This window comes from Musa acuminata, chromosome BXJ2-4, assembly GCF_036884655.1.
Source record: "Musa acuminata AAA Group cultivar baxijiao chromosome BXJ2-4, Cavendish_Baxijiao_AAA, whole genome shotgun sequence".
Taxonomy (NCBI): Eukaryota; Viridiplantae; Streptophyta; class Magnoliopsida; order Zingiberales; family Musaceae; genus Musa; species Musa acuminata.
Window position 1 is genome coordinate 11,061,761 of NC_088341.1, and position 126,542 is coordinate 11,188,302.

At 40.8% G+C, this 126,542-nt stretch overlaps 14 protein-coding genes, 1 long non-coding RNA gene and 1 other non-coding gene across 31 annotated transcripts; 11 read left to right on the forward strand and 5 right to left on the reverse strand.

The window, feature by feature from the left end:
• Positions 1-3,518: 3,518 nt before the first annotated feature.
• Positions 3,519-14,171, forward strand: LOC103981443 (FIP1[V]-like protein). The gene is made up of 9 exons (XM_009398172.3): positions 3,519-4,567; positions 5,856-6,106; positions 7,440-7,566; positions 7,654-7,722; positions 7,793-7,939; positions 8,073-8,174; positions 8,396-8,715; positions 10,197-11,844; positions 12,530-14,171. Exons 1-9 carry the CDS (start codon positions 3,599-3,601, stop codon positions 13,115-13,117), a joined length of 4,221 nt encoding a protein of 1,406 aa, XP_009396447.1. The 5' UTR covers positions 3,519-3,598; the 3' UTR covers positions 13,118-14,171.
• A 4,124-nt stretch (positions 14,172-18,295) lies between these two features.
• On the forward strand, positions 18,296-20,841 carry LOC103981444 (transcription factor bHLH18). Its single transcript, XM_018825499.2, has 5 exons — positions 18,296-18,454; positions 19,052-19,112; positions 19,220-19,768; positions 20,109-20,471; positions 20,552-20,841. Exons 2-5 carry the CDS (start codon positions 19,074-19,076, stop codon positions 20,624-20,626), a joined length of 1,026 nt encoding a protein of 341 aa, XP_018681044.1. The 5' UTR covers positions 18,296-18,454; positions 19,052-19,073; the 3' UTR covers positions 20,627-20,841.
• Positions 20,842-23,948: 3,107 nt separating this feature from the next.
• Positions 23,949-27,812, forward strand: LOC103981445 (leucine-rich repeat receptor-like serine/threonine-protein kinase BAM1). Its single transcript, XM_009398174.3, has 2 exons — positions 23,949-26,629; positions 27,118-27,812. Exons 1-2 carry the CDS (start codon positions 24,016-24,018, stop codon positions 27,522-27,524), a joined length of 3,021 nt encoding a protein of 1,006 aa, XP_009396449.2. The 5' UTR covers positions 23,949-24,015; the 3' UTR covers positions 27,525-27,812.
• A 14,483-nt stretch (positions 27,813-42,295) lies between these two features.
• LOC103981446 (uncharacterized) lies at positions 42,296-44,268 on the forward strand. Of its 2 annotated transcripts, none has more exons than XM_009398175.3 (2): positions 42,296-42,449; positions 42,809-44,268. In XM_009398175.3, exon 2 carries the CDS (start codon positions 42,911-42,913, stop codon positions 44,069-44,071), a length of 1,161 nt encoding a protein of 386 aa, XP_009396450.2. In that variant the 5' UTR covers positions 42,296-42,449; positions 42,809-42,910; the 3' UTR covers positions 44,072-44,268. The 2 variants fall into 2 exon arrangements, with proteins under 2 accessions (XP_009396450.2, XP_064959964.1); XM_065103892.1 differs by having other exon boundaries at positions 42,382-42,449; positions 42,826-44,268.
• Positions 44,269-45,221: 953 nt separating this feature from the next.
• Positions 45,222-48,751, reverse strand: LOC135610008 (homeobox protein knotted-1-like 6). Of its 2 annotated transcripts, none has more exons than XM_065103894.1 (5): positions 47,829-48,751; positions 47,621-47,743; positions 47,380-47,515; positions 45,638-45,891; positions 45,222-45,549 (listed from the first exon to the last, which is right to left on the reverse strand). In XM_065103894.1, the coding sequence occupies exons 1-5, from the start codon at positions 48,180-48,182 to the stop codon at positions 45,343-45,345; spliced, it is 1,074 nt and encodes a 357-aa protein (XP_064959966.1). In that variant the 5' UTR covers positions 48,183-48,751; the 3' UTR covers positions 45,222-45,342. The 2 variants fall into 2 exon arrangements, with proteins under 2 accessions (XP_064959966.1, XP_064959965.1); XM_065103893.1 differs by having other exon boundaries at positions 45,638-45,909; positions 47,829-48,750.
• Positions 48,752-49,895: 1,144 nt separating this feature from the next.
• Positions 49,896-53,209, reverse strand: LOC103981449 (protein SHORT HYPOCOTYL IN WHITE LIGHT 1). The gene is made up of 4 exons (XM_009398178.3): positions 53,022-53,209; positions 52,696-52,917; positions 52,506-52,571; positions 49,896-50,212 (listed from the first exon to the last, which is right to left on the reverse strand). Exons 1-4 carry the CDS (start codon positions 53,172-53,174, stop codon positions 50,060-50,062), a joined length of 594 nt encoding a protein of 197 aa, XP_009396453.2. The 5' UTR covers positions 53,175-53,209; the 3' UTR covers positions 49,896-50,059.
• A 14,344-nt stretch (positions 53,210-67,553) lies between these two features.
• On the forward strand, positions 67,554-68,894 carry LOC135610010 (calcium uniporter protein 2, mitochondrial-like). Its single transcript, XM_065103900.1, has 2 exons — positions 67,554-68,190; positions 68,284-68,894. The coding sequence occupies exons 1-2, from the start codon at positions 67,651-67,653 to the stop codon at positions 68,806-68,808; spliced, it is 1,065 nt and encodes a 354-aa protein (XP_064959972.1). The 5' UTR covers positions 67,554-67,650; the 3' UTR covers positions 68,809-68,894.
• Positions 68,895-69,042: 148 nt separating this feature from the next.
• On the reverse strand, positions 69,043-71,382 carry LOC135610009 (uncharacterized). 4 transcript variants are annotated; one of them, XM_065103897.1, is made up of 12 exons: positions 71,097-71,382; positions 70,942-70,984; positions 70,816-70,842; positions 70,610-70,708; positions 70,407-70,519; positions 70,117-70,306; positions 69,943-70,044; positions 69,749-69,853; positions 69,630-69,650; positions 69,492-69,550; positions 69,331-69,421; positions 69,043-69,230 (listed from the first exon to the last, which is right to left on the reverse strand). In XM_065103897.1, the coding sequence occupies exons 1-12, from the start codon at positions 71,330-71,332 to the stop codon at positions 69,129-69,131; spliced, it is 1,188 nt and encodes a 395-aa protein (XP_064959969.1). In that variant the 5' UTR covers positions 71,333-71,382; the 3' UTR covers positions 69,043-69,128. The 4 variants fall into 4 exon arrangements, with proteins under 4 accessions (XP_064959969.1, XP_064959970.1, XP_064959967.1 ...); XM_065103898.1 differs by lacking the exon at positions 69,630-69,650; XM_065103899.1 differs by lacking the exon at positions 69,630-69,650 and having other exon boundaries at positions 69,093-69,230; positions 69,943-70,039.
• Positions 71,383-72,185: 803 nt separating this feature from the next.
• TRNAD-GUC (transfer RNA aspartic acid (anticodon GUC)) lies at positions 72,186-72,257 on the forward strand. Its single transcript has one exon. It is a non-coding gene; the product is annotated as a tRNA-Asp (tRNA).
• Positions 72,258-77,657: 5,400 nt separating this feature from the next.
• On the forward strand, positions 77,658-82,862 carry LOC135583732 (BEL1-like homeodomain protein 4). Of its 3 annotated transcripts, none has more exons than XM_065103901.1 (6): positions 77,658-78,015; positions 78,097-78,257; positions 78,432-79,667; positions 80,618-81,003; positions 81,750-81,810; positions 82,151-82,862. In XM_065103901.1, the coding sequence occupies exons 3-6, from the start codon at positions 78,483-78,485 to the stop codon at positions 82,628-82,630; spliced, it is 2,112 nt and encodes a 703-aa protein (XP_064959973.1). In that variant the 5' UTR covers positions 77,658-78,015; positions 78,097-78,257; positions 78,432-78,482; the 3' UTR covers positions 82,631-82,862. The 3 variants fall into 3 exon arrangements, with proteins under 3 accessions (XP_064959973.1, XP_064959975.1, XP_064959974.1); XM_065103903.1 differs by having other exon boundaries at positions 77,723-78,015; positions 78,107-78,257; XM_065103902.1 differs by lacking the exon at positions 77,658-78,015 and having other exon boundaries at positions 78,033-78,257.
• Positions 82,863-85,872: 3,010 nt separating this feature from the next.
• Positions 85,873-91,613, forward strand: LOC103981453 (uncharacterized). Its single transcript, XM_009398183.3, has 9 exons — positions 85,873-86,156; positions 86,257-86,466; positions 86,645-86,742; positions 87,583-87,661; positions 87,774-87,974; positions 88,046-88,302; positions 90,365-90,455; positions 90,538-90,754; positions 91,161-91,613. Exons 1-9 carry the CDS (start codon positions 86,007-86,009, stop codon positions 91,370-91,372), a joined length of 1,515 nt encoding a protein of 504 aa, XP_009396458.1. The 5' UTR covers positions 85,873-86,006; the 3' UTR covers positions 91,373-91,613.
• A 242-nt stretch (positions 91,614-91,855) lies between these two features.
• Positions 91,856-94,443, reverse strand: LOC135610011 (lysine histidine transporter-like 8). Its single transcript, XM_065103904.1, has 5 exons — positions 94,012-94,443; positions 93,224-93,357; positions 92,713-93,140; positions 92,508-92,639; positions 91,856-92,429 (listed from the first exon to the last, which is right to left on the reverse strand). The coding sequence occupies exons 1-5, from the start codon at positions 94,416-94,418 to the stop codon at positions 91,944-91,946; spliced, it is 1,587 nt and encodes a 528-aa protein (XP_064959976.1). The 5' UTR covers positions 94,419-94,443; the 3' UTR covers positions 91,856-91,943.
• Positions 94,444-95,410: 967 nt separating this feature from the next.
• On the reverse strand, positions 95,411-96,069 carry LOC135610013 (uncharacterized). The gene is made up of 2 exons (XR_010486006.1): positions 95,805-96,069; positions 95,411-95,732 (listed from the first exon to the last, which is right to left on the reverse strand). It is a non-coding gene; the product is annotated as an uncharacterized LOC135610013 (long non-coding RNA).
• Positions 96,070-96,273: 204 nt separating this feature from the next.
• LOC103981456 (inositol 3-kinase) lies at positions 96,274-101,151 on the forward strand. Of its 4 annotated transcripts, XM_009398186.3 has the most exons (3): positions 96,290-97,327; positions 99,944-100,124; positions 100,202-100,370. In XM_009398186.3, exons 1-2 carry the CDS (start codon positions 96,443-96,445, stop codon positions 100,121-100,123), a joined length of 1,065 nt encoding a protein of 354 aa, XP_009396461.2. In that variant the 5' UTR covers positions 96,290-96,442; the 3' UTR covers position 100,124; positions 100,202-100,370. The 4 variants fall into 4 exon arrangements, with proteins under 4 accessions (XP_064959977.1, XP_064959978.1, XP_009396461.2 ...); XM_065103905.1 differs by lacking the exons at positions 99,944-100,124; positions 100,202-100,370 and adding an exon at positions 100,779-101,151 and having other exon boundaries at positions 96,274-97,327; XM_065103906.1 differs by lacking the exons at positions 99,944-100,124; positions 100,202-100,370 and adding an exon at positions 97,400-99,937 and having other exon boundaries at positions 96,276-97,327.
• Positions 101,152-101,289: 138 nt separating this feature from the next.
• LOC135610012 (RING-H2 finger protein ATL70-like) lies at positions 101,290-102,653 on the forward strand. Its single transcript, XM_065103908.1, has one exon. It carries the CDS (start codon positions 101,441-101,443, stop codon positions 102,062-102,064), a length of 624 nt encoding a protein of 207 aa, XP_064959980.1. The 5' UTR covers positions 101,290-101,440; the 3' UTR covers positions 102,065-102,653.
• Positions 102,654-103,289: 636 nt separating this feature from the next.
• On the forward strand, positions 103,290-118,250 carry LOC135610014 (replication factor C subunit 1-like). 6 transcript variants are annotated; one of them, XM_065103910.1, is made up of 24 exons: positions 103,290-103,509; positions 103,645-103,698; positions 103,782-103,839; positions 103,961-104,074; positions 104,530-105,036; positions 105,116-105,183; positions 105,352-105,427; positions 105,507-105,568; positions 105,653-105,804; positions 106,491-106,654; positions 106,736-106,924; positions 107,050-107,171; positions 107,250-107,460; positions 108,531-108,584; positions 108,853-109,022; positions 111,184-111,274; positions 112,734-112,915; positions 113,025-113,064; positions 114,498-114,622; positions 115,987-116,059; positions 116,158-116,250; positions 117,287-117,530; positions 117,754-117,822; positions 117,942-118,250. In XM_065103910.1, the coding sequence occupies exons 3-24, from the start codon at positions 103,837-103,839 to the stop codon at positions 118,076-118,078; spliced, it is 2,946 nt and encodes a 981-aa protein (XP_064959982.1). In that variant the 5' UTR covers positions 103,290-103,509; positions 103,645-103,698; positions 103,782-103,836; the 3' UTR covers positions 118,079-118,250. The 6 variants fall into 6 exon arrangements, with proteins under 6 accessions (XP_064959982.1, XP_064959984.1, XP_064959981.1 ...); XM_065103912.1 differs by having other exon boundaries at positions 103,652-103,698; XM_065103909.1 differs by having other exon boundaries at positions 103,290-103,698.
• The last annotated feature ends 8,292 nt before the right edge of the window (positions 118,251-126,542 follow it).

Below are 126,542 nucleotides of genomic sequence, written 5' to 3' on the forward strand. Positions count from 1 at the left end.
ACCGGTCATCGAGAGTGGTAGTCAATATTACGAGGGCTATTTATTATCGATAGAAGATCATCTATACTTACTATTATGAGAATAATATCTCTTTTTTTTTTTCAAACAAATCCCTAACCAAGGTCATTCGGATTGAGAAAGAAAGAGTTCTCCGGGAGAATCCAATTAGAGCGAGACTCGAGTAAAAACCATATGAGCATGACAGCACCATTCCTAATATACGATTTATGGGATATTAGATGGATAAAGGACTATAGATATATGGTAACTAAGAACAGATAGGTTCAATAGATTGGATTCCCCTATATCATCTGGGGATTGCGGTGTAGTGGCATCGTACGTCGGTAGTTGATGAGTCGAGTGAATTATTATAAAGATAATAATTCACTAAGTTAGAAGGAGTTCTCTTAGAGACAGTTATAGGTTGTTAGAGGTCAAGGGAAAGGTTATTAGAGGCAATTATAGACTCTTATGCATGTGGGCAAACGGGTGAAGGGTGACATCCATCTTCTCCTTCTATCTTGGATACCATATAGTAATCACATATCGAATAATTAATTACTTTAATATACAAATGCTATTCCTGGTACAATATCGAGATTATGTGAAAAATATACTTAAAAAATGTCTCTATTGGTCTCATCAACACATAGGATGTACTTATGCTAAAAAGAAAAAAAATACAAAATAAAACTTATGCATTTCCCCCTCAACATGTTAAAAATCTCCTAACATACTAATAAAAACATAAGATAGAAACAAAAAGAAAAAATAGAATCACAAATTTAGGCTCAAACACATGATAACATAATTAGTAAGCAAAAACTGAGCCTCGACCAAGAATTGGCCCATGTAGATATAAACCTAAAGTTATGATTTAATCAGCGTTTGAGTGACGTAGGACTAACTTTGATCATGGAAAGATAAATCGATTAAAGTAGGAAGAATCAAACGTTGGGCCAAAATGGATCATGTTAGAGATTGAACGTCAGGCCAAAGGATTAGTTGACGTGCTAGAAGATAGACTTCGTGACGTGAGTTCGGGCATCAGCCCAGAAGGATCAGATATTACATCAAGAAGATCAGATGTTGCAAGAGATCAATGTGCCGATGGATCAAGCAATACGCCAAAAGAGAGGATGATGCGTCGAAGGTTCAAACGAAGCACCAGATAAACCAATGACATGCTGGACAACAAAGGATTCATATTTATAATCGATTGTGTCATGATCAAAGTAGTTTAAGTTGTAATTGAGTTAGTTTTGGGTGTGACCATACTAACTCAATTAAAGGCTCATTGGGCCTAAATCAGGACTGATTTGGGCTTGCTGAAAGACTCATTCAATGACTTACAGTTAGGTCAGGTGGTGGCACTACTAGACCAAGCGGTGGAACCGCCTATGAGCTGGAATGTATGAAGTGCGTGTTTTCCGAGGTGCCGTTAGTGTCAGGCGGTGGTACCGCCTAAACATAGTCCCCCAGACTATGTCAGGTGGTGGTACCGCCAGTGCACATAGTGGCAAGTGGTGGTACCGTCGGTACCTCGAAAATCGGAGATTTGAATTTTTGACTCCATTTTTTGAAGTCATTTGGAGTCTATAAATACCCCACCTATTTTTTGCTTGAGATAACAAGAAAAAGAGTAAAAATGATAAATAATTCTTGAGAAAAAAAGAATTGTAATATCTCTTGAGTTATTGAGTCTCTTTCTTAGAGTTAGAAGTGTTCTAAGGAAGGAGTAAGGTCCAATTGTAAAAGAGAGGTGTGAATATTCTCTCTTGAGCCTATGAAAATGAGAAATAATTGTAACAAGAGTAGTTGATCTCGTCCGATGAAAGAAGATCGTTAGTAAAAGTCGATGGCCTTGACGGAAGAAGAATCGGGAGTGAATGTAGATCGTAATAATCGAATCATTATAAATTCGATTTATATTTTTTTATGCTTTTCATTCCTATTACAAATTAATTTATTTGTTTATTATTCTTATGTATATTTTAAGTTAAATATATTTTTAATATGAGTTTCATCGATTGAATTTTCTTAATCCTTCGAAAGCACCAATTCCTCCTCCCCTCCTCCCATTGGGAGTCGATGTTGATCAAAACACTATTAATTTCATATGTGTTATAGTCCAATATCCTTCGTAAGACAAACATTCAACTCTTGATAGATTTAGAAGTACATCTAAAAACTTATAAAACGAATATTTGTGACCTGTAAGTGATCAGATTGGGCAAACTTGATTGAGCGAACGTAGTTAGTGTGTTGTGTCTAAGATATCAAAGAAAAAGTAAAGGGCAGAGACGTTGAATATTTTTTTATATGTGTAATATATTGCATAATTTATCCCATCATTATTATTACACGCAGAGTGAGATCATCTTTAACATCGAGAAATGTAATTATTTGAAGCCGATGATGAGGAAAAACTCCCTTTATATATTCGGCAGTTTGTGCCAAGTTTCGCACTCATCTATTTTCTGACTATTAACTAACATCGAGAGAAACCAAAGATAAAAGCTATCACAATTTATATATTTCAATTAGAGGACAACTGAGGACAAGTTGATGTGATACACCAAATCTATCTTTTGAAAATATCAGGAAATAAAAGATTAGCAAAAATAATTAAAAGTTTAAATTTATTTTTAAAAAAAATAAAAACGGTGAAATCGAATTTTGATCGTAGGATATTTCGATGATCTGATAAAGATTTTACTGACCGTGCCAAGGAGCACAAAATTAAAGAACTTAATATATCATGGTTAATTTGTTTCACAGTAAACAACGATTCTGATATTATCGAATTGATCTGATTCAGACACTATCACTAACTATCATTCGATCTTGGATGAAAAAACAAATAATCCTCTTTAAAGAATTATTTATGTATCTTTAACTTGAACTAACTATAAAACTAACTGCAATCACATAAACCGTCGATATCTTATGAGGCTTCTTTGTGGATGAACGCTTCTTGCCTCTTATCTTTGAATCCGATAAAGAAAAAAAGAAAAAGAAAATGGAAGCATGGCATGAGATAAAATTGAACCAAGTTTTTATTTCTTTTCAAGTAATTATGTCTGATGAATTCATACGTTTTGCCAACAAAAATAATAACAATCAGATATGAAGAATATTTAGTCGGATTGTGAGTTTAAATATGAGAAACAAAATTGGGAATATATTTGGAGGCGTTGATTCCTTATCTATCCTACGAAACTAACTTGTTTGAATTTAAATTCGCCAAGCCAGAAAATAAATCAATTTTTTGCCATCATATTTGGGTGAATATTCGTGGGGAGTCATATTTTTTATAATAAAGAAAGATGGATTTATTTGACGGAGGTTCCAAGCGCAACTGCCTGTCCGTTTAACGTGGAGCCCGCCCACGTACTGCTCTGTATTGTCCAATCACAGGGCAGGTGACGCACGGGTACGTGACTGTCGGGTGGCGAAAGTGCTTTGTATCAGGAACTGAGCTGGGTATCTTTTCCGGGCTGTTTGCATTGGGTCCGGAACGTCGCTCGGGACCGAACCACCTCTTCTAAACGCTGCTCCCTCGACGGAGTCCGTCGCCCAAGAAGAACCTTCGGACATGGAGGACGACGACGAGTTCGGGGAGCTTTACACCGACGTATTCCGCCCCATCGCCGACTCCCCTCCTGCCCCCTCTCCCGGGACTCGCCCTGATCCCGTCGTTCCTGCTGCCGACGACGATATCGAAGGCGGCGACGGGGACGAGATATTGTTCGGCGCCTCTCGTTCTTCCCCCGCCGCCGAACTTCCATCGGTCCCTCATCACGCCCTAGCTCCTCCCGCCGCGGCCGCCGCCACCGCCGCCGAAGACTACGGCCAGCGCGATTGGATGCTTGGTCACGCGCCTCCCGTGGTGGAGGCACCGGAAAATTGGGACGACGAAAACGACGGCGTGGTCTCCAGGCCGACAGAGGTCGTTGCACCCATGGCCGATAAGTGCGAGCCTAGGGTTTTGGAGGATGACGAAGAAGAAGCTAGGGTTTCGGAGATTCCAAATGGGGATGGTAAAATTGGTGACCCTGAGAGGCTTCGAGCCCCAAATGGGGACGGCTATCCATTGTTTGGAGGTGGAGTGGTTGAAAATTTAGGCGATCCGGACGAAGCTCCGGTCATTCCCGGCCTCTCAGCTGAACCAGCCCCTTCCGGGCCTCTGATCGGCATGAACATTGAAGAGAGGAAGCCATCACAAAGTGAGGATTGGGACAGCGATAGCGAAGATGATCTCCAGATCGTGCTGAATGATAGCGATCATGGACGGCTTGGTGTGGACAGGAATGATAGAATTGGGATTGATGATGATGACAGGGAAGATGATTTGGTCATTGTCACTGATGAGGATCAGCATCGCCACGTCCCGGCTACGGATGAGCAAAACTGTGGGGAGGAGGCTATGCAGTCTACTGGCGATGGGGAGAGAAAGGAGATGGTGGATGTGGCGAAAATTGCTAGTGCTACCGGAAGTGCATTGGAGGCGAGGATTGGGTACAACACTCATGGGTCTCATCCACAGCATCATTCAATGTACAAGGTTAATTCTTATCATTCATCCTTGCTGTGAGGTGGAAACTGTAGGTTTGTGTATTTTAGCTTTGGCATTGTTACGTATTCTTAAATTGTTTATTAGTTTCTTATTTGTTAATAAATGATCGTGGGTGTAAAGCTAAAGTCATTTTCACAATTATAAATGTGATGTCTTTTGTGCTACATGCTACAATTATAAATGTAAAGTCATTTTCACAATCATCAATTGGTCATTCATGGAATGAGAGGGTAAACATTTCCAATAGGTTGCCAAAGAAGGAGCAACGTACAGTGCAAGTTCAGGGCACCTCAGTTATTGTTAACACCTTCTTATTTTGTTATTCATCTTGCATTTGCCCAGATTTTTCTTGGTTCGATATAACGGGCTATCTTTTTGGCAACAATAGGATATGTCCCTCCTACGGGAGTTATTTTATCAAATTGAAGTAAAATATCTGAAAATGTATAGCAATTACTATCAGTTGGATTATAAATTAGAGAATACTTGAGAAATAACATTTATTTTTGCTATCAGATATGATAACTAAGGCTATATATTTAAGCCTAATGTCTTGTAAAATTTTCTAACTAATGTAGCAACTCCTGAGCTTTCTTTTGAGAAATGAATGATATATTCCTTAACTCTTGTAATTTGTTCATTCAGGTTTTTCCCTGCTGAACAAAGAGAATTTGTGTATCAGGAGTCAATATATATTGTTGTTAAGAAATCTGGGCCATTGTAACTGTACCTTTATTACTCTATGATCCAGCGTCATCTAGCATAACATGCTTTGATGTATTAATATATGGTTCAGGTTGTTTCTGGATTGATATCTAGAAATCAATGAATATTGGAAGGTTTCCCATTGTAGTTCAGTTGATCGATGTGAAAATTCTGTCAATTCTCATATCCTGAGTTGGTATCATGAGCCATATATTTTGTCTTTGTGCTTTGTAAACATGATTTGGAATAATGCAAATTTTTTTCTACTGACACTGGCAGACACTTTGAACTTGATAGGATCGAATGATCATGGATGACAGGCCTGCCAGTTATTTTAGATGGATAAATTTATAACGAGTCAGATAGTAGCTGCAGAAATATCATGATCATGTGTGTTTTCACTTTTGTTGTCATGGAAACCACTTTTAGTGTTGTGTATTTTCACTCAGTTTTTGTCCAATCACTCCAAACTTTGATGCCAATGTCATTGTCTGTTGTCATATCTTTAATGGGTAGGTTGTCTTTATGGCATCACAACTCATTAGCTAATTTTGGTTTGTTTCTTATGCAGTATATAAGACCTGGTGCAGCACCTCTACCTGGGGGCCCTGCTGCTGGGACAGCTTGTCCTCCGGGCGCTGCTCGTCCTCCTCTTATCTCAGGTCCCCTTTCTGGTGGAGGAAGAGGTGATTGGAGACCTGCTGGTGGCAGGGGGATTCCAAATGGGCCCAAAGGCTATACTGGCTTTGGTTTCCCTGCTTGGGCCAATAGTTCATCCCGTGCTTTTGGCAGTGGACTGGATTTTACCCTTCCTGCTCACAAGTAAGCTTGTCATTTGCACACTCATTTTTGTTTCTTCTAGGATCTTAGTTTCAAAACTTTGAACCACTTTGTCGTTATCTTTGCTGTGTAACCAGATGAGTAATGCAACTTGTTGTATGTTGATCCTTGGTAAAACCTAACTTTTCTGGAATCTAGATAGGCTAGCAACATATTGTGAACAAGTATGTAATACCTTTTCATATATATGCCTTTTAATGGATGGTCTCCATGCGATTGTCCATTGTCTGTTTGAACTTGTGAGATTATGTGAGAAAATAGACTTTTACTAGAAGTTGAGGAAGTAGAAAACTTTAATTTCAGACAGGGGAATCTTTTCTTTTTTGTTGGCTTGTGACTAAAGTTGCAAGAGACTTAGAGGAAGTAGAAAACTTTAAGTTCATCTCACCGGCAGGATTCTGTTAACTTATAACTGAAATTGCAAGAGAATCATTTTGCTTTTTATTTAGAAATACTACTGCAGGTATGCATATATCTGTTTACAATTAAATTACATTAACACTGACTGGATGTCTGCCTTCAATGTAGGACAACCTATCCTCATCAATATTTCTAATTTGATGCATGAGTACAATTAGTGCTCATCTTGGCGCCAATCACCGATCATTAGAATCACTGAACAAAAAACAAATCGTTAAAATTGGCATTTCGTAAAATTTTCACTTTCTTCAGATGTTCAAGGGGAGTTGCTGGTGATGAAATACATCATAGATCCTATCATGTTATGTGTGAAGTGGTAAATTGAGAACAAGTGCGCTGAAGAAATAATTAGAGATGGAAGAAGAAGGATGAAAATGCATGGGAAGAAACACACTTCTGGTTGAAAATATATGGACTATGTAATTTCTTGGTCCACAGGGAAAGTTTGTTGGGTGATAACCATGATTAGGATTTTGCGCCATCAGCAAAACTTAGTTCGAGATTGAGGACTTGATGAGCTATCAGGGGATGTTGCAGAACTTGCTTCTTGGTCATTCTAGTTTATGTTTTAAAGTCATGGATTCCATTTGTGTTTGACATGTGATATGTGCTCGCCATATAAAGCAGTAACTTATTAGGTGTACATTTATAGTTCAAATCATCTTGCTTTTCAAGTTTCTACTAATTATGCTAATTAAGCAGGATAGCACGCTCCTGCTGAATTTTTATTCTTTTTTTGTGGATCAATCTTGTCAAATCAAAGTTGTGTGCATGTGAACATACCTAATCCTTACAATTCTGAATGAACTCATTTGCCTGTAGATAAGAGGCCAAAAAATTGAAAGACTTTTTCACTTAACTATCCTATCTATCCAAATCAATTTTCAATCCTCAGGTCAGTTTTTGATGTTGACATTGAGAGTTTTGAGGAAAAACCGTGGAGACATCCCGGAGTTGATGTATCAGATTTTTTTAATTTTGGTTTTGATGAAGACAAGTGGAAGGATTATTGCAAGCAGCTGGCAAGTGAAAGTCTTGTTGTTCATTGTGAATTATTTAAGGCATTGATGTGTTGTTCTTAATTTGTGATTGAAGTTTTGAATTCTCAGGACCAACTTCGTTTAGAGTCAACCATGCAAAGCAAGATTCATGTCTATGAGAGTGGCCGATCAGAGCAGGTTACGTATTTATATCTGCTGGAATCATGTTTTAGCTTTAGTTGTCAATAACTTATAACTCTGCTTTCAGGAGTATGATCCAGATTTACCTCCCGAATTGGCAACTGCAGCAGGCCATCACAATATTTTTGCTAATAATGGGCATAAAAAAGCAGATGATGGGGAAGTAGATTTTAGTAACCAAGGAAGAGGATCATCAGTTATGCGGGCACCATTGGTATGATCTATTGATTCTCTGAACTACTATATAGCATGGGGCTGATGTTTTTTATGGTCTTCAATTGGTTTTTTATAGAACGGTTTACTGGATGGAACTTTAAGGTTTCGTCTTTTTTTTTTTTGCTTGTTAGCCAACTGGGAGAGCAATACAGGTTGAAGGTGGTTATGGTGAGCGCCTACCCTCTATAGATACCAGGCCTCCTCGCATCCGTGATGCAGATGCAGTTATTGAGGTAACTTTGTGATATCTACTTCCAGATGTTCGTGTGTATATCAACTACCATATTCTCATTTATTATATGTACGACTTGTGATTGTACGACTTGTGATGGTTACCAAAGTAACGATATCTACTTCCACATGTTTGTGTATATCTAATACACTTGTCTTATATGTGATGTGTATTATGTAATACTTATTAATGATATCAACAAATAAAATTCTTGTCGAACAGATTGTGTTGCAGGATTCATTTGATGATCCAAAAATGTGCAACTGTGCCCCAGAGAAACACAAGAGTGTTGAAAGAGATGATGATAAATGTTTTCATGAAGTTAAAAATGATGATAGAAATACTGTCTCAGGAAATATGAGGCACTTTTCACATGCTTCTGGCAATAGGAATAAGGAAATGACTAGAAGAGCCCTTTCTGCTAAGGAAAAAAATGAAGTGTTGCTTTTCCCTTCGGAATCTTCAGCTGAATACCATCAAGATTCAAGAACAAGGAGCCCTGTATCTCCTGCTAAAGCACTGGGGATACACCAAAGCTGCAGGTAAATTGTACTTCAAAAGAATTTATGTTCCTTTCAATTTGTTTTGTAAGCTTCAACTACATGACATTTTTTATCGCTAATTAGCAATATCCAGAAAAACAGCAGGGAGAAAAAGAAAAACAAAAAAGTACAGCAAAGTTACCATGACACGACGCTTGCCCTCAGTAAAGAAAAGAGAAATGCATGTGGAATTTTCCTCTGCAGTTCATATACGTATATTGTGTTTTTGCAATAGTTTTGGTTTGGCATGATAAAATTCGGCATGCTCAGTGCCGGACCCTAAGGGGTTGTTTTCCTTGTCAGTTAGAATTGCTGTTTCCAATATACTTGGGTTGTCATAAGAAGGGTTTGACATGATTGGTTTTGGTAGCCAAGGAAGAGGACCAGCAGTTATGCGCATTTGATGTGAACTCCATTCCTTAAATTCATTTTCTTTGCTTATGAAAATAGTCGAAGCCTGAGACATGCCTGTGCCATCTATTGCATAGTTTGCAGCATGTGCATTCAGCATTTGACTACTCTACTGCATCTACCACTCTGGATACACAAGCAGGAAATCTTGATGTTTGATGACATGGACCACAACTTTGAGCAACATTGTCCAGTTACCTTTGTCAGGTCCAAATAAGAATATAAAGGCTTTTGATTGATGGAGAAGAAACATATTTCTTTTTCTATTGTAGTATGTAATAACAATTTAAACTGAATAAATTAGATAGAATTATTCAATTATAGAAGCACACGTTTGGATGTTCCTCAAAGCTCTATTCATTCAGAGAATCTGAGATTCTGAGAAGTTGGTGAATGATATTTGCTTTAAGAAGAAATTGAGGTGTCTCTCTGAAATCCTATGAGATTGACCCATTGATGGGTCTTTGATATCATGATGAACTGTTGGCACAAGTCCTATCTTGTCAATTTGGTTGAAGGAGATGGGGGGCTCAGCAGGAAGAGGGTATACCATGAGAGACGCAAGGAAGTTGATATGACTCACATATATTATGGATTCTACCAACTCAGTTAGCAATACATGTGTGGATTACATTTTCTTGCACATAGTTGCATGAGTATTAGAAGTCACTTGTCATATCAGATTATCAGTCTTATGCATCTGTGAATGTCATTAGCAGTAAGTTTATAAAGCCACATCAGGTAAATGGAGAAAGAAACTAATTGGAAGCAAAGGAGCTATGTCTAGGAATACTGGCAAATTCTTAGAGTCATGCCTTTTGACCAATCGTCAGGCTTAGTGGATCATTGAACAGTGAGTTGGTAAAAAACAAGTCATATGCTTTTTCATCCTATTCTCAAATTATTTAGGACACTGGACTTGAAAAAAAATGTAATTTGATGTTACAAATAATTATTTGTATTTTTGAATGTGTTTTTTCTAGATTTATCTGATGTGTATGCGTTGATTTGCTTAAGATACTGTGTTTCTGGATACATACTAATGTGGGATTGCTGAATTGATACCTCAGGTTGCCCCAGGGATCTTCACATAGAAGATCCTCCAATGGTCGTGAACAATCTATTGATGGCATCCCTAGTCCAAGTGTCCACTCAAACAGGCTTGGTGATGAGGAGGAGACACAGGATGATAGCACTGGAGTTGATCGGAGTTCTGGAAAATCATCTTCTGTTGCTGATGATACTGTAAAAGAGCTGAGTGTTGATGAGCAATGCTGTGGGCATGATGAAAAGCTTACACCAGTTAGCATTGAAAATGAAGGGGAGGACATGGTGTCAGACGTACATATTCCTAATGAGACCAGCGACAATGATAAATTAGTTCAAACTGGCAAGAAGCAAAAGCTTTCATCACTGGTTGAGCAACCTGCAGGGCATGATAGTGGTCATGAGGATGAGTTGCAAACCTCAAATAGTGATAACAGTAGACAGAAATCTGGGAGCAGTAAGGATTATCCAAAGCAGACTGAAAATGGTGATAAAGTCATACAAGAAGAACATTCAATTCAGGTGGGTCACTTAAAAAGACCCCACAAAGAAGAATGTTATTTGCGACCAAAAGATGACTATGGTCTGGATGCTAGACAAGTGATGAAGAAAGATTACATTGTTTCCAAAGGAAAGGATGATACATCTGATTCTTATAAGCACCCTCTTCGAAGTAGAAGCTATGAGAGGAAAAAGGAATCAGAATCTTCTATCAGTTCTTGGCAAAGAAGAGAGGACAATGTACACAGTAGAAGAGTCAAAGATGAAGACAGGAGGTGGGAGAATAGTGATGAAATGGTGTCAAAGCACAGGAGCAAGTTAAGGGTGACTGACAGAAACCCGAAAGAAGAAGATCATTCAAAAAAGCGTGTAGAAGATAGAGACTGGAGAGGGCATAATAGGGATGACGTCTTATGGCAGAGGTCAAGAGATGATCTTGTGAGTCGTCATGAAAGCACAGACGAACCTCTCATTAAAAAGAAAAGGGATGAAGAATATCTAAGAGGCAAAGCTGACAAATTAAGTACTCTGCATGGTTATAGGGATGAAGAAAATTCTGGGAGAAAGAAAAGAGCAAGGGATGATGCCATAGATCATAGGAGGAGAGAGGTTGACACTAGAATGAGAGATAAGGCTGATGATCACTTATCTTCCAATCATAAAGATGATAACTGGCGCTATAGGGAGAGAGAGGATAGGCAGCGACTTAAACCTCATGAAAGTGCACCGATGCACCGGGAAAGAGAAGAAGGGCGGGGGTCTGTAAGGAGTGGGCGGGCTATGGAAGATAAAGCATCGGGTGGTAGTGCTAGGAATAGGGATGAATCAAAGACTATAGTCCATGATAGTAGGGTTCATCAAGAGAAAGAAAGAAGGCAACTTAATGATCATTCAAAGAGGGATCATGGTAGGGAAGATGATGTACAAAATAAGGGACGCAGACATTTATCTGTGCGTGAAAAATATTCAAACAATGACAGAAGAAACTCTAGGCATGAAAGGATGAACACGTACAAGGACTGCCCTCCTAGTGCTGATGGCAAGCAGATGTACAGGGAAAGACACAAGGAAAATACAAGGAAATCCAAAGATTCAGAAGCTCATGAGCAGCACAGCCAGGGGCTTGGTAAGAGAAAGCATGAAGACCGCCACACCGCTCAAACTGACAAGGTATGCTTCAGAATATTGAAGCCATATATTATATCTTTTACTGATGAAGTAAGCCTCTGTATCAATAGAAGATAAAGAACAATTGAAATCTTTCCCAATTTGGTCATTGTCACGAAACAGCAAATTTTTAGATTTTTTTTTCCACATCAAACAAGCAGATTTAAATTGAAGATGCTACTATTACCTTGTCGATATTGAAGGTCTGATGACATTGTATCTGATGACCATTGTTTACTGTTAATGGCCTGCATTTTCCATCTCAGGAGTTATTTGGTCATGGCATATCTATTATTTTTTTGTAAAATCTGTTTTTCGTTTGTAAATAGTTATGCATATTTATTGGTACTTGAATTGACTCGCACATGCACCCGCATTTGCAGCTGCATACTTCATATGGATTTTAAGTGCATTACAGTCAATTTTGTCACACTTCAGGTTTCTTGTAGTTTATGACATATCTTTGTTCCTCCCTTGTGTGTGTTAGTGTTTTTTATTGGAAAATATGATTTGAAATTCAGATACAATCATAGGTTGCTAGTCATATGATTCACATCCAATCGAACAATGTTGTAAACACTAAATAGATTCATCGTATTAAGTTATTATTTGGGCCAAGTAGATTCCCTCCCTTAGGAAAGTCCCTTACTGATGGTACGCTTGCTTGCCAATTGTTCACTTTTCTCAGGTCTATATTAGAAGCTTAAATGAGCAAGAAAGTAACAACATTTCCTCCACCGATCTCTCCAAGGATCCCCACCAAATTTATGAAGAACCGGAGGCCCCCCAGCAAAAGAAACAAGAGGAAGCTGATCCTGCCTCAGATGAAGAGAACCAGGGTTCCAGGAAGGGGCGATCAAAATTGGAACGCTGGACCAGCCACAAAGAGAGGGATTATGATGCCACTGGCAACACACACACATTATCTGCTTCCTCAGGGGTTAAGAAAATTGAAGGCGATAATGTTGATGTGGTGCAGGCAGATGAAGGAGCCAAAACTGAATTTAATAATGCCGGTGAATTAGATGGCAAGGATGTTGATGGAGGCCAAATTGTGGATAAGACGGTGGATGAGCCAGACCACCACCTAGACACTATGGCTAAGCTTAAGAGACGAAGTGAGCGCTTCAAACTTCCTATGCCTATTGTAAAGGAGACTACATTGAGCAAAAAATTGGAAAATGAAGTGCAGTCATCCAATAATGAAGCTGCTCTTGATTCAGAGGTAAAGCCAGAGCGACCAGCTAGGAAAAGGAGGTGGACTGGTAGTAGTTGATTATGGCTCCTTGAGGAGATCATGCCAATTGTGCTCTCATGAAGCAGATGGGTGAGTTAGCCCTGTGTTATAGCTCAAGTATCATCACTTCCCCTACACACCCTTCCTCTTCTCCTTACTCCCAAGCGTAAAGCAAGTACATGAGAGGAAATGGGTGTGTAACTTAAAACATTTTAGATGGTGGTCTGAGGTTTGTACTTCCTTTTCCTTTTTTTGCCCTGGTCAGCCAGCAAGTTCCGATACCGGAGGTTCCTTCCTGTTTGAGGGGGCTAGAAAGGTTTTCAGGATAATGTTTGTGGAGTTTTTGAAGCTAACTGAAGCTGCAATCATGGGATGGTAGAATTATCTGACATCCTGGAAGACAAAGATATTACAATATCTGAAGGGGGTGGAGCAGCATTGCCTCTTTTATCTTATTTTGTTTTCATCTTTACTATGATGCTCCTGAAGACGGGTGGGAAGGCATCATTGCTGGAAACTGAATAGCTGATGCTGCCAGAGATCATACATTGGTCATGTGCTCATCTAAAGTGTCCAAGTCGAGGAACAAGATCTGTAAATTGTGGGCGGTTAAAGTCAGATCAGACAAGTGCAGATCTGTGGGTCTTCTAATCTCATTGCTTCTGTTCATAATCGCACATTGGTGATTGACGTGCTATGCAGTTCGAGAGGCTACCAGATGCCTTCTTATGATCATGAAGACCTAGCTGCAAAGGTTGCATTGCAGCAAAAAGAAAGTTCCCCTGAAACTAATTCTACAGAGTGATGATACATCGAACTTTTTTTACTTAAATTCTTCCTTTGGCCCTACGATGCAGCGTCATATTCTATAATCGTAGATAGAAGATCTTGAAGACAATGTCCATACTCGAAAATTATTCAACGGAGAAAGGACATGTAATATCTTCCCTGCTTCTGTTTTGTTCATTGACAATTGTAGTTAGGTTGAATGTATTGGTAAACTATATGAGCACCTGCCCGAAGAGACATACCATACGGTTAGACATAAATTAGGTCATCAATATTGAGACTGACACTGAATCCATTTCCGATATGTTTGACTTGCTTACTGTGGCATTTGTTTGTGAAACTTTCTGCTTCATCCTCTTCTTGATCTTAGATCGAAACAGGTTTTTTGTCAATTTAGATAAACTAACTTGTACTGTATCTTCCTAGTCTAATAATTAGTCAGCTTAGTTAAGGGCATTAGCCTATTATTGGTGTCCTTTTGCATGTTCAGTGGCCATAACAGCTTTATTATAAACTTCCAATTTGGCCATCCACTGACTTTACAAAACTTCCTCACTTGTCTTATGCTGACACGCCATAATTTCTAGCTCCATTTGCCAAGGCAACTTGCAATATATCTCAATAACAATTCAATCATGATGAGTATCTAATGGAACGACATTTGTGTTAATAACATATTCAGCAGCATCATGGATGCCCTATTGCCAATTTTTTTATGTTTCTGATCACATGCTATCCTTGCTGGTGAATGAAATCTAGCAAACATTGCACGGATGGACAACTCTGAAGCCTCGGGGAAGGTTTGCCACCACCTGGCATCAATATCATAGATCCTTCACGTTCTATGCACTTCCATGTTAGTCGTTGAACCCTTCTCCTAGATTGTATAACTGCACATCATGTTGGAATGGGCATGTCAACATGGTCTTGTTTCTTTGACAAACAACGCACAACCGAAGCCTTGGCTACTTGGTTTGCGCTGCTCCGTTTGGATGCATTCGATTGAGTTCCAGCATTCTATTTCTCCTTCATGGATATGGTTTCATTTTGTTCGACTCCACGTAGTTAATATTATTAATTGAATCAACTCACGAGGCTAAGCCAATGCTTACTAAGAACTTTTGTCATGATTGTAGCAAGTTTTATTTGCGTTCTTTAAGATTGATTACACATGGTCTCGACTTGAGACTCTTGCAAGCTAATTAATTATTGCCAATGACATGAGGACAGGACCATCGGTTGCATGCTTCGTTATTGCAACTCATGGATCTGTTAGCCTAGAGTTAGGGCACAACTGGGCTCTATAAATAACTCGACAACTTGTGACTCGTACGCTTACCTCTCATCTTATTTTAACGTATGATCAAACCCCGTCAAGTCTTAGAGGAGCCGCCATAAAGTTTTGGCAAACAGCACGCAAATGCCGGTCTTCTCCCTGAGGAAACTTATTTTATAATTATGCTTATTTGTCTCGACTGAGTTGCTGTGTTTCTATTTATTTATTGAGCCTTGCATGGTGCTCGAATATCCTTTTAGTGTCAAATGTTTTACTTCCAAATTCATCTATCAGAGGTGAGAGTTTGGTGGAAGAGATATAAGATAATATTTGGAAACAAGTTTTCATATAATTGCCACACTTTAGGACATGAATCCTTATCCGTCTATGGGGATCAAGATAGTCTACCTAAAAGTGGTATTTATTTCATCTTTTCATAATAGTATTATATTTTTAAAATTATTAATTTAGATTTTGATTGTTCGATGATGTGGATGTTAATTCAGAATCAATCAAGATTTTTTTTTTTTTATGCATCTCTCTTCTATGAGTGATGTGGTGTTAGGCGAATAAAAGTCCAAATGGAAACCTGCAAAAATACTTAAAAGATGTCTCCGAGAAAACCTCTCGCATGATTAAGTTAATTTAAATTTGACTTTGAATGATTCAGTTTAATGTCGAATCTACATGAGCATAAGTGTGTTGGAAAAGTGAAGAAGTACTTGAGAACCTTTTTATACTTCTTATTATATTTCAGGTTGTAGTCAAATATTTGAAATGGTTGTATTTTCTCTTGTCATTGATGCAATCATGCTATATCAAACTAACTGACTGAGTCGATCATGTGATTGGCAGAATACTGATTGTTATGTCATCCTCGGAATGATAATGTGATATAATTCACGTCATAACGAGGTGTTGGTCACATGACGATAAGGTATCGATCATATAAATGTTATATCGTTTAGTGTTATGATCCTCGTATCAATAATATATCCTTAATAAGAAATAAGATAAATAAATTAAGTGCATCTTTTTAACAATCTCTGATTTTATGAGGTGACTGAAGCGATCAAATAAACTTAAACAGTGTGCAGCATGCTTTTCATTAATCCGTCTTAGTGTGTGATAATATCATGATGGATAGACTTTCCATATATCTGCCAGCCACGAAACAACGTGTGCTTTTACCAAACAAGGCGTGACCAGAGAACATATAGTGCGTCAAGTCGTCGGAGGACGATTCCACCAGAAGAATCCTTACCGTGCGATGCATAAACACATGGCTTCTTTACTAGTTTATCACATACCGTCTTCGTCTTCATATCTATAGTCAACAGCTGTTTCTCATTTACTTGTCTTCTTGGTTGACAATTAACAGGCTACTGTGTGTGTACAACATTGGTTCTTCACCAAGTCTACCTTTCTCCTTGAGGATTTGCTTGTTTCGATTACACGAAAGTGACATCTCTCGAAAGCTATCTATCTTCGTCCCCACCCAGATTCACCTCATATTCTTCACGTGTTAGTTGAATGGCCTACTCCAACTCTTTTCAATGCTCTTATTCTTTGCGCTTCTTACGGACCAATCCGGTTGGGGAAGCCCGATGAATAGATGGAATTACTACAGACTTTGGACGAAAAATCTTTGACCCCGCGGGATGTCCGCCCAACAAACGAAAATTTATATTGGGAGTTTTTCGATACGAACCCTCTTGAGGTTGGAGCAGAATATGAGGGAGTCGTTTCATCTATCTTTTTCGAATTAACTTCTTTTCATTTCATAGATGGGTCTAACTATGAGACGATTGTCGATTCAATTTTAGGAACGAATCCCGATCGATTAGGTCAGGAGGAGTGTTACGATGCGTGGTGATGATCGTCGATGAGAGGCAAAAGGGATTCCGAGATGATAAACTCATTCTAACTAGTATTCCGACTTGTCCATTAAAGAGTAATGTATGTTTGACTTGCATAAGGTAGATTTGAAGTACCCCGAGATGGCCATCATGGTTTGGTGGTGGTAATAATAGCTGAAACGAAGGCGCTTGTTTCCAGAGAAGTAGCTGTCAAATGGTTGGCACATGGGACAACCCCTTTTTCCCACGTGTTTCACCATTATACTTTTCCGGCTGCACAACACAACAAGCTCCTTATCTTTTCTGAAAGCGAAGGGGAGGGTGAGGAGAGTCCACGCATCTTTCATGGGACCGACCGAGCTCAGCGAGAGAGATCCAACATAGCAGTCGCCTTCCCTTTTCCCCTTGTTGATTGCAAGAGATCACAGCCGAGTTCATGTGATCCACCAACCTCAGCGCTCGGCTGTCCCTTTGTGGAGTTCAGATTCTTTCAAACGCAAATGATAATTCCAACGTGATCTTAAGATGTCACACACCCTTACTCTGTTGTCCCAACTCCCTCGCCTATTCTAATCTGGAAACGATAAAAGAATTCCTCTTCATGGGGCCCCATCCCGAATTGTCAAGGTTATCTGTAATCGCAAGAAATCTGGTGGAGAAGCTCTTCTTCCGAGGCAGCTGAACCGAGTTTTGCAGACGTGAACTCTGTTGCCGTTTCGGTGATGATGAATAACGAAGGCAGGCATCGTGACGACGGTCGTTGTGACAGTAATGAAGGCAAGCTTTCGAGTGGAGGAGAATATGACACCACTGTCTGTTCACATCGAACGTAATCATCACTTCATTTCATTTACAAGAAGCGGCAGAGCAATTTCAATATGATCGTGAAGTCAGCCGATTTCTTCTCTTTTTTTGATGCCCAGAAGATAAGTAGTGCAATTTCAATATGAGATCCGCTATCAGGAACAAGTTAACAACCGAGATCCTTGATATCTGGAGGTACCCGACACTATCCGCATTAGCAAACGAATGCAATGAGATCGCAATATCCAAAGCAGACGTATGAAACATACAGATGACGAAGAGGAACCGGTCTTCTCCCTCGGGCATCTGAAGTCAGCAGTAGGTCATATCTAAGTATTTTTGGCCGTCGAATCGAATGGTGGACGGTGGACGATTCTGTGCATCCAGCGGCTGCCACTGTATGCGGAAAGCCAAGTGTCATCTCAAGATGAATTGTTGTTACGGGTGGTGGCGTACACTTCCGACCTAAATAGTGGGGTGGACTGAAGACTTGCTTGGCGGTATAAGAAGACCGCAAAGCCTTCATGAGTACAGTGACCGGGAAAAGAGTCGAGATGTTCACACGGAGGCTCTTCGAGTATATGAGGAGGAGGAGGAACCAACTAGGATCGTTGAAACAAGGAGCTTTTGGATAAGGTGTAGACACAGGTTTTCCTTCATCCCCTTCTGCTCCCGTATCCCGTGTTCTTTGATTTCATGGTCTTGCGGTGTCTGATCTAGGTTGTTCTTCGTCGTACAAGTCGTGGAAATCTGATCTCGGTGTTTTCTGTAATGAGATCGATGCAGGTTTATTGCGAGGCTTCTCCCCTTTTGAGGATAGAGCTATTCACAGGCTAGCTTAGACCTTCTAGGTTTTCTCATCGTCTGATGACGATTCTTTCTTATAAGAAAATAGATGGTTTTGGGGGCCTACGAGCAGCACTTCATCTCCTTTTCTTCTTCTAACATCTTATTTGTATTCACATTTTTCTTTTCCTTCAATTAATTTTTTTGATCGGTATCCTTTTTCGCACACATAGCGAATGGATCGAGCAAGATTCGAAGGCGGATTTCTGTTTACCTTTTGTTGACACTGGCACTAGCAAAAATTTTTAGCTCTATTTCTGGCTAACCTCAACAAGAGCTTCAGATTTCGGACGTATTGCATGTTTAATTCTTCTTCTTGATTTAGATCATGTAAACGTTATCCTTTCGTCGAACAGACTGTCATACAACTGCTCAGCTTGAGCTTGTCCTCGGTCGCAGATCTCTTTGTTTTATCATAGAGATGGAGCAATCATCAGGCCAATGGCCGCCACCTGAAGAAGTGAGTACTGACAGTACTACCCTCTCAGGACCTCATTAATCTTATAATCCATGTGTATGTACGAATTACAACTGAGTGGTCATGTGTGAGGTTACTGTCCTGTATAGGAAAACAGCGATCTTTCCTTCATCTACCAGCCTGAGATGAATTCTCTGGACATGTTCACGGCAAACCAAATCATGGAGTCGCTTGGTGAAGAGCTCCATCATCATCATCTTCCCTCGGGGTCTTGCTTCCCCTTCGATTCGGCTGGGAGCAGTGAGTTCAACAACAACGCCAGCGGCTCTCTCGTGGGGATTCCATATGGGACGCGTATGACCACCGCTGTTACCAACGAGCTAGTCTCGGTTGAGGCACCACAAGCCTCCCCCAACTTTCTCTCGTTTGGTAATCAGGATTCGTTGCATGATCCACCGCAACTGTATATGAATTCTGGCAAAGGGGTTGTGGAGCCACAGAATGAGATCACAAGCCTGTTCTCTCATGGTTCGACATGGAGTGAAGACACTCTCGAGTTCCAAAGACAGGAGAAGAAGAGCATGGGGAGCAGACCACCTTCTTCCGCTCAAGATCATGTCATTGCTGAGAGGAAACGGCGAGAGAGACTTAACCTGCAGTTTATAGCATTATCCACGATTATCCCCGGATTAAAAAAGGTGCTGCTTATTCTTTTCATCTCTGTATATGTTGCTTGATTCATCTTCTTGAATCGTGTTCTTGTTGCCACACTGTGATTCTTAGGCAACCTACAATATCAATGGCTATGTTGATGACCTTACTTATATAAACTCTTCTTTCTCATGAGCATTATTTTATGCGTTGCATAAATGATTCCCATGAATGCAGATTGGAAGAAGAATTAGAAACTAGCAATGCGGAAGGACACTTAGGAAAAAGCTATAATGCTCAAAGGAAACAAAGCAACATTGGTTGCTTCTTCTTAGAACTATAAGCACTGATGCAGTTCAGCGGATCTTTTGTTTGTGTGGCATGCAGACCGACAAGGCCACTCTCCTTGGAGATGCAGTCAACTACATCAGGCAACTGGAAGAGAAGGTGAAAACGTTAGAAGAGAAGGCTTCGGAGAGGACTGTGGAATCCACCATCCTTGTCAAGAAGACTCACATCCCCACCGGTGACCACACCTCAGATGCCGAGGGAAGTCCTTTTTCTGAGGCCTTTCCCAAGATCACGGCCAGTTTGAATGGGAACTCCATCCTCGTGAGGGTTCAGTGCGAGAAGCGAAAGGGGCTGTTCGTGAAGGTGCTCTCCGAGATCGAGAGGCACCACCTCTCTGTCATCAACACAAACGTCATGCCGTTTGCTTCCTCCTCTCTCAATATAACAGTGACTGCACAGGCGAGTCGATACCATTTTCTTCTGCATTCCTGCAAGTTGCAGTCCTGACAGGATTATGCTTATCGTATCTTTTGATACAGATTGAAGAGGGATTCTCGATGACGACGACGGATCTCGTGAAGGACATAGACTCAGCTCTTAGCCGGTCCATGTGAAGAAGAAAATACTCCACAATCTCTCGTTGCTGTTCCAAGAGAGCGACTATTCTTCTTCTTTTAAGCTTTCTTTGTCCCTTGTAATTACGAAGGAAAAAGGCTGAGCTATATGGGTAGTTTAGCTTCAGCTGCTATTCCGATAAGAACCATCTGCTGTATCCTCCGACTCCTAGAATTCACAAAGAGGAATGGAAAACGGAAGCTTCTTCTCTTCAGAGGCTATATATATTAAAGAGTGTTGCGGGGATATGGACTTATGTGTGGGTATTATGCGTGGAAATTACTTCCGATTCTAACTTAATAAATAGGTTAAGTTTAATATAGGGAAGGGAGATGGATGCTTTGTTTTTGACTTTTGAGTTCCTCCTACACAGCGGTCTGTGGATGAGAGATCATTTGTGTATAGGCCGCTATTGGGTCAACCCAACTTCCAATTGGCTAATGGATTTTGACCAAGATCTCATGTACGCTTGCAAAAGCTAGATTGGGCTGGGCTTTATCTCGAATTAACCCATTAAGGTTGAAGGCCCACTTCATTTTCTATGATGCAACTTCCGATCCGTTCATGGATGCTGAACTCCAAATGGAAGCTGCAACTCGAGTGTTTCTTAGAGTTTCAGAAAATAATTAATTCATCGAATATTTTGGTTTCTTATCAATTAAGTCCAATATAAAAACAAATTTATGATCTATGCGACCTTCGCAATACTCTAACCAACTGAGTTAAACGATACGATGCAAAAAAATAAATTTTAAGAACTTTATTTTTTATTTTTTCTATATTATTGTAAGATATTATTTTGAGAGCTTTAAGTTCAGGAAAGTCTCGAGCTGAGACAGACAGACTGTTGAATCATTTAGGGTTTGGAGAAGTTTAATGTGTATCAAAAGAATAGTTTTTGTTGCTTTTTCGGTGTGCTCGTCTGTTCCTCTGTTGGCATCCTAAAACTTGCCCATGCTAACATCACACTTCTTTATAGGGGTGGGTGGAGAGTCGGACTATCACAAGATTCAGATCAAACATGCCTCCTCTGTTGAAAGAGGTCAGACCGGAAGCGATGCAGATAAAGCCACTACGAACATGCTTGTTGCCTGCCTTCACAGCTCTTTGGTCTGGAGAACTGACCTAAAAGATGGGGCCTGTGCGACCTCAGCTAGAGAGGACAGGCAGTTACGTCGCAGAGCTCATCGGGTTCTCACCAAGCTTCTGAAGTCAGCGAAAGCTAGTGAGGAGGATGGCGTGCACTGCTGAGCGATCTCACCAACTCACTCCTCCCTTGTCTCATTGCAGTTCCATCCTAAAGCTTTCATAGCGTTGGTTGGATTCTTGTTAACTCAATCTAGCTTTAAAAAGGTGTTACGGTTTCCATCTTCTTCAGGATGAGAAGTGCAGCTTTCATGCACTTGTGATTAGTGTGTGGAGTTTTAAGATAAAACTATAAATGGCTTACAAGTTCATTACCATTTCACATGGAATACAACACTAATGGCCGCTGCATTGATGGCTCTTCTGGAGCTATTTAATGTGTGGTCAGCGATGGCACTCAGAGAACATCGTAGTTCTCCTCCAAACATCTTCTTTTTTTTTTTCGCCTCCTCTCCTGATCCTATAATTTAATCTTACAACAGCCTGCTAACTCAATAAAAGCCTGATCGAGATGCATCAAAAAAAGATGCAGATCCAACCATGGGGTACAGTGCCAAAGTCACCATCTTCTCCTGCCTTGGTATGCGCCATTTGACCCACCATGGCCTGCATCCCACAGAACTAGAAGATCAACAGCATCCGGCATTGCAATCGACTCTGCTTTGTGTTTCCTAGAGCTATTTATCACGGCAAAACGACAAGCGCATCGAGCAATCGACCCAGTTCCGAGACACCATGATTTGAGCCATTAATTGGTTCGTGTTTGATTTCTGTAGACGAAGAAGAAGAAGAAGAAGTAGGAGAAGGTGTACAAGCGTTGGAAACAGGGAGACTCTGGGATGGTGTGAATAAGCCACGCACCATCCAAAAACCAGGAGACAAGAAGATCGCCATTCGAGACTGTTACACTCTCCCCGAATCCAACCCTCCCTCGCTCCCCAACAGGCACTTGATGAGCTTTAATAATCACCACGCTGACATAAAAATTAGGAACTATTTAAGAATAGGTTTAATGGCAACAGAGGAGAGAAACTGAAGCAGATAAGATAAACTAAGGGCATAATTAACACAGATTTAGCATTAGCCTTGGGTAATTCAGACAGGCTCGAAACCTTGCTTGTATTCGATACATCAACCTTCCAGAAAATAAAAATTAGCGTATACAGCTATCTGGATCTTAGCCTGTTCCCATCCCTATGAAGTCATTTTGAGATCATCCGTGAGATAATTTGTTCTGGGCACCTAAAGAGTAGAAAAAGCTATGTGTTGGGTTCATATGCAACAAGGGAAAGCCAAGGGGAGAAGGGGTGGCCTTTACTGTTCTATTGTATCGAGGAATAGCGTCGAATCCTGTACATGGGGGACCGCGAGATGGCCGGAGGCCACGAGCCCTGTGATGTTGTGGTAGAAGTAGTATACATATGATTTTGTGGAAATCGAGGCTTCGGACTTGGGTTTGAGGGCGACGACTCGTGCGGTCGAGGGAGAGCAGCCAGTGGAAGACGACGGAGGGGCTGCTGCGGCATTCCCTTGGCTATGGCCACCGCCTCTGTGCACAAATTCTGGCTCATCGAAACAGGCTGACAGCAGCAGTCTGTGGAGGTTCGTCGTCGGCATATTTCAAGTTGCCAGCCTCATGCAACAGTTGCGGTTGCAAACGTCGGAGAGCGACAGCTGATGGAGACCTTCCTGTCTTGGAAACAGACCGTCGCCGGTGGAAGTCTAAGAAACAAAATTACCGTCACTTGGATTATCTCGGACTCGATGGCAATGATTGACGCTGTTGAGATCATGAAGCTCTGCTCTTCTCCAAATTTAGTGTAAGATCGATCATGAGTGCCGATTCACTTAAACCGGCAGAATCCTGCAGCACTGCACCACATGTTGTTCCATTCCATTGACTTGGATGGTAACTTTCATGCCCGGGGCACCTCCTCCGGAACTCATCGATATGCCGGCTCTCTTGCATGCAAAACCAACCGCCTGCTCTCTGGTTTCCACCACCACTCGTCTCTTTACCTCTGACCTCCCTCCCCACCATACTAATTCCCCGTGCCTTCTGCTGCTACGGAGAGCAGAACAGGTCCTTTTCTATGCCACGGCCCCACAAGATCTTTAAAATAATTAGATAAAACCCATCAATTCCCGAATAGATATTATTTATACCTCCATAAAACCTGCACCCGACGCTCCCCACTTCCCCCAAGAGTTCAACAGAGGCGAGAGACAGAGAGAGAGAGTAATGGCGTCTCTCTACTGCCGCCGCCACCGTCAGCTCCTCCTTATCTTCCTCGTCCATACTATCGGGTCATTGGCGGCGGCGGAGGAGGCGCTGGAGGCTGACGCCCTCCTCGCGCTCAAAGCGGCCGTCTCAGACCCCTCTGACGCTCTCTCTGCCTGGAACAACTCCGCCTCTGGTGGCCATTGCTCTTGGCCGGGCGTCGCCTGCGACCCCCTGCGGGGCTTCGTCGTCTCCCTCGACCTTACTGGCTTCAACCTTTCCGGCACGCTTTCCCTGGCCGTCGTCCGCCTCCGCCACCTCCTGAACCTCTCTGCAGCCTCCAACTCCCTCTCCGGTCCCATCCCCGCCGAGCTCTCCCGCCTCTCCAACCTCCGCCATCTCAACCTCTCCAACAACCTTTTCAATGGCTCCTTCCCCTCCGCCATCGTTCGCCTTAAGAACCTCCTCGTTCTCGACGTCTACAACAACAACCTCACAGGGCCCCTCCCCGCCGAGGTCTCCGAGCTCCCCAACCTCCGCCACCTCCATCTCGGCGGTAACTTCTTCTCCGGCGTCATCCCGCCGGTGTTCGGCCGCTGGGAGTTCCTCGAGTACCTCGCTGTCTCTGGCAACGAGCTCGGTGGCCCCATTCCGCCGGAGCTCGGCAATCTCACCCGCCTCCGCCAGCTTTATTTGGGCTACTTCAACAACTTCGAGGGTGGCATCCCGCCAGAGATCGGTGGCCTCCCGGAGCTCGTTCGCCTCGACATGGCCAACTGCGGACTCACCGGCGAGATCCCGCCGGAGCTCGGCAACCTCCAGAACCTCGACACGCTCTTCCTCCAGGTGAACGGTCTCTCCGGAAGACTACCGGTGGAGCTCGGCCGCCTCCGCAGCCTCAAGTCCATGGATCTTTCCAACAACGCTCTCACCGGCGAGATTCCCTCCTCCTTCGCCGACTTGCAGAACCTGACTCTGCTTAACCTGTTCCGAAACAAACTCCACGGGTCGATTCCGGAATTCGTCGGCGACCTGCCGGCGCTGGAGGTGCTCCAGCTCTGGGAGAACAACTTCACCGGTGGGATACCCCGACGGCTCGGCCAGAGCGGACGGCTCCAGATCGTAGACCTCTCGTCGAATAAGCTCACCGGGACTCTGCCGCCGGACCTCTGCTTCGGCAACAAGCTGCAAACGCTCATCGCCCTCGGTAACTTTCTCTTCGGCCCTATACCGGAGACCCTTGGCCGGTGCGAATCACTCGGTCGGATCCGGATGGGGGAGAACTATCTCAATGGATCGATTCCTCATGGACTCTTCAGCTTGCCCAAGCTCTCCCAGCTCGAGCTCCAGGACAATCTCCTCACTGGCGGGTTCCCAGACACCGGCGCCGCTGCCATCTCGCCGGACCTCGGACAGATTAGCCTCTCCAACAATCGTCTCTCGGGGCCGTTGCCACCGTCCATCGGCAACCTTACTGGCCTCCAGAAGCTCCTGTTGAACCAGAATCAGTTCTCTGGCCGTATACCGCCCGAGATGGGGAGGCTGCAACAGCTGTCCAAGTTGGATTTCAGCGGCAACCGGTTTTCCGGCCCGATAGCGCCCGAAATCAGCCGGTGCAAGCTTCTAACTTTTGTGGACCTCAGCAGGAACGAGCTCTCCGGTGAGCTCCCACCGGAGATTGCCGGAATGCGGATCTTGAACTACCTGAACTTATCAAGGAACCAACTCGAAGGGAGCATTCCGGCTTCCATCGCCACGATGCAGAGCCTCACGGCGGTCGATTTCTCGTACAATAATCTCTCCGGCCTCGTCCCTGGTACCGGCCAGTTCAGTTACTTTAACGCGAGCTCGTTCGTCGGCAATCCCGAGCTCTGCGGGCCGTACCTCGGCCCCTGTAGCTCCGTGACCAATGGCGACGGCTCCACTCATGCAAGGGGGTCACTCCCGGCCTCCTCAAAGCTGCTGTTGGTTATCGGCCTCCTCATCTGTTCCGTTGCCTTCGCCATGGCCGCCATCATCAAAGCGCGATCTCTGAAAAAGGCAAGCGATGCCCGAGCGTGGAAGCTCACTGCATTCCAGCGTCTCGACTTCACCTGCGACGACGTCTTGGACTGCCTGAAGGAGGAGAACATCATCGGAAAAGGCGGGGCCGGCATCGTGTACAAGGGCATCATGCCCAACGGCGAACGAGTCGCTGTTAAGCGGCTCCCGGCGATGAGCCACGGCACGTCGCATGACCATGGATTCTCGGCCGAGATACAGACTCTGGGAAGGATTCGGCATCGCCACATTGTCAGGCTACTGGGTTTCTGCTCGAACCACGAGACCAATCTCTTGGTCTACGAGTACATGCCCAACGGGAGCCTCGGGGAGGTCCTTCACGGTAAGAAGGGTGGCCATTTGCTCTGGGACACCCGGTACAAGATTGCGGTGGAGGCGGCGAAGGGTCTCTGCTATCTTCACCATGACTGTTCGCCGCTGATCCTGCACCGGGATGTCAAGTCGAACAACATCCTGCTTGATTCGAACTTCGAAGCCCACGTCGCGGACTTCGGGCTCGCCAAGTTCTTGCAGGACTCCGGTACCTCCGAGTGCATGTCGGCCATCGCTGGCTCCTATGGCTACATTGCTCCAGGTACTTTCTGAACTCCTGTACCGCATCCAATATTCTTAACTATTTCTGAGTTATGTTCTTAGAATGTCTCCGATTCAAAGTGACACGCTGCATCAAACTGTAGTCCTGCATGGGGATTCCATCGATGATCCCGTTATGGGAGTCGATAGGAATCCCTGCACGGAAAAGGTTCATTTAGACAACCTCAAATAGATTCGTGTAGGCTCAGCAGATGCTTTTTTGTTCGCGTGCTCTGCTTTCTCATTCTATTCGCATTGGATGATGCATTCCAAGCAAGTACCCGGTCGCCCGGCCTCATTATGATAGTAAAGGCCCTTTCCAATCGCTTCAGGTTATGAATCAACCTTGGGATGTAGAATACCCTATTCTTTTCTGAGAACTGAAGCAACATTGCTTCAGTGATTGGACTACTTACTGGTGGGTCGTTCTTTCTTTTCTCCTCCTCTAATTACCTGAGCCACTGTTGACTTTCTTACTTGGTACCACAGAATATGCATACACGCTGAAGGTGGACGAGAAAAGCGATGTGTATAGCTTCGGGGTGGTGCTGCTGGAGCTGGTGACAGGCAGGAAGCCGGTGGGCGAGTTCGGGGAGGGCGTCGACATCGTGCAATGGGTTAGAAGGATGACGGGATGCAACAAGGACGGAGTACTCGAGATTGTGGACCCCCGGCTTCCCACGGTTCCCCTGGACGAGGTCATGCATGTCTTCTACGTCGCCATGCTGTGCGTGGAGGAACAGAGCGTGGAACGCCCGACGATGAGGGAGGTCGTCCAGATACTGACGGATCTCCCAAACCCAGCTCGTAAACAGGGAGAAGACCGTGAGGCAGCCACCAAGGAGCAGCAGCAAGCAGCAGAGAAGCCGCCACCACCTGATCTCCTCAGTATTTGAAATTGCCCGGGCGGGTCCGAAAAGTTTCCGCTGGTCCTGCAAATTTTGAGTGCATCTGCATCTGCATCGTCTTCTTGGTCTGGTGCTACCAGTGTGTTAGGTGAACTCTGTTGTACAGCTGCTGGAGTGGTGGGGCTTAGGTCACTGGTTAATTTGGCTTCAGCTCTTGTTTTTGTTTGTGATCTTCACATGCCGCTGCAGCTGCTGGTGTTTTAACTGTGTAGAAGAGCTCCGGTCCTCTTTTGCTTGTTAATGGAAATTAGTAGGGAACGAAGGGTAAACTAAGTATATGATCAGAGCCGGACAATGTCCTTTGAAGCCTTTAATGGAGTGAGAGTGTGAGCCGACTCTATTTCCGGAACTCAACGAACCGATGACACACTGTGCTCTTTATATTAGAAGGATGAGTTCCACCAACGGATCGTATGAGGTTTAGAAATCCTATCAAATCCGACCATTTTTCGACATCGTATGCAAGAATGTAGTACTGGTAACTATGCAAACGTAACCGGTTGCGTGTGATCTCCATCTTCCACGTGCCATGCTACATGCATGAAGATGTCATATCGAATGCTTCAAACACAGTACAGTGGCTCTGTAACCAGAAGAATCGCCGGTTCACATGTCACACGTATGATGGAGGGGGTGAGTGCTTCCCGTGTCTTGTGCACCACTGCCTTGTCACTTCATGCACCTCTCTTCCGCAACGTAATCAACAAGCAAGACGAAACAACTCTCTCTTCGTTCATCTTTTCTGCCTCAAGCTTTTTGTTCTCTACTGCTCAGAGTCACCGCAGAAGCGTTCGTGCTACGATCTTCGTGGCAGTCGGTCTACTGATACCCTGCTGCACTTTCTCTGCAGCGTGCGAGAGAAAACCTGCAGGCCTTCATGGCTTTAAAAGGAGAACAGGATCTCACGTACAGTCTAATATGGTGAGCTCCCGGGAGTTTAGGGATCCGCTTCCTCTCGGTCGACGACTGCCCTGTTCTTGGTACCCTGATGAGCTTAATTTTCTGTTCAAATAAGAAACATCATTTTTACTGTCTTTTTAAATAATATTTTTTCTTTTATGACTAACTCGGGTACAAAGAGTACGTGGATAAACTAGAAGCAAACATTGCCAAGGGCGTTCTTAATGGGTCGATCCTCGTTCCAACCCCTTGAAGCCCGGTATTCATTCCCGGAATTAAGGGACTTGTTCTTGTTCGAATTGTTTATATCATATCATCTTGCTACGGATGGTTGACGGTGGTCCAAAAGGAGAAGAGAAGAAGGAAAGCACACTGGAAAATGCATTATGGTCCTGCGATCTCTCTGCATGCACTTGCAACTCCCCACGTGCATGTACTTGGCGCAGGCAACGTAAGCAGCTTCAGCGGCTTACCGTAAATGCTGTAAGCAGTGTCAGTCTGCTTACAGACACCGAAAACAATTTGGACAATGACGCATCGCAATTACACTCAGAGAACGCACAATCCAACCAGATAGTGTCATTTACTAGTGTCGCTCGATCCTGATCCGAATATGCGCGATTATCCTGCAAGGTCCTTCGGAGACGAGGCGAGAGAGTATTTGAATGGGGACGGCCGACGGCAGTTTTGAGATGCCTCCAAACTGCTGTGATTTGTCCGGAGGTGAGTTTGATCTTTTCGATATCCTACGTTCGTAGGTTACCGTCAAAAGATTTTCGATGTAATTCTTTCTATGTTTAGATTAATATTTTTTATGTAATTTATCTAATCTCGTTTGAACATCAGGGATCAATTTTTATATCTATGAAGTCGATGGGATGGGACGATAGAGACTACACATATATCTTTATTTAATACATTTATATGGATAATCATTTATTGTAATCTCTATAGATTGGTTCGTACAATCTCTTCCGATGTAAATCGACTCGTATGATCTTTTATGATACGATACCGAGTCATATGAATCCTTATAATACTATACTATACCGAGAATGTTCGATAAAATATCGCTCGTTGGATCATAATCATTATTCACATTAGGTAGATAGGTAGATGTTTCGTTATTTTTCACATCAGCTCCTCGATTGTTATCAACTGACATATTATAATTAATAATAAAATATACCCTATCGACTAGCAAGATGAAGTGCCCGGTATTCTCCTACATTATTGTGCTGTAGAACTGTACGAAGGAAGAGACGAAGATGAGTAACTTGTCCTGATCCTAACAGAGACACCAGCACAACCATCTGCGAGATTTGCTACGTAAGCCGTAAGATACTGCAGGAAGAAAGGATTGAGGGGCCTTGATCTGTAGGAGTACTGCATGCATTTATGAGTTGACGTGTGAGTTGGTGTCTACTCGTAGGGCATCATTATATATGGAGACCACAGTCTCCGTCGCTGTCCTCATTCACCTTCTAGTCTTCGCTGTCCAGGCTCTCTGCTAGGTTGCCGGATCGATACAAGATCGACGGCAACAGTGGATACCGCACGCGATCAGCAATCCGTGCCGTTCTCATGAACAGTCTCGCCCACCACATCAGCCTTGCTCCGAAGGCAACGAGAGGGGCTCTTGTCAGCGTATCGCACTCGGCCACGCTTGATTTATTAGGTGGAGAAAAGTGAATTTGCTTTGTCGAATTTTAAGCGTAAAATACTTCTAATAAGAATCTTTTTGACGAGAAGTCATTCATAGCTCGAAAAAAAAGGAATAAACATCTATATTTATTTATTTATTTACATGCAGATAGATATACTTGTAAAGTACCTTTACAGTACATGATTGAGATTAAAAAGTTAAACGTATGACAATTGTAATTGATGTTTGGTGAAAGCCTGCGGAAAGCCGAAAACAAAGCCTTCAACAAGTATAATTATGAGGCCTTCCAGTATTCAACTATCGTCGGTGTTAGAAAGTGCACGTGAACCTCTTTCCATCAATCTACTTTATGATGGCACAAGGAATAAACTTTCCGCGCCCTCGTCCTATCTTCGCATAAAGCTCGAAGCAAAGAGGAGAGACAGCATGTTTGTCATGATTCAAGAAGCAGGATTTCTTCGTTCCAAGTGACGAGTGCTTTTGGTTTGACCCATTCGATCCCCGTTACTTGATGCTATACTTCAAAGAAGAGAAGAAGATCCAGTGTTATCGATGACTATGGTTAAACAACAATGGTAGAGAGGGGCCTTCAAACCTCAGAAGATTAACCTCCTTTGGCACTCGAAGACATTCTTGCTGACTCGGTTGCTCATGTTCTTTGTTTCGGTTCGTAGGCCCCTATAAAGCGGAAGCCCATTCGCAGGAACCTAGACAAAGAGGAGACGGCAGTATCTTGGGGCAGACGAGGCATGTGAGTCAAGAGGACACAATGGAAGAGACAGCATCTGGCTGATGCACTCCCCACCCCTTCCCATGTCCTGAGATGTGTTAAAAGACTCGAAGACAGAGAAGAGGAATGGGCTCGCATTCAACAGCTACCGAGAACCAGAGGAGGTGTGGCGATATGGACTCCAGACTGTGATTGCTGTCACATTCTGCTTCAACTTTTCTTTTGGTGAATTGTCCTTCAATCATTCAAGCAGAGACCCAATCAAGCTTTGAGCTCTCGTTTTGATCGACCCTTTAGCCCCTGCCACTGCAAGAGAGAGAGGAGGAAAGCACTGCGTGTTTGTCGCCGACCTGATTCCTGTGCATGAAGAGGACAAATAGAACAAACATTCCATGACTGATACAGTGATGCATCCAAAACCTTTCCTCGCTTCATCGCACTGGCAATCTCCGTCTATGTTAGTCGATTCTAACCATTCCCATTCCCATTCCCATTCGATGCTCAAATCCCACGTTGCTCCCCAGATGCTTACAAGAAGACACCGACTCATTTCCTGTTAATAGATTCCTAACCCCATCCGTATACTAACTATATTGCCTCATAGGCTACAGAGAATAGAGAATAAAGATTGTGCCATCTACTCTCTTTGGATCAATAAATGAGACACTTGCGAGAACTGATGAGCGAGCATTAGAAAGAGAAGTACATCAGATGGAGTTGGTGTTGCCATGTGAATTCACATGTCCTCTACTGAAAAAGACTTAGAATTTGAAACACCTTGGTGTTACATCACTGTCCATATCCAAGTCATTCTTGAGACAGGGTTGGCTCTTACCAATCGACCATTTCCCAAGTTTGAGATTGAGAAGATGTAGCAGTAAATGATTCAGAATCCAAGAACAGATATCGACAGGTCGGCGCGGGAGGCTTTCACTTTGTGTTACGTTTGCCTCTGCGAAAGGCCTTAGAGTAGGAAAGACGGGCACCAGCAAAGCAAAGATTCCAAGAAGAGGAGCAGCGCAGCGCTCCTTGCCAAGGACCAGACTCCAAGTAGCTCGCTCCCACGGTGCAGTACTACTACGCCACTGATATCATCAGGGAGGAGCATCCGAGAGTCTGATTCGTAAGGTTATCAACTTTTTTTTTTGTTTTTTTCTGGGAGTCATACTTGAACTTTCTCCCTCCCATTCCAGCCAAAGACTTGGAGTCAGATCAAGCTTTTCTAATTGATGGCTCTCGTCCTAATGCTTTGAGGCAGTGAAAAGTGGTTAACATCTTAAAGAGTAGCGCTTTAAATGCCCACCAACAAAACCTCATCTTCCTTCTCCGGTAGGCTGCATTGGTTATGGAAAATATATTGCTCGACTGTCAAGGCCAATACTGGGTTTTGAGTACTTTGAGACCAAAGACTAGGAGAGCCGACCATGCTTACCTGTCCCTGCGGACAACCACTAGAGAAAGCAATGTCAGGACACCATGATGAACGATGATCAGAACACTGGGAATCAACATTTATTCTCGGGAAAGAAGAGACCTTGATATATCTATGAGCCACAGCTGTCGACGATGAAATGTAAGCGGAAGTACCAAATCAGTCTCTCTGTCCAGGCCTTGACTATCAAACGAGATGATTCTTCGGCTCATGAGTCTGCCTTTGTCATGTGTGATGAAGATCCATCAGCTTTCAGTTTAATGACAGTGTTGTTTGAGAATTATTCTATAGTAGTTATTATTATGTTTTAGATAATTATAAGTATGTATTAAGAAATGATTTATGATTTAAAAGGTATAGAGTAGTTCCTACCCCTAACTTAATCATGAGTGGTGGAATAACGTAGTTACCACTAGGTCCTATAAATATGATTATAGTTCTTGAAGCAAGATAAGGAGTGTGTACTTAAGAATATCTTGTAAGTGTTCTATGTCTTTCCTCTTGTTGAAATACTATATCGATTTTCTTGATCGAAATAATTCTTTTTAATTACATCATAGTATTCTGTTTTTATTATTTCCTTGCTCCATCCCTAACATTTGTGGTATCAGAGCTAAGTTTCAATCTGAACTGGACATTATGGCTTTCAATGATAATTTCATGTCTCAATCCATTATTCACATCTTCTCGAGTAAATGCTATGAATTTTGGAGTATCAAGATGAAGACTTTATTCAAGTCTTAAGATATTTTGGACTTAATAGAGAATAGATATACAGATCCAAATGAAGAAATCAAGCTGAGAGAGAATAGAAAGAATGACTCGAAGACATTATTCATCATTCAACAAGCTGTACATGAGATAATCTTATCAAGAATTACAATAGCGACAATCTCAAAACAAGCTTAGTTGATACTTCAAAATGAATTTAAAGGCTCATCAAGGGTGATTATAGTAAAACTTCAAACCCTTCGTTGTGAGTTTGAAATTTCGTTCATGAAAAGCAATGAATCAGTGCCAGATTTTCTTTCATAAGTGACTGAAATTATTCGTCAAATAAAATCTTACGGTAAACATCTTCTTGATCATATAATTGTTGCCAAAGTTTTGAGAAGTTTAACTCCGAAATTTAATCATATTGTTGCCATAATTGAGGAGTCAAAAGATTTATCTACATTTTCATTTGATGAACAAATGGGTTCCTTGTAAGCACATGAAGCAATGTTGAACATGTCACTTGAAAAAAGTGAAGAAAAAATATTTCAAAAGTTAAGAGAGTCTTCTACTTCAAAAGAAGACAAAAAAACAACAGGAAAAGAACGTGGCAGAGGAAGATTTTGTAGTAGAAGAAATGGAAGAGAAAGAGGAAGATGACATTTTGATAGACATGATGAACAAAAGCAATCAAATTATGATAAAATAAATTACAAGAGTGGAATTCAATATCACTATTGTAAAAAGTTTGATTGATAGATTGCTGGAAAAGAGAAAAAGCAAATATGTGGAGGAAAATAAAGAAAATAGTAAGTTGTTTATAACTCATTCATAAGTTAATGATATCTTAATTGATATTTGATTTTTGGATAGTGGATGTTCTAATCATATGTCAATCATTACAATCCAAAGCATATCGATTATATAATCCTATTAGTGACAAAGTTATTATTAACATAAATATTGTGTTTGATGAAAGAGCTAGTTGGAATTGGGAGACCAATGAAAGTGGAACACAAATTCAGATTCCAACAGAATTAGATACTCTACAGAATCAAGTGACAGATCCTGCTCCAACAAGTTCATCTTCAACCTCACCTAGTAGCAATTCAAGTTCTAATTCCTCAAATAAAACCCCTCTAGGAAAATTCATATCACTAACACACATTTATGACTCAATATTTGTTTTGTTTATTTTAGATCTTATAACTTTTGAGGAAGTAGTTGAAAAAGAGGAACGACAAAAAGTATTGAATAAGGAAATCAAGTCAATTGAGAAGAATGAAACTTGAGAGCTAATGAATCTACTAAAAGAAAAGAAAGCTATTGGATTAAAATGAGTATTCAAAATAAAGTTTAACGCAGATGGAAGTATCCAAAAGCATAAAGCTCGACTTGTAGCAAAAGGATATTCATAGTAATAAGGCATTGATTTTGATGATATTTTTTCTTTAATTGCTAGATTTAAAACCGTGAGAATCTTTTTGGCTTTAATTGCTCACTGGAGTTGGTATGTTTATCAATTTGATGTGAAATCTATATTTTAAATAAAAATTTACGTGAAAATATTTTTGTTATTTAACCTGAAGGTTTTTTGGTTAAAGGATATAAAGAAAAGGTGTATAAGCTAAAGAAAGCTCTTTATCGGCTTAAACAAACTCTAAGGGTACGATACAATAAATTTAATTATTATTTTCATCAAAATAGATTTCAAATGATCAAACCTACTCTTTATCTAAAGAAAGAATGTGAACATAATATTCTAATGGTTTTCCTCTATGTTGATGATATTATATATATGATGAATAAGTGTATGATAAATAAGTTTGAAATGTCATATCTAGGTTTACTGTATTATTTTCTTGAGTTGGAAATGAAGCAAAGATTAGATGAAATTTTTATTTCATAAAGAAAGTATGCAATAGATCTACTCAAAAAATCTAATATGATTAATTACAAAGCTACAGCAACACTAATGAATGTAAATGAGAAATTGAAACTTGAAGATGGTACATATTTGACAAATACAAGATACTACAGAAGTTTAGTTGGAAGTTTGATTTATGTAACTTATACTCGACCAGATATTACCTTCTCTGTTGGTGTAATATCCAGATTTATGTAGAGCCCAAGCAAACATTATCTTGGAGCTATTAAAAGAATTCTGCGTTATATCATTAGAACTACTGATTATGGTATTTGGTATTCTCATAATTTTAAATATAAATTATTTGGTTTCACTAATAGTGATTATGCAAGAGCTGTAGATGATAGAAAGAGTACTTCAGGTAATATTTTTAACCTCAGATCAGGAGCTATATTTTGGAGTTCAAAAAAGCAAGCAACAACTGTGTTATCGACATCGGAAGCAGAATATATAGTTGTAACTTCAGCAGCTTATCAAGCAATATGGCTTATAAGACTTCTTGAAGATCTTCATCAAGAACAAAAGGAAGCAACAGAAATATTTTGTGACAACAAAGCCACAATTGCAATAACGAAGAATCCAACATTTTATGGAAGAATGAAGCATATATAGATACGCTATCATTTCATCCGGGATCTTATAGCAAGTGAGTCATAGCAATAAAATATTGTGGAACAAATAAACAAGTTGCGGATATCCTCACCAAGTCGCTTCCAATTTAAAAGCATATTTATTTCATGTCACAAATCGATATATATAACTATGAATCAAGGGGGAGTGTTGAGAATTGATTCATAGTAGTTATCTAAGTAGTTACCATGTTTTGGGTAGTTATAGGCATGTGTTAAGAAGTGGCTTATGATCTAGAAGTTATAGGGTAGTTCCTACACCTAACTAAATCATGAGTGGCTTGGTGGAGTGAGGTAGTTACCACTAGGTCTTATAAATAGGACCATAGTTCTTAAAACAAGATAAGGAGTGTACACTTGGGAATAATACTATATCGGTTTTCTTGATCAAAAGGATTCTTTTTAATTATATTATAGTATTATGTTTTTATCATTTCTTTGCTCTTGCATCCCCAACAGTGTTAATCTCTTCCTCTAGAGAAATATGTATGTGTTTCGAGATTTGATAACGCTACCGAATCAAGAAAAAAATAACAAAGTCAACGAATAGCTTGTGAAAGATTGGTTGCATTCCATATGAGCATTGATTTTTCCAGACCATCACATTATTAAAAGAGATAGAAGAAGGAAGAATTATTGAAGAAGCTGTCTAACATTGACATATTCTCTCCCTATTTATACAGATTGAGAGGGAGGATTTTCCTCAACAGAATAGAGAGATTTTCTCATACAGTTAGGAAAATCTCATCTGCTATCATGCCCCCGCAAGATGGTGCTCCTATCAAGGAGACCAATCTTGGATTGATGCAATGCAAAAAGTTCACGAGCGAGAGGCTTCATGAGTGAGTCGGCTAATTGATCAGCTGTATAGACATGAGAAACACAAAGTTGACGGTGGACAACTTGATTGCACACAAAGTGAAAGTCGATAGTAATATGCTTTATGCGGGAGTGGAACATCGGATTAGCGCATAGATAGGTAGCTCCAACATTATCACAATATATTGTAGGAGTGGAATTGATGTTGGGTTCCTGGACCATATTTGTGATCCAATTAAGTTCTACAGTGGCAGTGGCAATGGCATGATATTTAGCTTCAGTTGTAGACCGTGCAATTGTCTTTTACTTCTTATAACTCCAACTGATTGGATTAGCGCCAAGGAAGATAATATACCCCGATGTGGATATTCTATCATCAAAGTTGCCTGCCCAATCAGCATCGGCAAAGGCATGAAAATGAAGTGGAGAGTGTTTATAAAGAAAGATATCATGATTGAGGGTCCCTTTAAGATAACACGGAATTCGTTTAACCATAGACCAATGCATAGTAGATGGCCTTTGCATAAACTATGATAATTTGTTAACTGCAAAGGAGATGTCTAGACGGGTGAGAGCTAAGTACTGTAAAGAACCAATAACTTGACGGTATTGAGTGGGTTCCGTAGTAGAACTTCAATTAGATAATTTAAGAGAACCACTAGTAGAGAGGGGGGTTGTAACCGCATTTATATTCTGCATGTTTGTCTTTAATAACAAATCTTGAATGTGTTTTCGTTGTGATAAAAAGAGACTTGAAGATATGAATGTAGCTTTGATACCTAGAAAATAGTTCAAGGGTCCTAGATCTTTAAGCGAGAATCGATCTGCCAATTGTTTGATGAACGCTTGGATTTTGATGGGATTATTGCCTGTGACAACAATGTTATCCACATATACCATAATATATATTGTGTCTCCATGGTGGTATCGTAAAAATAACGAGGTGTCAGATTTGGAGTTGAGAAAGCCAACGGAAGTTAAAAAGGAGCTAAGTTCAGTGTACCAAGCTCTTAGAGCCTAACGAAGTCCATAAATGGCTTTCCGAAGTTTACAAGCATGCTTTGGATACTGAGGACGAGTGAAACCAGGAGGTTGTTGTATAAAAATATATTCGATTAGAGACCCTTGCAAAAAGGCATTATTAACATCCAATTATCGTAATTGCCAACCTTTAGTGGTGATCAGACTCAAGATACGCCGGATTATAGTGGGCTTAACAACGGGACTAAACGTACCAGTGAAATCAACTCCAGGTCGTTGATGAAACCCTTTGGCAATGAGACATGCCTTATATCAGGCAACAAAGCCATCTGGGTTCCGCTTAATTCGAAAGACCTACTTACACTCGATAATGTTTTGTGAATGATGAAAGGGTATTAGATCCAACGTTGAGTTATGGAGGAGGGCATTATATTCCTCATACATGGCGGTACGCCAATGCAGAGATTTTTGGGCTTGAGTAAAGGTGGTGGGTTCAACGGTGGTGGATGATGAATCCATAATAGCATGTAGGTTACGGACTTAACGCGGTTTGAAAATACCACTCTTAGAGCGTGTGGTTACAGGATGGTTGGAAACTACAGGATCGGGAGGCTGTGTTGGTGGAATAAGCGATTGAGGGTCAGTGGCATAAGCCGGGTCAAGTGGAGACATGTTGGGGGCACTTGGTCGAGAAGGAGGTAAAGATAATGGTTATGTTTTGAAACTTATTACCCCATCAATTGGAGAACAAAGGAGTGGAGTAGGAATGGAAGGAATGGGCAATTGCTGAACTAGAGTAGTATAGTGTGGATCATGAGGGGAAGAACTGGACAATGTCATGGGAGGCTCCTCCGGTTTGACCGGAGGTATACTCCAGTGAGAATTGGATAGTGAAGTGGTCCGCATGGTAGGATAGTGATGGTTTTAGAAAGAAAAGTTAGACTCAACAAAAATAATGTGACGTGATATAAAGACTTTGTGAGTGTGGAGATTATAGCAGCGGAAAGCATTATGTTCAAGTAAGTAACCAATAAAGACGCAAGGAGTATATCTTAATGTTAACTTATGAGAAGCATAGGGACATAACCAAATATAACATAGACAATCGAACACCCTGAGTTTATGAAGGTTTGGGAGTTTGTGAAATAGTGTGTCAAAAGAGGACTAGTATTGTAGTACTGGTGTAGGCATTCTATTAATAAGGTAGACAACAGTTTGAAAGACTGTTGTCCAAAAGGTTGAAGACATGGAAGCCTGATGTAGAAGTGTGAGCCCAGTTTCTACTATAAGTCAATGTTTGCATTCGGCGGAGCCAACTAGTTGAGGAGTATGCGAGGGAGACTTAAGGTGTTGGATTCCACAAACTGAGAGATAGGATGTCAGGGCTTGATATTCACCGCTACCATCAAAGTAGACTATTTTGATTGTAGACTGAAAGTGGTTTTCGATCGACTTTCAGAATGTGGGAAAGATGGTGAGAACGTTAGATTTACGGTGAAGAGAATATAGCCATGTGTACTTAGTAAAGTGATCTACAAAAATGACATAAAATCTAAACTTATCAAAGGACAGGATTGGAGCAGGACCCCAAACATCGGTATAAATAATTTTAAATGGTTTAAAGGAGGAAATGAAAGATAAGCCAAAAGGTTGCCGATGACTTTTATTACTAAGACATGCATCACAATACATTATAGAATTAGTGGATTTCAAAATAGGAAGAGAGTAACAAGAAAGTAATTTCTACTGAATAAGGGATGAGGGATGACCAAGACGATGATGCCACATATCAACTGGAGCCGCAACGGAAGAATGAACAGTGGCTAGGTTCTTTGTGAAGTTGATAGTCATTCGTAAATGTTGCCTCTATTCAGGGCCCTGGACCAAGAATGCCCCCATGCTCAAGTCCTTAACAAAATATGAATCAGAAAAAAATTCAATTGAAGTATTGTTATGTTTGCAAAATTGAGAAACTGAAATGAGATTGCGTTTAATATGAGAGGCGCATAAAACATCATCAAGTGTAAATGTAGTAGAATCATAATTAAGCGTTGTGGAACTAGTATGAGTTATAGGAAGTCCTTTACCGTCACTGATGATGGTATCTTCATCGCCACTATAGGGGTTGTGAAGAGATAAATTTTGAAGATAAGCGGTGATGTGATTTACCTGAGGCGCCAGAGTCGACAATCCAGTTGGACTGGCTAGTCGTCGGAGTAGTTAGGAGATTTACCTGAGGCTAGTGTGACGAAGCAGGGAGGCGGGGACGAGACCGGCAAACTTTAGCGGAGTGTTCGATTTTATCACATAGTTGCCAGACGATCAATCTTTGATGATTTGGTGGGGTAGGATGCCAAGATGGACGTTTATTGGAGTTGCCACTTTGCGAGAAGTTATGATTAGGAGAATAAGAGGGGTGTTGCATGGGACCCATAGGATCAAGATGTGCATTGGCCAAACTTTCGGTAATGTTCGAAGGGTACCGAGTGCTCTTCCGTTTAGACTTATGACTGACTTGAGCTGTGATAGTCGGTCTGGGCAGTTTGTCTGCATACTTCAAATACGTCTCATAGTCAGTCAGCTTGTTATAGAGTTCTTCAAAGGATATTAGGGAGTGGCGTGCCCGAATTGCAACAGCCAATTCCTTGTAGTCATCGCCGAGACTATTTAGGGTATGGATGATGATTTCTTCGTTCGTCATATAGGGAATGACCTATCAAAGCTAAGTCATCGATGATAACCTTGATATTTTGTAGATAATCAGTGATAGTACTTCCCTCTTGTTTTGTCACCATCAGCTTGGATAGAAGACTGAGCTTGTGAGTACGCGAATGATTCGCCAAGGTTGTTTACAGTTTAGACCATGCATCAGCAGCAGTCACACATAAAGATATTAAAAGAGCGACGGATCTGGCAACTGAGGCTTGAATAGCTTTGAGGATGAGATGATCTTGACGCAACCATAGTTATTTAGTTGGATTAGGTACTGGACTAGGTTCTCCGGGGATATTGAGCATGGTTGGTGGACAACTGAAAGAGCCATCAATGTAGCATAACAAGTCGTATCCAAATAAGAGATTAGAAAATTGATCCCGTCAGGATGCATAGTTGTCACCCTTAGATAACTTAAAAGGGATTAATGTGGCAGCATTGATGGAGATAAGTATTGTAGGAGAAGAAGTGTGAGTCCCACCATTTTTTATTTTTTTGCCGGCAAACAGTTACAGCAAGGCACGTCTAACTTGATTCTTCTCGTACGCTCGTGTAACAGAAGTTGCCGCAGCGAGCTGCAGCAGTTGCAACAGCCTCTTCCCTCCCTCATTCTCCAACTTCTATCACAATTAGAAAAATCTCATCTGTTATCACACACAACGCCTGTTCATAAAAAGAATTCTCACGGGTTTCTTTTCGTCGCGCCGATTGAACAACCAGAGATAGCAATGGCACGGTGAAAAATGGAGGACAAGGCCCAGCAACAGAGGGAACAAACTCGAAGCCCAGCGCAGATACGTTGGGAAAGAACTTGATGCGCTTCTCGACAAGTGGAGCGTCAACCTTGTCTTCGCTTGGTTCCATAGGTTTTACCGGATTTGAATGCTGTGAAAGGGGAGACAGAAGCCCACACGCACCAATCGACCCATGAAGAGTAAAGTGAGCTTGCAAGCACTGATAGCAGGACAGAGTTTAAAAGATTAATCAGATAGGATTAATCTTTATATGTTATAGATCTCACAATCTTTTTCATAATTCTCACATCACCGATCTTTAATTCCTAATCCATCAAGTTAATTCGGATTGTAATTTTATTCCAACAATTAAATTTTAATTTATTCGAGCGTGAATTATCACTTGTTAAATCGTGCTACACAATTATCATCACTGATGATGAAGTCAGCCTAAGATCTATCACAAGTCAAAATGAAATAATAATAATAATATTATTATTATGTCAATCTGCGTGAAGACTATTTCTCGACAACTCAATGAGCGGATGTCAATCCCCATTGAAATTATCAGCATACAACTCCAAGTATCAACTCTTCTGCCCTAATTAATGAGGGACCAATAAATTTTTTAGCTTTTATAAGAATTTATTTTTTGAATTTATATTTTATCGTTCCCTTTTGTCAATAAAATTCTTTAGTTTTTCTTTTTTTAACAAAAAACACGTCGCTCATGAATAATCCATGTAATGATCAAATAAGATAAGCCAGTTGATATTATTAATGCCACGAGAAGAGCTAGAAAGTGACTTATGAAAAATATCATCAGAACAAACAAAAGGATTTCTGACCACTTAGCTATGATAAGTGATATTAACTCAACATCAGAAAAATAAACATGAAAAAAATCATATAGTTGAGTTTATGTAATTGGCACATTGCGACTTTTGTTTACTGTATAGTTATTTGCCTTTCTTCATAAATAGTAAATGCAGCATCTGCTGGTGGTGCCTAATCCCATAACTACCACGTGGGTTGACCGTGGCCATTTCGCCGATAATATATATATATATATATATATATATATATATATATATATATATATATAGTAAATTCTTGTACAAAAAAAATATTTTTGAGTTGTTTCAGTAAGAATCCTCATTTTTAAAATTACTTCCCTTTTTTTCCCGTTACTTTCCCAATCCAATTATAATATTTTTATCAATACAAGACAAATACTGTGACACAGTACAAAGTGGAAGGAGATTTGAGTACATTGACAAAAGAAAAGAAAAGAAAAAAATCATTAAGAGAACAATTGCAGAAGATGAATTGGGGTCGCTTTTAGTCAGCAATAATGGACCGTGATGCCGTCCAACAAGGAACATCTGATAGTATTGGCTGATACATAAATGCAGGACCAATGGAAAATTTTGCTCAAAAGTCTCTTCCTGTCAGACACATCTGATCTCACATCTCTCACCAAGTTATTAGGTGAAGATTGTTACTGCACCGTGGTTGCTTTCATGGATGTAGCTTCCAGACTTTGACCACGGAAGGCCTCATTAAAATCACCTCTGTACTGTTCTCCCTCTCCCTCTCTCTCTCTCTCTCTCTCTCCCTTTCCCTCCTCCATGAGCCAGCACTGAGCAAACAGCAAGAACTCTTTTAGGTATGCCGTTCTAGTGTTTCTCCATTTGATTGATGGGTAAACTTTTCTTTCTTTTAATCTCTTGTTCTTTGTGTGCGCCTGCTTTTACTTTTTTATCCGTTCGTATTTGGTGGAGCTTGGATTTTGATATATGTGGATTGTTTCCTCTTCATCTTATACAATAGTTGCATGTTGTTTCCCCTTCCCTCTCCTGTCACACAACTTGTATGATCATCAGCTTTTGGGCTAACAAGACATCACAAATCATCAACTTCATAGCTTTATTCTCTCTGGATGCTGTGAACTTGGGGCGATATTATTGTTTGTTATCTTGGAAAAAGACCAAATAACCGTGCATTAAAATCAGACACTGGTTTTAGGTGTCTTTGTCTTGCAGAGGAACAGAGTCGCTAAATAGGAGAAGAGAAATACTATTAGGACCGGTGGAGAAGACGAGTGCTTGGTTACATAGGAAAGCCAACATGCTGAGGCAGGTATCCAGTAGGAACCACAGAGCAAAAGGGGGATTCAAGGCGAAGAATGCTCTCCAGATATGCATGTTGGTTGCTGTTTGTGTCTGGTTGCTTTACCAGATGAAGCACTCCCATGATCGGAGGAAGGCCTACGAGGAAAGGTTCGGAGCTGACGAGGCGCGGTCTGAGATCGCTAGCTTTGGCAGGAAGGACCTCCTCCCACGCACAGTCGAGGCGGATTCTGTGCCTGATACCAGAGCGAAAGAGGACTTGCATGATGAGCATCCAGCTGAGGAGGCTGAGCACAAGGAGCATACCGCTCACGGAGTAGACAAAGATGAAAAGAAAACGGGTGCGTTAGAGGATCAAGAACACGAAGAGCAGTCTCATGAGGCTCGAGAAAAAAGCTTTAAAGCCGATGACGCGGCCAGCGAGGTAGTCCACAGTGACAGTCAACACGTAGAACACGAAGAACTAACTCAGGAGGCACGGGAAAGAAGCTTCACAGCTGATGATGCTTCTAGCGCTGTTGATCATTTTGTTCCGGTTAGAGAACCTGAATCTGGAATTGGACTGTTTGATTCATCCAAAGGAACTCATTCGAGTGTGGCTCGTGAGGACAACTCGACTGTGCCTGACGTTAAGGTGACCACAAGCACAACCGGTGAAGCTGATGATGGCGTGGATGACCAAACCGAATTAGAAACTGCAGATCGCATATTCAATGAGACAAAACCGCAGACGCATTCAGCAAATGGATCCGATGATCGAACAGAATTGGAGTTGGGATCAACATATTCGTCGAAGAAACAAACCGATGTCCGGAAGAATCATACTGCAGAGACTCCGAAAAACCAAACCACGATGGATGTTATGGCTCTACGACATCCAACCAATTCGCATCCACTTCAAGATCAACTTCCATGGAAAAAGAAGTCCGAGACAGAGAATGCAGTGATCGTCGACAGCGAGCCACATCGAACTGCCCAAACAGAGGAACCAGAGGGGAGCTCCATCCAAGGTGGGAACAAGCGGGTACTTCCACGAGAACCCAGGGACTCCAACCTGCATGGTATTGCTTCAGTGGAAGAAAGAGATGGGCGTCACGATCCCACCAGTTCACGGAAGATCCAGCACAAAGTAGAGACTGGTAAAGAGGAAGTTGTGTAGTGATCGGTGAGGCTCTTGATTGGGTTTTAGTTTTAGTCCAAGCAATAGCCATGTTGTCCTTGTTTTTGATTCAGCAAGCCATGGAAGCAAACATTTCTCCATTTGCTCCGTGGCAAACTCAGATGTCCTTGACATATACACACACTTGTTGTGCTATTTCCAATAGCTACCCAGCCATGAGACTCTTAAACATCAAACATACCTGTGAGAATTATATTACCGATCTTTAAACTTATAACATCATGGATCTGATTCAGAAAACTTGGTGGAGAATTGACCAAGCACTATTTGTACTCAACCTTTCAGCTCCTTCTGCTCCAATGGATGCTTTATTGTTTAGGTAAACAACCGATGACATCTCTAATGCGTAGAGCTTACATACTTGTCTATGCCCGTCTTACCAAACTCTCTACCTGTCAGCTTGATGATGCTTCTTCATCTGTGTCTGAGAACAAGCCCTGATTCTTAATTAGCCTTTCGATGCATATATAACCATCGTCAACACCTATAGTTGGCCTGCAGGAAACCTGTGCACGTACACAAAGGAAAAGAAGCCTTCGTACTCCTACCGCGCGGTATGAGTAGATTTCTCGCCAGCAAGAGGGAAACGGAAGCTGCATGACTTCACTGCTTCGGCCAGTCGTCGAGCTTCTCCTGCCGTGTAGCAATTTGGATTCATTCACCGAAGCTTATTTATTCTGCCATCGCCACCACCACCAACCTGAAGCGTTTTTGTTCTGCCATATCTGCAGATACCAGCTCTCTTTCTTCGTCTGGATCTCCTACTATTCAACCCATCGCCACCACCACCAACCTAAAGCTTCAACAATTTATGATGGTTGTCGTTGCCGATGTCTGCTGAAATTTCTGACTCCGCGTCGATCTCCTAAAATTCAACAGATCACCACCAAACATTTACTTCAACGATCTTTGATGGTTGTCGTTGACCGTCTCCTGGGGACATATAAGGACAGTCAAACTATTCCTAGGGAAGCAATGATCTGCCACCATGGGAAGTAAAATGTCGTCGTTGTAATAGTTCTTTGGTATTCTTCGTATTTAAAGCACTTCTTTTATCGGTTCCTTTCCAAACACTGGACTGATGATTACAGATAGCTGTGCTTTCGTCAAATGATAGAGCCCAATATGATATTTTGAATCAAATCCAGCCCAATTAAACCTTCATCATCAGGCCGAAGAACCATTAATCCATATCGGCCTGCGTATGGTTTTCCACGAATCAAGCAGTTCCAAGACTATATCAGGGTCCATCATTGTCCTGCGTGACATCGGCCGTCACTCATGAAGCCTCCATCCGCATGAAGAGCAGCAGCATTCGATGGATCGTAGCCATCCGTCATGATGAATTGCTCGTCTTTGGCTGGCTTCCAGTGTCGCTTTCTCTGGTTTATGAACCAGTTACTGATCTGCTTCTGGTCAAGTCCTGTCGATTCTGCCAACGCTCTCTTCTCCGATTCCTGGGCATGTTTCGGGCACAGGCATTAGGGTTTGAGACTTTTTGAGTTATGGCCGTTGCGGGAAGGGTTGCGAGTCGGTAAGACGTACTGATGGGTATGGCCATTTGTAGTGCAGCTCCCACCAGCTGAGTAGCTTCTCGATGGCTTCTTTGGGGAGCTTTCCTTTCTTCTTCTTCTTTTTGGACAGCTCTTGCCTGAGGCTGCTCATGTGCCCACTGTACCTCTTCAGGAGGAAGTTCTTTAACTCTACTTCCTCGCCGCACTGGTCGATCTTAGGAAGTCGTGTCTTGCTTCCACCTGCCTCTTGATCCTCTGCCGAGGAACAACCTCCGCTGTTCTCATCTGCATCACAAGAGAAAGCTGTACGACTTATAAGCTGGATGCTTATTTGAGCTCTACTAATGTATCCCATCGTGTTGGGGAAACATATCCTGAATCCGTGGAAGCGATAAACATAACAGTTTTTGTTTTTTGTTTTTTTCATCTCTTTATGTGAAAGATATATATATATATATATATATATATATATATATATATATATATATATATATATATATATATATATATATATATTGACACCAAATATGAGATTGCAGGAAATTATAGTGCACATAACAATCAGATAAGTGATAAAATAATAAGAAACATATCTAACGATCATATTTCAGTTAAATTTGACATCTATTCAGTCTAAAATTTGAAGTTTATTAGGAGGTTAAAAGTCATGCTTAGTATAGGTAACAATGATTCTAAGTTATCTTTTTGGTCTCACAGATATTTATTTCTAATAAATTTGACTCGGACCTAAATTCTTCAAAATCTCAGCAAACCAAAATGTGCCCTTGATGGGCGCACGCGATCTCTCAAGGTGAAAGACCATGCATGGAGGAGTTGAAAGCAACATCTCCCACGGCCAGTACGTGGAGCACACGGGCGACTAACAAAGCGTACATGCTTCACTTGCATGGATGAGCGCACCAAGATGTTGCCAAAGAAATAGTCCCAGCGAGCATATGACTCGCTCTTTCTCTCTCTACAAATAATTTGTTTTACGTGTCTGCAAGACTAACAAATGTTCGGTGATCGTACATCTCTGGCCATCAGAAAGAGTGTATATATATATATATATATATATATATATATATATATATATATATATATATATATATATATGACTCATGCGTACAAGAGAATAAAGATGGAGGCCATGTGCTTCACATAGGTGTGCTGTGGTGCCACCTCACACAGAAGGTACCCTTGGAATTATAGTGGAATTAGTAGCAAAAGCTGGCGATGTTGGATGGATGTAAAACATGGCAATAAATTGGCATGAAGTGCGTCGGATGCTGTGAGCTTTATTTTTGATGACTTCAGTGTCTTTTTATTTATCATCAAACCATGTACAAGTTTGACTGATGGATGAAACAGAGTTTATCATTTCACATGTGTTCGTAAGGAGTAATTGGTCAAGCTTTCGTGGATCTTTTTCATTCATGCAATTCTCCAATTCCAAAGAAAAGTTGAAAGCAATAATGATGCAACGCTTATTGTTCAGGCAGGAAGCAGTGTCGTCTTAGGAACCCTAAGTTATGCACCTAACAGTCCTAAAAATTCTAGCTTAATTTCCAAAGATGATTATGCGATTACTACTACTGTATCCTCGTGACAAGGCCATATGAATCCGTCTTAATCATTGTTGCCTATGTTATTCTATTGCTGGCTATAGATGTGTATGTATGGCTACTACCGTAGAACAATATAATCTAGAGAACAGACTATATCGATGGTAATGAAAGCAAACTAGTACTGCTAGCCTGGGGAATAAGTTACCAGAGGAAAGAAGATGAAGGGAACCGTCGGTGATGGAGTTGAGCTGGGATTCGGCCCTTCTGAGGAACTCCTTGGCCTCCTCCACTGGCCTCGTTAGCTCTTCCTTGTACTTCACAAGCACTTGGCAGTAAGCTTCCTATCATAATTCCGATGGTAGAGAACTCAAAACAACGATCAATGGAGGAAAACAAGCTTAACTATCGATATGTCCCGCGTATAGACGAAGGATCTTATATATGACCATGAATCGATCAAGATCAGGATCAGTCAAGGGATGGCTGCTGCTCAACGCCGCTCGCTGCCTTGCCTCGAGCTCTCCAGCGGTTGCTGATAGCCGGTCTGCCACAGCTGGTGGAGCTCCTATCTGCCAACACATGAGATAATTACTAGCACAGGTTGCGTGGTGAGATACAGGTGTAGTTTCAGTGGAGCTGATAGGGTTAATTTACCTTTTGGCAATTGACGTAGGCAGAGAGAAGGCTGGAGTACTGAGGGTGTGAAATGATGCTAGCCTTGATGGTATCTATGTCACTTGAAGAGGCAGCTGCTCTTCTTTGAAATGCATCTTGAGGTGATGAGGAGGATGAGGTTTCAGGGTGCAGGGGATGGTAGTGGGTGGTGGTGAAGGAAAGAGGATCCGCCCAACAGTGTGCTTTTCCATGGAAAAAAGCAGGAGGTGCAGCTACTGCTGCTACTGTTAATACTTTGCTTGTCGTAGCGGACGCAGCTAAAGATGGAGAGGATGTTTGGATGAGCCCCGTAGCATCTCTCTGGTAGACTTCGACTTGGTAAAGTTCCTCCATCTTTAACTCGAAAAGTTCAGCTTTCCAGAGTTTGATTTGATGGAAGCCTAATGATCGAACCTGAGGCGAGAGAGGCCTACAGTGGATTCTCCGACAGACCTTTACTGAAACAGTCGGAGAGGTGCGGAAGGAATTGGGTCTCAGGGATGGTGGGAAAACCAAGAAGGAGAGAGAGAGAGAGAGAGAAGGGGTGTGGGGGGAGGGGGAGAGGGCTCTTCTTGGTCCCACGTCAAATCATGTTGATGGATGTAGCTGCGAACCAGCGGCCGAGAGAGCGAGAGAGAGAGAGAGGGACGCAAGTGAGAGGGCTCTTCTTGTCCCACGTCAAATCATGTTGATGGTTGTCGCTGCGAAGGAGCGGTGGAGGCGTCGGTCTAAACCAAGAATTACTCCGTGAGAAGCCCACAGAGAGCGTGAGAAGATGATTAGTGTTGGAACTCATGTCGTGGGCTCTTTGATCGATAAAGCGTCATTCTAATCTACAAACTCTCGTATACTCTCCGAACTTCTTCTCTACCCCGACATACGAGTTCCAGATTCTTGCTTTTGTCATATCTACGGAAAGGACACTAAACTAAGTAGTTAACAGTAAGAGCTTTTCATAGATATATCATAAACCAAGCTTTGGACACCTTTATAGATCACTCGGGCAATAATTGAATTGTGCAACGTTTGTCAAAGAACACAGTCAAAACGTGAGAAGGCATGGGCAGTGACGCCTGGAACAAACTGAATTGTGCAGATCATGCTGCCCATTTCTAAATGGCTACCTGGCGAAGGTGACATGACATTTGGTCCACGTAAAAGGGTGCATGATGTGACTGCAACTCGTTATATATCGGATTAGGTGAATTCATGGCAGAAAAGGTCGCACCAATCGGATGACTTATTCACCTGTTTACAAAATTAGAGTGGGGCAGATCATGTGGAAAAAGACATTCTGGTCGTACAAACTGGTGCGAGAGGCAGCTTTGTTTGAACTGCAATGTGACTTGGTGGTAGGGTAGAAACGTCAACGTGAACTATATATTATTTTATTTGAATCATTTTCTATTAGACTAAGAAATAATTCGTTTTTTAGCTTACTTGCAATGTCACACACGTCGAACTCTGATCATTAATTATACTGTAGAGAGAAAAAGACGATGGCGGAGTCGAACGAAGTACGGTAGCAGGGCGAAGCCACGGCGAGCGAGACTTCCGTCTCGTATGGTTTCCTCTGTGAAGAGAAAGCCATAAGGAAGATGAAGAAAGAATACAAAAATTCATTAAATGTGAAGAAAATAAGATTTGAAGGACCATGCATTTTGTCCAATAATCTTCACTGATCCTTTGGGGAGCAGCCAGCCAAAAAAGTTGCGGCAAATACGGCTCCCAACTCATGTTTGCTCGGTGCGCGCATCAGAGAGGGCATGCATGTGAGGTGGGAGCCGCCTCTGGCTCATCTTCCTCCCCTTGAAGTCGAGGCAAGAGGGAGGAAGGTTGGTGGCAGCCACGCTTGCACATTAACACAATATGAAACTTGGAAAAGCAGAAGCCTTCAAGTTTCGTGTGGAGCCTGGGAGGCGTCGGTGCTTCCAGGTTTCATCTGTTGGCTTGTCTCTTTTGCTGCAGCTTTGGAGTGATGAATCCTGTTGCTGCTGCTGCTGTAACACTATACATTCCTGTTGTGAATGGAACTTGTGCAACAACAACACAAGAATGCCGGCCGGCTTGGGTAGTCGAGTTTTGACATTGTCAATGGGCTTGAATCTGGTTTATAATTCTGGTGTGGCAAGTTAAAAAGCATCATAGAAATTAGTCCTCCCCAAATGACACCAAGATATGTACAGACTTGAGGTCTCAGTGCTTCCTCATAAAATGAGGAGGACCATGAATCAAGCAGCACCGACACCACTCCATCTGCTGCCCTCTTCGTCATTCCTGCTTGCATAGTTGTATTGGTTTTCCATCGTGTAAGTCACAAAGGACCATATCCCCCGGACAAGCAGCATGCTAACGAACACCATGCTGCCTAGCGTGCAGACAACCTGCGGTTGGACAAGAGATCGAATCAAGATGGTTAAGCGAAACACAGAAATCCAAATGAAACGATTTGTACACAAGCTAAGCATAGAACAGGTTCTTGTTTGGTTGCGTTAGACGTGATGCAGAGGAATAAAAAGAATCCTTCTTCTGAGGCAAGAGGTGGGCCGGATAATATCCGTCTGTATATTTTCCTTGACATAAGCCAAGCATGTTATGTAAATATGCATCTGTCAAGTTCTCAATCTGGATGGAGGTTTTATGACCGCGGTGTTGTGAATCTTCTACATACGGAGAGCATAGGCTGAGTTTTAACAGTATCCAGATTATAAGTATCCTATGTACCTAGAGATGTCCTAAAAAGCCTAATATTAACACAATTCGGAGGTGGCCACTTGATTGGTTTCTCTACATATTATCACTCTCCCTCATCCTTTCTTCTTCCATTTACTTTTGAGCTCTTACATCCACTGCATGTCATATTGGGTTTGTAATCTGGTCTAACTAATCGCTTTCCTGGATCCATATTGACTAATCTTAAAGTAGGTCTAGCTATTATCTGTTTATTCTTCCTAATATAAGCATCATTAAGTCACCTGCATTAGCTAAGGAAAAATGGGAATGAAATGACAACGTCAAGGAGTCCCTTATAGCCAACTTCCGGTTCTCTGTTCTGTCTGTCTCCTAATATCAGGGAGACCAAGATATCAAGGTCTAGCCAAGTATAAGGATATCAAACCCAAGCGGAATAAGGCGAGGACTATTCTTAAGAGAACAAAGACCAAAGTACAACACCTTGCAAAAAGAAGAGAATTTTTCTTCTACCTTTTCTAGCAGTAAAATGCCCTGAACTATTAGAAACAATCTATTCTATAGTATAAAAGCATAGAAATAATTTATCATTTTGAAAAATCAAAAATAGGCTGCAATATATTAACTTAACTTGTAACAAATACCCTAAAAAGCCCATTTATTGACAGAGTACGCAAGATTTGTTTCGGAATTTTCCTAAAAGATTTTAAATAGAAATTCAGAGTAAACAGAAGCAAAAGACCAGATAGAAAATGAAGATCAGTGCTTGCATCAACTCGAGTACCCAATAATCTAGAACCAAGAAATGAATACCATAGTACAGTCTACAACCTAGAGAAAAGGAACATTTTTGCAGGTTAGCGGGCAAACCACATCCTAAACATGTCATCATGCTCATTCCAGAAAAGAAACTTACAATACCATGATTTATCAACTAGAGATTTGCGCAGGCGGTGACACCTATCTCAAGTGAATGCAAAATTTCCACACGGAGAAAATGATTCTGAAGAATTTATTAAAAGAGACAATAGGTGCTCGGTACAAATGCAGTGGTGGTGAAAAAACAAAATTTCTTTACATACTTCAAACGAAGCAAAAGAAGAACACATCATATGTGCCACGAGGGCATAGAACATGACTTGCATAAGTGCTCTATTTATAGATCACAGGTTAAGGACTCTTTTAGAAACACAAAGGGTTTATAAATTGGATTTAAGTTCAAGAAACAATCGAAAGGAACTATATGTTTGAAACGTCTTTGCTTTCAGATATAACAGAGGGAATGTGAAGCCAGAGATGCATTGGATGTGTTCAAAATGTATAAATGGATTGGTCAAGTGTTATGTTTAAAGGACTTCCTGTCGTAATTAATGGACAACCGGTATTTCCCATCAATGTTTATCTTTTGAGAGGAATAATCATATAGTATTTCCATATTCAAGAATAACACCTGGATGAAACATAAAAGAGCAAGATACAAGTCTGTGAGAGACTTCTTACTCTCCTAGTTGCCATTGGGTTTCCTTGAGGAAAGATTGAAGCAATCATAATTCCATATACTAATTATGTCCTCCCTCTCCGATGTGCTAATAATGGCAGCAACAAAATTATTGAAATTCTTGTTTGAACCCACCATTGAGATGCACAGAAAACAAAGAATCCTTTCCTACTGAAGGTGATCCAACCACAGCAACCAAAGAACGAGGGATAACTAAATCGCGAAAGCTAATATCTGCTACCAATTATATATTTTAGCTTAAATACACAAATTCATCTTCCAATAAGCTTGTTCATTACCAAGCTACATTTAAGAATATTGCAATCATTATCTTGATTTGATAAGTAGAATCACCAAATAATAAATCATGACCGAGAATCATTCAGCCTCCTCAAAACAGGGTTTCTGAAGCGATAAGAAGGCGCCCTTTGAACAAGAGCCACGAGAAGTACAAGAACATACAGAGGGAAACAAAGAAATAGAATTACCTCAAGAAATGCCTTAAGAATCCACAGGAAGGCCAGTATCAAAACCCCATTGACCGAGAACCCCACCTATTCCAAAATCCCACCACAAATGGTCAGCCAAAAGCACCTCGTAATCATCAAAGCACGAACTTCGCTTCATCCCAACATAAAAAAGGAAAACAAATCAATGAATCAAAGGTGAAGAACGCACCAATTTCGAGGGAATGAAAGGCGGTAGCACCGACCGAGCGGCCTTCCGCATCGACCGAGAGATCTTTCTGAAAACGCTATAAAGAAAACCTACGATGAGATCCAAACTCTGGTCTTGTTCCTCCTCGTCCTCCTCATTGTAATCGTCATCCTCCCCGCCACTCTCTTCGCCGCCAATATCGCCAAGCCAGGCTCCAGGGTCCAGGACCACCGCTACCTTCTCCTGTGGGCCAAAATTCCAATTTTACGATTACTAAAGTTAATTTATGGCCTCTTGGAGAAGATTCGAGCAGCCTTTTATGGCTTAGATAGAGAAGATTCGAGTACCTTATGGTAGGACGACAACCTGTCGGAGGCTCGGGCCGGAGAGCGAAGGCGGCGATGTGAGAGGAGAGGCAGGGAAAAGAAATGGAAAGAGTACGACGGCAGCAGGCGAGGAGCCGAGGAAGGGATGAAAGGGGAGATGGCGAAGGACGCCATGGAAGCACGAGAGCAGAGGCCCAAACGATGAGAGCACTCCGGTTCGGGTCGCTGCGGGACCCACGTTCACGATTTTCTCACGTGCCCTTCCACATGAAATTAATTATACATTACCAATCTCCAATATTATGTCATTTTCACATTCTCCGCATTCATTTCATATCGTATTTCTTATAAAATACTCATATATTTTAATATGTTTAAATTGTCTCTGATTAATTTTAAAAAAATACTTAAACTGTCATTCAAAAAATTTTCTACTTTTTATAATATTTTGAACTATTATAATATTTTTAGTCAATTATAATATTTTGGTCATCATAATAAAAACATTATATGATCTACTCAAAAATACTATTAATAATCTAAATAGACTCCTAATCTCAATCAAATTAATTATAAATTTAAAAAAAATAATATTATAATAATTTATGATCAATGATAATTAAAAAGACATAATATAATCACCATTAATTCTGCCCTTAACATAAATTAATTATTATAAATAATATATTAATTTATTATTTACCTCAATGTTTATGTATTATAGTTAAGAAAATGATTAAATTTAATTTTCTTAATCATGTGAACAAGTTAGGAATTATACTAATAAATTAAATTATTAATTGATTTATTTCTTAATGAGTGATATGATTTTTAGGAAGTAAATAGTTTATATTCTATTTTTTGTATATAAATCATAAAAAATAAATATTATATTTCTCATTTTATCTATGAAAATAAAATAAATAAATAAAAATAAAAATTAAATTATTACTTACGAGGAGATCTAATCTTTTTCTATATAAAGGGATTGTTATGTTTTGAAATCTCCATATTGGGATTGTTAAAATTTTATGATACATAATAATGTTCTAATTTCAATTTTTTATAAAATTTTATGATTAATAAATAATGATAATTAATTTATTGTTAGAATGATTATTTGATTTATATTTATCTCTTAAGCTCAAGTGAATTTTAATATTAATTTAACTATTAACTTATTTTTGGATTAACATAAAGTTCTAATTTATTTAATTAGATATATCTATGTTTCAAGAATTATGTATTATTTTTATAATTTAATTAGTTTTAATTTTAACATCATAAATTTAAATTCTTTAATTCATGGATTTGAGTTATTCTTTAATATTTTAAAATATTAAAATCTAAGTTGATAAAGATGAGTCTAATTGGGGTTTACTCGAGTCAGGTTGATTTGTTACACCTGGTCGACCTAACCCATGTGGTTATGTACAATCCAGCCCATGTGGCTAGGTACAGCTCAATCCATGAGACTAGGTATGACCTAGCCCATGTGCTCAGGTTGTAGCCAGCCTATATGGTAAGGTATGACCTAATATATGTAGCCAAGCATAATCCAACTCATGTAGCTATTTGGAAATCTAGACAGGACATCACATGCACAGCCGACCGAAGAACAAAAAATAAAAATCCAGATTTTCTAAGAAAAATATATTATCATTATACAACGATTGGTACACTAAAAAATCATAAAACTGAAAACTATGTGTATCATTCGAGATATATTACTTAGGGAGAATGTATATCCCTAAAAAATCATAAATGTATAGAAGATAATGAAGGAGGTCAATGATCCACCTCTATATCAATGATCCACATGATAGATGTGGCGACAATACTCCTCAAATTGTAGTACAATATTTCTCTCTACACACACCACAAGGCCTACACTGTGATCAAGAAGGGATCGACCTTTCTTACTATCCACCAAACTAGGGCTATCGACTGAAGGAGAGAGGAGAGGGAGGACAATATGAGGGGCGACCAAGAGAAGACTAGCCTATGCCACCTTTTGGCCCCTGTATTTACAGAGGTCCTACCTTTTAACTATAATGAATCCTACCCTATTGGGTACTGGATCTCTATCTAATCACCCAAGCCTTTTGGATTAGTGGATCTCAATCCAATAATCTCTATTTACTCTTATTCGGTCTCACCCAAAAGATCCAATAATTCAGGAGTTTACTATATATCCAATAAGATAAGGGCTTCAATGGATATCTCAAATCCGAAGCTTTACTTATCGTAACACCTACTATATGTGTGTGACCCTCTAAGTGTAACATCGAATTGGCTATGAGTCATACTAACTTAGTGAATTAATATCTTCTTAATAATTCACTTGACTCATCGACTACGGATGTACTAGGCCACTACACCATAGTTCTCAGACGATATATGAGAATATAATTCATTGAACATATTTGTCCTTAGTTATTGTCTATCTATAATCCCTTATCCATCTAATATCATAGAGACCATATATCTAACATGGTGCTGCCAAGCCCATACGAAATTTACTCGGGTCTCGCTCTAATTGGATTCTCCTAGAGAATTCATTCTCTCTCAATCTGAATGACCTTGGCTAAGGATTTACTTGACCAAGAACATATAGGATTTTTTTTCATGATACCAAGAGCGAATGATCTTTTATTGACACTCAATTACCCTCGTAAGGTTGGTTATCACTCTGAATGACTAGTTGTGCTAGATCTAAAACTTCTAAATCTATAAGTCCATTATCAAAGAGTGGAGTACTATATAGGATATCTTTGGTGTCTCAAGTCTAAGGACTAATACATAGCTAGGACCACAGAATTACTGTCTGACAATGAGGTATCATCAACCATTTAGCATTTCGTAAGCGGATCAATCAGTGAACTTATTCTCCAATGACTACTAGAATTGTATCTCCAATGTCCCCACATGAGCAACTATGAGACCAACCGTCTACATCATATATACAGGTATATAACACACTAGTCTGTCTGATTATCTGAATGTCCCTCTCGAGTAATCTATAGTTGAGATTATTTAGGATCTATATTTAAAGACGAATCAGTCTCATTATCGTGATCTCATCACGATCTAATTTTCATTGTATAGATTCGTTGATGGTGTAGTGTGTCACACGTGTCATCACTCACGTAATTAGCTTACAAGGCACTTATGACTAGTAGTGACTAGGTACGATTTAGCTCATATGATCATGTACGACTCAACCTATGTGGCAAAGTACAATCCAACTCATATGACCAAGTAGCAACCAACCCATGTGACAGGGTACAACCAAACCTATGTGGCTAAGTATGGTCCAACTTATGTAGCTATGTATGACTCAGTTTATATGGTTAAACATGACCTCAATTCGTGTATCTAAGCATAACCCAACCCACTTGCCAAGCATGGCCCCGTTCAATGGTCAGGTTTAACCCAACTTGTGAGTGAGGCTTAGCCTAATCTATGAAGTTGAGCCTGCCCAACTATGTGATTAGCTCTAGACACATTGTCGCTCCTCTATCCAACCTATTGTACCTCAGTCCAAACTATTACTTGATACAAGCACATGTGACACATGTGACCCATCCAAGACTTAGGTGGGTCGGTTTGATTTGGTCTAGTATTATATAACATAGTCTGATTTCCTCTCCCTTTATTAGTTTGAACTCGTTAATTGACTAAATTAGATATGTTTGATCGATTAAAGCTGGTTTACAGTGATTTCAAACCAACTTGACTAGTTCAAACCTACTTAATCTAATCGAGATTAATCAAATCTACATTAAACTAGTCTATGATGATTCCAAACCGGTTCTATAAGGATTTGAGGTTAGTTCCGTTTGGTCATAATTGAATTAAGTTTGGCTTAAGTCAAGTAAGTTATTCCAATTAGGGTTTTTGTTGATTGAGGACTATTAAGATATTGATGTATATCTTTATGATGTGATAAATTTAAAAAAATTTATTTGAATATATAATTTAAAAATAATTATTATTTTATATTTTTTAAGTTTATGATATTGATATAATTGTTATCATATAGTCTATATATGACTAGATTAGTGGTCCATGTTGGAAGTGCAACATATGAAATGAGTTACGAGCTCATCACAGTGCATCATCGGGTGTGATGTATGCCTTGTTATTTGATCGTTTATTTACATGATCATCGATTCATTCACGCATGTATCTAAGAAATTGGTGTGATCAAATATTATAGGAGATTATACTTGGTGTATGATCCTCTATACTATGTTTATTGGTGGCTTCTCATTGTGATGAGCCCATATCTCCTTTCACATGTGGCACTTCCAACATGGATAACCAATCTAATAATGATCGTGGATGCACTAGTCTACTGATGATCATGGATTATCAGAGGCATACATCACATCCATGATCATCTATCCCGTGAAGTATGTGTCTCCATATATTGTTGGGAGGGTACACCATCGGATGTGATGTACGTTTTCGTTATCTGATTATTATGTATCTATTGCATGTAGCTGATGCATAATTTTATTTATTATATAAAAATTATCATTATTTTTTATGTATAAATTTTATGATCAATTGATATATTATCATTTCCTATTAAATTATTAACATTTATATATGTTTCATAAATATTAAAAATTATTTTTATAACTTTTTATAAATCCCTACCAGCATGTATGGTTGATGATATATATTTATTTTATATTTATTTATAGAATAATTTATTACCTTATAATATATCTGAACCTCGTGAGATGTGATCATTTCTTTTAATAAAATGATGATTTATTATATTTTATAAATCAAGATACTATAAATGTTAATGAAAAATATTTAAAATGAACCAAATGAAAACACTGTAATAGTTGATAAAAAAAATGAACAAAGATTTTTAAGAATATTTTGAATTTTAACTAATTAATAATATTGTTTGGAAAAAACGGAGTTATACGTTTTGAGAAATATTTAAAATATGAATATTTTCTAGGTAAATCATCCTATCATTGTTTCTGTATGTTTTATTCGATATATATATATATATATATATATATATATATATATATATATATATATATATATATATATATATATATATATATATATATATATATATATATATATATATATATATATATATATATATATATATATATATATATATATATATATATATATATATATATATATATATACACACACACAAATAATTGATGTTATTATTCTTTTAGATGTGGTACCAAAAAAAAAAGGTAAATATTTGAATGCGAAGGATATGCTCCAATACAGGCCCATCAAGGCGGATTATTATTCCTGCATCAAGTGGCAGTAAGTAGTCAATCATATTGTCGAAGTATAAAATGCGTGGAGAAGTATTTGGTGATCGCCGGCTTCGTTCAAACTTATCTCTCTGCATGTCTCCTTGCCCTGACGTGATTGTTCTTAAAAGAACGGAGATGTATCGCAGCTTTCATTCATCAATTTTCCACGTAATAACAACATATTCGATATGTCGAAGTCAATTGGTTGATTTTTCGTTCGAACAATAAAAAACTAGTAATTTTTACTAGATTTTTTGGTTCTCTGTGATGCAAAGCATCATATTTATTTTCATTATAATTTGTAGAGTCTAATTTCTCCCGTATTAATTTTTACTAGATTATTATCTATCGCTTTCCTAATGTGAATCATTATTAGGAACTGCTCGTTATCACATCTCTTGACTAATAGCTGGGATTCACCGCCCCAGTTGGAGTCCTCTCCAACAGGCGCTCTACACGAAGCTTCGCTTGGTCCGCTGACGAGCTACAGCGGAAGTAGGCCAACAGAAGAGAACCACACGGACCAATGATAGCACCGAAGCTTGTACGATGGCATCTTTGGCTCAGACATTTCCCTCAGTCTGACCGAGAACTGCAACCAGAGAAAGGGCAACAGTAACAGGAGGAAATCACAAGTGAAAGCTTCCTTCGATGTCCTCCTTGTTCCTTGACTTCTGGGTTGAACCTTTTCAGAATATGATGTAGGGTGCACTTTAATATCGTGATTAGATTGTTCGAATACAACACTGAACTATTCGTTCATGCACATGTATGACCGCTACTTTAGCTGTTTGCATTCGGTGGCTACTGAATAAGATGCTCTGTTTTAGTCCACTCTTCCACAGGATATGTTGCAGGAACCTTGTAGCGATCTCCTCATGTGGCAACTTCGAACCAATCTTAATTATGATTGACTCTGTTCAGATGAATTCCGAGGTTTCTGTGCCCACAGCTACGCGATGCCATTGCATCACATCTACTGTTCAGACTACAATTTGTCTTCACATCTTTAACTCGTCTATTTGATTGTCTGAATGTGGTTGATGGAAGAAAACGACAGCGGTTGAATATTCCTTGGATCAGAGCTGCACTGTGGTCAACCAAGTAGTTACGCTGGCACTAGCAATGCCGGTCTTCAACAGCTAATCAGATGATTGGTTGGCATGCCATGTACGCTGTGGAACCTTTGAATCTGATCAGGAGAGGAGCACACAAGTCTGGAAGAATTGCATCATCTTCCTGCTGATCATGGTTTGTTGGTACAGTAAAGTAATCTGCTCGGCGATTGTGGTAGAACACAACCCTGTAATGGATCTTCGATTGTGGTGTCTGTGCTTACATCTGCAAACATTTCAGCAGAAACCTCTTGATTACATGTATCACAAAGAACGAATGCTGAAGCAGATTAGAAGCGATGCTTATTCGTCAATAAATTTTTATATCTGACAGAAAATTTCAGCGCACTGACGATTGCTTATTGCGATCGAAACATATTCTTTTGCATTCAAAGGAAGCAAGTTTCTGAAGCGAGTATGCGATGATGCTCGAACTCGAAAGCAATGTCATTGCAGTCCTCCATTGATGCTGCTGCCTCCTGACTCAACAGATGGAAAGAACTCCAAGTCGATGTAAGGCGAATACGACGAAGACGAGAAGAACTCTGGTAATCCAGGGTCGGCCATGGCACTCTGACGTGCTGGCACCGCGATCTCTAGGTCGGGAAAGGCCCCGCCGGCCGTGCGCTCTATGACATCAGGAACGAAAGCCGATGGCGGCAGCACGCGTGCCGTAGGCCCGGCGTCTTCGTGTGATGGTCGACTGGTTTGCTGCCGCGGTGCGCCGGTGAGCCTCTGCACCAACTGGCGGAAGCTCCGGGCGTCCGCGCGATACACCCTCGGTGGCGGCAGCACGGGCTTCCTCCATGGCTTCGTCGCAGGCTTGCGCACGGCGTGGCGGGGCGGCGACTGGGGTGCCAACCGGGCGTCTGGATGCTGATATGTGGGTGGAAATTGAGCGGGCGTGTTCTTCATTTGCCGTGTGGTTTTACTCGGCTGGTGACACCATCGTCGAGAAGAAGCTGTGTTATATAGAGTTAGAACGACTGCGTTGTTGATCTAAGCGTGGCGGCTCAACTAGCGACATCCGCGTGGCACGAGTGGTCAAAGCTCGGGGCTACGTCACGCGTTTGACCATGGTACCAAGTTGATGTAAACTCGTCAAAATGGGTTGTAGGAAAAGGTTCGTCGATCAGGCTTTGAGCTTGAATTATTTACATGTCATTCGAAGAGAGTGAATATAGATTGTGGTAATTGTTGTATTGGTAAACCACCTGTGGTCAACGCTGTCGAGTGGTGACCTGAGAAGGTAACTCAACAGGTCAAACTCAGGGATTCTCCGATGCCAATGCGATGTCCTCCTCATCTCAGTATTCTGACGTGTTGGCCATATATGTTGATCTCATATGGAACTAGGATCCTATCTCAGACGTTGACGCATAGCAAAGTAGGTCCGTGGGTCGGGCCATGGTGGGTTCCGATCAATCCCACTTCCGTATATAGCAATTATGATTTTTATATGGTATTACAGTAATATTTTAAAATTAAATATTTAAATCATAAAAATATTTTAAATATATTTTGTATTTGTATCTATTTATTAGTACTCTCTGCTTGCGAAAAGATATTATTCGATTTTGATTTATGACACTTAAATGATTCATCTATGTTATCGATTTATTTTTTTAACTACTGCGTTCTATTGCTTGATTATAAACAATGCGAGGTTTCTCATGTTTGATTGATAAATTATCATTGACTGCTTGTTATTAATGATAATATTATCGAGGGCCGTGATCCTCAATGGTCTCTAGCCTAATCATGGGCAGTGACTATGTACATATCGGAAGTGATGTAGGGTGTGACAGCCAACGACGGTCGCATGCACAATTGCTTATATGCAGCAGCCTTACAGTGGCCAGCTTGCCTTGGTCATAGGTGATTGTAGCAGCACTGCTGCATGTAGTATTTATGATGATTGTAGCAACATCGTTACCTATGGCGGCTACAGTAATGCAATTGAGGCATTTGCTAGTTGTCGTCGATGTCAACTAGACAAAGAAGACCAACAATTGCACAAGCAAAAGCGTGGGCATAGCCATGTGCCATGACAATCATGGTTTGTCGGACGATGCATGCACATAACCACGTGTGGGCACGATGACACAATGTGGCGGCACAGTGCAGTGATAGTAAGGTCGTTGATAAATCGCTTAAGAACATTCATGATGTTGGTACATTACCAGCAAGACTCGAGCGTGTGGGCGCAGTGGAATGCAATAGCAATGACTAAAATTTATTCTTTCTTTTTTAAATAAAAAGATATTTTTATCCTTCGAAAATCAAATAATTTCAATTTATGTCTCTTAATTTATTCTTCTAGTTATATTTTCTAGAAATTGAATGTTTCTATTATATATCCCATATAAAATTATAATTTTGCCCTTTGAAAATTAATTTTTTTTCTTATATCCTTAATTATAAAATTAATTATTTTATTTTATTTTAATCATATATTTTGATTAGACTTGATCATGATTATATTTTGACTACTTGATTTGATTTAAATTCGAACAAAGTTTAAATCGAATTCGAAAAAAGTCAAATTCTGATTAATTTTTGACTTTGATAAATTTTAATTTTGATGATTCTAATTAGTCAAATGGTCAAACCAAATTTATATGCTCAATTTGAGTAGCTTAATTCTAGGCCTATACAATTAAATATAATTGACTGGTGTAAGAGTCTAATACAAATTTAAACAAATATAAATTAAGGTTTTCTTTTATATTTTTCATGTGACATATTTATAAAATTTTGAATATGATAAATAAAAATCTAATTATCATTCTTTGATATTTATTTAGTTATTCACATATATGTTTAAAATTATAAAATAATATTTATTTTTTTCATTATGATTATAGTTATCATATGAGTTTTCTTTTGTGTTGATTAATGTTTGATAAGTATTATGATAATTATTTTATTATTATTAAACTATTTCAACATAAATTAAATTAAAATTTTTGATGAATATTATTTATAACTCATATTCCGAAGTTTTATTTTATTGGTAGCTATCAAAGTAGATTGGGATGATAAGTTTATAGAATGTAAATTATGATAAAAATTTTATTTATTTATAAAAATAATTTAAATTATATTTTATATTATTGTATTGGTCTTATAGCCACCCAAGTGGTTTGGATCAATAACTTATAAAATTATATTAAATAATTAGTTTTGATTAACATCAAGAAAAATAATATTTATAATAACATATAATTAAGAGATTTAGAAAACCTAAAGGAGAATTTACTTCGAATAATTATATGATGAGGTAGAATGATACTATTTTATATTGAATACTAAAGGATAGCAATACTATTTCACTCAGTCCTCTATAAATAATTTTATGTGAACATTAGATATGTCAATATTTCACCTAAAGATAAAATGAAGATGATATCAATAGTTCAATATTTATTAAAAAAAACTTAAAATATTAATATTATATTATTTTATTATAGTGATACTTCCTTGATTTGATTTTTATAAATATCCCTATATATTTTAGAATAATTTATTATAAATAACTTGAGCATATGCAATTTGCATTAGTGTTTATACCTTAATGACTAGTTGAAAGGATCAAACCATAAAATACTAAGAGTTCTATGAAATAAATAATAAAAAAATTTTAAAGACTCAATTTTATGATAATTACTAATAATATTTAGATTTTATTATAGTTTACAACTAGCGTATTGAAATATTTTAAAGATTAATTTAAATTTACTAATAAATCATTAATTGATATATTAATAAATAACTAACTAAATTTTAGTATGTAGCTTTATTCAACAAATGACATAAGTAATTTTTTTAATTAAAATAAGTATTTTTAAAATAACTTGCAAAATAATAATATAAGAAAAATATTCCTTATGTATGCACAATTGGAATTCTATTACATATTTAAGCTTATACCATATCAAATATTAATTGTATAGTTGGAATATTGGTAGGTATTAGAATTATCCAGAAATGATACACTAAAATGTCATTAAAAAATAATAAAATATCTAAAAGAGAAAAAGTATTATATGCTCTCTCTCTCACACACACACACAGATAGATATATATATATATATATATATATATATATATATATATATATATATATATATATATATATGAAATTATATTGATTATATAAATTGTCTTGATAGTAGGAAGTCCACTTTATATTTTATAATTATTAATTAAAAGGATAATTTATTAAAAAATATAAAATAATATATTATTATATTATTATGAATAAAAAATTTAATTTTATGATATTCTTTAAGGCTATTAATAAAGTTTTATAAATATAAAATTTTATCTTAGGACTTGGTATGTTTAACTCAATTATCAAATCACTAAATATACTTTAGGATATATAGTAGTAATTTTTTTACTTAAGAATTATAAGTACTCTAACAATTATATGCATTATGGTATAAAGTAATTGATGTTTAAAGAAAAATATAAAAAAATAATTAATATCAATTAAAATTTTGAGTTTTATTATATTGATTGTCGAGTTATTCACTTATGACTTATAACCTAGAGTATTTAAAAGAATATATTTTTATGATTGGGTTTGTAAATAACTTTAGAGATTTGGTGATATATATTTTTTTTAATAAATATTATAATTGATATTTTATTTTTATAATTAAACTATTTATTTCTACTATTTTGTTCATATTTTTATATATGTACATATTATAGTTTAATATGCTAATTGGATTATCTTAACGAGATAAATTGTAAGGGTCTTTTGAACTATATTAGTAAGGGCTAACAGTATTAGTAAAAGGAAGTATGATATTAATGATATATTACTATTGTCAAACTTAATGTAGTATTATGTTTATTAGATTTATTGACTTATTTTATAAAATTCATAAAATATTTTTTTAAAAGTTTTATAATCTAATCAAATAAAATTATTTTAAATAAAATTTTATTTTATGTATTTTGATTTTAAATTTTTTAATATTTTATCAATTAATAGACCAAGTAAGATAATGTTAGATTATGAGACCCTATTTAATTATATAAGATATATTATAGAAATGAATGGATTCTGATTTTTGTTATTAGTCAATAGAAAGTCTAATTATGATATGATTCCTTAATAATAGGAGAAAGAACATAGGCATGCTTCACAGTAGGCGATACAAATATAACTTCTTTTTTAATATAATATACATCAAAAATATATATCATCATATATTTTTATGAGTTACTCACAAACCCAATCATAATAACATATTCTTTTAAGCACTATGGTTATAAGTGATAAGTGAATGACTCAACAATCAATACAATGAAACTTAAGTTTATATAAATTATTTATGAATTTTTTCTCTAACCATAAAATATTTTATATCATAATGCATAGAACTACTTATAATTCTGAAGAAAATTACTACGATATATCATAAAGTATATACAATGATTTGGCAATTGAGTTAAACACAAAGTCTCGAGATAAAATTCTACGATCATAAAGCTAAATCAGTGATTAAAAAAATCATAAATTAATTATTATTATTATTAATATAATTAAAAATATTATATTAGGAAGGAACTTTCCTAATTATCATCATAGTCATTTTATTCTCACTAACAAAAGAACATGACCTTCATCGCTCGTAACAGTCTTGTGAAAAATAGAAAAAGAAGAAAAGATAGTCTAGTTCCCATTACATATCTATATTATAGCTTTCGGATAAAAATTTTCTCAATGGCATTGAAAAATACGTATTTCATATTTATACTATTATTATTTGATCTCACTCTGCATAACAGTAGTATTATAATTTTTTTTATACTTATATTTATTACTGTTGATGCTAGTGTTTCTCTTAGGATGAGAGAGAATATATTGTAGCTCCATGGCTTCACAGTAGGCGATACAAAGAGGAGAAAGAAGCTGCATGGCTGATATCGAAGAACCTGTGCCTTTTCCCTAAAATAAAAGAAAAGAAATACGTTAATTCTTTTATGTTCATGGATTTGTGGCCAGGAGCATGACAAGGCATCAAGCCGCCATGGAATTCTGCATTCTAGAAACTCGATCACTTGTTGACACTGATGAGAGTAAATAATGGTCATATCCAACAAGCTGCATCGAACACTTGGTGTCAACTTTATGCAACTGAAGCCCACAAAAGAAGGAAAAGCAAAGAAGAACTCTATGTAGCAGAGGAAAGAATAAGGAACCGTGTTCCTTGGATCGGTCACCAAGAGTCGTTCCCCCCTCCTTCATCAAGATCAAACACTGTGTCAACTTCTTTTGCCCAAGAATCTGAGTTGCTTTCACGGAGGAATTTGGGGGCCAACCCATATTCCTCTCCTGTCGTTAGTAACTCTCCAATGGTGCTTCCACCATTCCAGTGTGGAATCACCCAATTTAGGATTCCTCCTCGAGTGTTCCCTGCACTTCTGAGATATGTATCTCTTTTAAGAATTCGCTGGGGCTCGTTGGACGTCGACTTGGTGTTCACTAGAATGTCTAATCAGAAGCCAATTGCATCAACATTCTTTCCTCTTTATTCTTGCAACCTTTCCAATACTTTTGGTAGCTTAGTATCTATCTGCACATTTGTTTAGAGCACTCGTGAAAAGATTTCTTTTGATCCACAAAACCAGTAACTCGGAAGACACTAACCTCGTTCACTCTGCTTTTTATGAAAGATGGTTTTCATTTTTGTAATCGATGCCATCGATTCAGTTTAAGCAATTGTTAGAGAAATGTTTTATCTCGACATGTTCGATTTGAGTTCTCCATCAAACGTATCGGTGCTTAGGAATTTTCTGTGACATGCTCGAGAAGAATCTTCATGAATGAATTATGGTGAATATTGAAGGCACTTGTATTCTGCTTTATCCTAGTGTATGTAAAAGCCTACTGGTGGGATGGAACAGAGGAGGAATCATCGTGATGTCATGAATCCAGTGGAATGGTGTGTGTCACTGTTGCCGAAGGATCTTACTTTTCCCCTTGTTCAGGGATTTGAGGCTGCATCATGCAACCAAATTGCATCAACTAGTGAGTGACTGGTGACATTAGTGCCGGTTGTGGTTGGAAGGATCTTGCCGTCACAAGCCATTCCTGCCTAACCAAATTGATGCTCCGTGATGAAAGCAACTCCTCATGGATTTAGCTCTCAAGAATCAACTCAGAGTCGATCGACTCTGGCTGGTGATTATATTATGGAGCAAGTTGGCTTACTCGGATGCAAGAAGCACAGGTCAGAATGCATATTTAAGGACCAACTTTTGCTGCCGTCCAGATGACAATAATGCGATCCTGTATAGCTTTCGAAACACTCTGTAAACGCAGACTCTGACGATCGACACGTTACATCGAGGGCATTATGAAGTCATATTATTAGTCTTTGTGTGTGTCGGTGTTTTACAGGAGCAGAAGCATTAGCCATGTCTGAGGTAGTCATTCATTCCCATCGTCTGTGGAATGATGAATGCAAATTGCTCGACGTATTGCGCGTCCGCTATCCGGGGAGCTGACTCAAAATTCCTCTATGCGTGGCACAACACCCCGAACAACACCAAGGAAATGCCAACATTTATGTTGGGATCCCAGTAGACATCGATTAAGGCCTTACTATGTGGAATCCAACATTGCACAGCAGAGCTTCCTTTGGCGTTAGGCATCCCTTTCAATGACTTCGTGGTTCCATTTCGAGATACCATTTAAACAAATCAAAAGAATTGACATTACATGATTGCAATAGCTTAAGGGGATCGACTTGACTGCTTTGCTGAACCCAGACTCGACCAAGAGAGATGAGTGGGTGCGGCGTTCATGAACGAGTCATGTCATCATCGAAACCGCAAATGCACGATAGGGCGCGTAAATGTATTGGTGTTTGTCGAACGTTGCACGGGTAATTTAACGAGAGGCGGTTTGTGGTCGGAGAGCCGCGCGCTTGGGATAACGGAAATTTGGTCAAGTACGCGTATCTCCAATCATATACGGTACATCTGAGCGAATCCAACTTCTGGTGGAGAATCCAAACAATGATCGTGATGTATGAATCACCAAGGATTTCTCTCATCGTCGTCCGCCACCCTATAAAATGGCCAACCTTCTCCTCCATTCCGTTCAAAATTAACGAGCAGAGTGTCTCGGAAACAGGACGCACACAGAGTGAAAAGAGGAAGAAGAAGAAGAGCTAACTCCCTTTCTCGACGATGGCCCTGCGCAAGATGGTGGCTAGCCGTTTCTCCAACGTCGCCAAGATCGCCTCCCCCGAGGCGATACCTCCTCCCCGTCCCGCCACGTCGCTCCTCCGGAGGCTTCTCCCTGGATCCGGCGCCGATGAGCCTGGGCTCCTCCGCCAGTTCCTCCAGCGTCGGCCGTTCTTCCATGCGGCAACTACGCCACCGGCCAGGCTCGCGCTTCCGGTCGGAGACGGGCTGATGGACCGCATCCGGGAGATGAACGGTAGCCGGATCCGACTGGAAGGGCTGCTTCCGCCGACGACGAAGAGGATGGACGATGCGGCAGTCTCGGTGGCGGAGGCGAGGAAGGTGGCGCGGGCGGCGCGGATGGAGGTGGCGAGGGCGAGGTTGAGGGGGACAGGGAGGGCCTGCCTTTCCTACTCCGAGTTCTCGCAGGTGTGCGGGGAGGTGGCGGGGGGTATGGAGGAGGGTGCGGGTCTGGGGAGAGCGTTGGACGAGTCCGGCGCCGTCATCGTCTTGGGGGACATCGTCTTCGTCCGCCCTGAAATGGCGAGCAGCGCATGCCTATTTTCTTTTCTCTGCGCCTCTTGCTTCTCTGCAATCGAACAAAGGTAGCTGAAACTGTTCCAAATGGATCTCCAGGTGACCAAAGCGATCGAGAGCATGATTCCACCGTCGCTATCATCCCAGAGCGATCCACGAAGTAGAGAGTTGAAGGCGATGGAGGAAAAGAAGGCGGAGATCGACGTGAAGGCGGAGGCCCTCGTGAAGAGGGAGATGTGGTGCGGGCTGGCCTTCCTGGCGCTGCAGACCGCCGGCTTCATGCGACTCACCTTCTGGGAGCTGTCGTGGGACGTGATGGAGCCCATCTGCTTCTACGTCACCTCCCTCTACTTCATGGCCGGCTACGCCTTCTTCCTTCGCACTTCAAGGGACCCCTCCTTCGAGGGCTTCTTCGAGAGCCGCCTCGCCGCCAAGCGGAAGCGGCTGATGAAAGCCCGCAACTTCGACGTCAACCGGTTCAATGAGCTCAGGAGAGACGGAGGAGCCTTCTCTCTGTCACGCCCTGCAGAAGAGTGTTCTGCTTCGTCCTGGCCTTGCTGTGACTGTCATGGACGCAGAAGCACCCTGATTGGGGCTGCCCATGATGGAAATATCATCGACTAAATGGTGAAGTGCCTCGTATATTGATAATAGTCGTCGACGTACATGAAGAGAAGCATAAATATACCATAGCAGGATGATGTTCAGTATCTTGGTATGTGAATTATAACCTGGAATTCGTTCCTGCGATCGATCTTAGAGGAGCCATTTCGAGACAACAAGTAATTTAGGGAGCAAAGAAATTCCATGGCATACAGCTACTGGTAAATATGAGTCAAAGTTCACTCAACTTCATCAAGGCAACAACAGATACAAGTGGATGCATCTTAACTACACATACATTGCATCCTTAGGCAGAATACCTACCACACTCCCCACAGCTTTCAGAAAAGGTTCTTTTTGGTTTCTGTAAAGCCTTGGTAGTCATCTTCATCGTTTGCCATCCTTTTGTGCACGAGCTTGTAGTAGACAAACTGTATGATGATCTGATGAAAAATTGGGTCAATTCAAAACAGGCCGTAAAAGAATCCGAAGCATTCGAGAACTAAGAAATGAATGAAGATAGACAGGAAGAGGGAAGGATACAAAGAGATCAAGGAGCACACAAACGATTGCATCCAGCAACCAAGGTGCATTAGCCTTGATTCTTTCCCACTCGACACTCCTCGAGAGTATGCTGCATCAAGAAAAAGGTGGTTACTTATAAGGTGTGTTTTTTTTGGAAGCCGGAGTCGAGGAGAAAGAACCTTCCGACATAAGTAGCATTGGCAATGAGTGCAAACAAGAACATCAGAGGATTTAATCCCTGCAAATAGATATCGTTTGTGTATCAGAGTTTGGAATTCAAATGAAAATGCTGAAAACTTGGAAGTTTTAGGTCTGACCTCCACGCTCCCACGCTTAATCTGTTCGATACACATGAATTCAAATATGATTAAAAGTGAAACAGTATACAGTATCAGATGTCAGAATATTGGAATGGAAGATAAGCATATCCGCTCACATTCAAATATATTTGGGGCAGGCGGCCTCCCGTGTAAATGGCCGCCATAATCCATCCTAACAGCAGCCCATAAGTGTTCCCTTCCAATGATCTTATGCCTCCTTCCTGAAGCATCAGAAAGAGAACAGTAATTCACCAGTTCCATTGAACAGTAGTTGTGATCTAAAGTTTGTAGTCTATCCAACTCTGAGGACCTGCATGATTCTTCCTCCTGCTAATCCTGTCTGTACTTCCATTAAAGCTTTGGTTTGAAATGGTAGACTGACTGCGCCAGCTGCAAAAGTTCCATAGCTAACCTGCCATAACCTTAGGCCAGGAAGATTAGTACATCACTGCCAGAATTTTATGCCATGTCACAAACGACTCACCGAGCGAGAGACAACTTTCTTGGGATTGCTCACGCCGCTGCTCCGTGATTGGTGCCTCGGCGAGCCCTCCTCATCAGAACCCGACGACTCCATGTACCCGGAGGCCGACGGGCCACTGCGAGCTGGCCCAACTCCAAGGTAGGACGACCGACACGGTGGAGTCCCACTGCTCGCCAAAGACCTTGCTGACCTGCGACCATATGCGCACGCAAAGCAGAGATGCACGATTAATTAGAGATTGGGACTTGTTTCAGTTCATTGTTTGGCTAGTGGAGAGAAGTCACACGTACGTATAGTATACATCTACACGAGACGATGTTCTCCGCGAGGCAGTGAGAGTCGGTAAGGGTCGGCTGAGATCCTCATTCTTTGGATTCAAACGTTTGCAGCTGCCTTCCTCAACCTATCAATCATGACGACGAAGTTTTATTAAGCATATACAAAAAATATATACCAAGTACACGCTGGATAAGAATGGTGGCGGAATGATGACCTCTAGTGGAGCCTGTAAACCTCTCTTCTTCCACCATCTTACCCAATAATCATAGTACAGAGTCTGCAGCACTAAAACAACTGTGGTGGCCGTGTATAACTGCACCATTGAATTCAAGTCTCGATTTATACATGGATTTACGATGTCTCGTTTAAATCCCAAAAGGAAGAGCTTCAAACAGATGGCAGGGCCCTGAATGTTCTTACCAGCGCTGTATAGAGCTGGGTAGGCAACTGCAGCCAACAAACCGTATGTACTTCTTTAGTAGATAAGATCTACAACGTTTTAATGCGAAAAGATCTGAGCTAGAACTTCAAATTAATAATGCTCACCGTTACTGGTTCGAGAAGGCAACCCACCAGGTTGAAGATGTCACTGCATCGAGAGAAGATAACAACTGCTGAAAAGCTTCATATGAACTAGTGTGCCACGATCATATGATTAGCAGTGCGCTACCGTAAGAGGAGAAATATTTAAGGGAACGGACCCGATGACCCAGGTGAGGAGGAAAGCAAAGGAGACGCCATGGCCAGACTTGCTGTGAAAGTTGGTGATGATCTGTGGGATCTCTGCTATCCCCCAGCACAATAGGCTGATCATGCCGAGGCCGAAAGACAGCTCACCACTTGGACTGCACACACAGTCGTTGAAGTACCTCCTGATCCAACCCACACAGGCCTTCTCCTCCTCGCCGCAGGAAGCCCATGCAAGAGACTTCTCCATGTCTCTCCCTTTCCCTCCCTCTCTACTGGTTTGGTATTGGGGAACCCAAGGTGGTGGTGGAGGGGCTACTAATAAATGAAGAGGAGCAGCAACCTCAGGAAAGGGTATATTCTGTTGTGACCTAAATGGATGCTGTCAGATAACTCCTTACTTTAATCTCAACCAATAAATCTTTATCCATTTAGACCTGCCTCGTGTCACCCTCTCTCGTTAGACAAATTTACGACAAATGACGGAGGTGATTCATCGTTTTGGAACTCGCAACTTCAAGGACGTCCGTCCGAGGGTGTTTAGTGGGAACAGGATGAGCTCATGGTGGTGTCATTGGATAAGATGGACGAAGGTCTTTTTGTGGTTGTCGCTACGCTTCTATGCATTGAACTTTTACCAGCAAAGCAGGTAAGTGAGTCTCCTCGAGGAGGAAAGATGTACACCAACTCCATGGAAGGAATCGATGCAATGCACACTGAACACTGCACACTGCACACTGCACACTGCAAACTGCATGGTGAAGCGCCAGTGTGTGAAGAGGTTGGTGCATTCGGCTGACCACCCACGTGGCTCATGTTATTTCGCCTCTGGTGGGCCCCGCCGGCGTCTGCTACGGTTCCTCGAGTCCGAGGACGACCCGCTGAAAGTTTGCCATATCACATCAAGGATGTGGCAAGCTGCTAGATCGATCACAACCATTGGTGTCAAATCGGACGATGAGAAACTGTCGTCTGAATAGGACCATCTGAGCATGAACCCGTATCGTGTCGCCGTCCAGATTAAAAGCCTGGTCCGGATTCAATGAATCTCTAAGTCTATATTAATATATAAAAATAATAATATTTCCTACTGCCATAACAAAGTCGTTGTAGTATAGTGGTGAGTATTCCCGCCTGTCACGCGGGTGACCCGGGTTCGATCCCCGGCAACGGCGAGATTAATTTTTTTTATCCTATTTGATGCCCATTTTAATTCCATAACTTAATGATTTTAATAATAATTACTATTAATGTTATCATCATCATCATCATCACATTTGGCTGCTGCTGCTTCTCGTTCTCTTGGAACCTCATACACTTGCCGGGTCGGGTCATGGGCCTTCTGGAGATGCAATGGGCTAATCTTTGATGTGGGCCTTTGGCCGCGCCAGCACCTAGTATTAGTCGACTGCGGTAGTTGATTCTTAGCATACCCGATGATTCCAAGAGAAAATAAAAATGGAAATTCCATTATCTACCGAGGCAACCAAGATTTAAGCTTCACCTTAGATTCCACAAATGATGATAAGGATTTCTTAGATAACTTGATTATTGGCAATCATCAAGCTTCTCTTTGTGCATTCGAGGTTGATGCCAGCCCTCGGTGCACGTGCTGGATGAATCAATCAAATCTAGCCAGTCGCTCCATGTTCTCTGAATCAATCAAGCTTCACCTTAGAGCTGCATGCATCTCTGAATCCATGTTCCTGATACCCAATACATGCAGTTCTCCGTGCCAAGATTGCAGTGAAATGAAGGGGGGGAGTGGGGGGACTGGTCTATTATGATGCGTGCATGTTACTGCCGCGATCTGCATGATGATGAGATCGGTTGCAGCGAGGTTGAGACCATGGAAACGATGGTCGAATCGCTGTCAGAGAGCTCGCGTCTTGTCAGTGGCCGTCGTTGCTCCTTTAACGTATGTGGGGTCGCCGGCCCATCCCCTGTCGAGCTTCTTGCCTCCTCGGCCTTTCCATCCGCCATGTCACCAAGTGCTAGCTATGGTTATCCCCACACATTTATTAGCCACCTCTCTCTCTCTCTCTCTCTCTCTCTCTCACGCTCGTATGGCAGCACGTTCCTAACAGCGACAAACTCGTCGGCTTCACCGACCTGCCTCAGAGTTAGTGAGGTAAAAACTCTTGGATATGAGCTTACTAATAAGTCTGCAGAACAGCTCTTACATCGACTCAACGGAGGACAAGCTAAACAAGGACAGCACAGAGAAGAACAGTTCAGCGAAGAAGGAGACAAACGGGTACTGGACAAATGGCATCTCAGCCCACACCACTTTAATGCTGTGCCCAATCCAAAGCTCGTCAAACCTCCCAAACGTTTGAACAGTGGTAATTCTTTCAGCCTCCGAAGCCATAAGAGATGGACAGCACAAGGAGGGCAAGTTGGCGAGCGTGCCCTGCGGACGAAGGGGAAGGGACCCATGCCCTAATAACTCCCAACCGTAACAGCTGCAAGACGAGGTAGCCCGCTTAAGATATCTCAGGTTCAAGAGAGCCGGCCAGCCTAGCGCCACCGGCCTCGCGCCATGTGTCGCCGAGATCGTCCACAGGTGCTCGGCCGTGTGGACCGCGGCGGCCACCGGACTGCCGAGCCCACGTGGCCCGGGCCTCCCCCTGTCGGCAGTGCCCGCCAGTGGTCCACCTCGGCCACGCATCCGAAGTGCTACCAGCTTTAATAATTCCACCACCGTCTTTATCAACCTGGCCAGTGCTCAAAAGTTCTCTTTGTGCACCAATGACACTCATCTCTCTCTCTCTCTCTCTCTCTCTCTCTCTCTTTGTTATCTTTATTATTCCTTTTGCGTCCCTGTGTTGCATGACACCATTAGAGAGAGAGAGAGAGAGAGAGAGAGATGATGCGAGTGAATCGGTGAGTTACTCAAGTGGTAGCTTGGGGGGGCCGTGCAGCAGGAGAATGTTGCTGTTATTAAGGTAGTCTGAGAAGAAAGTGACTAACTAGGGAGGATGTTGGCTCAGGGCAACAGTAAAAGGAATAAAAGCAGGAGAAAAAACATGGAGCATCAAAAGGTGTGAAACTTCTCTTTGGTTACCAAAAATTTACAAAGGTAAATGCAAAAAAAAATTAAAATTAAAATAAATCATATTCATTCTTAAGCGGGAGAAAGAACATACACAAAAAACATATATGTGCGGGTGTTGCGAGTTCACACATTTGTTTTCCTGATAGCATTATTTTACATGCATAATTAGAGTTCACTAAACCGAGTTTAATAGTTATCTCTTTATTATTTTATTTTCTCGCCTCTCATTTCAATCTTCTATTATTAAAAAAATAAAATATTATTACAACTCGTGTTACATAAATTCTACAAACGTAGCTTTATCGAAAGCGTAACAAAACCTCAATTGCTGCTTTTTAAAAATCTTTTGATCATTATGCCTTATCACAGGAAATGATAAATGTTTAGTGAATTATGGATGAACTATGATTTTGTTCGCTCATGTGGCACAAAAGACATCGGCCTACAATCTACCAGCTTTATTTTTCTGATCTATCACTATCGTCCGTGAATCGTTTGACTCGACACTGTGAAAGATACTCTATAAATATGAAGATAGAGTTGGAAAGTTCATAGCCAACAAAGTCGAAGATATCATGAAGAATTATGTGCACAATCTATCCCTAGGAAAAGATAACTTCCATTCCAAGTTTAATTGTGATTGACCGTCTCTCAACTCATCCAATCATTAGGTTTGCTTCTTGTGTAGCGGCTCACCATGGCCATATGTCCTACGACTCCTAAAGCCTTTCTTCCTAAAGGGTTCTTCCGCATCAAGTGCACCACGATGACCCCATGCATGCTAGGTTGGGACCATCGTAGAAATAGGTTGATGATCTCAGTTGATGCATGACCAACAAGTAGATTCACTATTCTCCATCGTACAATTCATTAGATCGTCTCCAACCTCTGCAATCGTTCACCTGTTGTTGATTCCTCTACTATCAGTTCTTTCACTAACTCCCCCTTAAGTCACAGTGCTAAATGCACGATCTAGGTTTGTAAACCATATAAATTGTATTGTAACCTGAATTAAAAGGACAGAAACACTGTATATATATATATATATATATATATAATAGAGTTGGAAAAGAAATAAACTGAAGAGATTTGAGATCATTGAGGAATCTACCCCTTTCACATGACCCAAGTGGATCTCGAAGGACAAGTTCTCCCTTTAAGATGTGACGTGATTGGCACATTGGAAATCAAGAGGAGGAAAAATAATTCATCCACCCTGATTATTCTATTAGTTGAGCAATAAATAAGAAAGAAGAAAGGTCAGCTTCAACTTTCTCCATCAATGGGAGAGGAGACTGAATCATAAGGCCAAAGGAGAGATTGGTGTTGAGCCTTGGAATCTAAGGAAAATATGGAAGTATATTTGTCATATACGTCTTTATATAAATGATGCTTAGGTTAGACAAAGGCATCAAGTAACTACTACTTGTCGAGAACAAAGAAGGCATTAGGTGGAAGAGAGAGGTTATTTAATTCGCACGCAATAAACTTTTGGGATACTTCTTTGATTCTGAGTAGAGAGAGATTGGTCCCGACCAAACTTGATCAAATGGGTTGTTGGCAGAGGCAAGGAATTGCCTGCATCACAGCCAATGACATGCCATTCATCCCTAAAACCTCGACTTCGGAGTTGAGTTGTGGAGCGATAACATCGACTACTATGTGGTCGTACGTGTTGCAATAATTGTCTTTGCATTCGTTTCGAAAGAGACTACAGTTCTGCCAAACTTTTGACTGCTGCTTAGAGATTGGCGACTTGAGTGGAACAGTAGCACGCAAACAACGAGTGGGGGATTCATCCATATCTGCATGCATCGCAGCCGAAGACTGTGCCTGCGCACAAACTCATCGTGCTAAGAAAAAAGATGGAATCAGAAGTCGTCTTTTGTTTTAGGGAATTAACATTCATGAGCTGTGGACTTTTGGATTGATTTTTCTTGTTCTCCATTTTACGTCTTCGTCTCATTCTACGCTCCAAATCGTTATCGTGGTGGTATCGATGAGAGGTTACTGGATTTAGATGCTTCACCCGATGAAAGCGACGAAAGGAATAAGGATGATGAAGAACTTTATGCTGCTGCTCTTTCTTCCTTTGTTCCCATCAAATTGCCACTCCGATTACCTGCAATATTTCTCAAAGACATGAGCGCCAAGAGAAGGAACACCGGAAAGGAAACGGTGTTTCCCGGGGAGAGGGGGCAAAGCGGGGGTCCCCGTGGGGCCCGACGCGCCCGTGAAATGAAACGTCATGGAAAAGTGGGTCCCACGCCCGTTCCCTCCTTTCGACGGCGCCGTTACGCGTCCCCGTTGGCACGAGCGCGCTCTCAGTTAATATTAAATAAATAAATAAATAAATGTATTTTTTTTCAGTAAAAAAGAAAAGAAAAAGGCAAAAGCTGGTTGGCAGTTGGTCGCCATCAGAGGACGCGTGTCGCGGCCACGGCCGCACGAGGGGTTCCGCGGTCACGAGCACAGCTCCTCCCTGTCACGTGCCACCTCATCCACGACCGCCGTTTGCGCTTCCCACCCCGACTTTTATACTTGGATTTTAATCCCCTTTCTTTTCCTGCTCTTTTCGGAGGAGCAACTCAAATAATTATCATCGAGAGGTGAAGAGTTCACGTAAACAACTCGCATGGTGGATTAGCAAAAGGAAAACACATTATTTTATATCTTTTTTCTGAGAGCGATCGTCGATGCAGAGACCTGCTATTTCATTCTGGTTTCTCTGCAATGCCACGCAGTTCCTCGTGCACTGACGCCGGCGATGAAAGAGGACGGCGGCGACGTGATGCCGACGGTGGTGGGTGGTTTGCTAGTGCTGCTATGGTCCTCGGTTCCCGATCAGACGAACAAGGGATGTAAATAATTAGGAGGAGAAGGATCCCAAACAGTTCCCCGCCTGGATATAGATTCCTGCACCAACCAAGTTCTACAGGGGTATGGCCAATGGTTGCCACATGATTCACCATCAATGCACGCCCACCTCGCACGATTCGAGCTTCGCAAACGGGCAACTCCCCGTGCTTTGCAGGTTGTGCAGCTGAGATCACTGTAATTGTCGCTCCTTTTATGGTGTGTTGTACGTTCTCCTCCATCCCCCATAGCCACCGAACGAAGGCTGGCATGACGTGAGATCCCCGATGCGTCACGACCATGATCATGTCACATTACTGCTGCATCTTCTAGCTTAAGACAGAAGCGTTTCTTCTGGTTCAAATTACTCATGCTTAATTACATGACTCTCATTTGATGCCAAGATGCTGCGATTTCCATGGTAGGTGACGTCCGAATCTGAGGTGATCACAGGAGTCGGTATCGAGTCCATATCAACACAGCCCAAATAATTGATGAAGAAGCTATCGGATCATCACCCGTTATGTGTAACCGACAAAGTACACGTCTACCGTCACATATTCGATCAGGACCACGGGCACCTACCGTTGGATCGAAATCCAACGTCGATATCCGTGATCTACATCGGCTCAAATCGGAGGCCCTTTGATGGCGGTGGTTCGAGACTCACACCCTTGTCTTCCGCTTTAAGCCGGGCCTCCGATGCAAGTGAGGTATAGCCATGAGCGCCCCCTCCTTGCATACCTCGAGTCAACCTACAATCTAGCGAGAGAAAGAAGGCATGTTGTTGGTGTGCATGTCGTGGTGGCTCGATTAAAAATTGGTGCAGGTCTTGCAAAAGAAAGTAGGCACCCACCATTGTAATTTTAATGGAGAGGAGGAACAGAGGGGGTCGAGTGGTCATTTGACATTTGGAGTGGTGGCCAATTTGGAGGAAGAGAAATATAGAAATGCGAGGACCTGTCCAAAGGGAAGAGGAGGAGGAGGAATAGCGACTTGTTCTCTTTTCTCTGTCTGCTGTCAGTCTCCATTTTCTTTTCTTTCTTTCTTCTCCTCTTTTTCTTTCATTTTGTAATGCTCTTTCTCTCCCCTTTCGGAAGGCGATTGCAGGAGGAGGAAGAAAAAGAATTGCAACAAAGAGAGCGGGGAGATCGGGGAGACAGGGATGGAAGAGTCCTGGAAGAGGTTTTCAACTCCGCAGGAAGACAACGATGTCTTCGTGGTCTAAATCTCTCCTGATCCGTAAGGCATGCAACCTTAGGTAAGAACCTGCACATCTCTGAGCTTAATTACCACCACCACGACGCGAAGACGGACAGGGGAAAGGGATCGGCAAGAGCGAAGATATATGATCCCTTGAATTCTTCTGATTCTCCATGATTTCTTCTTGTTGGGTTTCTTGTTTTGAACGATTCATGTCTTCCTATGGTTGCAGCTAGCGTAACGTGAATTGGACCGCTATGATGATGAAGAGAGAGAGACCAGCATGGGCATAGCGACACAGCCATCCCAGCTTCCTTTCTCCTACCTCAGCCCACCCAGGGTCCTCACGAAGCCGCTGGCCGGGCCTACTTCTCCGACGTCTATGTCCCAAGGCTTCCACCAAGGCATCTTCAGCTTCTCCGAGGGCTTCGACCGCTCTGCAAGCCAAGAGCAGCAGCAGCACCGCCACCACCACATCCCGCAGCATAGCAGGAGGGACAAGCTAAGGGTGCAAGACCTGGATGTCGCCGGTCACCCGCTGGTCCCGATCGGTGATCAAGGAGATGAGACAAACATCTACGAATCCGCTGCTGTCGGTGCCGGCAACATGTTGTCGGACATGTTCGATTTCCCGGCAACGGGACCGACGGCGATCGACCTGCACGCTAACCAGATCTCTGGAGGCTATCATTTGCCGCCGAGGCCAGCGGCCATGCCCGGCTTCTCTGGGGACTGGTACGGCCTGAACCGACAGGAAAGCCAGCAGCAGCAGCAACAGCATCCGGTGACAGGTCTGAGCACAGATTCGGCAGCTGCGATGCAACTATTTCTCACGAATCCTCCACTGCAGCCGCCGCCACACCAGCGGAACCCAAGGTCTTCATCTCCGTCTCTGCCGGCTCCTCCTCCAACTTTCCACCAGCAACATCAAGGCTTCCGAGCAGTCGAAGAGTCTCCCTTTGGTGGAAGAGCGGTAGAAGGCCAAGGTCTGTCGTTATCTCTTTCTTCATCTCTGCAGCAGCTGGAAATGGCCAAAGCCGATGATCTAAGAGTTAGGCAAGCAGCGCTATACCTCAATAACCAACAGCAAAACCAGCAGCAACCGACGTTGCATTTTCAAGGTCATGTCCCAGGAGCTCAAGTTCATGGCCACGGTCAGCAGCTACACATGGGCTATAGCAGCATGGGCGTGGTGAATGTGCCAAGGAACTCCAGGTACACAAAGGCGGCGCAGGAGCTACTGGAGGAGTTCTGCAGCGTGGGGAGAGGACAACTGAAAGGGAGTAGGGTAGGGAGACACCGTGGCAGCACATCGAACACTAACCGTAACCCTAGTGGCGGCGGCGGTGGTGGTGCTGGAGGTGGAGGTGCTTCCACCACCTCTTCCAAAGACGTTCCTCCCTTGTCTCCTGCCGACAGATTCGAGCACCAGAGAAAGAAGACCAAGCTCATCTCCATGCTTGACGAGGCACGTATCGATCTATCTTTCCTTCCTGCTAGTATGTCTTGGTACCAATAATTTTAGAAAGCTGTCTCTAAATCCACATCCTTTTTCCCAGAATTCCAGTAAGCTTTTAGGATTCTTCCTTCGTATACTTGGAGGACAGCCGGTGGCCACATATATTCTACAGTCATACAGTAGGTGGTTGAGTGGATTCACAAGTCAATTTTCACAAGATTTTTTGACACCGGTCGTTGTACTTGACATCTATCTATCTACTCCTAGAGGTGGGGTAGATTACCATTAGGGGTAGTTTCCAAGAAGAACCCATGGCTCACTCTACTCTTCTTTGTTTCTACGATCTCACTGTCCCTCGTGGAAGCACTGCATAAGAAATAGATTGATTTATACGAGTCTCGGCTCATCAGATCCTTGTATTTCTTTGTGTACATACTGCTGCAACCCTTTGATTCAGAGTCAATCACTGTCACCATGCTTTCCTACTACTACGACTACTGATCATGCACCTATCGGCCAACTGTTTTGGCATTCCTGAGATCATCTAAATCAACTCCACCTCCCTTTCTCTCCATTTCTCTCTTTCATGGAAACTTGGCAGCTATTGTTTGGCATCAGCAGCGAACGTAACCCACATGAACAGGAAGCATGTTGGCTTTCCGCTAGTGTGGCTGTCTCGGACCCTTACCTTCCGGAACAAGTTGCTTATAGCATCTGTGGCCACCGTATCGTATACTACTCTCCAATTACATATATCATCCTAGCAGCCGCATGTCACAAAAGGATAATTAATTATTGTACTTCCTTCGTGTAATTACTGCAGCTAATTTAGCTTTTATCTTTTGCTTCCTTCCATATATTTCGTCTAGCATAGTGAAACAGTACATAAAAATGAACGAGCAAGGAAATTATTACAAGGGGAATGAATCATGGTGTTCTGTGTCCTCCCATCTTCCCAGGTGGACAGAAGATACAACCACTACTGTGATCAAATGCAGATTGTGGTGAATTCCTTCGACTCGGTGATGGGGTTCGGATCTGCAACCCCGTACACGGCTCTGGCTCAGAAGGCTATGTCGCGGCACTTCCGGTGCCTCAAGGATGCCATTGCGGCACAATTGAAGCAAACATGCGAGCTCCTTGGCGATAAAGAAGGCGCGAGTAGCTCCGGCGTCACCAAGGGAGAAACCCCGAGGCTTCGGTTGCTGGATCAGAGCTTGCGGCAGCAACGGGCATTCAATCAGATGGGCGTGATTGAGCAAGAAGCCTGGAGGCCTCAGCGAGGATTGCCGGAGCGTTCGGTCAATATCTTGAGGGGTTGGCTGTTCGAGCACTTCCTTCACCCGTGAGTCTATCTTCTCTTGTCACCTTACTATGGGATTCTTATGCTAAGCATCGTTCTCCTCTTCCCCCTGCACCTCCTCTAACATGAATAAACCCTAGTAATTAGCATAGTGACAATGTTCCACTTCCTTCTCAGTTTCGAGTGATTATAACACGGATATTTAATTAGGCTAAATGCTTGGAAGTAGAGTTATTCCTGCATTCCATGCTGCCTGCATGCTTGCTTCTCTTCATGCACAAGAGTTGTCATTCACTTGAAACCTCTCTCGGTCATGTTGCTCTGTGTGTGTGTGTGTGTGTGTGTGAGAGAGAGAGAGAGAGAGAGAGAGAGAGAGAGAGAGATGGAGAGAAAGAGAGCGCGCACAGCACGGAGCACTTTCTTTTCTTTATTCCTCTACTACTACTACTATCTGTAGTTATAGGAATCAATGATTGTCACTTTCCATAGAGTGGTTTGCTTTTATCAAGAACTCAGAACTGCATTGTCCTTTTAATCTGGGTTTACTTTTATCAAGAATTCAGCACTAGGTTGTCCATAAGTGTAGTCCTTGCAGCAGCAAAGCTGCACAAAAGCTTCACTGTTTGTCCCATCCTTTTCATTCATTGGAATACTATGACAGCAAGACTCATAAATGACATTTACTGGTTCACGACCATAAGTATGTGGTGATTAAGGATGGTCACTGTAGGTTTTTTAAGATTCGTTCTGATCATGTCATTCTTGACGGTCTTCCTTTTGTTTCTCAGGTATCCCAGTGATGCAGATAAGCATTTGTTGGCGAGGCAGACAGGGCTATCCAGAAATCAGGTCCGTCATCTTCTCCCACGATGATAAGAAACGCATCAGCTTTCGGATTCCATGAATTCCGACCAAGAATATAATATCTCTTCCATGATCCCGTCGAAACTCTCCCTTGCATTATTTTGGTGTTGTTTCCTATCTAGACTCTGTTGAACTGTCAAAGAACCCTCGAAGAACATTAAGATAACAAGATATATGTAGTACTTGCGGAGCAGATCCACTTTAATTGGATTAAACTTAGGCTCTTTTTGTTTGAACTTTGTTTCGGTCAACTAGGGTTCATGTTTTCTGCACCACATAATCGACTTCAGAGCAATAAAAACTGATCGTTATACTTGTGGATCAGGTCTCCAACTGGTTCATTAATGCAAGGGTGAGGCTATGGAAACCAATGGTGGAGGAGATGTACACGCAGGAGTCCGAGGACAAGGAGGAAAGAGAGAGTGAAACAAGCCAACAAAGAACACAATCACCAATGCAACAGCAGCAAGGACTCAGACCGGAAACCAATGCCGCATCCGAAAGTGAAGCCTCTCCCAGCACGTCTTCCATCACCCAGCGCAATCATCGGTTGGTGTCCTCCGACGACAACCCACCGCCGGGTCTGTCTGCGACTCACCAATCAACAGGCGCAGTAGACGACAGCGTCCTCATCGGCGATATGTACCACCACTACGGGGTTGCCGCCACCTCTGCTTTGGGCCCGGCTGCAGGAATGAGGTTTGGAGCCGCCGGAGATGTGTCGCTCACGCTCGGGCTACGGCATGCCGGCGGCAGCACGTCCGAGAAGAGCCGGTTCTCAGCTAGGGACTTTGGCGGCTGCTAATGCCACCAAAAGGGTTCGAGGTGAACAAGATCCAAAGGAAACATAAGATTAGCTGAGAAGATCCCAAGTTGGCCACTGTAATATTCTTGGATTTGCAACAAATATATAGCAAGAACATAGGAATCTATGGTATAGAATTATTTTGCAGGTTTTTCCCTTCTTTAACATTTCTCTCTGTATCTAAGAACACATGTCGGTGTTGGGGAATAATTACAAGAATACGGATTGTTGACATTACTGTGTTTCTTTTGGTTCTGTTTACTGTTTCATTGCCATGGTTTGCTCACCAACGAGGTAGCCGCCCATTGATTTCAGGACGCTTTGGGGAGCCATGATTGAGCCATTAATGCTCGAAATAGTGGTTGATGGATGAGGGAAAAAATGAGAGGGTGATTGCGTGAGTCGTGTGGCACGCCAGATGGACGATGGGGCTCTTTTTCTGGGACCTCATTCTGGACCATCCATGGCTTTAACTGGCAATTGGACAAAAATGATTTAATGGAAGATGACTCCTTGTGCACAATATATCGCTGCAAATGTCAAAGAAAAAGAATCCAAAGTTCCATGTGAAGATCTATATTGATGTGATTTCAATTAATCTCTTTGCATTGATAATCACCCGAGTAAGACAATTATCGGTGGTGATGCCACTTTTGTTGCAGGATAAGAGATCATAGCATCAAGACGGGTGACATGGAGAAAGAATCGACGTGATGTCCTCAAAATTCCATCATCTTTCTCATTCTATGTACATGGTGAACAGTTCCTCAGAGAACAAACATCACACATCAGCCACCACAGAGGAGGCCACGAGAAAGCAACCAAAACTGGGACAATCATATGCATCAGCTTCCGCCTCCTTCAAATGGGTGCAAAACGGTCCATGAGCATGAAGACCGCAGCCTCGGAGAAGGCCACGCCATGGACCGCCTTGTCCGTGGCCACTGCTTCGCTCTTACTCGACGGACGCTTCTTCTCCTCCTCTCTTCTTAGTTGCGCCGTTGCAGACTGGGAACTGGATTTGGCGTTCTTCTCCCTCAGCCTGGCGAACTCGTACGTCCATATATCGACGAGGCTTGACATCTTCTTCCGTGCGATTCCAATACTTCTCTATCCTAAGCAAACGAGGAAGGTGGAAGATTGAGCTTAGAGACTCGATGGGAAGCGAGAGGAACGAACGGGAGGCAATATAAAGAGGAGGAAATCAGTGGGCCTGCTACTATTTCCGGGGCTTCGAGGCTGTCAGAAGTCCGTGGGCTGAGCCCCTAGAAAGGGTGAGAACCGTTCGCCCGCCAATCTTGCATCGCACGCAGAATCGAGGGATCGACGTGCGTCGGTCTCACAGGAATGCATGCGGCCACCTATGCAACGTCATCTACTAGAATTCGTCGCTTTTTAGTGCTCCCAAACGAGGATAAGTCTTCTTGTTGAATTGATTTCATTAGGTTTTATGTCGTCTTGTGAAGATTCTTATCTGATAACTTTATTAAGTTAAGCATTTGAATCAGAACCATCCAAATTAACATACCAATTATGAGAGAGATATGGGAGACTAGAAAAGGCAATAAATAAAACAGGGATCCAATAATAAATTTACTACTAATAAAATACTAATATTTTACTTGTATAATATTTCAATTTAATTCTACAGTAAATTAATGAATATACTATCAATAACCTAAATGTAACCCATCTAAATTCATGATTCGTATTAACGATTAATATGATACGTTGAAGTATCTATATAAGTTTTTAGATAGAGATTTCTATCAATCATATAATAAAAAATTATACAGTCAAATCAATTATTTAAATATATGATTAATAAAAAAATTATATATTCAAATCAATTATTTAAATCTATGATTAATCCTCGATAGAACAGTAGAGAGATTACTATCATCGGAAAAGTTTTACTCGACGCAACACAAGAGAAGCTCTAATACCATATTAAATCTAAGAATATGTTGTGAAAGAGATGAAATCATATATTCAGATCAATTACTCAAATCAGATTAATTATTCAAATTCATGATCCTTAAATCATAAATTGATTAAAGATATAATATATAAAAAATAATATAAAAAAATATCATAACATATGTACCCATGTATCTTCGATTATTACGATCAATCTTGATGATATAAAATTTATAACAAAAAAAAATATTTTTTGGTCATACATCGTGAGAGGTTTAGGTCAACATATTACATTGCAATTTTCTGCAAAGCTCGATCGACCACCTATGGCAGGAGTGGAAAGGCCTCATGTTCGTTTCTTCGTCACAAGGCCCAACAGCTCTTGCTTATTTAGTGGAACAGAACTCACTAAGAAACAGAGTGGCGCAAATTCCAGCTTCAAGTGCCCAGCAATCAGATAAGAGATCAACCCATAGATATGTATACAGAGATAGATATCTATATACAATGACTCTGAGCTCTTAGCAGTAGCAGTAACAGTTTTGCCGGCGCACTCCAACCTATGGGCTGACGCAGTCGACGAGCATGGACACGGCAGCTTCCGTGCAAGGCAAAGGCAGCCAGGGGCGAGGCTTGATCCTGATCGCCTGGCTCAAAGGAAGCTCCTGCGGCTCACTGCCTCCCTCCATCTCCGCCTTCGGTCTCGAACTTCCTGAGAAGGCAGCACGACCCTTCTCCCGAAGCTTCGCGAGCTCGGCCGTCCACGTATCCACCAAGTTGGACATTGTGATCAGAGACCGCAGCAACGACGACGATGGCTGACAAGCGACAGTCCAAGGAGAAGAAACAACACCAAGAGGAACAACTTACGATGGAAGGATGAGGCCTAGGGAGGTTGATAAGGAGCAGCAGACGAGCTTATCCATTCCAAAACCAGGGCCTTTGGAATCCTGGAGCCGCCAGTCTATGGGAGGGAGCCCGCAGCTTCATAAGAGCCCGAGGTATATGGCATCATAGCCATTACAGAACGAGTCTTCCTTTTGTGCATCACATCACATCCATCATCTCTCTCTCTCTCTCTCTCGCGTCTTCTGATCCTTTCAGTTTTCGGTAAATATAAAAATGTGGTTAAATTGTCTTAAAATTAGATTCAAGTAGTTGTAAACTGAAGAAAATCCCAGACCGTCGGATCTGCGGAGCCTCCTAACGACTAAGTCATGTGCTTTATCCACGTGTCTTAGCTTGGCGCGTTGGATCAGGTCAGGCACTCCTTAATCACCCTCCATCCAACGCCAAAAGATTACACGGCAGTAGGCCACCTGCACCGCCTCATGGGGAAGCAGGAGAAGAGATCGGGTGATGCAGATGGATCCTTCTCGTGAACGCCTAAGGCGGATAGGAGGTGGGTGAGAAGGGATCGGTAGCGAATCGATCGGGTAGATCTAAGCCCTACCGAATGGAGGAGGAGGTGGGTGAGAAGAGTCCTCGCAAGAATCAGGAAGACAAGCCGGAAGGGGGCGGCGGCGGAGGATGGGGCGGCTGGGGCATCTCTTCTTTCTCCATGTTCTCGGATCTACATAAGGCCGCGGAAGAGATCTCCAAAAATGTACATGATCTCTTGCTGTTTCTTATTCGATTAATTTGTCTACTGTTACATCCTAAAACGAAGTGAATTTGGTAAAAGGATTGTCCTTGTTTGGGATCAGGCAGTTGAAGTGGTCAAGAATGCGGCCAAAGGCATCACTGAACTGGAGATTGCGGATTCTGATTCTGAATCGGCTGATGAGGTTGCGAAGAAGGGACCCGAAGGGGGAGAAGTAGAAGAAAAGGAGGAGGAGGAGAGTGAGGAGGATAGGCTTCGCAAGTCCGCGCTTGATAAACTGGAGAAAGCCAGTGAGGATTCTCTGTTCGGTCAGGTGAGTCAATAAAACAGAAGATTGGAGATCCACTGCAGTGGTTTTAGGTGACTTCTTATTGGGATACAAGTGTTCTTATTAACTTTTACATCTTTTAGGAACGATGAAGTCGTTGTTATATATTGCTTCCTGTCCTTTGGTGGTGATTCCTTATCATTCTCGTTTTTGTGGCATCTAGGGTCTCAAGGTGCTCGATAGTTCAGTGGAAACTTTTGCTTCGGGAGCTTGGAGTGCATTGGGTGGTGCTTGGAAAGGGGGTTCAACTCTGGTCAGCAGGTATGCAATGTCATTTCTTTTGTATCTAGCCGTTCTGCAGTACAATTTACTACATTGAGTATGTTATATATTACGTAGTCTCCAAAGCAGAGACGCGTCTCTGTTAAAGAGATGTGATAAATATGTGGATTGTGCATTTTTAAAACACCTGCCGCTCCGTAGCCCTATTGTCCCTGATTGGTCTACTGCATCAACTTCTAGAGGATCTGTACTTTGTTACTGTAATCCTGTAAAGTCTGTACATGATAGTGGACTAACCTGATTGGTGTGTCCTAATTGATACAAAGGGCCTGCATTACATGATGTACCACATTGTAAAGTTTGCCGGTACTTTTGCCCACTATTGTTTAATCCTTTGCAGTCGTTACGGTCTAAGTGTCACATTTGGATAAATTTACTTAAGTTGAAAAATTATTTTGTCGGGCCTTGGTGTAACCCAATCTATTATTAACCTAGCCCTTCATTTGGAGAATGATTGACAATTGGCTTTAGGCACATCATATGCTAAGTACCAGGAATGTTGGTTATGAATTTTTATTTCATGGCTGACATTACAATTGTCAGTTGTCAAACTTCTATGTGCTTTTGATTACCTTTCATGTTCAAACCAGCTGGTTATGGCTGCAAGTTATTCGAAAATTTTTAAATGCAAAATATATGATTAGCATATATTCTGTATTAGAGCAACAGTTTCTGGATAGGTTCTGCTTTTGGAGCTAATCAGTTTTCACTAGTACCTTGTATGCTGCAATCGCTACTTTCTTAAACTGTAAAACTATATGGGTTTTATACATTGATTTTTCAGTAAATTTAACCATTTATCATCAAGCTGTCTTACAGGTTGGAACATTCTGCGGTGAGTCTAGCTGATGCCATTCAGCATGGAAACCTTCCTGGCCAAACCCCATCAATTATAGAGGTTTTTCAATTAACAGATACAGTGACATGTATCACTAGTGTTTGCTCTCTCTCTCTCTCTCTCTCTCTCTCTCTCTAGGTTGATCCTTTCATTCTTGTTTTTTGCAATATAGACCGGGAGGACTTTTACAACTAAGGGCATGGAAGTGCTTGAGCGGGTTGGAAAAGAAGCCATAGAGTTGCTCATTGCAGAGACTGGTCTTGAAGTTGAGAAAGATCCTGGTGAGGTCGACCCTCAAGATGATGAGGAGCAGTTTGAGGAAGTTACATTTGACAGGTGCTTTTACATTTATGGAGGTCCTGATCTGCTCGAGGTACAGTTTCTGTAGGTTTCTTACCAGCTGTGGTCGACTCTTCCTAATGTTCACTGAATATTTGGATGCAGGAATTGGAAGCATTGTCAAGCCATCATGCGTTGTTATTTAACAGGAAAAAGGCAAAACTTTTGGCAGAACAGAAATCTCTCTATGACGCTAAACTGCAACAGATCCAGCAAATCTTCAGTCTGGGCACTGATGTTGAAGAAAATGAAGTAGATTCAGATAAAGGAAAGAATATCGAGTCATTAGGTGGTGACAATGATGTTGAAATGATAAGGTTGCGTGACTCAAGTGTCAGGAGGGCTGCTGAAATTGCTTCAGGGTAATACAAACAGACTGATCAATGGATAACGTATCGACAGTCTGTTGCTAATAAATTCACTTGATATTGTTTTTTTGCTTAACTCAAATTCATGCTAGTTAACTGATTTTTTCATGTGATTGCACCTGCAAAATTGAAAATTATGGCTTACTAAAAGTAGCATGCGATTGCAGGTATCCAATCTGAATTTCGTCTGCTGACAATATCTAAACAATGATACTTAGAATACAGGCAGTAACAAGGAAATTTCATTAGGCATGGAAATGACAAGGGTGCACATTGCAGTGTCTCTTTCTGCATTCCTTCTAGTTTTGACCCTTACTGGCTATTCCCTGAAAGTCATGTTAAGCTTTGATTCATGCGTTTGATACGCCTATTATTTTGATATTCTACATTGATAAAGATATGTGTTGACAATGGAAATATGACTGTGGTGTTAATGCACAATAAATATTACAAAAGATTATCGGTAGAATACGTTCATCTTTTTTCATGATTATGCATCTCGATCTGTTAGGTTCATCGTGCTTTGTTTCACACTCAATATTATGCTGCAATACTCACTGTGAAAATTGCCACATGTTGAGTTGACTGGAATGCAACTAGCAAAAAGCTTGAAAGTGCATGGTGAGTGATTCAATAATGTGCTGAGAGGTCCAGATGCTCTCACCGAGACCTTTTGCCCATAACAAAATATTTGTTCTCTCTGTTGGATGTGCATGATCAAAAGAAAACTAAAGTTAAGGGCAACCAGTAATTATGAGAAGGGACCAATGAATGCTTGAAAAGCTCAGGGACTGGGATCTTCATGGCCATGCTAGCTTCTGTTTAGTTTATTTTCACTCTGCAGAAGTTCAGCACATTAAATATGACTGTTGATTATAAGTAAAAGAAGCTTTCTCTAATGGTTGCTTTTGAACTTACTTTTAATGTGCTTACTGAATGACTTAAGATTCTTTGTTTCTTTCTCAAGAATTTCCTTCTTTGTGTGATGTCTGGTGTCACTTGTGAAGTCTGTTTTAGTTGCCTATGTATTGGCTACCCTAGCATCTCATTTTTTATTTGTTTTACAATCTCAAGCGATGGTGTTGTTTGTAGTTTTTTTGTTCTTATGGCAAAGGATTTCCCCTGTTTAGGTGCATTATGTGATAGTTTCAAACGTTCAACTTATGGAAGCAACTCATGAATTCCAAACTTTTTGCATCAAATTGTCAAACAAATTTCAAATGACACCATGAAAAATTATAGTATCTGACAGATATACATATTCCTATTTGTCAATTTCCTTAGATTTGATAACGCACTGTCGGCTTCAAGATTTTTCTCATAATTAAGGATATTATGGACATGATCCAATTATGTAGTTGATGATCTTTGCTTATCTTTGATGCTCAATGTTGTTGTACCAATATACTTGCATAGGCAAGCCAGACTGATATTCATAATCTTATCTTTGCTCAAGAGAGTACTACTATGTTGATTCAGACACCATATGCTATCTTTTGATGAGCTAATATAATTTCATAAACACCTTCAGAGTGGTTCATAAATTCATTTAGGCTGGTAGTTAATTCACTCCTAATCAGTTATAGTTAGATTTGAACTTCTTTCTTTAAGCCCTTCAGATGGCAGGTAATAGTGTGGCACTGTATGTTCAATTCTAAAGGGCAAATCAGATGTTCCCAGCAAAATTTTCTTTTCAATAACAATGTGTCTTTGATTAATTTCATAATGTACCTACTTCGGTGATCTCATCAAACAAGTTACAAGCATGTACAAAGCGGACATTCTTGTCAGGGTATTTGAAGCTTGCTTCCAATTTGCTTATTTTAGCTATTTGTTTTACATCGCTGTGCTGTTAATGGAATGTTTACATTTTTGTATTGATTGTTCATTCATTGTGTATTAGCATCATCATTTCTTCATCATCATTGTTAATGGCAACCTCATTGAGCCCGAAGTAGCTATTAGCTATTATATCACATCCTGCTAATTTAAGGATTCCGGAAAGTTAAATTTGCTCGCCCTTCTTTTTTGATTATTATGGTAATTCCTTGTGCAGGTTCACATCCGCTCTCGGGGGACTCTCTGCAAATGATACAATTCAACGAGCTACTGATAGACTCGAGACAATTCACTCAGAGTGTATCCATGTACAGATAATATGGTTAACTATATTGTCTTTAGTACTTCTGTATTGTACTAAGTTACTGATTCATTGCATTTCAAATGCAGAGACTGTCAGAACTCTGTTGTTCTGCAGTATCTCAACTTCTTTTTCTTGGAAAATCGGTCATCTCTAGTGCAAACAAAGGAAGGAGTGAAGAGATAGACGGAGATATCCCAAAGATTGATTGGCCTGAAGACCCTCTCTCCAAAGCTAAGATTATCAGATACAAGGCCAAGTCCATGTCTGCAGACATGGAAACAATTTCAAAAAGTTTTATCACAGGTGAGTGTTACAAGTATGAGTTAAATTAAGTTGTTTATTATACCCGTTGTTTGTGCTTTCTTTGAGAGAACAATCACTAGTAAAAGTCCTTTTCTGCTTATGCACTAAAACCTTAGGACAAATTGTCTTGTAAATGCTTTCAATAATGAACAAGTGCGTCGATATATTTCTCTTTCAAGGAGTTTTTTTTTTCTGATATAAATTGCTGCTAACCATCCAGACAGACTAATAGTAATGGAAGCAGATGCTAATTTGCACAAATAGCATCACTAACTTGTACTCTCTTTTCATTTATTAACTTTTCTCTTCCTGCGGGAATGATCTAAATAAGGTAGCTATTTCCTTGCTCCATTTTGGAATGGAGTGGACTTTTTCTAATTAGCATTTATGGGTGTTATTTTTGTAGGAACCTCAGACATAGTAGAAGCTTTCTTGGCAACCATACAAAGTGTTTCTTCTGATAAACAAGACGGTGTCCCACGCGCTGTGGTACAGGAAAAGGCAAATGCTATTACGGACCATCTTCGAGCTGATGGAACCAGTGCTGTCGAGAAGATTCAGGATGCTGTGCAGTTCCTGGCGTATGTACTTCTCTCTACATCCATGCCAACCGTATGATATTATTCCTCACACTGGCGTATGTGGTTCTCTATTGATGTCTCTGTACATGGTTTAGTTAGCCACAATGGAGTCAGTTGGATTCCTCATACTGACTGGCTTCCAGTTGTAGATTATGCTTCTGCATGGTTTTGTCGTTCTTTAAATCTTGTTATGGTTTGTGATTGTTGCGCTAGATGATTTGTTTGAGACAAACTCATGAAGAGATATGGTCTATATATTGATCTCATATGGTGGATTATTTGGTGTCCGAAACACTCATGGATCGTTAGTTTATTGAACTTATGACAGAATAATAATCATGAATACTAAGTCATCTTAAGATTATGTGGTCATTATTGTCAATTAATCGGGATTCCACATCTTATTGGATGCGGTGAGATGGATTCTTCTTTTTCTCTCATGTGGCACAATATTTACGGATCATGTTTCTGGTCGGCGGTGGGCGAAGTGATCTCAATACATCTAACGTTTTATGCAGAATCTATCAAGCCTGACTTCATCAAAAGTAAACGTCCGACATGATAAAACACCAGAAGTTACTGCGACGAACATCCAAAGTAACTGGAGCTTAGTTAGGCTTGAAGAACTTAAGCTGGATCCCGCTGTTGATCATGCTCCAAACGCCGCCTACAGAGAAAGCTAAGCTGAAAGCCATGCCGACGATGCCCAGGCTCCAGTTGAGATACCAGTCGAAGCTGAACCTTGGAGGCTGCTTCATGCGAATCCACATGAAACAAGGGTAAGCAAACGTGACCGGAAGAGAGAGTCCACCCAACAGCCCAGCGAGGCTCGAGAGGAAGGGAAGTGCCACTCCGACGAAGAAGGAGATGAGGCCGTAGAAGACTCGGAAGCCGGATCGGACCCAGATGGAGCAGGGCCGGTTGGTTCGACTCGTGTAACCCGCTTCGAAGCTGTCGAACACCGGCATGGAGTATATCTGGAAACTGGTGAGGCAGTGGAACACAACCAACAGAAATGTTGTGGCCAGAAGTCCCCTGGGGATGTCACGGCTGTGAAATGCGTATAGAGCATTCAGTATTCCTCCTGCTGGCATCTGGAAGAGAGATTAATGGGTTTATACATTTCGATACTCGCCAACCTGCAGCGTGTTAAAGCCTCGATATATACTCACCAGGTTTCCATACGCCCAGAAGCCTCCGATGGCAATGGGGAAGAAGCACATGGCTATCAGCAGGTAAGCGACTTTGGCTCCTCTCCACATTGGAACATGCGCAGGATGCTTGAAGGTCGACGGCATCGTTGCCTGGAGATCACGCAACAGCAGTAAGTCCATAAACCTTTCGAAAGCAATTACGGCATCGAGGGAGTCGGACGACCTGAATCTCCAACGCAAGGTTGTGTCCTCTGAATGCATATGCTATTATGCCGAGAGCATTCGAGACCGAGTAAGCTGCAGCCCCCAAGGAAGGGGATGACAGGGGCTGATAAGAGACGGAAGGTGGCCTTTCTTGGCCAACGGAGAGTAGCCAAGCCATGCAAGTGTAAGTGATTGCTGTGAGAGCTCCGATGAGAGAGAGGCCAGCGATGGAGTTGAGATTTGGGAGCTGAGACAGGACGATGCACAGAAACGTAAACACTAGATACCATTCCACGGTCGAAAGCGGGTTCGATGAACACAGAGATCCACAGACTATCTGGAAGAAGAGCTTCAAGGTTTCCCCTCCGATCAGAATCAGTGCTGCTGCAGTCCCTGCTGATAAGTATATTGTCGGGAACAAAGCCAGCCAAACACCAAACCTTTCTCCTGAACAAAGAGATAGTTTAGTCATTAGCAGTGCAAAAGATCAGGGACAAACAATTCAGAAGGAAGAAGAAGAGCGGTCTCACCAAATGCAGCCTGTGCAAGTTCCACATATCGATTGTATCTTCTACCAGGTAGAGCTTCATGTAGCTTAACCAGAATCCAGAGAGTATAAAGTTGCCAAAAGTAGGCAACGGTCAGAGCTATTATCCCCCAACTCCTGCAGTCCAAGAGATAGCTTAGAATGGCTCACCTTTGACATCAGACTATTTCTGTTCACTGTGAACTCTTCTATTAAAACAAAGCTTTCTTCTTCATGTAAGCTACAAAAAAAGATGTGCAATTTGTCATTCTTGTGGTGTTGATGAACTCACTCAACACATAATAACTCTGTCGAAGAACTCTGAGCTAAGCCTCAGATCGATGCTGAACTCTCACCAACTACTTACAAGAGCTACAGTCATGTAGGCAACTGTAGGAGGTGATCTTTGGAGTGGAATATGGCTTTATCAAAGCAGCTAAAAAGTACAAGAAATCCAATTCTATTGTATTTTCATCCATCTCATTCAACTCGTGACGACTTTAAGCTGATGACAGCACGCAATCAGACCCATCACATCTATCCCACAGTAAAATTAGGCATCGTTCGCCATCTACCATGGAGCATCAATTTACCGGGTGGACTTCTCTTGCTCATGCACAAAATGTGTTGAACCGATCTACCGCTTCTCACCATGCATGCCTAAGGCCATGTGATGTATGGAAGTATCATGTTGTGTTCAGCAGCAGAGAAGCCTGATGATGGAAGTAGGAAAGAAATGGAAAGCATTAAGCGGATGGAGAAGAGAAGAGGGGGGGAGGGAGAGAAGGTGACCATCCGAGGAAGGCGAAGGCGACGGGGAGGAGGAGCGCCTGGAAGCCGATGCCGGCGTTGAGGTTGTGGAATGCGGCGTAGTGGGCGTTGCCGTGGCGGGACTCGGTGATGGGGAGCCATGCGTCCTGGGGGTTGAGCTTCGTCAGGTGGCCCACCTCCTCCAAGTAGCCCCGTAGATTCACCAGCACGCGCTTCATCGGCGTCCCCAACGCCGAAGACATCGACGGGCTCAGGAACCGCGGCGATGCCGTGCCCGACTTGGCCGAGACGGGCTCCCCTTCGCCACCGCGCGACCGCTGGCCCGTCGGGGTCACCGCCTCCGGCGTGGAGGCCCCCCGAGGGCTCGCCGGGATCGAGACCAGCTCCGGCTCCAGCCCCTGCGACGTCCCCATTCCCCTTTCCTCCATTTGTCTCAGAACGAAAGAAAGAGCGGTGTGAGAAGAGAGCAGAACGCGGGTAAAGGTTAATAAAGGTATTCTTATTTCTAATACGAAATGACCAAATCGTCCTTCTATGAGATGGGTGATATGTTACGTGCATATAATAACCGTACGTACATTTTAGTTCAGGTCATGTCAACTCTGGTCTGAAGTAGCATTCATTAGAATCAACGTGACATGTTTTTGATCAGCTTAAGATCTGATTCGGTCAATTCAACCCAAAGTATCAGTTATTTAAACTCGATTTGGTAGTACAGAATTCTTTAAGCTAATTGTGGTTTCATTCGTGCACCCATCCATTAGGACGACAGCCATTGGCCAATTCTTTACGTCGCAGAGTTGACTTGGTGGACACAGAATCTGAGAGGAGATCTGACATCACGCAACCTGCTTTAATGGTCAATTCTATTTATGATTATTAATAATAGAATGAGAATAGATAATACACCCGTTAATAGCATATTAATGCATAACAATTCTGTAAGAGGATGTATACTTGATGGTGAATGGTTTGTATCCCGATGTCGTCGAGGCACATTTAGATCGAGTTGGTGCATCAGACATGCTGGCTATAATTTAGACCCATGGAGTTATCGACAAGTTGCATGGACAAACAGCCGGCCAAACAGGGAAATGCTAGTAGTAGATATGGTCCTGACCGAGATGAAGCTCCAAACAATTAAGTGTGAAGGCAATAATGCGTGTACAATTTTTCAAGTAGATGACATGATTTATTTATTCGGGTTTTAAATGTGCAAGATACGGAATTTTGTCTGCATAGCAAGAGAGCTCCTAAGAAACTTCCTAAGGGGTGGTTAAGGCATGGAGTAAATATTGTGCAATAGTTACAATAGATTTGTGAGTATTTAACATTGGCGGCTTAGATTCCAAACCGAACCAATTGTGTTCACTTCTGAGCTCGCCGTCAGGTTTCTGTATGATGATTTAGATCAAAGGTGTACCCAATAAAATTTCTCTAATATTTAAATTAGTAAAGATTTAGAAAGTTCAATCAAATATTGAGTTCAGCAAGTGATAATTAAGCCTATGTGAATTAAGAATACACCATATTTTTCACCATGAAGAAAAGTTCAAGCAGACGAGGGTGGATGATTCACTGCAGGACCCAAGTGCCGCAGGTCTCGTTCACTTCCCTTGAAAGACGAAGAGCCAAAATGGCAATTAAGTTACCACGACGAGTACTTCCCACCATCGACGCTGCGCTGCCCAGCTTCCGTGAACGCGTCGTCCTGAGCGCACAGGATGTAGATTTGCTCCACCCTGGAAAAGGGTGGCCACTGTGAGATCCTTTGGGGCATTCATGCAAACACATGTTGGACAAGGATTACGTACGTATTGCGGAGCACGCAGACACGGATGTACACATCCCTGGAACGGACGACGCTGGTAAGGCTTCGACGAATCCATTCAAGGTTGTGGCGGCAGGTCCTCTCTGCGCGAATGAGATGCTTATATCGCCTCCCAAACTCGAAGAAGACCTGTAATTGTGGGATCCAATTTCCACTGAAACAACCGACCACGTCGAGCACATTCATCCGCCGGTGGTCGGGCAATCCATTCGACCAGTGATGGAGGAGTCGTGTCATTACTCCTTCCCACGTAGACACTGCGACGGACCGACGTTATTGATTGCATATGGAGGTGTGGGCCCGCTAGGGGTAATTGTAAATGGGCCAAACATTGACGGGAGAACGTTGGGGCTCACCAACATTGACGGCAAAGGCCGACTCGTGGGTCGATCCACATGTTTGGCACCGCCTCATTCGAACGGACGAGTGAGCCGCATCTGTCAACCTTCTTCTATCTTTGCGCGGTGCGCCGTGTCGTGATTCTTCTCCTCTTTAGAGAAACCAACGGCCGACGATGGTCCCTCGTAATGGAGGATCGCCACCTCCTCCAGTCTCCGCACCGCCGCTGCAGACCCCAACGAGACCAGCCCGAGTAGCCGCAGCTGCCAGCTGTGGTCCGCGATGGTGCGTGAGGCGGGGGCGGACGGGGAGCTGCATCAGCACAGGTGCCTGGGCGGCCTAGTCGTCGGCAGCTACTGCCACGACGTCCTCTTTCTCGACGGCGTCCCCGTCGGCGAGACCCTCGGCGGCGCCGCCGCCTTTGTCTCCAACGTCCTCGACGGCCTCACCCCATCCCCTCCTCTCTACGTCGCCAAGGTCGGCGCCGACTTCGCCTACGCCGCCCCCCGCTTGCCCCTCCTCGCCGCCCCCTCCGCACCCACCACCCTCTTTCACGCCCACTTTCCACCCGCCTCCGCCGTCGGAAGGTACCACGGAGATCGTGTTCTTCGGCGTCTCCGAACGTGCGACCCGATCTACGCGTCCGACCTCCCCGACGACGCCCGGTTCGACTTCGGCCTTGCGGTCGGCGTCGCGGGGGAGATCCTTCCAGAGACCCTCGCCCGCATGATCGACCTCTGCCGTGTCGTCCTCGTCGACGCCCAGGGGATGATCCGGTCCTTCGACCCGATCGATGGCACCGTCGGGCTCCTGCCGCTCAGGAGCTCCGGATTCTTCCACCTCCTCCCGCGAATTGGGTTCCTCAAAGCCTCCGCGGAGGAGGCGCCCTTCGTGGACGTCGAGGAGGCGCGGAAGTGGTGCTGCGTCATCGTGACCCATGGGAAGGACGGGTGCCGAGTCTACTGGAAGGACGGGGAGCTTCGCGTATCCCCGTTCCTAGCAGAGGAGGTCGATCCCACGGGCGCAGGTGATGGTTTCTTGGGTGGGTTTGTCGCTGGGTTGATTTGGGGGCTGGCGGTGTCGGATGCGGCGCTCCTAGGGAACTTTTTTGGTTCGCTCACTGTTACGCAGATTGGGGTTCCCAAATTTGACCAGAGGATGTTGCAGGTTTGTCTTCTCGCCCTTTTTCTGATTCTTGATTGTTCATTAGAACTATATGTCCCTTGCGTACTTTTCTAGGTTACTTCTTCCTCTGCAAGCTGCTGGCTTTGAAGTGCTTATACCGTGTATCATTACTTGGTGGATTCAGATTGAAAGTCCAGTTTTACTAATCTTGTCTCAACGTTAATAATATATGAAGCAGATGGTGGGTAATCAGATAAATTAGAGACAATGTAGTGTGTTTCCTTGAAGAACAAGCATAGAAGGTGCAACGAAGGTCATAAATTGCTTTTGATCATTTTGGATTTCATCTTTCTCTCAGTATTTAGACTATAGATGCTACCCATCTATCTTATTTACGTTTAGGATAGTTTTTGCAGTTGTTGGTTCTTGGTAGGTCCATTGGAATGACTTTGGTACATAATATCAAAATGGCTACCTTTTATGGCAAGGTTGAATCTTGAAATGACTTTGGTACATAACTTCTACATGACTTCAAGATGGACACTTTTAAAGCATGTCCTAATCGTTGTATGGAGAGTTGATTTGCACTTTGCTTGGTGAAAACTAAGCATTCAGAATGCACCCAATTCATCTCTTAAGCTGAATAACAGATATTAAGATTACTTTGTAAGTTCTGTATCCAAACCTGTTAAATGCTTGCATAACAGAAATTGAATAATCGTGTTTCCTATCAAATTTCACAAAGTGCAAGACCGGAATGATTTACCTTAATGTAGAGTCTTAGATTCTAGATGTGAATTTGACAAATTTAAGGCATATTATGGTGATCATAACAATTTCCAAATATATTATATGTTTACAGGAGTTGAGAATTGCTGGGAAAATCTGGATTGTGAAGATTATAAAAGGAATAAGTTAATAGATCAACCTACAGGCCACAACCATCAGGTTGCAATAAATCAACCCAAACAGAGCAACTGTTTGATCAATCAGCTTGGTTATCATGTTTAAGATTGTAATCATACACTGATTGGTAATTCATCACTTCATATGTTATTATCATATGATTTTCATCATTTCAAGAGCCATTGGATTAGTGGTCACTTTTGTTCCCTAATTTCTTCCATCCCATGGCCATTCTTGCAAAAGAATTTGCGGTATTAATTGGCATACTTTTGTGAATGTAGAGTCCTTCCAGGTGCTGAAATCCCTTGACTGTACATCTTTGGCTCTATTCATAAGTCATCAGTTGTGAGAGCGATTCTTAAGTTTGAGTGATTTTTCATAGTGTTAAGATCTTTACCCTAGAACATGCCAAGTTTGCTTTAGATATTGTATGGAAGGTCTATTCTATACTGATGGAGTGCCACAGGACTATAGCGGTGTCGATGTTTAAACTTCATAGGTTCACCTGTGAATAAAATTTGGTTGGGTGGTTTGATATCCTTATGAAGAGGCATTAAGAAGTCATGTAGGGCATACATATCAAAGCACTATAAACACTATTGTTTCTTTGCTCTCTCTCTCTCTCTCTCTCTCTCTCTCTCTCTCTCTCTCTCTCTCTCTCTCTCTCTCTCTCTCTCTCTCTCTCTGGTCTATAAACACTATTGTTTGATATCCTTGACTATTTTCTCACTTGAATATCAATTTATGCTTTTAGGTTGGTCTGTTTATTGTTGCTCCAATTATAAATGTTGTGTGTTGTGATATGAAATTATCTTGATCATTCTTTTTTCTCCTTTATTTTGTTTACTTGAATTTGTGCTGCTTAGCTTGTTAATTTATGTTGCTAGAGTTGAGTTGTATGGCTAAACCTGCATTGTTTTTATTCAATCTAATCCCCTGCTCCCTCTTAGGTTCTTCTAACCTAACCAACTATAAAATGTTTGAGGCTGTTGTCTCATAGTAGATGTCGTTTTTTATAGTTATCCTCCATTTTTTTAGGCCTTTGCATATTGTAAGCTTTTCTTATCTCAAATATATTCTAAATGATATTAGTAAAAGATGTGGGACTTTTGAGATGTCTTTCAGAAATTGAGATTTATATGTCACTAATTTCATGTTCCAGAATTTGACATTTTATACTCTCTAACTGAAAAAGAAAATGTTAGTTGGTGTTCTTCGTGATGATTGAAGCAACGAATGTGTCGTTATGGGATATATAAAAGAACTAAGGTGTTCTTTTTTCAGTATTTGTGTTAGTGAAATGCCAAGCATTTGTAGATGCAGACATTTGTTCAAGCGATACAACACCTTGACATATGCAACTTTGTTTGTGAACTTAGTTAATTTTGTTAGTCATTCTTCGATGAGCAATGTTGGATCTAGATCTACTAGACAGATAGTCAACAAACTTATGTGCACCTGTTGCAGAAAATGTTTGGTTATATGACCTGATTATGGAGTTGTTTCTTCAGATATTATGGTTCCGTGTAAACCAATTTTTTTTTACAATCATTTGAAGCTTGATCTAATATGCTAAATGCTCTCTCGATTTAAATTTCAGTATGAATCAGACATCTGACTGACTTTTACTATTTTAAGCAAAGTCAACTAGCGTTTGGTCTTCTTATCATTGTCATCGTCATTGATTCAAGATAATTATGTATTTTTTTAGTTTTTGTTACAAAGCCTTTTTCTCATTTGTTTTTGTCACAGCATGTCAAAGAAGAATTAAAGAGAAGGGCAAATGAGTGTGATGGATCATGTAGAAGTAGTATTTCATTGGATTTCCAGAAGTCAGCTATGCATGAAGCCTTCCGAGAATCCCTTACTGAAGTGGCCAAACTAACATGCACCAGCAACCCAACTTGCTTGCCTACTGATCATTACAAATAATGTCAGTAAATGTTTAATCTTCAACTTCTAGAGGCTGTCGATCAAACAGTATGTTAACTTATTAATAATTTGAAGCAGATCTAAAGGAAAGTGATGCACATCCTTTAGAGACCTGGAGATGTCTTGAAACTGAAACGGAAAAACCAGAGTTCAAGATGCCCTAATTGTCACTGCGTAAGCAATTTCATTGCTTGGCTATTCACTGATTGCAGGAGAAGTAATACTTATCTTGATTTTGTTCCTCCCATCAATTTCTTCCTTTTATTTTTTTTCTTCTTTTGTCAAGAATTTTGTTGTCATTTCTATGGCATCGGTTATCTACTCCCCATTTGGCTCCAGGTATATAGCTCCGTGAAGCTACAAAACTCATTAGGCATCAGTTGTATTCCTTATGTTCTGGCCTTTTGTCATTGCTTTCTAAACTATACCTTCCGAGAGGCTTTAGTACACAATACAAGAGACTTCCAAGTTTTAGATTTGATACTATCCAGGCATAGTTTTCATTAATGTCTTAAGTTGGTGTCCCCAATTTTTTTCGGTGTGATATGGTCTTCCATCATCTGAACTTAAAAATTTGTGCTTTTGGTTCAAGACATTCTTTATGCAAACATCATGGCAGGAGGACAATTAGTACACTTGGTTTAACTTGGACCAGGCTATTACTTCTCCAAAGCCTCGTGGAACATGCATCTGGAAAATTCACAGATCGAGAACTGGGCATGCAGATGACGGTGCTTGTGATCCTTTTCTTTTGAAGTTGGTGGGGAGTGGTTTCTTCCCATGACTCGTCAAAGTTAACATCTTTGTGCAGATTCAACTGTTTTCCAAATTTTCAGATATATCCACCAAATTTAAATGCTTGTTATTTGATTTGCTCCGTAGATCGAGTCAATTTGACTCGTTTGATAATACTTTGGTATGACATATGGCAATGTCAAATTACTGTACTTCTGAGGACTGGTTCTGCTTGTGAAGAAAGAAAACCAATTGCTCTTTCTTTTCCTTCAACTACTCATGAATTGCCTTTACGATGCTTGTTTTCAAGTAAAATGTTTGTGTGGATGAGAATTGTAGATTTAGAAAAGTTTTCTCCTTCAAGTGAAATTCTTCCTTCTGTTCATTTGACTTTTGTGAAGTCAAAGTCAAAGTTCTTGAGCAGAGGCGTAATTCCATGGGAGGGAGGGAGGAAGCAGAGAGAGTAACAGATGGGTCCACAAACACAAGATAACCGTTGACTTGTGGAGTTTCCAGCGGATAACCGGTGGTTGTGTGCTTCTCCACGACTCTTCACATCTTGTTTACTGCTGCGTCTGCGTCATGTTGTTTTCCTTTGACCACAAGAAATCTAGCTTGGAGTTTTTTAGCTTACTTTTTCGCGAGACGATGCCGCGGTGTTGCCAGTGTTCCCCTTCTTCACCAAACTCGATGAGTGGCAGCGGCGTCAACGGCTCGAGCTTCCTCCCGCCCGCTGACAACTCCACGGGGCGGCCGGCTGGGTTGGCCTACGGCCTCCCCGCCTCGGTGGGGATCCTGATGGTGATCACCGCCGCCCTTCTTGCGTCCTATCTGTGCACCCGAGCAAGAACCACGGCCGCGAACCGGCGGTCCGGCGACGTTGCAGCGACGCCCACTGACCTCGAGGCCGGCATCGACGAGGCGACCCTGACGAGCTACCCGAAGGTCACGTACTCGCAGGCTAAGCTGGAGGAGAAGGGCACCACCACCGCGGCGTGCTGCTCCATATGCCTGAGCGACTACGAGGACGCTGACGTGCTGCGACTGCTGCCGGACTGCGGGCACCTCTTCCACCTCGACTGCGTCGACCCGTGGCTGAGGGCGCACCGGTCGTGCCCCAACTGCCGCTCGTCGCCGGCCCCCAGCTCCATGCCCACGCCTCTCTCGGAGGTGGTGCCATTGGCACGGGCGAGACAGTCGCAGTGAACGTGATCGTACATAACACGCCTCAAATGTGTCGTCCGGTGTCTTCGGTGAATCAAATGATCGGTATCTGCTGGAGAAAGAATTCCTTCTTGCATCATTCAGCCAACCGGATCATTACTCGATCCATACTTGCATAGTCTTTGAAGAACACCAGTTCAAATTTAGGAGGTTCTCCGAAGCTTTTTGGCTGATACTTCTTGTATGCATACCAGCTCAAAAACCTGCTGTATTGATTTTTTCTTCGCAAATAAATACGAAAAAAAAAATATAATTTTGTTAATATTTTTAAATAGTCAAAGGAATATATGTAGTTACTCAGCATCTATCTTTTATTCTTATATTTATTTTTATGACCAAGTTTTTGAAGAAACCCTTACTTTTTAAAATTTTTAACATAGTGCCCTTTGAAAATTTTCTAAACGATCCAACTAAAAAGATCATTTTACCTTTTTTTTTTTTTTTCATCTAACCCATCATAGCATGAGAGTTACCTTCGCTAATCTCACTAGCCTTATCATTACATGTCTCGCTTACAATCCATATATGAGACAATGATGGTGAGGGCATGCAGACTACTCATTTTCTTTTCTTTCTCATGGTGGATGGTGTGAGAGGGGCTTGTAGGTGATGGCAAAGCCCCCCGCCCCCTCTTCCTTCCTCTTATGTGGTTGATGACGAAAGTGTCTTGCCTTCTCTTATTCCTCTTCCATAGTTGATGACCCTTCTATCATCCTCTATAATTGATGATAAGGGTAGATTGTGAGTGAGAGGAGAGGACGAGTGTGCAAGAGTTATGAGCGATGAGTCAAGGGTTGTAAGCAATATGAGCTCTCGCATGAGAGTTACGAGCAATTATGATCGATGAGGCAAACGAGCGAGGACAACAAGAGTAGGGATGGTTTACAAGAAATTATAAAAAATAAATTTTTTTTCTTCATGAATTCGCCCCATTTTTATTCTTGGACGGCTTGGAAATTGTTATGATCATGGTTATCGAACTCGCGATTTGGACCGTGGGATCATGCGATCATACGGTCCAGATCAAGTCCGGCCAGTTTATGTGCTGCGTCGGGGCATAACGCAGGGCTCTTGTTTTAGGCGGTTCGATCAGTCCGGGGAAGATCGCATCGCGGCCGTTCGATGCGATGATTCGTCGATCGCCACTCTGCCTGACCCAGATCAAGCCATCCGATTTAAGGAAGGAGCACCTGGGAGCCGATTGATCCGGTGGGCAAGACACGGGCACGAATCACCGTCCTTGGACGACGAAGGGCATCGAGATGCGCACCACGTTGTGATGGTACCTCCGGGAGGGAGAAAGCAAATATTGTATCTCCGTCGCCTTAAGCCGTCGAGTGTTTTTCGTTCTTCCCGTCGCCTCGCGTTGTCGACGAAGCCATAGGAAGACGACGAAACGATCGATTCGTATCGCCTTCGTGCAACGGGTTTCCCTTCAACTGGCGTTCGATTGGTTTCTTTAGATTCTTTCACGCCTTGTCTTCCTCCGTCTCTTCAAGAACCCTAGTTCTTTTCTCCTTCTTCACCACCTTATCTCGATCGTTTTTTCTTTGTTTATGGAGCCTCAAGAATCCGCTAGGTGGTCATATAGGTGCTAAAGATCCGATCTTTAAAGGGTTTGTTCTTTTTTAACCCTTTTTTTGGGTATGCATTCAGTGCAGACTTCTTTGCCATTTTATGGTGTCATCTCCTTTATTAGGGCTTTTGATAAGAGAAAACTAGCCCGGCGTTGGTGAGCGGGACTGAAGTTGGAAATGGTGAGTCGTGTATCAGGGTTTGTTCCTGCATCGTCTTCTGTTGCTGCGGATTTCTTGATAAATTTGCTTTCTTCTCGTTCCATTTTGTTGTTTTAAATCTATATCTCTTTGTTTGATGCAGTCGTCCGATATAAGGAAATGGTTCATGAAGCAACACGACAAGGGGAGTGGGTCTGTATCAAAGCCTGCTACAGCTGTTCCGGATAAACCTTCTCCGCTGAGTTCACAGAAACCGGTAATTGGCATGGTTTCTTTGCCCTTATTCTCCTTCATTTGCATATTTATATGATTTTATGCGGCTGTAAGGTTAATTGGCATACACCTCCATCAGTTTTTGTTACCGTGCATCCATGTCTAGATCGATGCCAATTATTGAGCCTCCTTCTTCCAACTCATTCATTTTCGCCTTTTTCTGTATTTTGTTTATGTGTGACAAGATGATAATAAGGCACAGCCATTGCATTACTAGTGGGTTTTTTTTTTAAAAGAAGAGTGACTAGGAAGCAGAACTGCAGAAGAATAAGTTTTGTACATTCCACAAGAATTCAATGTGGTTTACATGTCTAACGAACAAAGGAAAGCTGAACAAATTATGACTGATACACTTTGCCTTTGTAATGGTGTGCTGGAAGATTTATGTTTATACTTTATAACATGATATGAACAATGTCGTTGACTTTTTCATGGAAGAGTCAGGTGCAAGCAACACAAGAGAACTCTGGCAGAAGAAAAACTAGCAAATATTTCACAACATCTACAGCCAAGGAAGTGAACTCAGAGGAAACGGTAAAGGAAAAAGTAGAAGCTAAAATACCACCAAAAAGGAAGACTCGAAAATCCATTGAGGATCTCCCAGATGATATTAAGCCGTCACCTGCAAAGAAGTTGCATAGGAATGATGATGATGATGATGACTTTGTGCCACCTAGTAAGGATAAAAGGTCAGCTGAGATCAAACCTACCAAGAAAATGAAGACTGGCTCTGGTATACAGATTATCAGTAGTTCTCATGAAGTTGATGATCATCTTGAAGATGAAACCGATGAAAAAGATTCTGAAACTCCTCTTAAAGCTGGTGGGAGGGGTAAGGGTGGAAGAGGGTCTGGAGCTACTGCAGGAGGAAGAGGGAGAGGTGGTGGCAGAGGTGGGTATATGAATTTTGGAGAGAGGAAGGATCCTCCACGCAAAGGGGAAAAGGTACTTGATATTTAACATACTGCTGTATCACCAAATTGGCAAGTTCCAAGGTTTCACTCTTGTTTTTCTTGCTGATTAGGAAGTTCCGGAAGGTTCTCCTGAATGTTTAAATAGTCTGACATTCGTCATAAGTGGTACACTTGACAGGTAATCTGCATCAATGATAAAGATTTTCTTGATCTTTTGTCTATGAGATTTATACACCTTGTTTGCTGATTTCCTAGTATAATTGATGGGTGTGTAGTGTTCTTTGCTCCAGAATATGTTAATATTATTGCACCATTATGACATTCAGACGATACATGTACTTTGTAGTTTGGAACGTGAGGAAGCTGAAGATTTAATTAAACGCCATGGTGGTAGGGTCACTAGTGCTGTCAGCAAAAAGACGGTAATTCACATTCTGAAGATCTTTATTTTGGATTTTGTATATGGTGTTATAAGTTATAACCATCTTGACTTTGCTGTAGAGTTTTCTTTTAGCTGATGAGGATGTTGGTGGGAGGAAATCTTCAAAAGCCAAGGAGCTGGGGTCCGTTTTATTAGCATTGTCTTTATAGATACTCTTGGTCACTGGTCATCAAAGTTTCTTTAACCTAGTCTGTGTTCTTGGTAGTATTCCCTTCCTTACTGAGGATGGATTATTTGATAAGATCCGGAAATCAAAGCCTGCTAAAGCACAGATGCAAGAAGAGAAAAAGAAGAGATCCTCAGAAAAGATGGACAAACCAATTATCAATAAAAGCCCTTGCAAAGTTGAAGTGAAAGGTATTTTTAATCTGTCTTTTTTGTTCGTGGCATGGAAGACATGATATTTGTTTTCATAGTCTACATATGGTACTTGATATATACATTGATATTACTTTACATAGTATTGCTTATTTAAAAGGTTTTTTTCTTTTGTTATGATGGTGATATCAGCTAATGATGGCTAGACCGTTTAGTATTAATTGACTAGCTCATTAGGATTTTATGACTTATTCTTGTGGTTTTACGGGAGAAGACAGAATGATATATATCTAAAAGCGAAAGAGAAAGAGCATGGCTTATATAGTTTGGTGTGCCATGGTAGCTGGTCCCACAATCTGTTTCAGACAAGTACTTTGTTTAGGTTCATGCTATATTACTAGATTTGAGATTTTGGAATATTGATGATATAAATCATTTAATTGAATGCAGCAACTTGTTCTGCCATACAGTCATGCAAAATTCAATCTTTGATGTTCTTCTATTGTTTCCTATTATTTGTTGTTATATTTAAGTAAAAAGCTGACAGTTTTTACAAATATATGACTTCAATGCTGAGCCACGTATTTCTTTGAACTCTTTTTAACTCACTAAACTAGTAATCCTGTGTCTGACCTCCATGTAAGTGCTATATGTTCTTTTTTAGCAGACTATCGTTGTTCATGTGACCACTCTAAATATGATCAATGTCCTTTATCACTTTCTAGATGATAAAGCTGTTTCTATTGGAAGAAAAGATGCTGCAAAAAATGTTAAATCAGGCATCTCGCCTGACAAAAGAAAAAGTCAGTCTGGTGATCGGAGTTCATTGACATGGACTGAGAAGTATCGTCCGAAGCTTCCAAATGACATCATTGGCAATCAGTCAATCGTATGTTGATCTTTGTTTCTTTTTCCCTATGTTTCTTTAATCTTTGTTTGCAAACAACTTGAACTTGGTTACTATGAACAGGTTAAGCAACTTCATGACTGGTTAATGACCTGGGATGAACATTTCTTGCATGCTGGCCAGAAAGGAAAAGGGAAAAAGCAATCTGACAGTGGATCTAAAAAAGCCGTGCTGCTGAGTGGATCACCTGGAATTGGGAAAAGCACTTCAGCAAAGTTAGTCAGTCAGATGATTGGTTTCCAAGCTATTGAGGTGCCTTTTGTTTTTTTTTCTTTTATTGTACAATCACTGTGGTTCCAAGAAAATGTTTTTGGCCAAGTTGGATTGTGGTAAAATTAGTTTTCTTGTTGATTTTTAATTTACTTAAATTTTGCTAGGTTAATGCAAGTGATAGCCGTGGCAAGGCAGATGCCAAAATTGGTAAAGGAATTGGTGGAAGTACATCAAATTCTATCAAAGAACTTGTTAGCAATGAAATAGTAAATTCTAGCAGTGACTGGTTAGTGTTACATGATTGACTGTGGGTTTTGGCAAAGATCAATTGTCTGTTTGATATATGTTTTTAGAATTGAAATAGCAGGTCAAAGCGTCAAAAATCTGTGTTAATCATGGATGAGGTTGATGGCATGTCTGCTGGAGATAGAGGTGGAGTGGCTGATCTTATTGCTAGCATAAAGATTTCTAAGATTCCTATCATCTGCATCTGTAATGATCGCTACAGTCAAAAGCTCAAGAGTCTTGTCAACTACTGCTTGCCACTTAACTACAGGAAACCTACTAAGCAGCAGGTTACATGCATTTAACTTTTTTTCTTTACATAGCAACATTTATTGGTTGTCTACTTCCATCCTAGTCTCTTGAATACCTATTGTATCTAGTTGTCTGTTATGTTCCTGAAGATGTAAATCAAGGTTAAAACTTGGCAAATACTAGAGGCCTCATGTTAGGAGCCACACATCCCACCTTGCATGAATTGATTGGCTAAGTGACAGGGCCTGTAGCGCAGGCCTTCTTTGCTTTCATTTGAAGAGAAGTCGCCCCTAGAAACTTTTTTTTATGGCAAATTATGGCTAGCTTGCTCTACAATTGGGATCGGGTTGTGGCCAGGTGTTTGACTTTGAGGGCCGAGGATATGAGAGAAAGAGATGGTGCTTTTAAATGAGCTGTTGATTGTTTCTGTTTCTCCCCAAACCATAAAAGAATCTCTGATTTGTCAAATGCACACAATAAGATAGAAGCCCAAAATCTTTGGTTTTTTTTAGATAAAAAATTGTAGACAGTTGTGACACTGGCTTGGATCCTGTATTGTAACAAACTATGGAAATTGTGTTGCTGAGTTAAGAGTGTTGAGACAGATGATTGGTACACTAACAAATTTGAGTAACAGATGTCTACGTATTACCAAAACCAATTGTGAATAAAGTGGGAGAAAAATGATATTGGGGTATATGTTTATAAGGAGGTTTATGAATGGATTAGTGAGAGGTGAGTTAATTCAGGTTAGTGATCCAAATAGAGGTGAGGAAGTCCTATAAAATTTTTTTAGAGATTGATTTCTCTTAATCTGATTAAGTAGATGGCCACCCTGTAGCTCAATGTTGGGGAAGGATCTATGATTTGACCTCTAGTGTGGTTTACGTTTTGCATGTTCTTACTATAATTTGCTTTATCCATGCATCATTGCCACTGCTGAATGATAGTTGACCAGAAGTCAATGATAGTTGACCAGGAACTTCTTAATTAATTTGTGGGTGTATGTGTAGCCTGGTATGTCAGTATGTTCATGTTAGTGTTTTAGCTGTATCTTATGTTGGAATTTGGAAAGATGTGTATCTGATTTGTAGATTTTGCTATGCAGATGGCTAAAAGGTTGAAGCAAATTGCAGATGCTGAAGGTCTCCAAATTAATGAGGTACACCACAAAGCTAACATAGTTTAATAATTTTTCTCTTAAGGTGTTACTTACAAGAGGCCATGTAAAGATGAACTTGGATATAAGTAATGTGTAGATGCTTTTGGCTTGTGTTTTTAATCTTCCTATCTCATTATGTTGGAAGTTGTAATTAGCATTATGATGCACGATCTCTTTTGGAGTTGATGTCGCATAAACTTTATGTCTAGGAGACAATAATTATTTCTTTATTTCTTCATGTTTGTTGGTCTCTCCGTCCACATAATAGGTTGCACTTGAAGAACTTGCAGAAAGAGTAAATGGAGATATGCGCATGGCAATAAATCAATTGCAGTACATGAGCATCTCAAAGTCAGCAATCAATTATGACGATATAAGACAGCGCCTTCTTTCTAGTGCAAAGGATGAAGATATTTCACCCTTTACAGCCGTTGACAAGTACTTTCTGCATCCTGACTTCTTCGCAAGTTTGCTTCCAATAAGCTAATTGCAATTGCCTGGATGAGGCTTGTTATTCACTCATTGTTATATTTTAGGTCCTTTTTATGTTGCTGATCTCATGAGCTAATATATTGTAACTCTTTCACGATCTTGATCTTGAGGTAGCCAACTTTTTATGAAATTTGATAGCATTTACAGATATCTGGACTAGATTATTCTTAGATGATGATAGGGACATCATTTGGTATTCTTAGATTATCTGGATACTGGCAATCATTTGGTATGCTTCTTAGTTCTTTTGGGATTCTTCATAAAATATTGCTTCTAGTGAAAGTGTTCAAGTTTGACAGTGTTTTGAGAATGGTCTTTTGATGTCAAATCTCGGCACTGATTGCCAAAAGTTTGGTTATAGACTAAGTAGCCGCAAAGTTGGGGAAAATGACATCTCAATTTTTGAAGCCAACAAGAGCAGAAATGAACCCAGTAATTCCTAATTGGAGCAGATAGAAAGCATTGTAGTAGAGTATGTGGATTTGAGACAGCTGTTTTTTGTGCTGAGGATAATTATGAGTGTTTTTCCTTAATGTGGTTCATATGGATGTCTAAAGCCTATATAATGAGGATCTAGGAAGCATAGAATGCTGTTGATGATTCGAACAGATGTTTATGTTTTAGAGAGTATCAACATCTATAAGGTCTTGAGATTATAAATGGGCTCATGTCCAGCTGGAAACATGTATTTTCACACCTGTTGGCATGTTGTATATGCTTTCTAAACTCTTGAATTTTGTTTCAAAAATTAGCTGCAAACACATTTTTTTCCTCTTTATGTTTTCACTTAATTGGGCTGGATCTTGGTTGATGATATATGGGTATTAACTATTAAGTACTTTGAGGATGGTTGCAAAATCTTGAAACTGCACCAACTTATCCATTCATGTTCCTTCACTTTGGAGGGGTCAGGTTAATGACAGCTTGTAACAGAAATGTATTGAACCATATCTAATATCACATTTCACTTGGTTGAGCAATTTGAGCAAAGATGCTTTCATTTTCGTCATGATTCAGGCTCATGTCTGGTTGAAACTTATTTGAAGTGGGTTGTTTGGCTGAAATTAAAGTCATGATAATATGTGAATCATCTGCATTATGGTAATACAAGGCCTTCTTGATCTGTTTGGAATCAAATATAAGAACGACTGAATATTTTTTTTTTGAAGATGTGTCAGATTTAGTGATTGGCTTTTAACCTCAGTGTTGTGAAGTCCTAGCCAAAGCCAAGTTTAACACATGGTGATGCATAGAGGCTTTCAGGTTGCCCTAATATGATTTTAGTTTTATACAAGTGAGGCAGTAACATTATGTGCCAAATGAGGTAGGTAGAAAATTAGAGATGGAAGCTGGAAGTATAAGAGCTAGCCAGCCCTTGGTTCTACATTATTAAAGAAATTCAGTCATCCTGTCTACCCGATTTGGAAAGGGTCACATTCTATCGATCAATGATGTAAGTAAAAACAGTTAAAATTTGGATAATATTTATATGAACTCTTATGATTTGATACCTTAAAAACCCTGAATCTCGTATTCGAGACATTCAAATCCCTGAAGATAATATCTCTTAGGCGCTTGTACATGAAATCATAAATATTTAAAATCTGTCTATTGTTAAAACTCAATTATTAGTCAGTGTAATGACAAATGAGACTCAAAATGTTGAATAAATACACCATATACAATAATGTGGGTACATACAATATATTCTTGGAAAACAGTTGTTAATTCTTTTACTATGTGATCACATATCATGCTCTTCTACTTGATGTTCCTATCTATTGCTGAATATTGTAGCTTAACACCTTGCATGATGTGTTACTACTTACTAATGATCTGCCAATTTTGTTTGCTGAATTCAGACTTTAAACTGGAACTTTCTGGTAAGGTAACTTGTAGGCTCAATTTGCTCAATCTAGTGAGAGATGGTCTCTAGCATGCTTGAGAGCCTCTTCTCTAGTTCTGTTATTTGTTCTCTACTAACAGAAGTAAATTGTTTGTAGAATTATCTGTTGATAGCATGATTGAAATAGCAACTAGACATCCTAAAATCATTGGTTCACATTTTTTTTTTCAGAATTCTATTAACATTGCCTTTGTATCGTAGGCTCTTTGGATTCAATGGTGGGAAGCTGCGTATGGATGAAAGAATTGATTTAAGCATGAGTGATCCTGACTTGGTTCCCCTTATTGTTCAGGTTTGTTATGTGTTCTAACTTGACTAACTTTTTAGGTCATTTCATATTTACAACAATGCATGATATTGTATCTTCCTTGGTTGGTTACTTAAGTGGATTTTATATGTGCAACTATATGTGACATCTTATGCATCTGAAATATAGCTCTTATTATGTGAGGTTGAGTTTGCCTTAGGCCATTGTAGAAAAATACAAATCATATGTTTAGTTCTTACTGTGATATCTTACACTTCCATCAATTGATATGGAGGGCTGTATTATCAAAAACACAACTGAATCACTTTAGAAGCAGCATTTTAGCAACAAACATTATGTGCTGTCACTTGCAGAGGTTCCTAGGAGAGCTTTACCTGGAATACTATGCTAGGACATGTAATTGTTTGTTGTTTGTTTTTATAAATTTGTGAAAATGTTACAGATATGCTGGATTACTAATAAGGTAAAAACCATGCTGGACCAAAAGGGGACTTTAAGTTAGACATTAAAACGACATAATGATAACTAATGTATTTACCTTTTTGTTTCATGCTCTGGAGCATTTATAAATTAATAATCCAATGAAATAACATGAAAATATGAACACCATAGCCAAGTAGTAAAATATGAATGATCAAGTGCTTTTGTACTACATTCATCATCTAGCTGCCCTGGCGTTGACCTAAGCAATAGGATAGATCCATCTCTTTTTGGTGGCTTCAGCTATTTATTGATTGCCCCGAAGGATCTGGAAATCATCAGATAAGCTTAGCTATTTTTCCTGCATTTATCTACCTATTGATTACTGTTCATAGATAGAAATTAACCGAGAGAAACAAATAGTTCACAACAAGTCCATGATCTCCAGTTTGTGGCTATCTGAATGTTTTTTGTGCTTTCTTTAGGTTTTCTTTTGTAATTATAAGGGAATGTCATTCCTCGTATACATTCTTTGGTAGGATGGAAATAATGGCAGTTCTCTCCATATTACCAGAAAAATTTGAAGGCCTTAATTATAAACTTGCAGTTACATATTCTCTTAGTTTGTTGTATGTCACTATTTTGTAGCAATGTTACGAGCAAGGTTTGTCATATCATGACGTACTGCTCGATATGGGTGGTATATATCACTTGGATAGGGGACAGGTATAGGCGGTACATATCAGTTTATCAGTATGCCCCATCATATAATGTGTCAGTATGTCGGTACATATTATACCGATAGCCGGTCAGTACATTGGTACTGACCGGTAAGGCGAACCATGATTATGAGAATTGATCCTTGGATCATGCATGACACTCGGCTTGGTAATTTTGCCAGATGATTATTTTTTTGTTGTCATTACAAGTTTCCCAGAAAATGTCATTGACCTACCAACTATAAAAGTGTTTTTGGCAAGGAATAAACAATTATATAATTTAATGAATATTTTATATTTTCTGAACTTTGTATTACATAACTGACTTTTTTATTAAATGCCAGGAAAATTATATCAACTATCGACCAACTTCTATTGGCAAGGATGAGAATGGAGTTAAAAGAATGCAATTCCTTGCACAGGCTGCTGAGTCTATAGGGGATGGTGATATATTCAATGTTCAGATCAGAAGATATCGGCAGTGGCAGCTTTCGCAATCTAGTTCATTTGCATCCTGTATAATCCCGTATGTCAAACTATAACTTGACGATTCTCTCGTTCGTGACATTGCTCAACTTACTGCATAGGATGACGAATCTTAAGTTTGTCTATTTGTTTGTATTTTATTTTGCCAGGGCTGCTTTGATGCATGGGCATCGAGAGACCCTTGAACCGGTACTTTTCCTTGTTCTTATTCCAACTGAAAACTCTTACCTGGAAATGAAAGTCTCTTGAAGTTTTTTTTCTCCTGTAGTTGCTTAGTTTATCAGTCATCTCTTGGAGTATATCATCTTGAGGCATTTTTACTGCCAGCATTTGTCTTAATTTTGCATCAGGAAGCATGCTATCAAGATTCTTCTCACAAATAATTATCATAGGGTCACCAAGAAAATTTTATATGATTGCCATTCGACATGGGCTTACGGCTGCTGCTAGATTTTACCCTCAACCCTTCATGGGTTTACTAAGAAAATTTTATTGTGACGTTGGGTTTTATCTGTGCGACTACTACTATAATAACCACCTTATATACTTTTAAGTGAATTTTATGGAGACCAATGTTGTTTGCTCATTCTATATTGAGGTTGAATTCATGGTAAAAAGGAAATTGATATTTCTATTCATAGGTATCTTAACATGTTGTCTTGACAGATTGCCTTGCACCAGTGAAATTATTTGATAAGATTTTGGTAGCCTCATTCTAGTTGGGGTTCAACTTTCCTATTTCTCAAATTATTTGTTCTTTTGAACTTATTTCCATGCTTTGTGTCAGTGTCATCACTAGAAATTCTACAAATCGGTACCTTTCATGTTATTTTCTGTATATGTCAAAGAATGCATGATTCTTTTTCGAAAATCTGAACAGCAATATGAAACTCAGGCATTTTGAGTTTAACATGGTCTAAAATGAAAACAGGGTAAAACATCTAGTTGTGGTTTAACCAGCATTGATATCTTGGTCTGATAATTACTGTTGGGATACAGAATTGTAAATTCGTGTCAGTTTGTTCTGTAAATTATGAACTTCACATACTTTTGTGGGTTGGTTGGATTTTTCTTTTCTTTTTTTGGCAGATGTTGAGTGGTGAGGATGGGATTTAATCATTGGACCATGCTATCAACAGTCAAAGTGGTTGTATTTTGATTCTATGTGCCTATTTGATTGTCTTGCTTCTGCATATCATTTCCTCATCCTGGTAGATGTTTCAGATATGTGACCAATGAAGATGTTCTTCTTGTTCATAATTTGCATTTGCCAAGTTTTCACCCTCATTAATTAACTTCTATATTATACAAGCTTACCTGCTGGCAATTGCAATTATGAAAAATTGCTATAGCCTGCTTTAGTAGGAGCATTTCTGTAGCTGATCCAGCCTAATGGGAGGTAGACCTGATGATGATGAGATCCAATTCAATACAAAATACGACACTTTGGACTAAATTCACGATGCAGGAAATATGATCTCTTGCTTCTTGCCATTATTGGACTGATGTATTGCTTGTTTATTTTTCTGTCTTCTGGTTTTTGACTGTCTATGATTGTACCAATTTTGTAGGTCTGTGTGAATCAAGAAGTCTTTTTACTCACAGATTTACTTGGTTTGCAGGGAGAACGCAACTTTAATAGGTTTGGCGGATGGCTAGGGAAGAACTCGACAATGGGAAAGAATTTGCGACTTTTGGAAGATGTTCATGTTCACTTTCTTGCATCACAGGAAGCTAAGTTGGATAGGTAGCATATATGATTTCTCATATTAAGTATGTTTACTGTATATGTTTTGAGAAAATGAGTGTCTTTAGAATCTTCTGGTTCTTTTTTGTTATTGCTATCGTTTGCAAAGTTATGGTCAAAATGTAGTTCTTTATTTTAATGTGTCTGTTGGTTTTTAGTCTTTTGAAATCAAAAGAACAGTTTTCCTACCTTCCAATGACTTACCTGCCTGTCCTAGCTGCCTCATGACAGGAGTGGGCCTTACATTGAACCACACCTGGGGCCTTTGCTGCCTCCAATTACAAGGCTGGTAGGTGAGACTGGTAACCCACAAACATAAACAAATGGGAATGGAGAAGTATATTTCAGATTAAAAATAGTGGTTTACTATCTGATCATTTGTTTTTGCTTCGAGCACATCATGCTATTTTTTTTGTTCTTTTAATAGTTTATCCTTTTTGTAGGACAGACTTGTGGAGGGATTTATTAAGGATTTAGGATTGAAGAAATGTGAGAATATAACAAGGAATTTGCTGGATTTTTTAAGTTAAATTTATTCCAAAAATCAGATTCAGTTGGATTGTCAGCGAAAACTGTTGTCAGAAAACACAATAGATAGAATGCCAAAAAGATGAAATAGAAAAGTTACTGGAAAGGGACAGAGAATGGTAGGTTACGACTCTAGTGTAACAATAGAATGATGGACAAAAAATCATTAAAAAATAATTTGAAAAATAGAAAATACAATTTGATTTGACTTAAAATACACTTGACTAATTCCAAATTCCAAAGATTAACTCCAGAGTTTGGCTTGGACTCATCCGTTAGCTCTACTTGAACACTATGATCTTCCTTTATAAAAAAACAAAAAAAAAAATTTCGGATGAAACTCAATAACTATTGGCATCCATTTATTTTAGATCAATCACGAGTTTTAGATGATTCACAATAACCATGGACAAAAGTATTTGCCTTTTGATGCAATGGTTTTGGCCACCTCATGTTTCTGCTGTGAACTTAGTATACAACAGCATATCCTTTGTTGATATCCAGAAATTAATTTTTTTGACTGTCCTTGGATCTCATGGGGTTGTCAAGTTTGTGGGTACGTTAAGCAGTAATAACAAAGACATGTCTGAATGAGTCTTTTCAGACCTCAGTAACTGATTTCTGCAATGCCACCTATTTAATTCATAGTAACTTGTATTGTTTGGAGTTGATCTCCTGACTGACATTTATGTATGCTATCCAGTGTTAACTGAACTGAACATCTATATTTACCAAAATACATTAATTTTTTCAAATGAAGTGGACTTTTATCTTTTTTAGCCATCATTTAATATATTTGTCTTATGCAAAATTGTATTCAATATATAAACGGTCAGGGCAACCTTGCGGGTGGACTACTTTACTCTTCTATTGAAACAGCTTACAGATCCTCTTCAAATGATGCCTAAGGTCTGATTACCTTCCATATGCTTCATTTACAAAATATGTTCTGTTTATAGGATAGTGGAATATTTTGAAGTATCTAATAATATCTGGAACACTATCAGGAAGTTGCTGTTCAGAAGGTTGTGGAATTCATGGATGCGTATTCTTTAACTCAAGAAGACTTCGACACAATTGTGGAGCTATCCAAGTTCAAGGTTTGTCTGTCTCATGTCACATTCAGGAATCTAAGAAATGGTCACTTTTCAATTTCACTGGCTAGTAGTCGATGTATATTCTTCTTTAGAGATCCTTTTTGTATGTGGTGCTAATGTTTATCCTTGACGTCAATCTAGTTACAAAATGTTTGTTTGTTTTTTCTTATTCTGATGGTTGTCATTTGACATAGGAAGAATTTGACATCATGGGCTAACAGGTTGAGTTTCTGTTTTGAACAAACTGTCCTAGTAACGTAATAATGTGAATAAATGGCTTTTACTGGAGCTACTTTAAGATCTAAATACATCCATACATATTTACATGTGCACACAAACTCGTATGATTAGTTTTCATATTTTTATTTGTTCTCTCTGCAAAGGCAGTGTTGTAAAATTAATGTGCCAACAGGGAACAGGCTGGCAGTTACATTTTGGTGTGTTCGATCCCTGTCTCTAAACACAGCATATGCTTGAAGGTGGTTTATTGTTTGCCTTGTTTGGCCATTTATCTTATTGCACCTACTGGCTAGTTCAGCACAAGCTATATTTTATTATTTTTGTGTTTGACATCACAGACATGTAATTGGGCTCTTTGGAAGTCTTGTAGCTGGCCTTCTAGCTTATTGTGCATGATGGTAGCTCCTTCGCCTAATAGATTTGCTCAATCTTCCTTAAACACTTGTGGAGTTTTCATTGGTTGCTCATTTGTTGTTTGAGCTTTAGTTAAATCAAGATTGCATATCTCTCAACTTTAACAGGTTTTATGTCAGACCTTTCTAATGTGAACATGTGCCTTAATAATGCATTTATGTATTTCCAAGTTGGAGATTTATTTAATCGAAATATTATCTATGTATTTAAATACATGTATACTATATGTGATTTGAGGATCTGTTGTGTGCATGATGCCAACAGAAAGAATAACTAATCCAATAGTGGTGGTGCACTTATTATATTGCATACCATTTCAAAAATGTGTTTATAATTTAGTTCTGCTAAAATTCAAAAATGAATCACCATAATTGTTCGATTGCAGGGACATCCGAATCCCATGGACAACATTCAGCCAGCAGTGAAATCTGCACTAACCAAGGCATATAAGCAAGGAAGCAGCTCCCGTGTTGTGCGATCAGCAGATCTGATAACTCTTCCGGGCTTGAAAAAGGCTCCGAAGAAGCGTATAGCGGCAATCTTGGAACCTGTGGAGGATGGTGTATCTGAAGAAAATGGAGAAGCTCTAGCGGAAAATGAAGAAGAGAATTCTGATTCAGAAGATGCAGGTGAGCGTTTTTCTTCTGTACTACTTGTACACTTGCTGAGTGGCTGTGTGCCCGTTTTGTGTTGTCTGCTTTACATGTTTTTCACTTTCAGTTGGATGGAATGCTCGCAGAACTGACCTTGTTTTGGGTGTGACATTTTCATGATCAAACTGGTTTAGAAATGTATCTATATGATTCAATGTCACTTTCTGATTGTGGATTTTATATCTACTACCTGTTTCAGATGATCTTGGACTTCGTACAAATGCCGATCAGAAGCCACAACTTGATCTTCTGAGCAACAAACCGAAGGGTTAGTTTTGAATCTTTTAGATACATTTTCACTCACTCCTTTATCATTGAATTGGATATTTTTAAATGTGTACATAATTCTTTCACACGGTTCATCTTCCTGATTTGTTTTGTGATTAGGAGTCCAAGTGCAGCTTGATTTGAAGAACAATGGAAAGTCAAATGTGAAGAAGAAGACCCCTGCTAGCAAATCAAGAGCTTCGGAGCCTGCTGACAAGGGGGCACAAATGTCTGGAAGTAGAAAGAGGAAAAAATAGACTCTTGCTTCTGTCAAAGGTGAAACATGTTTATCTTCAAATTTTGGATGGCTGCAGACACACCCAACATGCTTGTTTTTATTGTAGTTTCCATGTTCCAAGTTTAGTGTACATCACCTTTGAATTGACCCGAGAGTCGGCAGACACCTTCTTCTGCCTTGGTTCTTTTTCATTTCGTTGTCCTATATTACTGACAGATGCTGAAACGATCACGCTGACCCAATTCACCGAGGATCCGTCACGCCGTTTCTATTATCTTCCATGCAAGCAACCACAAGAAATTAATTCTTCCTTGGGCGGTTGGGGGAGTGGAATGCACTAACCTCTCCTCGGGCATGGCAGCCTTGGCCTGCGTGTCCTTCGTCGTTGACCCTGCACCAGTTTGATGCTGCCGCTACCGCTGCCGCCGCCTCCGATGGGAACAGCTTGGCGTCAAACCCCTGCACAGATATCCTCCCATCGGTATAGATGTCGGGACCCAACAAGTACGCCAACTCCTCGCCAGACCCGAACTTGATCAAACCCCCCGCCGCACTGCACTGCACTGCAGTGTGGTTGATTTTTTTTTCTAAGTAGTACGTCCGTAAAGGATTAGCTTTCTTAAATCTCTTATCATTCTTTAAAGATTTATAAAAAAATAAAAAAAATATTTAACTTAGGATTCTATAAGTATATATTTCAGTAAACATTTGATATGTAATTTAAATTATAAATATAAATTTCGTAAGTTGTGAATCAATTCTAAGGACTACCCATCCAATCGTGTGTGTCGGGTAGCTTTAATGTACCATGTTGAGTGATACTTTGTACAACTCTATGGAGGTAGAAAATTTTTAAAATGATTATTTGGATAGTTTATTTTTAGATAGTTTTATCTTTTCGTGACGACCGCAGACAATTTACATTTATAAGAGTAAAACGATCACAAAGTTAATCAAAATAGAATTGTTAAGCTTATTACATGCCCTATACATGCTGTGCAAAGCATAAATAAAACTGAAAGACTATAGACGTTACATTTCCTCTCCTTTGTTGAATATTCAATCTTTTGCTCTAGTTGCAATGTGCTTCTTGGCTCCAATTTGCTTTCCATTAGTGTTGTTGGGTAGTTGAACGTAGATCTGCCCATTTTGATTTAACTCGCTAATGATTCTAACTTTGGTATAGGATCGGTCAAGTTGTGTTGCTCTTTTCTGGTTCCTACGAATCCTTCAAATGAGGGAAAAGGCCTTGTTGTGCGTTAGTCTCTTAAACGTCTCACGTCGCGTCGCTTGAATTGGGTGTAGATTTGTTGGAGCGTTAATGAGTATTGTCTCATTAAGGCCTTTTCCCTGTCATTAAACTTCTGGAATACTTTTGAAGCACTCAGAGTATTTACACTCCTTACATTGAGTTAGCTATTATAATTCGTCTCACTGTCATTAAACTTCTGGAATACAAAAAGTTTTGTCCAAAAAGAATAAAATTTTATCTTGACTTAGAGAATAATTTTGGTCACCTTTAGAATTGTATCATCTTCTCCATCATTTCTATCTCTTATACCTCTAAGTAAAAAAGGTACAATATCATATACTACCTACTTCATTTCTTAGTCGAATACTCTTATATTAACCTAAAGTCCACTTTTAGTTATCTTGATTAGAAGCTCACTAATATTGGTCTTACAAAGTTTCTTAACCTCTACCTTAGTACTTGGAGTTTGCCTTTGTATTATCTACTTTCTCGGTCCCCTTCCACAACTATGTACTCTCTCCCAAAGAGAGCAAGAGATTGATGACTCTACAAAAGTCCCACCTTTGTGGTACCATGTTGCTACCTTTCTCATAGCTATACTTTTTGTCACCTTACATTTATGTCTCATTTTTTGTGATTGGTAGATCTGCTTTTGCAGCATTATAACACTCCCCCGAGTTCACCTTATTCTAACTGACACTTGGTTTTGAGTAGCTAAGTCTCTTTGGACTCGTTATTGCTTTCTTGTCTCTTTTGACCACTTACTTCAATACCTTTGTGTTCTTCAATCAATTCTCTTGGTTGATGGAAAGGCATATTACAACTCCCATGTATGACTTTTGTCATCATGCTATAGGGCTTGTGTCGATTCTATTCTCCTTTGCGTTATTGGTAGCAATATTCATGCAGTCAACCTTGTCCTCCAAATTATTGAGTTTCCTCGAGCAGATATGACTCTCGGAGAAATCTAACTCTCTAATTACTCTGATCATACCTCTGTATGATTAAGGCCCCTCTTTGACTTGCTAGTACTTGCACTTGAAATTCTTGGTTAGTGGTACACAGACCTGTCTCTGTCTCTGCGGTACCATGACATTTACTCCTTCAATTTATAGCCCTTCTTGTTATCATGTTACTCACCGAAGTAGAGCTCCTAATAACTCTCAATTATACCTCCATATGATTAAGTTTCCTCATGAGAATTCTCTCATGTGTGTCGTATTACCTCAAACTGTTCCTTCTTAGTGACATCTTAATTGCATTATGATCTTTGTGCGATAAACTCATACTATGATATCTCTATGTATGACCTCTTCCAGCACATCACAAGCTTTTGTTACCTCTGATTGTGTTCGCTTATTTAACAATCAATATTTATCCACTCACTCTTAGGTCACACATGGACAAAGCACCGTTGAATCTCGGATTTTGATGATAAAACCAATTGACAGTGCTTATTTGATTTGCATTTTAAGTGACGTAGGAAGCTTCGATTAGGGAGAGACAATTAAGGCAGAAAGAATCATGTTGGGCCAGAATGGAATATGTCAGAAGATTGGACGTCGAGCCGAAGGATTGGTCGACGTATCGGCAGAAGGCTTCGGGCCAAGAAGAGCGAAAATTGCGCCAAGGAAATCGAAGTTGCGGAGGTCAAATGACCGATTGGGCAATTAGCCGCAAGAGAGGACGATGTACCGAAGAATGGGACGAAACATCGATGAACCAATGACATGATGGATAATATTTGATTTAAGCCTTGTAATAATTGTCTAGATCAAAGTAGGTTTTAAGTGTGCATGATTAACTACGATAGCAAGGCATAAAGCAAAATGAAGTCCTGGAGTTAAGAACGAGATTTCATTGGGAGTTCGAGAGTTTATCGGAAGTCGGGCGTTCATCGAAAGTTCTATCAGAATTGACCGAGAAGTCCAGGAGCTTGCCAGAGAAGCTCATTGGAACTCGCCAAGAAGATTGTTGTGAAGTCCAGGAGCTTGCCGGGAGATCGCCGGAAGAGACCTAGACTTACCAGACTTATTTAGCTTTGTGTATATCTTAAAATTCATAGTTAGCACATAATTGGGTTGGAATTGGGCCAAGTCAATTAGGAGCTAATTGGGGCCAAGTTTGGGGTGTGTTGGACAAAGTGGAAGGCCCAAATAGTGACCCAACAGGTGGAATCGTCGTGGTATTGTCTCCGAGACTGTGTCAGGCAGTGGTACCGTCGGTCTGGGCGGTGGTACCACCCAGACTCAATCTCCGAGACTGTCAAGCGGTGGTACCGCCCAGACATAGTCTCCCAGGCGATGGTACCACCAAACTGGTGTTAGGATTAAGAGTGACGCTAAGATGGGGGGTGAATTAGTGCAGTAGAAAACTTTTTCGATTTCAAAAGTCTATGTTTCGATTAAAACCAATTTCGACGAAAATCGTTTCGATTCAATCCGTTTCGGAGAGAAATTGAACTTGAAAGTTTTTGTAAAAATACAAGAGAAGATTAAGAAGATTTGTAGTAATGTAAATTGTACAAATGAAAAGCAAACCAGAATTTAGAGTGGTTCGGTCAATGTGACCTACATCCACTTTCGGATTCCTCCTCTATCGAGGTCACTGACGTCCACTAAAGGCCTTCCTTCAATAGGTAAAGACTAAACACCTCTTTACAACGTTTTCTCCTTTTCTCGGGTTTAGGAGATAACTCTTACAAGCCTCACTCCTCTTTCTTGGATGTTTATAAAGCTAAGAGAGGGAGGGGAGGACTCTTTCTAACTTTTACAATACTTAATACCCCAAAGATTCAAGAAGATGTTTAACACTTTCGTACCCTTTCATGCAAAATAGGGTGGGGTTTTTATAGGCCCCAATGACTTCAAAATTATAGCAAAAAAGTGTCATATCCCCAGATTTTAGGATACTGACGGCACCACCACCGTTACTAGGCAGTACTACCGCCGCTAGTCTGACACTGGGTGGTACCACCGCTGGTAACATTCATTGCTGGCTGTACCACCACCCAGACAACCTAGGACTCTGTTTCCCAAGCGGTGCCACCACCGGACATGTTTTCAAGGGCTGAATGGGCTGCTCATTTCAGCCCAATTCAACCCTGTTAAGGGCACAGTTGGCCCCTAATTAAGTTAGTGGGATCACCTCCCAATCCTAACTTAATTTATGCTCTAACTACGATAATTAAGACATAATCATAGCACTTCTTGTTCCGGTACGTTAATTGCTCTTCCGGCGAACTTCCGACGAACATCCGACGAACTCTCGGCAATGTTCCGGCGGACTCCCGGTAAGCTCTTGGACTTTACGACGATCTTCTTGGCAAGTTCCGATGAGTTTCTTTTGCAATCTCCTGGACTTCTCGGTTGGTTCCGGTAGAACTTCCGACGAACGTTCGGACTTCTGACGAACTCTTGAACTCCCAATGAGATCTCGATCTTGACTCCCGCACAGCACCTGCTTTATGTCTTACTGCTATTGTAGTTAATCCTGCACACTTTTCGCAACATATAGATTAGATCAAATTGTTGAATCTCGTATTTTGATGATGAAACCACTTGATATGTGTTTATGTTTTAATCTGCGTTTTGAGTGACGCAGGATGCTCTGATCATGATGAGACAATTAAAGCAGGAAAAATCATGTTGTGCCGGAGGAACATGTCAGAAGATTGGACGTCGGGCCGGTGGATCGGTCGATGTATCGACAGAAGGCTTTGGGTCGTGGACTCGGGCCAAGAAGAGCGGGTATTGTGCCAAGGATATCGGAGTTGCGGAGTTAACTGACCGATTGGGCAATAGGCCGCAGGAGAGGACGATGCGCCGAAGAATCGAACGAAGCGTCGAGGGACCAATGACATAGCGGATAACTTGGTTAATTGTTTAGGATTAATTATCTCGATCGAAGTTTTATTTTACATGTGCAGGATTAACTACGATGAAAGTAAGACATGCAGCAGGAGTTGCGTCGGAGTCAAGACTATGATCACGTTGGGAGTTCGAGAGTTCGACGGAAGTCCGGACGGTCATCGGAGGTTCTGCGGGAACAAATTCGAGAAGTCCAGGAGCTTGCCAAAAAAGCTCATCGAAACTCGCCAAGTGGATCATCACAAGTCCAGGAGTTTGCCGAAAGTCCGCCTCTGACAGAGGTGCAACCGCCTCTGACAGAGGTGCAACCGCCCCTGACAGGAGGTGGCACCGCCCAGAGGCTCAGTCTTCGAGCTCTGCCAGGCGGTGCAACCGCCCCAGTCAGGCGGTGCAACCGCCAGACCCTGAAATTCCGGGAGAGGATAGTTTTGAGCTCGAAATTCAAATTGGGTTGGGGCCTATAAATACTCCACCCTTTCAGCAATGAAAGGGCAACCCAAAGGCACCGAAAGCTTGATCTTACTCTGTGATTTTAGAGCTCAAAAGTGTTGTAAAGTCTAGAAGTTCTCCTCCCTCTTTTCTTCCAAGTTTTGATCTTTCAAGAGAGGAGAGAAAAGTTTGTAAGGGTTGTCTCCTTAGCCCGTCAAAAGGAGTGAAACTGTAAAAGGGTGGTTGGCCTTCGCCTATTGAAGGAAGGCCTCTAGTGGACGTCGGTGACCTCGTCGGTGGAGGAAGCCAAAAGTGGATGTAGGTCAAGATTGACCGAACCACTCTAAATCTCGGTTTGTATTTACTTTGAGCATGTTATCTTTACTGCAAACCTCCTCAATAGCTTACTGCCTTCTGCGCATATACGATTGTGTTTTAAAGTTTAGTATTTTTCGAATCGACGTTTAGACATAAATTAGTTTTATCGTACGAACATCATATTTCAATTTGCGTTTACATTCTAATTTTCATCATAACTGCAAACTGCCTTCATAGATTCGCTTTAACTGCATCATGCTTGATCACAAGTTAAAGTGATTTACGAATCAGCTTTTCTACTGAAATCGCTCTTATCGTACGAACGCAGTTTTAATCGTCGAAAGTTTTCCGCTGCACTAATTCACCCCCCCCCCCCCCTCTTAGTGCTCTTGATCCTAACAATTGGTATCAGAGCCCGGTATTTCTCATTTCGGATTTACACCCGAGAAAAATGACTCTTCATGGCTTTCAAGAGGGCTTATCGATTGTTCGTCGACCGTTGTTTAACGGATTGGACTACACTTACTAGAAAACTCGAATGAGAGTTTTCTTGATTTCTGTGAATTTAGATTTATGGAATATTGTTGAAAACGGTTTTCAACTTCCCTCTAAACCGATGAACGAATGGTTGGATTTGGAGAAGAAGTATTTTTCTTTAAACACAAAGGCTTTTTGCGCTTTGGACAAAAATGAGTTCAATCGGATTTCTATGTGCAAAACAGCTTTTAATATTTGGCGAACACTTGAATGCATGAGGGAACTAGTAGAGTCAAAGACTCGAAAGTTAACATTTTATTGCATGATTTTGAGCTTTTTCGAATGCAACCAAGCGAGACTATAGGCGACATGTACACCCGTTTCACGGATGTTATCAATAATCTAAGAGTTCTTAGTAAATCTTTTTTGAATTTTAATTTCGTAAGCAAGATCTTAAGATCCCTTTCAAAAAGGTGGGATCCTAAAATAACGGCAATACAAGAAATAAAAGATTTAAATATTTTTCCACTTGAAGAACTTATCGGTTCATTGATGACATATGAAATGGTGCACAATGCACATGATGAATATGATTAACAAAACAACCTTCCAAAGCACAGGAAGGATTTTGGATATAGAACATTTGAAGACCACTCGAGCATAAGCTCAAGTGATGGTGAACTTAAACTACAAATGAAACAAAAATTAAAACGCGAAAAGAACGGAACTACTTGCTTTGTACGCAAGAAGAAGAACACAAAGTGGGATGAATCGAGCTCCTCCGAAGACGAGGAGAAAATCAAGAAAGGCGAGGTGGCAAACTACGCCTTAACGACATTCAACAATGAGGTAATTGAAACCCCCTTAATTTATTTTGAAATTACTTAATGTTTTTCATAATGCATTTTCTTTTTTTAGAATAATTATTTTTAAAAATTGCATATTAAAAAAAATATTTGAAAATGCAAGAATATGATCATGCTCGTAATTTGAAAATAATAATGAAAATTACATGTTTCATGTTAATGAAATAAAATGTTAGATTTAAATCTAATGATCATGTATGTTTTTCTTAAGAAGAAAAAATGTGTATTTTGATTATTTCTGATTTTGATTAAAACCATGCTTAATGTCTTAATGAAAATATTAAGAAGTTTAACATCATGCTATATGTGGTTAAGAAGTAATAATGTGTATCATGTTGATTTCCATTATTATTTCTCGATTTTGATTAAATAAAATCATGCTTGAAGAAATGCATAATGATGTAATATTAAATATTTTGATACTATGATTGATAATTTTATGCATGAAATTTTAAGTTATACATAATGATAAGCATGTGTTATTTTCATGAGTGTATTTGAAAAACATATGGCAAAAATGTGTCCGAATGCATGAACTTATTAAAATTATTTTTCGAACGTCCTTAATTCACTCACTAAATTGCTATAATGAGAACTTTACACTATTATATGCCTTAATAACATGTTGAAAATTATGTGTTTTGGATACAAAAAATTTCATGATCATGAGCATGTTTTATCTTCATGATTGTGTTTGAAAATCTATAGCAAAACCATGTCTGAATGCATGAAAGTGTTAAATTTCATTTTTCTTGATCCTAACAATTGATATTTTTAGATTTTGTTGATATATTATTCTCTTTCGGACTTAATAAACATATGTCATATCGAGTTTGATTCATATCATTGATTTTTGACATATGGAATCAACTAGCAAATGCATCTCTCATAGACTTATCTTGTGAAAAATATCTTTCGAGAAATGGATTTGATGATTCCTTCTTATATCTTTAGAGAAATAGTTTTACGTGCAAGGATTTGATTCACACACATATCTTGATCCTTGTAAAAATGAAGTATGCTTTAATATCCTATCAATTTTAACTTTATTCAAGTAAGCTCACCAGTGACATTCCTCGTTCATGCAAAAAAGATAATAACAAATAAAGAGGAAGAAGTAATGAAAGCTATCTCCATGTCATGTTTTCCTTAAGGTGTTTGTATAATTGATATCCTATCACTCATTGTTGAAAAATGACATAAACCTAGTTATGGCATGAATCATTATCGCACTTACGTTTAAAACTTGCTTATATCGTTCTCCTTTTTGTT

Excerpts from the sequence above, each read along its gene's own strand:
- LOC103981443 (XM_009398172.3), top strand. The coding sequence starts at position 3,599 with ATGGAGGACGACGACGAGTTCGGGGAGCTTTACACCGACGTATTCCGC. Across the intron at positions 7,567-7,653 it reads AGGATTATTGCAAGCAGCTG|GACCAACTTCGTTTAGAGTC; the intron begins GCAAGTGAAAGT and ends TTGAATTCTCAG. Across the intron at positions 7,940-8,072 it reads CAGTTATGCGGGCACCATTG|CCAACTGGGAGAGCAATACA; the intron begins GTATGATCTATT and ends TTTGCTTGTTAG.
- LOC103981444 (XM_018825499.2), top strand. The coding sequence starts at position 19,074 with ATGGAGCAATCATCAGGCCAATGGCCGCCACCTGAAGAA. Across the intron at positions 19,113-19,219 it reads AATGGCCGCCACCTGAAGAA|GAAAACAGCGATCTTTCCTT; the intron begins GTGAGTACTGAC and ends TGTCCTGTATAG. Across the intron at positions 19,769-20,108 it reads TTATCCCCGGATTAAAAAAG|ACCGACAAGGCCACTCTCCT; the intron begins GTGCTGCTTATT and ends TGTGGCATGCAG.
- LOC103981445 (XM_009398174.3), top strand. The coding sequence starts at position 24,016 with ATGGCGTCTCTCTACTGCCGCCGCCACCGTCAGCTCCTCCTTATCTTC. Across the intron at positions 26,630-27,117 it reads CTATGGCTACATTGCTCCAG|AATATGCATACACGCTGAAG; the intron begins GTACTTTCTGAA and ends TTGGTACCACAG.
- LOC103981446 (XM_009398175.3), top strand. The coding sequence starts at position 42,911 with ATGCTGAGGCAGGTATCCAGTAGGAACCACAGAGCAAAAGGGGGATTC.
- LOC135610008 (XM_065103893.1), bottom strand. The coding sequence starts at position 48,182 with ATGGAGGAACTTTACCAAGTCGAAGTCTACCAGAGAGATGCTACGGGG. Across the intron at positions 47,744-47,828 it reads CCTACGTCAATTGCCAAAAG|ATAGGAGCTCCACCAGCTGT; the intron begins GTAAATTAACCC and ends ATGTGTTGGCAG. Across the intron at positions 47,516-47,620 it reads CTGATCTTGATCGATTCATG|GAAGCTTACTGCCAAGTGCT; the intron begins GTCATATATAAG and ends GAATTATGATAG.
- LOC103981449 (XM_009398178.3), bottom strand. The coding sequence starts at position 53,174 with ATGGCGTCCTTCGCCATCTCCCCTTTCATCCCTTCCTCGGCTCCTCGC. Across the intron at positions 52,918-53,021 it reads GGTTGTCGTCCTACCATAAG|GAGAAGGTAGCGGTGGTCCT; the intron begins GTACTCGAATCT and ends TTTGGCCCACAG. Across the intron at positions 52,572-52,695 it reads CTTTCATTCCCTCGAAATTG|GTGGGGTTCTCGGTCAATGG; the intron begins GTGCGTTCTTCA and ends ATTTTGGAATAG.
- LOC135610010 (XM_065103900.1), top strand. The coding sequence starts at position 67,651 with ATGGCCCTGCGCAAGATGGTGGCTAGCCGTTTCTCCAACGTCGCCAAG. Across the intron at positions 68,191-68,283 it reads TCTTCGTCCGCCCTGAAATG|GTGACCAAAGCGATCGAGAG; the intron begins GCGAGCAGCGCA and ends ATGGATCTCCAG.
- LOC135610009 (XM_065103895.1), bottom strand. The coding sequence starts at position 71,332 with ATGGAGAAGTCTCTTGCATGGGCTTCCTGCGGCGAGGAGGAGAAGGCC. Across the intron at positions 70,843-70,941 it reads GCCTTCTCGAACCAGTAACG|TTGCCTACCCAGCTCTATAC; the intron begins GTGAGCATTATT and ends TGTTGGCTGCAG. Across the intron at positions 69,854-69,942 it reads CAGGAGGAAGAATCATGCAG|GAAGGAGGCATAAGATCATT; the intron begins GTCCTCAGAGTT and ends CTGATGCTTCAG.
- LOC135583732 (XM_065103901.1), top strand. The coding sequence starts at position 78,483 with ATGGGCATAGCGACACAGCCATCCCAGCTTCCTTTCTCCTACCTCAGC. Across the intron at positions 81,004-81,749 it reads TTCGAGCACTTCCTTCACCC|GTATCCCAGTGATGCAGATA; the intron begins GTGAGTCTATCT and ends TTTGTTTCTCAG. Across the intron at positions 81,811-82,150 it reads CAGGGCTATCCAGAAATCAG|GTCTCCAACTGGTTCATTAA; the intron begins GTCCGTCATCTT and ends CTTGTGGATCAG.
- LOC103981453 (XM_009398183.3), top strand. The coding sequence starts at position 86,007 with ATGGAGGAGGAGGTGGGTGAGAAGAGTCCTCGCAAGAATCAGGAAGAC. Across the intron at positions 87,975-88,045 it reads GAGGTCCTGATCTGCTCGAG|GAATTGGAAGCATTGTCAAG; the intron begins GTACAGTTTCTG and ends ATTTGGATGCAG. Across the intron at positions 90,755-91,160 it reads TTCAAAAAGTTTTATCACAG|GAACCTCAGACATAGTAGAA; the intron begins GTGAGTGTTACA and ends TTATTTTTGTAG.
- LOC135610011 (XM_065103904.1), bottom strand. The coding sequence starts at position 94,418 with ATGGAGGAAAGGGGAATGGGGACGTCGCAGGGGCTGGAGCCGGAGCTG. Across the intron at positions 93,141-93,223 it reads ACTTGCACAGGCTGCATTTG|GAGAAAGGTTTGGTGTTTGG; the intron begins GTGAGACCGCTC and ends CTCTTTGTTCAG. Across the intron at positions 92,640-92,712 it reads ACCTTGCGTTGGAGATTCAG|GCAACGATGCCGTCGACCTT; the intron begins GTCGTCCGACTC and ends CGTGATCTCCAG.
- LOC103981456 (XM_009398186.3), top strand. The coding sequence starts at position 96,443 with ATGGTGCGTGAGGCGGGGGCGGACGGGGAGCTGCATCAGCACAGGTGC. Across the intron at positions 97,328-99,943 it reads TTGACCAGAGGATGTTGCAG|CATGTCAAAGAAGAATTAAA; the intron begins GTTTGTCTTCTC and ends TTTTTGTCACAG.
- LOC135610012 (XM_065103908.1), top strand. The coding sequence starts at position 101,441 with ATGTTGTTTTCCTTTGACCACAAGAAATCTAGCTTGGAGTTTTTTAGC.
- LOC135610014 (XM_065103909.1), top strand. Across the intron at positions 107,461-108,530 it reads GGAAACCTACTAAGCAGCAG|ATGGCTAAAAGGTTGAAGCA; the intron begins GTTACATGCATT and ends TTTGCTATGCAG. Across the intron at positions 116,251-117,286 it reads TGGAGCTATCCAAGTTCAAG|GGACATCCGAATCCCATGGA; the intron begins GTTTGTCTGTCT and ends GTTCGATTGCAG.